This window comes from Tachyglossus aculeatus, chromosome 3 (assembly GCF_015852505.1).
Source record: "Tachyglossus aculeatus isolate mTacAcu1 chromosome 3, mTacAcu1.pri, whole genome shotgun sequence".
Taxonomy (NCBI): Eukaryota; Metazoa; Chordata; class Mammalia; order Monotremata; family Tachyglossidae; genus Tachyglossus; species Tachyglossus aculeatus.
Window position 1 is genome coordinate 82104034 of NC_052068.1, and position 121896 is coordinate 82225929.

The window sequence follows — 121896 nt, forward strand, 5'->3', positions numbered from 1 at the left end:
AGTCACACAGCTGACAGGTTGTGGAGCTGGGATTAGAACCCACGACCTCTGACTCCCAAGCCCGGGCTCTTGCCACTGAGCCACACTGCTTCTCGATAGTCTATAGTGGACTATAGACTATAGTCTATAGTGCTCCATCTGAGCCCACTGTTGGGTAGGGACTGTCTCTATATGTTGCCAACTTGTACTTCCCAAGGGCTTAGTACAGTGCTCTGCACACAGTAAGCACTCAATAAATACGATTGATGATGATGATGATCTATAGTGGATGGAGCAAAGGCCTGGGATTTAGAAGACTCTGGCTTCTAATCCCAGTTCTGCCACTTGTCTGCTGTGTGACCTTGGGCAAGTCTTAACTTCTTTGTGACTCACGTAACTCATCTGTAAAAATGGGGAATTAAGACTGTAAACCCCATGTGGTACATACACTGTGTCCAACCTGATCAGCTTGTATCTACCCCAGCACTTAATACAGTGCCTGGCACATAGTCAGTGCTTAACAAATATCATAAAAAAATAACCCTAGGATCAATCAATGTTTTTTGTTGAGTGCTTGCTGTATGCAGAGCACTGTACTAAGTGCTTGGGAAAGGACAATACGAGACAGTTGGTATATGTGATTTGCACCCACAAGGAGTTTACCGCTGACAGGGGAGACAGACTTTAAAATAAATTACAGATGTGGGAAAGCAGTAAAATATAAGACTCTTTGCATAGGTTTTGTGAATCTGGTGTGAGCATCAAACTGCTTTAGGTGTACTCAGCCATATTCATAGTCACTGGTGAAGGGATAGCAGATGGGGAAAGGAGGGTTTAGTCTGGGATGGGTTTTGAAGTTGGGAGTGGTAGACTGTTGAAAAGGGCCAGTAACGGAAACAGAGAAAGAAGAGAAGAAAGACAAAGAGGTAGGGGAAGAGCAGGAAAGACCAGTGGCTTTGAAATATTTTGAAGAGGAGAAGCCTACTGACCGTCAGTGCTGACAATTCCAGTAGAATTGGGATATCAATCAATCAAACAATCGTATTTATTGAGCACTTACTGTGTGCAGAGCACTGTACTAAGTGCTTTGGAAGTAATAGAGACAGTCCCTACCCAACAGTGGGCTCACAGTCTAGAAGGGGGAGACAGAGAACAAAACCAAACATACTAACAAAATAAAATAAATAGAATAGATATGTACAAGTAAAATAAATAAATAAATAGAGTAATAGGTCACTGGATTTGACCAGCCAGAAGGGCATCAGCAGGGTTGGCTCCAGTGTCCTTCCCCATTGGACTGCCAAATTCACCATAAATAATCTCAAGGATTACTCTCCCCATTCCATCCCAAGTGCCACTTTGGTGCTTTGCTCCTCCCCTGCTCTGCAGCAGTGGAGAGGACACCAGCATTGACAGTCTCCAGCCTCCACAAACTGGGAACATTGGGAAGGCTGTGATGACAACTGTGGCAACTACTGAAGCTGGGACTGCTGCGACTTTAAGCTATGATCAATTAATCAGTGGTATTTATTGAGCATTTACTTTATGCAGAGCACTGTACTAAGTGCTTGGGCAAGTACAGTGCAGTTGGTAGACATGATCCCTGTCCTCGAGGAACTTACAATCTAGCTGGGGAAAGAGATGATAAAATATATTACAGTTAAGGTTAAGTTAAGCTTAAGTTAAGTTACAGTTAAGCTAGCTCTCTTCCTCCCTTCAAGGCCCTACTGAGAGCTCACCTCCTCCAGGAGGCCTCCCAGACTGAGCCCCCTCCTTCCTCTCCCCCTCATCCCCCTCTCCATCCCCCGTCTTACCTTCTTCCCTTCCCCACAGCACCTGTATATATGTATATATGCTTGTACATATTTATTACTCTATTTATTTATTTTTCTTGTACATATCTATTCTATTTATTTTATTTTTTTTTAATATGTTCGGTTTTGTTCTCTGTCTCCCCCTTCTAGACTGTGAGCCCACTGTTGGGTAGGGACTGTCTCTATATGTTGCCAACTTGTACTTCCCAAGCGCTTAGTACAGTGCTCTGCACACAGTAAGCACTCAATAAATACGATTGATTGATTAAGGGAAGCAACCAAGTGTAAGGATATACACAAAATTCTATAGGGGTGGTAGCAGTACTTACAGTGTTTAGTGGGGAGTCAAACTCTGCTCCTCCATTCATTCAATCATATTTATTGAGCACTTACTGTGTGCAGAGCACTGTAGTAAGCACTTGGAAAGTACAATTCAGCAACAAACAGAGACAATCCCTACCCAACAATGGGCTTACAGTCTAGAAACAGGCTCATAGTTATTTTGGTTCTCTTTCTATTTTCACTTTTTGCATGTATCTTGATTCTTCGTGTTTTTTGTTTGCTTTTGTATCTTCCACCTTTCTGTCTCATCATCCCACTGTTGGGTAGGGACTGTCTCTATATGTTGCCAACTTGTACTTCCCAAGCGCTTAGTACAGTGCTCTGTACACAGTAAGTGCTCAATAAATACGATTGATTGATTGATTGATTGATCATCAAGAGTATTCACTGCCTGCTTACTATGTGCAGAGCACTGTACTGTGCTCTTAATACAACAGAGTTGGCAGACACATTCTCTGTGCATGAGCTTTCTCTATCTCCCACCCCACCTATTTTTAGACTGTGAGCTAGCTGGGATTCCACGACTGTGTCTAGTTGTCATCAGTATATTTTTTTCACCAAAATTTGTTAGGTACTTTTGCACATATTTAGTGCTAAATGAACACTGTCACTACTAGTAATACTTCAGTGTGGCTCAGTGGAAAGAGTACGGGCTTTGGAGTCAGAGGTCATGGGTTCAAATCCCATCTCTGTCAGCTGTGTGACTTTGGGCAAGTCACTTAACTTCTCTGGGCCTCAGTTACCTCATCTGTAAAATTGGGATGAAGACTATGAGCCCCCTGTGGGACAACCTGTTCACCTTGTAACCTCCCTAGAGCTTAGAACAGTATTTTCATGTAGTACGCACTTAATAAATGCCATCATTATTATTATTATTACTTCCTAGAGACCTTACTAGAGTTAATTGCATAAGACCTAGAGTTTTCAATAGATTAATTGTATTCATTGAGTAATTACTGTGTGCAGAGCACTGTACTAAGCACTTGGGAGAGTACAATATAACAGAGTTGGTAGACATGTTCCCTGCCCACAAAGAGCTTACAGTCTAGAGAGGGAGAAATTCAGTCTACAGGAAGCCAGTGGCAGAGTCAACAGAGGAGAAATGAAGACCAAGGATGCAAATTTGACATTTGCCAAGTTTGTGTAGTAGGGAAGTGGAGATGGGGTCTCCTCAAAGTTCACTGTGGGCAGAGGACGTATCTACCAACTGTGCTGTATTATACTCTCCCAAGCGCTTAGTACAGTGTTCTGCCTACAGAAACCACTCAAATGCACTAATAATGATTAGCAAAAGAGAAATAGAGTAGAAATACTTAAAAAAAACACCAAATATGGAAGGTTTTAAGACATCGGAAGACCAAAAATAAGGATGCAGAAGGGGAAAAAAAGAGATTGATAATCGATGGCATTAATTGGAAAGTGAAGAGAATGTTGGGAGCAGGGTTGGATAAGAGATGAGAAGGAGCTTTCTTGAGAGAAAGCTCTCGTGAAACTGTTTCTAATCAATTCCTCCATTTTTCCCCAAATCTCTTCTGCATCTTAGTTCAATTATTCTCTCCTCTGAAGTTTTTTCTTTACTTTGCTTAGGATAAGAGTGTGAGAAGCCTTCTCTAGTGACCTTTGCATGTTCTTTCTTGCTGAAGTCTCCATTTCCTTAGAGTCTAGTTGTCTCAGGGAAAGGGAGCATTGTCTAGTTGTGAGATCATAGAATGGAGAGTCAAAAGCCTGGATTTAATTTCCAACTTTACTGACTTCTGTAGGTAATGTAAATTCCATTGAATTTACTGTTGAAGGGTGTAACAGTGAGAAGTGTATAAACTTTTCTTGTTATGGCTTAGTCCAATTCAAAAATGAAGTGGTTTCCTTTTATGTCAAAAACAGTATTATAAAAGGACTATTTCCATAAGGAAACTCTGTTTTGGTCCTCACTGAGGCAGTCCTTTTTTGAAAAAAACTACTTTACACTCAATTCCTGAAAAATCTCCTCATTTCATAGTGCTATCCTTAAATTATGTATGGTGAAAAGCTAACTCCCTTTTTGAAAGTGTTATTGAATAGGGTAAAGCCCCAATTTTGAAACTCTTGAAGATGATGAACATCTTGGAATTTGATGTTTGTTTTTTGTAATTTTGTTATGGCTGTTTGTTACTTGCCATTTCATCACTGCTGACTACACTAACTCTTAGTGGTCTTAAAATTCCTGAACATTATTGTGCCTCTATAAATAATGTAGAATCAATGCTACTGTGAAAAACCTGAAAGGTGAGGCAAGGAAGTGAGCACATTTGATGGAGTACTGAGTTTTGAGGGATGTTTGCAGATATATCAGATTTAATGGTTGTTTTGTCTTTAAATCTTTTTGGTTTGAGAGTAAACTATTGATTAGGAACTAAATCCAAAATTAGGGTTTTGGAAGGTCAACATATATAGCTCACTGAAGTAGAATTCTCTCTTTCCATTCTTTAGTACCTTAACTAATAATACATTTTCATTAAAATGTCTTTATTACTGATGGGTTTGACCATAATTACAATTGATGCTCATGCTGATGGTGTTTGTAAAACTCAGTTGTGCAAAACCCAAGTTCTTATTCTAGATGGTGTTTGGGGAGAAAATCCTAAAGCTCTTTCTCAAACATTTTTCATCTGGAGATGAATCATAGGCAATTAACAGGAACAATTCTAATTAACTGACATAATTAAAAAACTAATAATGTTTAACATTATTGTTTTTTACAATGACATTAGCTTTAACAACCTAGCAACACATCAAGGCCTCATTTACATAGTCACAGAGTATATTATTTATCCTTGGTTTCTCTGGTAACCAAATTGACAATAGTAACAGCAATGTGAATTCCTAAATTGTTTTGCCATACAGCTTCATAATTTATGCCATTGGCAGTAATTGTAATGTCTGTATAATTTCCTTTTAATTATCAACTAATGAAATTTACATTCATTTGGGTAAAACAAATATTCACATTCAACTTCCAATCACCTGTCCAAGTTTCTATTTAATTTGCTTAAGTTTGTGCTTTTTTTATATCAAACTGAGATGAACGTTAAAATTTATTTTGTGATTAGTGTTTAGGGAAACATTGATTACCCAGTTCTTTCCCACTCTTTGCCTTTAAAATTTTGATATGTACATATATTTGTATATACATATTTTTAAGATATGAATAGACACACCAGCTCTTTTACATTAAACTCTAAGGCTTTTAAGTGGAATTAATTTAGTAAACTTTAATTGCAGAATAATCTCTGCCTGTTCCCTTATCTCTTGATTTATTACAGACATTTATTTCTAGTTTGAAAAATTCTCATCAGTTTCCCAGGGAATTAATTTAGATTTCTAAAAAGAAAAAAAGAAATTGCATCCAAATTCAAATTAAGATGCTAATTACAATAATTATTTCATCACATTATATAGAAACTTTGTACATATGAGTATAGTCATTTTGAGTAAAAAATGTTTTTGTTCATAATCCTAGCTCCACTCAACTTTAGAACAGAATAACTCTTCAGTCTAATGAGTTTTCTAAAGTGACCTTTGCCAAAAAAAGTTTAGTACCCCTCATTTAGAAATGGCACAAAATTAATAATTGCATCTGTTGTTCCAAACAGTATGCCATGATCAATCTATGAAAGCCAGAGTAATCATTAAGCTAGTGGGGTTGATTGTTAATATATGTGAATTATGTGCTTGGGGACAAGAGCGACTCATACTCATGTACTGTATGAGACAAAAGGGAAAAAGAATTGAAAAGAGATTATAACTTTTTGATTAAAAGGTAACACATTACAATAAGCCTTGTTTATTCCTGCACCTGGGCCCAGTTCTTCCAGTGGGCATCTTCTCTGTTTTCTGAGACATTAAATTTTGCAGCTTCTCTAAAGTGTTTTTGCTCCTAAAAGAAAAGCTGTCAGAATGGCAGTGAAGAGTGCCTTAAAGGGACAGAAGCTTTAAGATTTTGCATGGAGAAGAAGGATCAGGAGGCTGGACCTCAGAAGATTTTATTATAATTATTATTGTTGTTATTATTATATTTGTTTAGAATTATGTTTCAAGCATTGTTCTAACTTCTGGAGTGGATACAAGATAATCAGGTTTGACCCAACCCCTGCCCTACATGGGACTAACAGTCTAAATAGGAGGGAGAGCAGGCATTGAGTCCCCATTTTACAGTTGAAGAAATTGAGGCAAAGAGAAGTTAAATGACTTGTCCAAGGTCAGGCAGCAGGCAAGTTCATTCATTCGTTCAATTCAGTCATATTTATTAAGCTCTTACTGTGTGCAGAGCACTGTAATAAGCACTTGGAAAGTACAATACAGCAATAAAGAGAGACAATCCTGCCCACAATGGGCTCACAAGTGTTGGAGCTGGGATTAGAACCCAGGTCCTCTGACTCCTAGGCACATCTTCTTTCTACTAGGCCACTCTGTTTCCCTTTGGTTCCTCTGTGAACTGGGAAAGGTCTCTCTACGATTGTTGCTCTGGTGCATTTCAGAGGAATTTAAATATAGGAGCTGTGCAGTACGTTGCTGCCAAGCTATTAATTCAATAGGGAAGACTGAGAGAAGGCACTGAGGCCAAGGGACAAACTCAATGGACTCTCTGTATGTGTGGGACAACTCAGTGGAGTCCCACGTCTGAAATGACAAATGAGCCTCAGGCTTGAGACCCACAAGGAGGATTTGACCTTAGTGCAAGCGGCTTGCGCCGAGCTAATCTGAATCACTTCCTTCTTCTGGGTCATAGAAGATAGTGACCAAGGGGCAACTTGAATGGTAATAACAAAAAAAGTTTAGCAGAAAAATCAATATTTAGGATGCCTTGGCATGAAAATTCTATAAGCAAACAAGAATATCAGAGAAGGAAGTGCTATAGATCTCCTGGCCAAGATAAGGAAAGCGTTAGGTTCATTCATTCATTCATTCAATCATATTTATTGAGCACTTACTGTGTGCAGAGCACTGTACTAAGTGCTTGGGAAGTACAAGTTGGCAACATATAGAGACAGTCCCTACCCAACAACGGGCTCACAGTCTAGAAGGGGGAGACATACAACAAAACAAAACATGTAGACAGGTGTCAAGTCATCAGAATAGATAGAGATAAAGCTAGATGCACCTCATTAACAAAATAAATAGAATAGTAAATATGTACAAGTAAAATAGAGTAGTAAATCTGTACAAACATATATACAGGTGCTGTGGGGAGGGGAAGGAGGTAAGTAAGCGTTCAATAAATACGATTGAATGAATGAATGAATGAATGAATGAATGAATAAGAGATGAATTTGCTTTTTCCTTACGAACTTTTCATTCATTCATTCAATCATATTTGTTGAACACTTAATGTGCACACAGTACTGTACTAAGTGCTTGGGAAAGTACAATACAGCAATAAAGAGTGACAATCCCAGCCTATAAAGAGCTCACAGTCTAAACGGAGGAAACAAACATCAGTACAAATAAACAGACATCAATATAAGTAAACAAAATTACAGATATATACATAAGTGCTGTGGGATGGGGAGTGGGGGAAGAGCAAAGGGAGCAAGTCAGGGTGACGCAGAAGGAGTGGGAGATGAGGAAAAGTGGGGCTTACTCTGGGAAGGCATTTTAGAAGAGATGTGCCTTCAGTAAGACTTCGAATGGGGAAAGAGTAATTGTCTGGTGGATTTGAGGAGGGAGGGCATTCCAGGCCAGAGGTAAATGTGGCCAGAGGTATACAGAGAGATTGAGGCACAGTAAGAAGGTTAGCACCAGAGGAGCAAAGTGTGAGATCTTGGTTGTAGAAGGACAAAAGTGAGGTGAGGTAGGAGGGGGTGAGGTGATAGAGTGCTTTAAAGCCAATGGTGAAGAGTTTTTGTTTGACGTGGAGGTGGATTGGCAACCACCGGAGATTTTTGAGGATGGGGCTAACATGTCCTGAATGTTTCTGTAGAAAGATGATCTGGGCAGAGGAATGAAGTATGTACTGTAGTGGGGAGAGGCAGGAGGTTGGGAGGTCAAAAAGGAGGTTGATGCAGTAATCTGGGTGGGATAGGATGAGTGATTGTATTAACGTGGTAGCAGTTTAGATGGAGAGGAAAGGGCAGATTTTAGCAAAGTTGTGAAGGTGAGTCAAACAGGATTTGGTGACTTATTGAATACGTGGGTTGAATGAGAGAGAGGAGTCAAGGATAACACCTAGGTAATAGGCTTATGAGATGGGAAGGATGGTGGTGCCATCCACAGTGATGAGAAAGTCCGGGAGAGGACAGGGCTTGGGTGGGAAGATAAGGAACTCTATTTTGAACATGTTAAGTTTGCAAATGTCACCTACAGGAGGACATCCAAGTAGAGATGTCGAAGTCAGGAGGAGATGCAAGCCTGGAGAGAGAGTGATCAATCAGGGGAGATATAGATTTAGGTATCATCTGCATAGAGATGATAATTGAAGCCATGGGAGCGAATAAGTTCTCCAAGGGAATGAATGTAAATGGAGAATAGAAGGGGACCAAGAACTGAACCTTGAGGGATCTCCCTCAGTTAGGGGGTTGGAGGCAGAGGAAGATCCCACAAAGAAGACTGAGAATGAACAGCCAGAGAGATGAGGAGAACCAGGAGAAGACAGACTCAGTGAAGCCAAGGTTGGATAACTACCCAGGAAAAAGGGGTGGTCCAGTGTCAAAGGCAGCTGAGGGGTCAAGGAGGATTAGGATGGAGTTGGAACCATTGGATAAGGCAAGAAGGAGATCACTTATGACCTTTGAGAGGGCAGTTTCAGTTGAGTGAAGGAGATGGAAACCAGATTGGAGGGGGTCCAGGAGAGAATTGGAGGAGAGGAATTTGAGACAGCAGGAGTAGACTAGTCACTCAAGGCGTTTGGAGAGCAAAGGTAGGAGGGAGATGGTCAATAACTGGAGGGAGCTGTGGGGTCATTGGTGTGGAAGGTCATTTCTCCACATTTAATACTACATGAATTCAGCAGATGGAATTTGATTTCTTAACTGCCTTAAAATGGAAGTAAAGCTATGTCACCTTCCTATGTCCATTTGGCTGGAGGTAAATTTCATTACAGCTGGACCAGAATAAGCCAAGCCAATAACAATTTGACTGGCCTACTTTGGCTAGAAAACGTCTATTAGAACTCCATCTGTAATTGCAAGAGGGCATTTTTACTTCTAAGTATTGTCCAATTTGTGAAGGCCATTTATAGAACCAAACGTGATGATCATTTTGATATAATGATCAAAAGCATGCTATGATCTTGGCTTGCATAACCTTCTTCTTTATGAATCTTTTTCATCTGTTTCTGATAATATTGTTCATTTTGTACATCATCCATACATAATAATTCAGTATAAATTACTAACATGAGTTGGAAACAGTCTCTTTTTAGCTTAACTATTTCATATCCCTACATACTTAGATTAAAATTCTGATTTTTAGAAAATATACCTGATAAATTGGCTCACCTCCTGTTTGAGTTCCATGCATGATGTTTGTGTTTGTTCAACCGTTTTTCTCAATACCTATACAAGTTGTACTATTTTTGGTCACTGCTTTGGAAATAAAAACTGGTCCACACATCCAAGACCTAAAAGGAATTGAGCACAGCCTTAATGAGGCTCAGATATTGAACCTAGAAGTAATGTAATATATTCCACCTCTCCTTTCTATTCCACTTTCTTTTTGATGTTCCTGGCAATCTGTATTTGTGGGATAACTTGCAGAGTATGAGCTGTAGGCAGATGCTTCTGTTCTTCTGAATGCTGCCACCTGTTTGAGCTTGACCCCTGTAGCCCAGTAATTTCGATTTTCAGAGAGGCTTTGTCAAAGATCAGGGTAGAGACTGTTTCCAGACTGGCTGGATAAATGAGATGGTGGCTTTCCTTTACCTTTCCCAATGTCTGGGCAGGCACTGACATCATGTCAGAGCATAGAAAAGGGGCATTGGATCATTTTCATAAAAGGTCATAGATGAAAATCATTTTAAAAATTGGACTGTGAAGTAACTAGGACTAGGGCCACAATTGAGACCGAAACTTGAAAAAGCTCAGGAAGAGCACTCTCTGTGCATGAACCATTTTCTAAGTCAGGTTCTTTGTAGGTTCACTTAAGTTTTTTAGCACTATGGGCTTTTTTTTTTGTGAAGGTGTGTCTCATAGGGTTAGTGTAATTCCCCAAATATCTTCATTCAATCATATTTATCTAACTATCTAACTTCAAAGAATCATTTTAAGAACTGGTAGACTCTTACTGAATATTTGCAGGGTTCAGGAAGAAAACTTCCTCCTTGTGCAAAGCATTACATAGTTGGTTAAAGCTGTGTGCCATATTTTTTTTTTTGGCTGGTCATCTAAATTTTGTAAGTTACAATGGATAAATAATGAAATCAGCATTCCTTTCTACTTGTCTGGAATAAATTGTTCCTCCCTGGGGGGATTAAGTCTGTGGCTACTTTCAAGGCTAAGTGAATTTTATAGTTTCTTTTTTTCTTTTTTGCTTTCCTCTAGAACCTGGGATAGTGTTTACTGCTGGCTGCAGAGGGACAGGTCGGATCAAGGGATCGATCCACCAAGAAGTGTGCCCTGAAGAAAGGAGTAGTGGAACAAATGCCAGAAACTGTAGGGTTGTGTTTTTTTTGTGGGCTGTTAATGCCTCGTGGCGTGATCCTGAGAAGGCTACTCAACCTTTCTGTAGTCACTTTCAGCCTCTATAAATTGTTGGCAAAGCAATCGACCCCTTGGACCTCTGATGGAACTGTGAAGGAAGTGAGATAAAAATCTGCTAAACTCTGTAAGATCCCAGAAGAAAAGTGCTATTTTCAGTGGAAGTATGAATACCTACCAGAAGGATTATCATTAAGGTCATTGGGCAACTTCAACTCACTGTATTTTCATGATAACTATCAATTCATTCATTAATATGAATGATACCATTAATACCATTTCCAGGAACTGGTTCAATATTGTTTGGAAAATAAGGGCACTGAGTCACCGAGAGAGATTAATTAACTTGCCAATGTGGTATGATGACAGAATTGAAACTTCTCATCCCACCCTTCAGACAATGCTCAATTGAAGTGTCTTCAATAGAATGAAATAAGGAAATCCCTCATTTAATTGTTAACTAAGGCTTTAGCAGCAATGAGACATGCCATGACTCTTGGCCACAGAAAGCCAGATTTGAATAAAGAAGCTGTTCGTTACAGTTGATACAATGTGCTAGCCCATTTGAAAAAAAGCCTCAATTGGTAGCAGAAACAGAGGGTCTGCATTTTATATGTACTAATTCCCCAGAGTTCCCCCTTGCCCCTACTGTCAAAAGTCCCAGCTTCTAGATAAACAGCATGGCCTAATGGACAGAGCCCAGCCCTGGGAGTCAGAAGGACCTGGGTTCTAAACCCAGGTCTGCCACTCGTCTGCTGTGTAACCTTGGACAAGTCATTTAACTTCTCTGTGCCTCAGTTACTTCATTTGTAAAATGGGGATTAATAATAATGATGGCATTTGTTAAGCACTTACTATGTGCAAAGCACTGTTCTAAGCACTGGAAGGGATACAAGGTGATCACGTTGTCCCACGTGGGGCTGCGCTGGAGGGGATACAAGTTGATCACGTTGTCCCACGTGGGGCTCAATCCCCCTCGTCCCCCTCTCCATCTTCCCCATCTTACCTCCTTCCCTTCCCCACAGCACCTGTATATATGTATATATGTTTAAACATATTTATTACTCTATTTATTTATTTTACTTGTACATATCTATTTTATTTATTTTATTTTGTTAGTATGTTTGGTTTTGTTCTCTGTCTCCCCCTTTTAGACTGTGAGCCCACTGTTGGGTAGGGACTGTCTCTATATGTTGCCAACTTGTACTTCCCAAGCGCTTAGTACAGTGCTCTGCACACAGTAAGCGCTCAATAAATACGATTGATTGATTGATTGATTGATTTATCCCCATTTTACAGATGAGGTTACTGAGGCTCAGGGAAGTTAAGTGACTTGCCCAAGGTCACAGCAGACATGTGGGGGAGTCGGGATTAGAACCCATGACCTCTGACTCCCAAGCCCGTGCTCTTTCCACTAAGCCACACTGCTTCTCTAAGACTATGATTAAGATTAAGACTATGAGCCCCATGTGGGACAGGGACTGTGTCCAACTTGATTAGTTTGTATCAACCCCAGTGCTTAAAACAGCGCTTGACACATAGTAAGGTCTGAACAAATACTATCAATCATTTTTTCTTTCCCAACCAATTGTTGGCTTTCTCAGATGGGAAAAATAACTTATAGCTCCTCACACAGCTGTATCCAGCCTCATCCTGAGGACTGTGCTACAAAGGATGCAACTGTGCCCAATGGGTGTTCTCATCTTTGAGTTCTCCTAGTCCTAGCTATTGTGAGAGTATAACTGACAACTTAGTCTCTACCGTGCCCTGCTGTAGACTCCTGGAGATGTTCTGCCTTAAAGGATAATGTCCCAAATAAATCACAAATAAATCACAAACCCCCTTTAAAACATGTTCTGTAGTCTGTAGGGTATAGTTCTGCTAGTTATTAGGAAATTCTGAACGGCATTGTCTCCCATGCCACATGTGCTATCAATTAATGATGAATTGTAGCAGCTGTTTACTGATTGGTGAGTGTTCCATGGAATTAGGTTTGGTGTAAACGTTTCAAATTGTGGAACAGTGTACAAAGTCCTAAACCTAAGCAAAAGGCAGTGCAGTTTGGTGGTGAGAAAGCCAAGCTGGTAATATCCTTTTTATTTTTTTTTTTTGACAAAGCTGAGCTGGTAACATCCTTCTTGTAACGCTTTCCTTCAAAGACTAAAGAGACAACTAACTGTGCTAGAGAGGCAAACAACCCAAATTTTCCAGTTTTTTTGTTTTGTTTTGTTTTTTGTTTTTGGAGTTGAAAAGCCACATTTTCAGCAGAGAAAAAAATCATCTGTGACCCCACAAAGAGCAAGGGTGGGCCAACTAAAACCGAAATCTAGATAAGCTGCTTGAAAACCTGTTCTTTGAGAAGTAACAGATAAAAGCAGCATGTTGTCCTTTGAGGCTTTACTTGAATCCTCAGCTCCCTGTGTAGCCTAGCCCAGCCCAGCCAAGCTCAGCCCAAATCGTCTATGCTGGAAAGCATTATTTGGTATCCATATGTGGGGAATGAAGTTGGAAGAACAGGATCACTGTCATGAGATTGCCTAGATGTTCCTTGAAAATATCTTCCTTCTCCAGAAGCTTCATGTTGACATTTGTAGCAAACAGTCCTGCTTTATCAACCCCGTGCAGTTCTTTAGGAAATTGCTAAAGGACCCTCAAAGACATCTGCACCTGCAGCTAAGATCCTAGCAAAGCCCAGAGAAGTGATACCAAAACAAAAGGAATCAAAGGCTGTGCCCAACCCGCTGCAGGGAGTAGGTCTACCAACTTTGTTATATTGTACTCTCCCAATTCAATTCAATTCAATTCAGTGGTACTTATTGAGTCCTTACTGTGTACTAAGCGCTTGGGAAAGTTCAATATAACAATAACAGACACATTCCCTCCCAAGAGTTTGGCACAATGCCTGCAAATGGTAAGTACTCAATCAATACTTTAATTAAATTGCTCATTGCCTGGCTCAGACCAAGAAGTCACTTCTTCCTGGTTGGGTTTTTTTTTTTTTGTAGCAAAAAAAGCATGAAGACTTTCCTTAGCCATATAATTACCTATATCTTTCTAATTAACTTGAAGACGTGATTTTAATGGCTTAAGTTGAAAGGAATTCCATATGATTTCCCTAATGATTTGCTGTGTGGCCTTAGACATAACAACCTCTCTGGGCTTCAATTCTACACTGATGAAGTCTGTGTGATAAAGTTTATGCATTTATAACTGCTTTGGAGATCCCTAGCTGCTGTAAATTGTTATTAACAATAATTACCCACAGATTTTTGTAATTCATTTACATGAAGAATCCTTGCAATATGAGGTTATATTGTAAAATGCTAATAACCTGTTTAATGCAGGATTTTGCTTCTATACTAAACTGCCACACTTTGGCAGTCTAAAGTAAATGCACTCTGATATATGTTGTATTTCTAGAATTGGGTTTAGGCTGCCTCGGTGCTAGGGAAATAGTAATGTTTGTTCCACATGAACTATCAGCCTAGTTTGCTTGAGGTCACTCTAGATTTCCTCTAAAAATTAATCTCGCTTAATGCTCCAGCCATTTGGAATGGCAAACTATTTCCCCAAAACTGATGTCCTTTGTAGTGACCACAACAGAGATATTTTAACCGATATTTTTCTAGGCTTGTTAGTAACGTGCCATCAAGTGAAAAAGAGAAAATTCTTTACTTTTCCTATTATGATGCAAAAATTGACCCGTGTAAATATTTAGAAAGTGTTCGTGCTAGCCAGCAGATGACATGGGGAAGAAGGGTCTGCTCTGCTCCTGTGCAGAGGTTTTGTGGCTAAATTCAACAAGATGTGACGGCAGAATCACAGCTCCATGTGCGTGTGTCAGGTCCCGTCTTGACTCAAGCTGCATTTGCTTGCATTCCTAGGTTTGGTGGTTTAGTACTGCATTGATGATGACCAGAATGTGCTTTCAAAATTTAGAAACAAAGTGAGCTAGGCAAGGTTGACTGTGGGAAGATGCTACCAGGCCTCATCTCCCTTTCCTTGCTGCCATGGGTGGGGACTTGGAATCCAGAACAGAGTCCTTTCCCCCTAGAGCTAACCCTAGGATGGCAGCTGAAGGTTGAGGATGATTTATTTGCAGGAGAGTGTGGTGAAGTTAGGATGGGTTTGGCCCTCCCTCAGATTTTGGGACCAGGATTCACCATGGCTATTATTTTGCAGTTTGAAGAGCAGCAGAGAAACTGGTTGGCATCGGGGCTGTCTGCAGGCTGTCAGACTTGCTCATGACAACAACCCCAAATTGGGCCTCCAGGCAGGCTTTGTTTTTGAGGGCAGGAAATTGTTGGTGACAGACACAATGCAACTCTATTGCATTGTACTTTCCCAAGTGCTTATGGCATAGTGGATAGATCAGGGGCCTGAAAGTCAAAAGATCATTGCTTCTAACGCTGGATCCTCCACATGTCCATTTCACTTCTCTGTGCCTCAGATACATCATCTGTAAAATGGGGATTGAGACTGTGAGTCTCACGTGGGACAGCAACTGTGTCCAACCCGGTTTGCTTGTATCCACCCCAGTGCTTAGTATAGTGCCTGGGACATAGTCAGTGCTTAATAAATGCCACAATTATTTTTATTATTATTACTCTGTACATAGTAAACACTCAATAAATATGATTGATTGAGAGAGACATAGAAAGCGAGAGAGAGAGGGAGAGAGACAGAGGGAGAAAGAGAGATGGAGAGACCGACCCCACCCTTACCCAACCCCATTTCCCATCATCCCATTAGGTTAAGGAAAACAGGGCCTAATGTAGCTTCTCCAGTACCTTTCCATCAAAGTCATTTAGGAAAGACCGACTACTCAGATGCACTAACATAAAAATGCTCTTTTTTTGAATTACTACTTTTCTCTTCTAGCACATTTCAATGGCACCTGACATCAGTAGATCTCCATCTTACAGGGTCAGTTAATTCTTTTGCCAGAGACCAGCTAGCCTCAAAATGACTCACTGGATGGCTATAACCAATTTAAAGAAGACTTGAGAAATTATATAGTTGGGGTGTCTTCATGGAGCAAATCAACTGGATAATTCAGGTCCAGATGTAGAATTCTTTTATTCTAAATCCTCCAACTGTACGGCCCAACTGCCTAATCAGAGAAGGCACTGTCCCTGTTGTATATGGGCTCACAGTCAAAGAAGGGAGAACAAGTATTTTGTCTCCACTTTACAGATGAAAAACCTGAGGCACAAAGACTTAGGAACTTGCCCAAGATCACCCAGTAAAGCAGGTGACAGAGTTGGTGGAACTAGATTTCTCATCTTCTGACTTCCAAGCTTGTGCTATTTCCACTAGACTGTGTTGCAGTCCTCTAGATTCACTAAGGGTGGGTGGACAGCCCCCCAATAAAGGAAATTGTACATTCAGGCAGTGAGATCTCACTGGGAAACCAGGAGGGGAAGAATCTAATTCTGGCAACCTCTCTGGCCACAAAGTAATATGAAAGACTGGGAAGTGAAAGGTAAGCAAGATATGGAGGGAGAAGCAGCTCAGCCTAGTGGCTAGAGCACAGGCCTAGGAGTCAGAAGGATCTGGGTTCTAATCCCTGCTCTGCCACTTGTCTGCTGTGTGGCCTTCTCTGTGCCTCAGTTACCTCATCTGTAAAATGGGGGTTAATATTGTGAGCCTCATGTGGGACATGGACTGTGTCCAACCTGATTATCTTGTTTCTACCCCAGGGCTTAGTACAGTTCCTGGAACGTAGTAAACACTAAACAAATACCGTTAAAAAGAGAGAAAGAGAGAGAGAAAGAGGCCTAGGGGATGTCATTTAACAAAATGATTTTGATCCAGAATCCTTTCCAAGCAAAAGATGAATTTCTGGCAGCTAGTTACAAGGTAATCAGAGAAGGCACATTCCCTGTTTTATATGGTCTCAAAGTCAAAGAAGAAGGGAGAATAAGTATTTTGTCTCCACTTTACAGATGAAGAAACTGAAGCATAAAGACTATGGGACTTGACAAAGAACACACATTAAGCAGGTGGCAGAGTCAAGGGAACTAGATTCCTGTCTTATGACTTCCAAGCTTATGCTCTTTCCACTAGATTGTGTTGCAATCCTCTAGATTTAAGCTTCCCCTCTAGACTGTAAATTCTTAGTGGGTAGGGAAAGTGTCTGCCAACTCTGTTGTATTGTACTCTCCCAAGTACTTAGTACAGTGCTCTGCTTACAGTAAGCTCTCAATAAATACCACTGACTGATTGTTGCCTGTCAGATTTTTCAGTCAATGTGGTCTAATTCTAAGCAAATTTTCCTGAGGTAAAACTGACTCTCAGAGGACAGAGGTATAGAGAGATATTCTCACGGGCTCCCATTTGTCTGTCTGGCACCTAATAGAAGAAACTTTAAGCAGTTTTTCAAGATATTGACTACTAAAAGTTTCTTGGCACTGAAAGATTTTTAGGAGAGAAGCTAATAGGTATAGACATAAAGATGGAACTGAAAGGTTGAACTGTATAATAGAATAACAGGTGGAGGTGGAAACTAACTTCTGGGGAAACTTATAATTGTGTGTGAAATGTTAATGTTGTCCTTGTGTGCCCCACTGCCTCTCCCGTTAGTAGGCACTCTTTACGGTTAGCCTAGAGTGGCAAAGTTTCAGAACAAAAAACAAAAGCTAGACTCTTACACCAAGGATAAGAGATTCTTATACAAAGATTTTCCAGGTGCAGTTTGTGCCTTACAAACTACCTGAGGACACTTTAATTCAGAGAGTTGGTAGGGGCAAGGATTTCTTGTAAGACACTGGTGGCTCCGAAGTGAGCTCACTAAAGAAATGGAGCACCAAGTTCTCATTCTCAAGAGGCTTTTGTTTCTGTTTTTGTTTTTAAGTTTAGGACTGACGGACACTAAGCATAGAGTCTACGGGAGGAGCAATGACACAACTGCTTCTGCTTTTTGGCCAGGATTCGGCTGGCCGGATGCTAATACAGGGCCTGGATTCAAAACTTAATGCCCTGGTATCATCTCAAGCACAATTAGGAAGAGCTGTGCTGTTGTCTCTGCTCTACGCTCCCCTGCCTTGCGATATGGCTCCACCCTACATTCACATATATGATGTTGATGATGATAATAATTGTATTTAAGTGCTTACTATGTGCCAAGCACTGTTCTGAATTCTGATATAAACACAGTATAACCAGAGTGGACCGAGTCCCTTTCCCACATGGGGCTCACAGTCTAAGCATTTAGTACAGTGCTCTTCACACAGTAAGCATTCGATAAATATGATTGAATACATAGGAAACAGAATCAGCATTTTATCTCCATTTGACAGATGAGAAAACTGAGACTCAGAAAAGTTGTGATTTGCCCAAGGCCTCACAGCAGGCAAGTGGCCGAGTCATCGTCTCGGGCCTGTAGTGGCAGAGGAGGGTCAAGAGGCTTGAACAGCTCTGCTCGGAGTCTGAGAGAGGCTCCATTCCCCTGCCATTTCTGTGGGCTCTCAAGTCTAGCCACATTTCAGCCACTTCTGCCTGCCCTGGACAGCACTGTTCGACTGGGCTGGAGCTGCCTCCAGAGGCAAGAGTGGCACAGAGATGGCAATGGCTTGGCTCTGGAGTCCCGGAGTGGTCCTGTTGTCACTATCCCCTAATGTGGGAACTAATTATTCATTCACTACCGTGCCCCCTCCTACCTCACCTCACTTCTCTCCTACTACAACCCAGCCCACACACTTCATTCCTCTGTTTCTAACCTTCTCACCGTACCTCGATCTCGTCTATCTCGCCACTGACCTCTCGCCCACATCCTACCTCTGGCCTGGAACACCCTCCCTCCTCATATCAGACAGATAATTGTTCTCCCCAACTTCAGAGCCTTATTAAAGGCACATAATAATAATAATAATAATGATAATAATGATGATGGTATTTGTTAGGAACTTACTATGTACAAAGCACTATTCTAAGCACTGGGGAATACAAGGTGATGAGGTTGTCCCACATGGGGCTCACAGTCTTAATCTGCATTTTACAGATGAGGGAACTGAGGCACAGAGAAGTGACGTGGCTTGCCCAAGGTCACACGGCTGAGAAATGGTGGAGCTGGGATTCAAACCCATGACCTCTGACTCCCAAGCCAGGGCTCTTTTGCACACAGTAAGCACTCATAAATACGACTAATAACAAGTAATAATAATAATAATAATAATAATAATAATAATAATTCATTCAATCGTATTTCTTATATGCTTACTGTATGTAGAGCAATGTACTAAGTTCTTGGGAGGGAACAATATAACAATTAACAGACACATTTCCTGCTCACAACAAGCTTACAGCCTAGAGAGGAAGGTAGGCATTAATATAAATAAATGAATTACAGATTTTGGGGGTAAGCACTTAACACACACTACAATTATTATTGTTAAATAATATATGTTGTGTGTATATATTCTGGTATACACACACACATATGTGCTCAGTACACCTATGACATTAGGATAATGGAGAAATGGAATTAGTTGGTGAGCATCTCGAGGAGGTGGATTTTTCTGGAAGATTTTGACTAGCCCATTTGCCCAGTTGATTTGAAGTGGGAGGATGGATTAATAATTATTTTAGATGAATAATGAGTTCCTAAAAGGAGAACAGATTCATTTCAACATCTATTCTTCCTATTCTTCTGAACTGAAAAGGAAAATGAATTCATGCTTAAAGTGATTTCTCAAGATAGCAACACTAAAGGATAACTTTTAACATGGTTATAGGTAACAGTAAACTTTATAAGGACTTTTTCAGCTCTTCAGAACACATATAACCTTGTGAAAGACCCAGGCAGAGAGTGAACTGTTTCAAATCAAGAGGGAGGGTGACTGTTAAGAGATGAACATCTGTGATAAACTCATTTTACACCATGGGCACCAATGATGATCCACGTTTGGGTCTGCTGAGCAGCATTTCTAGAGCAGTTGAAAATTCATTTCATTTCATTATCTGAACTGTTCAAGCAACCCCGTTTGGATCTCGGAAAAGCTTCTTAAACCTGCAGGAAACCCATTTACCCCTGCTGAGACATGAGCTTCCTTTCTTCTATTAAGGTAGGGGCTCCTTGCTTACAAACTCTGGCAGATATATCTAAGATTTGTATGGAAAGGGAATGTGTGCTTCCTGAAATTTGCCATCTATAGCAGCCTTATTATTACCTTTTTCGGTTTTATTTAGACCTGTTTCAAGGCTACTTTACTCACCTCTCATCCGTTAAGATTCAGCTTGCAGTACATTAAAGGAGAAAGCTGCCTCAGAGGTGATGGAGGGAGAACAAAGGAAGCTCTGGGATGAGGAAAGTTGAAATGTTCTTCTTTTTGAAAGGGAAACAAAACTTTTGCAGTTTTCCAAATGTCATTTTAAAAATCATATCTAAATGAAGGATGGGCATCTTTTGGGCAGATCAGTCTTGGGAGGGGGAGAAAAATGGAACTGAACAGAGTACAAAATTACTTATCTCAGATCATCAGTATTGCAGTCAGTTTGTGTACATGCACGCAAATTAGATTGATCCAAAAGCAGCATTGCTCAGTGGAAAGAGCAAGGGCTTGGGAGTCAGAGGTCATGGGTTCAAATCCCAGCTCCGCCACATGTCTGCTGTGTGACCTGGGGAAAGTCACTTAATTTCTCTGACCCTCAGTTACCTCATCTATAAAATGGGGATTAAGACTGTGAGCCCTACGTGGGAAACCTGATCACCTTGTATCCCCCCAAAGCCTAGAACAGTGCTTTGCAAATAGTAAGCACTTAACAAATGCCATTATTATTATTATTATTATTATCCAAAAGACATAAGGCTAAAAAATTTAAAAAAACAAACAAAAAACCTTTCATTTGATGTGTTTGGGATAATTAAGGTCAAAGTATATTTTGGAGGCCAAAGTGTTCTAGATTATTTGTTAAGTGTAGATTCAGCCTAAGAGTGAAATGATCAAAGGAAGAATTCAGAAAACAGACCAGGTCAGCAAGGAGTAAAACAGGTGTGCAGTTGAAGAAAATATATATATTTGTATGGTATTTGTTAAGCACTTACTATGTGCCAAGCACTGTACTAAGCATTGGGGTACTAACAAGTTAATCAGGTTGGACACAAGTCCATGGCCTCTCATGGGCTCACATTCTTAATCTCCATCTTACAGATGAGGTAACTGAGGCAGAGAGAAGTGAAGTAACTTGCCCAAGGTCACACAGCAGACAAGTGGTGGAGCTGGGATTGGAACCCAAGTTATTCTTACTCCCAGCCCCATGCTCTAGCTACTTGGCCACGCTGCTTCTATCTGCTCCTGATGTGCAGCGGTAGCTCCCAACCCTAGCCAAAAAAGAAAAGAAAAGAAAAGAAAAAAGGCCAACCAAATGCAGAGCACTTTCAGGAAGGGAACTGAGAACAAAACAGCCAGCTTAGTACAAAAATACAGGACATTTAGCTCCCTGTGCTTTTCTGACCTCTGAATCAGAGGAAAAAGGTAGAAAAGGTGAATCAAGATAAGAAGGCTGGAGATACTTCTGAATGAAGATAGACTAAAAAGATAATACTCTGGTCTGAAGAGACAAAGGGTGGCAGGGGATGTCATTGAGGTCTTACCCGACTTGCTCCCCCCATCAAAAAAAAAGTGAAAAGTGTTAACAGTGCTTTCCAGTTCCCACTTTCCTTTATAGGGGAAAAAAAAAGTTGCAAAATTTGGAACACATTTGTTTTTCTTTATTCAAAATGTACTTATTTCTCCACTAGTAATGGACCAGGGACCAGTGTGACCTAGTGTACAGGACAGAGCACAGGATTAGGAGTCAAGATAATTGGGTTCTAATCCCGGCTCTGTCACCTGCTGCTGCATGACATTAAGCAAGTCATTTAACTTCACTGTGCCTCAGTGTCCCCATCTGTAGAATGAGGATTAAATACCTATTCTCTCTCCCATTAGACTTATGAGCCCCATGCAGGACAGGAACTCTGTCTGATCAGATTATGCTTTAACCTACCTCAGAAACAAATATCATAATCATTAGCAGTAATCAGGAGAGAGAAGACTTCCTTTGAGCAGAAGCTTTGGAAAAATCCTAATTCAATCATTCTGCTGCTGTGCATGCTTTCGTTAGGCATTTTGGCTATCACTCTGCTATGTAATTGGGGAATATTCATCCAACAACATTCACGGATCAAGATACAATAAGATGCATATTTGAAGACATGGTTTGAGCACATACATTTGGCATCAGATAAGGTGGATTCTACCACAAAACTCGGCAAGGATACAACCCCATGTTCTGGGAGAACAGGATGTGCAGATTCTAAATTCAGTGCCGGAGGGGCAAATAACGAATAAGACATTTCTCTTAAGATGATCTGGGAAACAGACATCGACCTATTATAGCAAGTCCTGAATGCAGCCCTGAGAAAATATTCCCATATAAGGAAACTTGAATTCTTCCTGGCACATGTTGTGGAAGGGGTTTTGTCATATGTGGTTTTCTCTGCCACATCCCTACACATGGGGGAGGCTCTTGTTGATAGTGGCTTCTCTGAAGGACCACAACTTACTGTGTTTCACTGATACACTTTATTTTCAAACACCAAGTAGGAATACCAAGTTTCGAATGAAGAACTGCTGACAGTATTGCATGCATTAGCTATTAGGATTACCTCATTTTTCTATCAGTCAAGAATTGGTGATGTAAATGCCTTCCCTGGTCTAGCTTTGCTTCCACCTAATTTAGATTCTCCATAATCTTGGAGGAATGCTAATGTCACAGATTTTAAGAAGCATCACTCAACCTCCGTAGTTTTTCAGAAATTCAAAAAAAGACAAAGTTAAATCTGTTGAAATGGGAATGGCACCCATTAGCCCATTGAATACGTTCAAAAAAGAGGAGATAAGAACTAGATAACAGTTCTTCCTATTCCAAAATGGCAAACCCAGTGGTGAGCTCCTAACTGTACATAGGATTGTGGCTGGAAAGCCCAATGCACAACTGGCGATCCATTCCTAAATAGCATATAAAGATAATCTTAGTGATAGTCCCCTGTTGCTCTGATTGCATCTGCCAGTTATGGAGAAAAGGAGGCAGTGTTGCCTAGAGGAAAGAACACGGGCCTAAGAGTCAGGGGTTCTGGGTTCTAATCCCAGCTCTGCCATTTGCCTGCTGTGTGACTTGGGCAAATCCTTTAACTTCTCTATGCTTCAGTTTCCTTATCTCTAAAATGTGGAGTCAATGTATTTTCTACATCTGTATCTACATCAATGTATATCTCTGTCACATGTGGGACAGGGACTGTCTGACCTGATTATCTTGTATCCCAAAGCTTACAGTGGTGTTCCAGCACTTAGTACAGTGCTTGGCATGTAGTAAGTGCTTAACAAAGATTATAATAATAATAATAATATTAAATTACTTACAAATACCACAATTATGATTATTAGAGGTTTTTTTCAAATGGGCTCTTTTGTATCTCAATCTCCCCCAAAACGTACTAAGTTCAAATCATACAGTACAGTGCACTGCCCAGAGTAAGCATGCAAAAAATACTATCGACCTTAATGATAATGTTTGATAGCTCTGAGAATCGGTTCATAATTACCTATTTGTCTCTCTGTACTGTACCTCCAGAGCTCAGTGAGTTCCAATGATGTTTGCAGCCTGTTCGGAGGGAAAAATTGTGCAGAATAGGACAATGGCGAAGGTGGGGCAGGAGAGTTTTCTTCCTCTGCTGGCCACGTCTGGGAGAAAACCTTTGCTTTTTGAGGAAAGGCTCCATCTTTTCTTTTGTTTCAAGAGAAAGGTCAACTGTGTACAGTCCAACTCTTAAAATGGTGTGAAAAAATTGTAAAGAAGCCCTTGAACATCTGAAATCAGACAGAATATACTCATAGTTATAAAAATCAAACTGACATTTTCAACTAAAAAATAAAAATAAATAAATTTTGGTATTTGTTTAATGCTTATTAAATGCCAGGCACTGTACTAAGCTGGGGTGAACACAATCCCTGTCCCACATAGAGCTCACAGTCTCAATCCCTATTTTACAGATGAGTTAACTAAGGCCCAGAAAACTGAAGTGACTTGCCCAAGGTCACACAGCAGACAAGTGGCAGAGCTGGGATTAGAACCCATAACCTTCTGATTTCTTGGCCCGTACTCTATCCACTCTATCCACTATCCATACCCCTTCTAAGTAGAAGACTGTGAGCCCACTGTTGGGTAGGGACTGTCTCTATGTGTTGCCAACTTGTACTTCCCAAGCACTTAGTACAGTGCTCTGCACACAGTAAGCACTCAATAAATACGATTGATTGATTAGAAGTAAGAAATCTGAAAACTACAGCTTCTCTCCTTTGACTTCCAACCTGATTATCTTGCATCTATCCTAGTGCTTAATAAAGTGCTCAGCACATAGTACACACCAACAAATACCATAGTAATAGTATTACTTATTGTCTGTCATATCTTCTAGGGAACACGTACTTCCCCAGTTCGAGGGGAAGATTTGTGAACTTCCTGGGACCCAGGCTCAGCTTCTGAAGTCACCAGCAAGTCTCCAAGGCCTCAAATGTAGTTTTCCAAGATGACATTTCAGGGTGTCATTCTCTAGAGGAAGCAGCGTGGCATAGTGGATATAGCACAGCCCTGTTACTCAGAAAGACCTTGGTTCTAATCCCGGCTCCACCACGGGTGTACTGTGTGACCTTGGATAAGTCGCTTTGCTTCGTGGCTCAGTGGAAAGAGCACAGGCTTAGGGGTCAGAGATCATGGGTTCAAATCCCGCCTCCACCACTTTTCAGCTGTGTGACTTTGGGCAAGTCACTTCACCTCTCTGGGCCTCAGTTACCTCATCTATAAAATGGGGATTAAGACCGTGAGCCACACGTGGGACAACCTGATCACCTTGTATCCTCCCCAGTGCTTAGAACAGGTGCTTTGCACATAGTAAGCACTTAACAAAGGCCATCATTATTATTATTCTCTGTGCCTGTTACCTCATCTGCAAAACGGGGACTGAGACTGTGAGCTGCTTGTGGGACAGAGACTGTGTCCATCCCGATTAACTTGTATCTACCCCAGTGCTTAGAACAGTGTTTTGCACAAAGTAAGGGCTTAACAAGTGCCATAATTGTTGGCCTGATTACTGCTGCTTTCCCCAAATTGGAGGATGGGAGCAGGGTTGCCCTGAGGCATTGTTGTCACCAGCAAGGGTATCATTTTGAAAACATGAAGGGCTGCTAGCTAGTTCTTATCAGGTAAGTTTCTTTCTGTCCAGCTTTTCCTGAAGAACTTCCCCCTCTCAGGGTTACGAAAGGCCACTCTACATAGTTTTAGGGTGGAGCAGGAAAGAGCAGGAGGGCTGTCTGGCTTAGAATGTCGGCCTTTTGAACTACTGTCCTGTCATTGTTTACTCTGTGGTCTTGGCAGACTTGGGAGGATGATGATTTTTCTAAATGTTGATTTAATAGAGCTTGTACCACAGGAAAAAATGCAAAAATAAACAAGAAAAAATTGTCTGGATGCAAGCACAATTAGCTCTTCCTAGATAGACACAGGACTTTCTTCCTCGTTTCATGCATTCAAATAATTGCTTAATTGCTCTTTGGATGATTGAAATGTTTGCAAAAAAAAAAGAGAAAATGGGATGAAGGATGGAAGGGGGGTAAGCATTTGCTCTTACTTGTAAGAAAAGAAAATTAGCCCAGTTATCCCCATCATTTTAATAAGCCAGTATGCCTTTCTTGTGCCAAGATATTCTTGTGGAGGAAGGACAGTCATCTCTTACTGCTGGCTGGAATTCAACTTGTATGCCAGTTGAATATTGTTATTTTGGCTGCTCTTATATTTATTCAGATCCTTGTGGTTCCTTTAGATGTCCTTCCCAGACATCCATCTGTCATGTGATGAAGCAAGCTAAACTTTTTGTAGACATGATGCTATAAAATTTGTATTTTAGAAAACCCTTCTAAAATGCTCATATTTTAAAGACACTCATAGAAGCACAGTTATCCTCCCTCCCTCTACAAAAAGTACCACTGGAATATTCGGGAAGCAGGAGATCACAACTGTACACTTTATTCGGATCCACTAGAAATGATGCAATAGTCAATCCGGAGTTAATTTCAACTTTGCATCCCTCACTGCTTTTGATGTATCCAACCATATGTGCGACAGAGCAGAGCTCAATATACTGTTCCCAAATCTCTCTCCCAAGTGAATTGTAATGATGATGGAACCACAGAAGCAACATCAATGAGGAAATTTTCCAATTTAGAGTGTTGGTGCTGAATAAATCTAATGTTTTTAAGCGTGCTGTCTCAGTATAAATCCAGGGCACCCTACAATGTGGAAGTAGATACTTTTTTGGGATTTGAATTGTCATCTCTGGTCAGATCTTTCTGGCATTAAAACCCTTCATGCTCACTGCATTACACAGTTTAATCATTAAAGGTGATTAAGGTGTTCGAGGGCAGATTTATGCAGGACCACACCAGGTGAAGAGTTGGCAGTGACAGGCAAGGAATGTGTATACCAACTCTGTTATATAGTACTCTCCGAGGAATTAGTACAATGCTCTGCTCTGGATGAGGTTTTGAAGAATCACAATTGCCCCATTCACTGTGACAGCAAGACACCAATATCACGGATTTCACTTAGATCAGCCAGACACTCAGTGGTTATAAAGAAATGACTAATATTTACTTTATTAAAAGTTTAAGTAAGAACCAAAATTGTCTACCTGTTTTGCTTTGTTGTCTGTCTCCTCCTTCTAGACTGTGAGTCTGTTGTTGGGTAGGGATTGTCCATATCTGTTACCGAACTGTACTTTCCAAGTGCTTAGTACAGTGCTCTGCACACAGTAAATACTTAATAAATACAATTGAATGGATGAGTGAACGAATGAATTGTATAACAGAACCTTACGCTAGATCGAGGGATAATAGCCTATAATAATAATAATAGTTATTATAATAATAATATAGTTATTATTATGGTATTTTTAAGTGCTTACTATGTGCCAAGCACTGTTCTGAGTGCTGGGGTTGATACAAGAGAAGCAGCATGGCTAGAGAAGCAGCATGGCTCAGTGGGAAAAGCCCGGGCTTGGGAGTCAGAGGTCATGGGTTCTAATCCCAGCTCTGCCACTTACCGACTGCGTGACTTGGGGCAAATCACTTAACTTCTCTGTGCCTCAGTTACCTCATCTGTAAAACGGGGATTAAGACTGTGAGCCCCACGTGGGACAATCTGATCACCTTGTATCTCCCCAGTGCTTAGAACAGTGCTCTGCACATAGTAAGCACTTAACAAATACCATCATCATTATTACAAGGTAATCAGGTTGCCACGGGGGGCTCACAGTCCTAATCCCCATTTTGCAGATGAGGCAACTGGGGCACAGAGAAGTTAAGTGACTTGCCCAAGGTCACACAGCAGAAAAGTGGCAGAGCCGGGATTAGAACCCACATCCTCTGACTCTTAAGCCCGTGCTCTTTCCGCTAAGCTATGCAGCTTACCTAACCTATCCTAACATCCTTTCAGGTGCTTGCCCCAACTAACCCGGGGGTTACTTTCCCCCTTTACTTCCCTCAGTAGCTCTTGTGAGGGCACAAATTCACTGATCTGGCCTGGAAGTTTACCCACATAACTTTCAGCCTTCCACGTGAACCCCAGCTTTCCACATCCATTCTCTACAGATCCATCACCCCAACTCCTTTCTTCATTGCTCAGGACTTTACTTCCACCCTCCTAGCTCCCTCTTTCTGTACCAAATTCTCATCAGTAAACGGCTGTCCTCCAACTGCTGAAATATTCTAGGCAAAAGAGCTTTCCTCTGAAAGGGATTCTGAAGAGTGGAGTTTCGCTGTTCCAGAAACTTCCGGTACTTTCTCTCTTATCTAAATGCAGGACTATCTTGCCAGGAAGACAAACCTCTCTGAACTGTTTTCTGAGTTAGCCTGTGGGGTTTTTTGAATTAATACCCAAGCCATTTAAAGTGGAAAAATCCTTTAAATCCTAAAAAATGAAGAAAAATTAAGTCATGTAGGTAGGAACAAAAACTGGCTCCCTCCTTTTTTTAAAAAAAAATAGTATTTAGGCCCCATACTATGTCCCAGGAACCATACTAGGAACTGGGGTAGATACAAGATAATCTGATCGGACACAATCTTAATCCCCATTTTACAGATGAGGTAATTGAGGCACAGAGGAGTTAAGTGACATATCCAAGGCAAGTGGGACAACCGGGATTAGAATCTAGATTTTCTTACTCTCAGGCCCTCCTTCTCCCTCTGTCTTGAGGGCAATGGGTTTCTCTGATTACTTGGGGGGAATCTCACCAAGAACGACAGGTTGAGGCAGCTGTATCTCCTTCCTAATGGATCAGACAGCCCTGCATCAAGCAACGTAACCTATTGGTAGCAGTGTGGCCTAGTAGAAAGAACATAAACCTGGGATTCTAATCTTGGCTCTGCCACTTCCTTGTTGTATGACCTTGGGCAAGTCACTTAACTTCTCTGTGCCTCAGTTTTCTCAACTGTAAAATGGGGATTCAATACCTGTTTTCCCTCCTACTTTGACTGTGAGTCCCTTGTGAGAGAGGGAATGTGTCTGTTTATTGTTATACTGTCCTCTCCCAAGCACTTAGTACTCTGTTCTGCACACAGTAAGTGCTCAGTAAATATGATTGACTGATTTACCAAATTCCATAATTAATAATAATAATAATAATAATAATAATAATAATAATAATAATAACAACAACATTCTGTCACTCTTCTTCTTCTCACATTGCCCTTGGTCCAGGGAGGGATCTCACAGTTCATAACCATGGCACCTCTGCATTGAGGGACCTGACAGGAAATAGCCCTGGCACCTCGGCACTGGCTAGTTCAGTTATAAAAGAGGGATTTTATTTTTAGATTTGTCAACATCTCACACATGTACAATGTTATACTAGGTTAATTATTCAAATACATTTAAAGCTGAATATGTAATAGCAGTATTTTTGTCACTGGTTGTAATGACATTTAAAGTAATTAAATTCCTTAAATGGAAAAGTCAGATAGTTACTTGAACTCTGGTATCTCTTAGGTTACAAATTCAGCACTGGTTTTTCTTACTTTCTCTTTTCCCTTCTCCGACTGTGCCTTTCTCTTTCCTTTCTGTTTCACATTTATACACACTCTCAGAGATGCATAGCATTGGCTAAACTAAGGTTCTGCTCTTGGAAGTTTCCTGGGCTGAATAGTTCTCAAACACCTCTTAAACCCCCTTCATTACATGGACTAATATGTGAATACCATTCCAGTTATTTTAAGGTATTATTTGACATTGCGTTTTGTGCACATTACTCTTTGCTGCCTCATTTCCTGTTTCTGTTGGTTAATTTAAAGTACAATATTCAACTGTGCTTTTATAAGGTAGTAGTATTGAATGCTCACCGGTTGCAATGTGATGAAATAAATGTGGAGAAAAAAACAAATTAACAAATAGAGTAATCAGAAAATGATCTCACAACTGAATAAACACATACACAAGTACTAAGTGCAAGTGCTAGAGATGGCTGTTGGGTTGAGATAACAGCGTGGCTTAGTGGAAGGAGCACAGGCTTGGGAGTCAAGGGTCATGTGTTCTAATTCTGGCTCCACCACTTATCATCTGTGTGACTTTGGGCAAGTTACTTAACTTCTCTGTGCCTCAGTTACCTCATCTGTAAAATGGGGATTGACTGTGAGCCTCACGTGGGACGACTTGATTACCCTGTATCTACTCCAGCATTTAGAACAGTGCTTGTCACATAATAAGCACAAAACAAATATCATTATTATCATTCTAATTTGTGGAATTGGGAATTAGAGAGGTAGCATGGCCTAGTGGATAGAGCACAGGACTGAAAGGCAGAAGGATCTAGAGTTTTATCCCAGGTCTGCCACTTGTCTGCTGTTTGACCTTGGGAAAGTCACTTGACTTCTCTGTGCCTCAGTTACCTCATCTTTAAAATACGGATTAAGACTGTGAGCCCCATGTGGGGTATGGACTAAGACCATCCTCAGTAACTTGCATCTACACCAGTGCTTAGTACAGTGCCTTCCACATAGTAAGAAATACCATTTAAAAAAAAAAGATGATTTGTGGAAAGTGGTGGGATTTTTAGGAGGGATTTGAGCACAGAGAAAGCTGTGAACTGTCGAGATTTGGGTCCAAGGAGAGTTCCAGGTTGGGGAAACAGCCTGAGTGAAGGGGCAGTAGTGGGAAAGATGACTGTGAAATAGAGTTGAAAAGGTAATTTGGGATGAAAGAAGATGGCGACCTGAGGAAGAGAGCTCATACATAAGATGGAGAGAATGGGTGAGAACCCGAGGGGCCAATTTGTAAGGAGTTTTTCTTTGATGTGGAGGGAACTGGGAGACCACTGAAAGTTTATGAGGAGAGATGTTTATCAAGCAATATTTTAAGATGATCTTTACACCAGTGTATAGTATGATTGGAGCAAGGAGAGGCTAGAAGGGAGGGAGGCAAATTAGGACCCTGATGCATGAGTCTAGCCATGAAGAGAGCAGGATGGTAACTATTTGGGTGGAGAGGAATGAGTAGATCTGGTTATTTTGTCAAGGAAGAGTGGAAAGGATCAATTATGTAAAACATTTTTAAGTGATATAAAAAGGCTTAATCAATTGCATTTATTGAGTACTTACTGTGTGCAGAGCATGGGACTAAGCACCTGGGAGGGTATAAAATAACATAGCTGGTAGTCACGTTCCCTGCCCACAATGAGCTTACAGTTTAATGTTTCAAAGAACAATAATAATAATGGTGGTATTTGTTAAGCACTTACTATGTGCCACGCACTGTTCTAAGTGCTGGGATAGATACAGGGTTATCAGGTTGTCCCACGTGGGGCTCACAGTCTTAATCTCCATTTTACAGATGAGGTAATTGAGGCAGAGAGAAGTTAAGTGGCTTGCCCAAAGTCACACAGCAGACAAATGGCGCAGCCAGGATTAGAACCCATGACCTCTGACTCCCAAGCCCATGCTATTCTTTATATAGGTTGAATGTTTGATATTTCTTCTATTTAACTTTCTTAAAAAAAATTGCTACTATGATTTCCCCTCTCAGGATTGCACCTGGAGAGTTCCCAGTATTCTACCAGGCTTGGCTATGGAATGGAGAGTCAAGCAGACGCCTACCCATTCCATTCCTAGCTTGAGCAGTGTTTAGCAAGTGGAAGGCAATCTGCTACAAGTCAAATGTTGGAAACTCACTTGTGCTGGACAGCAGTGGCATGGGAGAGAGTCGAGGGCAGATACTCAAGTTTACCGCACGAAAGAAGGCAATGATAAACCACTTCTATATTTTTTCCCAAGAAAACTCTATGGATACACTACCAGAACAATTGCAGATGGAGATGGGGCATTCTGGAAGAGATGTGTCCATGGAGTTACTATGGGTCAGAGACAACTCGACAGCATAAGGCAAGACGAAGATTCGAAGCTTAAACAAAAGGCAAATAAACCCTATTGCCATGGGACACACCTTGTTTTCACCTAAAAAAAAAAAATCAATTGATTTTTCAGTTCATCTTCCCCACTGTCATTTCATGTACTCTGAAGATCCCAGACAGAGACTGTCAGACCTATCCCTTCATCTGCTCCCAAACTGTCTCCTCCTTGGTCCATGAGGCTGTAAACTCCTTTTGGGCAAAAATCTTGTCTATCAACTTTATTGTAGTGTAGTCTCCTAAGAATTGTGTATGTGGTCTGTGAATACAAAGCTCTCAGTATTGAGGAAATATATGTGGTAGAAAAGAAGCAGTCGGTTCTAATGGAAGGAGTACAGGCTTGGGAGTCAGAAGGACTTTGGTTCTAATCCTGGCTCCGGCATTTGTCTGCTGTGTGATCTTGGACACTCAGTTACCTCATTTTGTAAAATGGGAATTAAAATGGTGAGCCCACTAAGGGACTGGGACTATGTCCAACCTGTTTAGTTTGTATCTACCCAGCACTTAGTTCAGTGCATGGGACATAGTAAGTGCTTAACAAATATCATAAAAACATTGTGCAGGTAGGGGAGGAAAAAAGAAAGTGAGGAGAAAAAGTCAGTAGAGCTAACATAAAAACTTCCATTGTTGTAGTTCTTTGAGGATTATCAGGACAATCAGCAACACTTTATCAGCTTATCCCAGCTAAACTACTGATTCTTCTCTGGTCTCCCTGCCTCCAATTTCTGCCCTTTGCACTGTATACTTCCTTCTGCCGTCTGGACCAATTTTTTAGAGCATCGTTCTTACACATTTCCCACTCCTTAAAGCCTTTGACTGATTAGCCATTCCTTTCCACATCAAGGAGAAATTTCTGATTGTTGATTATTATTATTACTGTTATTATTAACTCAGCCCTGACACTTTGCTCTTCTGATCTTGCCTTATTTATCCTCCCTCTTCTTCAACTACACTCTGGTTTGCCTTCTTCAATCCTCTCCTGCTTATCTTCTCCCTGTGCCTTATTTTCACCTTCTCCCACATCCGATCACCGGTTCCTGGCTTGAACTCCATCTCCCTTCAAATCTGCCACAGCATAACTTTTCCAGTCTTCAAAGTCCAGTCAAAGTCCTTCTGAAAATCCACCTCCTCCAAGAAGACTTCCCAATTAAATTTTATTCTCCCCTGGTCATATTTTTCATCTATAATTTCAGCACTTTTGTGCCACCTTGGCATTTATAAATTCAGTCACCCTAGCACTTCTGTATATGTCATTTACATGCTCTGTTATTTAAGTACTTACTCATCCATCATTCCACTGTTTTTTTCACATCCTTCCTTTATTAAAATGATATTATCTCTGTCCCACTCCAGTTTTTTGAGGGCAGGGATCATGTCTGCTACCCTTTTTGGGATCTACCACTACTACTAATAATAATAATTTTGGCATTTGTTAAGTGCTTATTATGTGCTCGGCACTGTACTAAATGCTTTGGTGGTTACAAGCAAATCAGATTGGATACAGTCCCTTGCCGATACAGAGCTCACAGTCTTAATCCCCATCTTACAGATGAGTAAACTGAGGCACAGAGAAGTTAAGATCACCCAGTGGACAAGTGGTGAACTCCTAGGACCATGCTCTATCCTCTAGATCATGCTGTTTCCCAAGCATTTAGTACAATTCTCTGTACCTGTTCTGCCCAAAGAACATTTACTGATTGACTAGAGGAAAGCATTACCAGGAATGCATTATATGGATGAAAACTCATCTATGCTTTTGATGAAGAAAAGATCAAAATGTTTAAAGGGATATTCATTTGCTTCAATACTTTCTCATGGATTCCTATACCTAATAGCTAATGCTTGCTCCTACATTGCTCTCCCACCTCATTTCTATTTTCAACTCCTCACGTTCTGGTGACTCCTTCCTCTGTGTCTTCAAAAATGCTAAAAATGCTGTCTTTCAATCTTCACAGCCCATGAAGCTATCACCCCATTTCCCTGCTCCCATTTCTCATGACGAAGTGGAGAGAGACTGGGCCTGGAGTCAGGTTATGGGTTCTAATTCAGGCTCCGCCACTTGTCTGCTGTGTGGCCTCAGGCAAGTCACTTCACTTCTTCGTACCTCAGTTACCTCATCTGTAAAATGGGAATTACGACTGTGAGGGTTATGTCCAACCCGATTTGCTTGTATCCAACCCAGTGCTTAGTACAGTGCCTGGCACATAGAAAGCACTTAACAAATACCATTATTATTATTCCTACCCAAACTCCTGGAACAGGCCATATATATCTGCTGCCCTTATTCTACCCCTCCATCCACTCAGTAGATATACAGTCGGCCACAAAATTCTGTCAGTTCTACTTTCACGACATCTCTAGAATCCACCCCTCCCTCTTCATCCAAATTGCTATCACACTGATCCAAGCACTTTGCATATCCTGTCTTGACTACTGCATCAACCTCCTCACAGACCTTCCTGTCTCTCCTGTCTTTTTCCTCTCCAGTCCATATTTTACTCTGCAACCCAGAACATTTTTCTAACAAAAAAGAAAGAAAATGTTCAGGCCATGTGCATCCTCTCAAAAATCTCCACTGGTTGCCCATCCATCTCTGCATCAAACAGAAACTCCTCACCATCAGCTTTAAGGCACTCAATCAGCTCTCCTCCTCCTATCTTACTTTGCTGATCTCCTACTACAATCAGTGTGGCCTAGTGGATAGACTCTAAGCCTGGAATTCAGATGACCTGAGTTCTAATCCTGACTCTGTCACTTGTCTGTTGTGTGACCTTGGGCAAGTTCATTCATTCAATCGTATTTATTAAGCGCTTACTGTGTGCAGAGCACTGTACTAAGCGCTTGGGAAGTACAAGTTGGCAACATATGGAGACGGTCCCTACCCAACAGCAGGTTCACAGTCTAGAAGGGGGAGACAGACAACAAAACAAAACATATTAACAAAATAAAGTAAATAGAATAAATATGTACAAGTAAAGAAATAGAGTAATAAATATGTACAAACATATATATACATATATACAGGTGCTGTGGGGAGGGGAAGGAGGTAAGGTGGGGGGATGGGGAGGGGGAGGAGGGGGAGAGGAAGGAGTGGGCTCAGTCTGGGAAGGCCTCCTGGAGGAGGTGAGCTCTCAGTAGGGCTTTGAAGGCAAGTCCCTTCACTTCTCTGTGCCTCAGTTCCCTCGTCTGTAAAATGGGAATTAAGACTATGAGCCCCATGTGGGACATGGACTGTATGCAATACAATTTGCTTATGTCCACTCCAGCGCTTAGTGCAGTACCTGGCACATAGTAAGTGCCGAACAAATACCACTACAATTATCATTAGCTTTGCTCTTCTAACATCCACCTACTCATTATACCTCTATCTTGTCTATCTCACTACTGATCCCTTGTTAATGTCCTCTCTCTGTCCCTGTACTCCCTTTCCATTCTTACCTGACAAACCACTACTCTCCCAGTCTTCAAAGGCCTACTAAAATCTTATCTATTCCAGAAGAAGGTCTTCTCAGACTGAAGCCTCACTTCTCCTATGCACTTGGGCATATACACTATAAGCACTTTTTCACACCACCCCCATAGTTCCTATGAACATATGCCTCTGTAATGTATTTTTAATGTCTATTTCCCTTTCTTGTTCATAAGCTCCTTGTGGGCAGGGATCATGCCTACCTAATCTATTGTATTGCACTCTCCCAACTTCTTAGTAAAGTACTCTGCACACAGTAAGTGCTCAATAAATACAGCTGATTAATTAATTGATTGATCTCTTCTCAGCCCTCTGTAATCAGACTTTCAACTCCTCCAACTCCAGTGAGGCAGTACTCTGGAAAGTCACCTGGTACTTTGAAATCCAAGGGGCTAAACCCTAATTTTCCTTGATTCCTCTCTGTCTATCAGTTCTCATATTCAATTTGCTACCACACTTTGTTGGTAATGATTCCAGTATCCACCTATTTGTATTCATTCATTCAATCATATTTCTTGAGCACTTAATGTCAGCAAAAAAACTGTACTAAGTGCTTGGGAGAGTACAATATAACAATCAACAGGCACATTCCCTGCCTACAATGAGCTGACAGTCTAGAGATGAGCTTACAATCTTTCTACCCAAACAGCTCATACAAATTCATTCATTCAATCACATTTATTGAGCACTTACTTTGCGCAGAGCACTATACAAAGCGCTTGGAAAGCACAATTCAGCAATAAAGAGACACAATCCCTTCCCACAACAGGCTTGCAGTCCAGAAGACAGGCTTACAGATCTAAACACGAGACTATTTTTTAGTCATCTTCCTTGCCCATCTCCCTGTTTCCAGCTTCTCTCACCTCCAATTTGTACTGCACCATTTGTACGGTTCATCTTCTTGAAGAGTCACTCAGGACACATCTCTACAGTCCTCAGAACTGTCCACTGGTTTTCTTTGTCCTTCTGCATCACACCAAAACCCCTCACATGGTTTCAGGGCTCCAATTAACTCTTCCTATTTTACATATATGCTCTTTTTACCAGACACTCCAAGCTCCCTCTCTTCATTCCTCTCAAGCTAACCTACCTGTACTCCCCCATTTTTTTAAATGATGCTTGTTAAGCACTTACTACGTGCCAGGTACTGTACTAAGTCCTGAGGCAGATACAAGACAACTGGGTTAGACACAGTCAATATCCCATGTAGGGCTCATAGTCTGAATCCTACTTTTACAGAAGAGGTAACTGAGGCACAGAGAAGTTAAGTGATTTTCCAAGATCCTTCAGCAGACAAAACACAGAGCCAGAATTAGAATCCAGGTCCTCTGTCTTCCAGGCCAGTACTCTTTCCACTAGACCACACTGCTTCCCTCCACTCTTGCCTCTACTGGTGTCATTCCCTTCATCTATGCTATTTCCCAGTCTGCAGTTCCTGTCTTTACAAAATCCTGAAAACCATAGCACTCCCCACATTCCAGATGACCTGCTCCAAGTCATATGAACTCACCAGCAATCACCAGCATTATTTACACGTTTATACTTTTGTATATATTCATTTATATTCATTTGTATATATGTTATTCAATTAGTTCCTTTGATTGCTCTAGTTGTAAATCTTTTTATGTCTGCCCATATTATAATAGTGTAAGCTCCTTGTGTGAGGGAATATATTACTTCTATGTGAGCCTGTTGTTGGGTAGGGACCGTCTCTATATGTTGCCAACCTGTACTTCCATGCTTACTTTAGTGTTCTGCACACAGTAAGCACTCAATAAATACAATTGAACGAATGGTATTCATTGAGCACTTACTGTGTGCAGAGCACTGTAAAGAGCACTTGGGAGAATACAACTGGGCAAGTCACTTAAATTCTCTGGCCCTCAGTTCCCTCATCTGTAAAATGGGGATTAAGACTGTGAGTCCTGTGTGGGACAGGGACTGTGTCTAATTAATTTGTTTCTATCCCAGCAGTGCCTGGAACATAGTAAGTGCTTAACAAATACCACAATCATCATCATCATCATCATCATTACAATATAACTGAGTTGATAGACATGATCCCTGCCCATAATGAGCTTACAGTTTAGAGGTAGAAACGGGCATGAATATAAATAAATGAATTATGAATACATAAGTACTGTGGGCTGAGGGAGGGGTGAATAAAGGGTGCAAATCCAAGTGCAAGGGTGACACAGAAGGGAGTGGGAGAAGGCTGAATGAAAGAAGAAGTGAGGGCTTAGTTGGGGAAAGCTTCCTGGAGATGATGTGCCTTCAGTAAGACTTTGAAGGTAGGAAGAGTGATCCTCTGTCACTCCCCCGATCGGTAAGTTCCTTGTGGATAGGGTAGGGATCAGGTCTTCCAACTCTGTTGCATTGCACTCTCCCAAGTACCTAATACAGTGTCCTGCACACGGTAAGCACCCAAAATATACCAGTGATTGATTTGGGATCCTGACACTTATGGTTGTGGGAATGTTATTGTCCTACTTACACCAATTCTTCCTTCACCAATCTTCCATCCAATCACAAATCTTTATAGGAATTCCGAGCTGAACAATAACCCCAAATGATGCCCTCCAAGAAAAGAAGACAGTGCATCTTTTGGGAATGCTAGCTATCAACGAGACCTCAGATATCTGAATCTGCTACCTTCCTCAAGATTCTTTGGGGCATCAAGGGCTAGGAATATTTGCTGTTGAATGGACTCCAGCTTGATGCAAATGTGGATGGTGGCAAGATCAGGTACATCTAATTCCCTTTTTATTCAATAGTGCATGAATTACCTGGATCATTGGTTCAAAATTGCCACTTAAGCACATGTTTATGCAAGATTTCATGCCAGATATGTATTTCTCATATCCTGTTATAGCTAACTGGCAGAATCAAACAAACACTTTTCTTTCCTAATACTAAGTAGAATAAAGTATCCAAAACCCATCAGTCAAGAATATTCTGATCTTTCTGTTAGGACAACGGATGTCTGGGTAAATGTTATCATTTTGCCTATTTTTGTAACTTTGAGAAATGGGCGACTTTGCCTCACTTTACAACAAAAAGGGAAAGTGTTCGGTTTTTTTCTTTTTCCCAACTCAATTTTTTTTCATCTTGGAACTCTGATCAAATTTCATATTAAGACAAACTCAATTTAGTCCGTAATCCCATAAAGGGGACACAATAGCTGTTTCACATTCCAGCAGCCCAAAAATCTGCAATTTTTTTCCTTTAAATAATGTTTTCCTTTGTCTCTAATTTCCTTCATAAGAAAACATTCTCTTGGACAATTACCCCTCTAATGGGCTTGCCAAAATCAATTTCAACTTTAGCTATCTCAGAGAGTTCAGTTATGGAGTGAGGTTTTCCTGTTGTTTTCATGTTGCCTGTACTTTTGAAGCGTATTTAACTAAAGAAGTTTTCTCTTTTCCTTACTCAATTTGAAATTATTGAGCTTCCAGAAAATGCATGGGGCTGCCTAGCCACTAAGGGGTGAGATGTCTTCAATGAAACCAGGAATACTGTTCAAGTGTGCCTTGGGTGGACTAGTGTTCCCTTTAAAGAACAGAAAAAGGAAAATCAAACCCAAATGCTAATAATGGAGCAAACAGAAGCTGCTTCCTTTTCAATTAGTAAAATCTGCTGCTGTTTTTTTCCTTTGCTATGATTTTGGGGAATAGACTAAATTCTGTTTGTTTCGTCAGGCTAAGAGAAAGTTTATTTATATTTTTAAATTCTCTTGTCAACTTTTCCAATTTGACTTGTAAATCATCTGATTGGCAGCTGCTGCTCAGAAGGGCTGGTGAAACACCACTCAGCATGAGACTGGGCAGCCTCCCAATACTGGAGGGGAACCTTCCAGCCACCTGGCTCCATTTTCAACTGTGAGAGAGGGTCTCTGTTCAGAAGTCTTTTATCCAGTTGGGTTCAGGGCCGGGAAAAGCTAAAATGTTGTCAGCCAGTCAGGTGTGCATGTTGATATCAGACTTCCCAGGATGGGCACTGTAGCAAGATCAGTAATACTTGGCTTCACACATCTGTCCTGTGCATTCTTGCTGCTCATTATCACTGATGGTATTTACTGAGCACTTACTGTGAGAGGAGCTCTGTACTAAGCAGTTGGGAGAGGTCAATACAATAGAGTTGGTAGATGTTTTCATAGAGTTTTCAGCCTAGAGGGGAAATCGAGGCAAAAGGAGGTTAAGTGACTTGCCAGCACTTTGATCCTGAAGTCACCCTCCTGACAGCATTTAGAGCATAAAGCCTTCACTTAGCTTGAACACTTACTTCATCAATGTTCATTATTAATGGTGTTTACTGTGTGCTTACCTAGTGCCTGAAAGAGTACATTACAGCAAAGTTGTTAGACACATTCCCTGCCCACAGTGAGGTCACAAGAATTTGCCTGGAGCTAAGGATCGGGTTTTTTCCATGCAAACTTGGTTCATAAAAGGTTATTCTCAATGACAAAATCCTCTCAAAGTCCCCACTTATCTCACTCTTCCTTATTTGAAGAACTCAGTAATGGTAAACCCAACTCCTTTACAGAAACCTACAAGAAAAAATCCAGTGAATCCAAAATGCTTAGGCTTTCATTATTAGGGCTTACTCCTGGTCTTGTAGGAATTATGACAATTTATGGCTAGAGAAGCAGCGTGGCTCAGTGAAAAGAGCACGGGCTTCGGAGTCAGAGGTCATGGGTTCAAATCCCGGCTCCACCAATTGTTAGCTGTGTGACTTCGGACAAGTCACTTAACTTCTCTGGGCCTCAGTTACCTCATCTGTAAAATGGGGATTAAGACTGTGAGCCCCCTGTGGGACAAACTGATCACCTTGTAACCTCCCCAGTGCTTAGAACAGTGCTTTGCACATAGTAAGCCCCAATAAATGCTATTAGTATTATTATTATTGAGAAGCAGCGTGGCTTAGTGGAAAGAGCACAGCCTTGGGAGTCAGAGGTCATGGGTTCTAATTCCAGCTCTGCCACTTGGCAGCTGTGTGCCCTCGGGCAAGCCACTTAACTTCTCTGTGCCTGTTACCTCATCTGTAAAATGGGGATAAATACTGTGAGCCCCACATGCGACAACCTGATTACCTTGTATCTACCCCAGTGCTTAGAACAGTGCTTGGCACGTAGTAGCACTTAACAAATACCAACATTATTATTATTACTTGGATTACCATCTTTAGGAATTTTTTTGGAGCCTAATGATCATGGCTAGTTGATAGAGCATGGACCTGGGAATCAGAAGGACCTTGGTTCCCAACCTGGCTTCACCATTTGTCTGTGTGACCTCGGGCAAGTCACTTAACTTCTCAGGAACTGTTATATCATCTGCAAAAAGGGGATTAAGACTGTAAGACCCATGTGAAACTTTGATGGAGTCCAACCTGATTAGCTTGCACCTACTTAGAACAGTGCACTTAACACTGTGCACAGTGCCTAGTGAGCACTTAACAAATACCACATAAAAAAAAATAGAAAAGTCAGCCCTGGAGTCAAAATTATGAAAAATACATGAGGAGACGGACTCTCTGGTCTAAATTTCCCAGTTATACATCAATTCTCCCCTGCACCGGGGACAATATTTTTCTCTGTTCTCTGCCTGATCCTCCACTAAAAGCAGGCTTATATCCTGGCTGATGACTGGGGATTTTCCCAGACAGAACAAGATGTTTTATTTTCTTTTTATTTTTTGTAGTTTGTAGTTTAAGCTCTGAGGCTATATCACCACCTATCGCTAGCCTGTAGTCTTCCCTTCTATCTGTGTTTCACTACTTCAGGAAACCTTTCAAGACCACGCCACCTGTCTCCAGTTACTGCAGTCATTCATTCATTCATTCATTCAATCGCATTTATTGAGTGCTTACTGTGTGCAGAGCACTGTACTAAGCGCTTGGGAAGTACAAGTTGGCAACATATAGAGACGGTCCCTACCCAATAATGGGCTCACAGTCCCCACCCTTTGCCCTTCTCACCAAGGTTCCTTAGCTCCAGTGCTTTTTATTTTCTTCTAGGAGATCAGGAACTGGAACTATCAACATCAAATCCAAGCCTGGTTGAAAGACTAGAAGCGGGAAAAGGAAGATTCCTCAATAATATCCATCCCTGAAACCCTATGTGGGGGCCATTGCACAGGTATTTAGTAAGGTAGAGGACAAGTTACATTTTTGAAAAACTTCCTCTCCATTTCTCTCTTCTCAGTCTAGGTCTAATATTAATACATGTTTAAAGGGAATGCTGTTTATAATGTATATTTTTAATTCCCTTAAATTTTTCCGTACGACCCAAACCATCCATTTTGTCCCGTACTATACCCAAAAAGCTAAGCCTTTCAGGCTCGCCGGTTATATAGGATGGAAAAGTGTAGAATGAACTATTAAACTGTTCCTTATAAACAGCTGTGAGTGTCTATATTTCTGATGTAACAGGAGCCACAAAATAACTAGAATAAATGTTTCCATGGCCTCAACACTCACTGTTTTCCAATGCAGCTGCAGCTCGACAGACATGAAGTAGAACTCTTACTTTCATTTTTTGGCACAGTTGAAACCTTGGGGATGTGAGTAAACTGGGATTCAATTTATTCTCCGACTTGGTCGTAGAGTGGGACCCATCTCTGATCAGTCAAGACCGTGCATTTCTGAATTTGTAAATGTCAGGATCGTCCTCCCAGACACTTTGAGAGAGGTCCACTAGGTGGCAATATTTTGTTGTATTTTTTGTATTTTTTTGTATTTTTTTGTATTTTTGTATTTTGTTGTATTTTTCGTTGTATTTTGTTGTATTGTGTTGAGGACTTTGGAGCCAACAACATCCTAACTTTAGGAATCATCCCTCCCTGCTACCGTTCAGACAATCTGACCGTTGAGAAGGTGGAGAAGCTGCATTAATATTTCCTTTAGAAAACATTCAAACCGAATGAGGCTAAATCCTACTTTTTACATCTGGAAACAAAAATCCCAGCAGTTCTTTGCTAATGCTCTGTTCACCATTTGATTTTACATTTGTGGAGCTTGGCATTAGTGTCCTAATAATCAGGATACTATATCAAGAGAGCTCTTTCCCATTCCAATGTAGGTAGTTTTGGTTTCCTTGTCACTAAAACTCTTTCTATGGGAAATGATGATTGAGGTTGATTTTCAATTGTTCAGCAATTAATTAAGGTGTGCGGTGTAGTAATATTTTGTTAGTATGTTTGGTTTTGTTCTCTGTCTTCCCCTTCTAGACTGTGAACCCGCTGTTGGGTAGGGACTGTATATGTTGCCGACTTGTACTTCCCAAGCACTTAGTACAGTGCTCTGCACACAGTAAGTGCTTAATAAATGTGATTGATTGATTGATTGATAGTAATAATAATAATAATAATAATAATAATAATAATGTTGGCATTTGTTAAGCCAACAGGTCTTCTAGACTGTGAGCCCACTGTTGGGTAGGGACTGTCTCTATATGTTGCCAACTTGTACTTCCCAAATGCTTAGTACAGTGCTCTGCACACAGTAAGCGCTCAATAAATACAATTGATTGATTGATTGATTGATTAAGCACTTACTATATGCAAAGCACTGTTCTAAGCGCTGGGGGGGAGATACAAAGTGATCAGGTTGTCCCATGTGGGCTCACAGTCTTAATCCCCATTTTACAGATGAGGTAACTGAGGCTCAGACAAGTTAAGTGACTTGTCCAAGGTCACACAGCAGACATGTGGCGAAGCCGGGATAGTAGTGATGGTATTTAATAAGAATCTCCTCAATAAATATATTATGTGTGTGGGTATGTACAGCAAAAATACAGGAGTTGCCACTTGTCTGCTGTGTGACCTCGGGAGAAACAGCATGGCTCAGTGGAAAGAGCACAGGCTTGGGAGTCAGAGGTCATGGGTTCTAATCCCGGCTCTGCCACATGTCTGCTGTGTGACCTTGGGCAAGTCACTTAACTTCTCTGAGCCTCAGTTACCTCATCTGTAAAATGGGGATTGAGACTGTGAGCCCCAAATGGGACAATCTGATCACCTTGTATCCCCTTCAGCGCTTAGAACAGTGCTTTGCACATAGTAAGCGCTTAACAAATGTTATTATTATTATTATTATTAAAGACTGTGAGTCCCACGTGGGACAACCTGATGACCTTGTATCTACCCCAGCACTTAGAACAGTGCTTTGCACATAGTAAGCGCTTAACAAATAGTATAATTATTTATTATTATTATTCCTTGCCCATGAGGAACTTACAATTTAAAAGGAGAGAGAGGTTTAAAAACTTGCAAATCATGGAATCAGAATAAATACTTGAATGTATAATCAAATATACAAGTGTGAATAAGTGTTGGAGACTGGGTATAAATAAATATATGTGTTAGAGATGGCTCTCAGGATTGGCCCTGGAGAGTTTCCCATACTCTACCAGTTTTGACTACAGGAAGGAGAGTCAAGCAGAGGCATATCCACTTTATTCCTAGCTTGGGTAGTGGCTAGTGAGTGGAAGAGAATCTACTATGAGTCAAAACTCACCTATGCTAGGCAGCAGTGGAATGGGAGAGAGTTGAGGTCAGAGACTCAAACTGACTATATGGAAGAAGACAATGGTAAACCACTTCCGTATTTTTCTCAAACTCTTTGGATCCACTACCAGAACGATTGCAGAGGGAGGTGGGGCGTTCCGGGAGAGATGTGTCCATGGACTCGCTATGGGTTGGAGATGTCTTGACAGCATAAAATAAGACAAGAGATGGCAATTGGGTGGAGAGAATTTGATTCGGGGAATTCATGGGAAAGACATGCTGGAGGAAGTGGACTTTCAGGAGGGCTCAGAAAGGCAATAAGGTTTGCGGCCTGGTGGATTTTTTATTTTATTTTTATTTGTATTTCCTTGGGGGGAGAGAACAGTGTGAGGTTGGAAGTGGGAAGAATGAGTGCAGGGAGGAGCAAAGAAGAGAGATGTACTAGACTGTAAGCTCCTTGAGGGTTGGGCTCTTTAAAAAAAATGATGGCATTTATTAAGCGCTTACTATGTGCATAGCACTGTTCTAAGCACTGGGGTAGATACAAGGTAATCAAGTTGTCCCACGTGGGGCTCACAGACTTAATCCCCATTTTCCAGATGAGGGAACTGAGGCCCAGAGAAGTGAAGTGACTTGCCCAAAGTCACACAGCTGACAAGTGGCGGAGCTGGGATTTGAACCTCTGACTCCAAAGCCCTAGCTCTTTCCACTGAGCCACGCTGCTTCTCTACCAACTTTATTGTATTGTACTCAATAATACAGTACAATACTTGTACTCCCAAGTGCTAGGTACAGTGCTCCGCACACACTAAGTGCTCAAAGCAGCGTGGCTCAGTGGAAAGAGCATGGGCTTTGGAGTCAGAGGTCATGCATTCAAATCTGGACTCTGCCAATTGTCAGCTGTGTGACTATGGACCAGTCACTTAACTTCTCTGTGCCTCAGTTACCTCATCTGTAAAATGGGGATTAAGACTGTGAGCCTCCTGTGGGACAACCTGATCACCTTGTAAGCTCCCCAGCTCTTAGAACAGTGCTTTGCACATAGTAAGTGCTTAATAAATGCCATTAAAAAAATGAATACCATTGATTGATTAAGAGTGGTGAGTAAAGAGCTGATGTACAAGATAGACTGTGAGCCCATTGCTGGGTAGCGACTGTCTCTATATGTTGCTGATTTTTACTTCCCAAGTGCTTAGTACAGTGCTCTGCACACAGTAAGCACTCAATAAATACTATTGAATGAATGAATAGAAAGAGTTAGCGGGGATCCTTGAGACCAGTAATGTGGCATTTGATTTTATGGGGAAGGTGGGGGGAAAGTTTGGGCTGTACCCAGAAACTTCATTAGCCAAAACTCTTTTTGCGGGGGCGGGGGGGGGCGGGTATGTGTAAAGAACTTATCACGTACCAGGTACAAGACAATCAGGTTGGACACATTACCTGTCCCACGTGGGACTCACAGTCTAAGTAGGAGGTAGGAGGATTGACTCCTCATTTTACAGGCACAGGGAAGTTCAGTGACTTGCCTAAGATCACATAGCAGGCAAGTGGAAGAACTGGAACCCAGGTCCATGCTTTTTCCACTAGACCACGCTGATTCTCCACTTTTCCATTCATTTATTCATTCATCCAATCGTATTTATTGAGCGCTTACTGTGTGCAGGGCACCGTACTAAGCCCTTGGGAAGAACAAGTTGACAACATATAGAGACGGGCCCTACCCAGTAACAGGCTCACATTCTAGAAGGGGGAGACAGACAACAAAACAAAACATGCAGACAGGTGTCAAAATCATCAGAACAAATAGAATTATAGCTATATGTACATCATTAACAAAATAAATAGAATAGTAAATATGTACAGGTAAAACAAATAGAGTAATGAATCTGTACAAATATATACAAGTGCTGTTGGGAGGGGAAAGAGATAGGGCAGAAGCGGGGATGGGGAGGAGGAGAGGAAAACGGGGGCTCAGTCTGGGAAGGCCTCCTGGAGGAAGTGAGCTATCAGTAGGGCTTCAAAGAGAGGAAGAGGGCGAGCTTGGTGGATGTGTGGAGGGAAGGCATTCCAGGCCAGGGGGAGGACGTGGGCCGGGGGTCGATGGTGGGACAGGCAAGAACGAGGCACAATGAGGAGGTTATCGGAAGGGGAGCAGAGAGTGCGGGCTGGGCTGTAGAAGGAGAGGAGGGAGGTGAGTTAGGAGGGGGCGAGGTGATGTATTAGTAATAATTATGGTATTTGTTAAGGTGTCAAGCACTATTCCAAGTGCTGGGGTAGAAACAAGTTAATTAGGATGGATATGTTGCCGATTTGTACTTCCCAAGCTCTTAGTACAGTGCTCTGCACACAGTAAGTGCTCAATAAACACAATTGAATGAATACAGTCCCTGTCCCACATGGAGGTTCATAGTCTAAGTACACCTATCAGCTTGTCTACATCAATCAGAGCTTTGTCCACCTCCAGTCTGTTTAGGTTCCTTGCAATCTGAGGGTTCTCAGCCTTCCCCTTCCACCCTCCTTCAGGAACTGTTTCTCACCTCTGTGAGATTGCCTATAAACCTCTGCCTTCATCTCATGATATAAAATGTTACCCCCCAAGCCAGCTCAAGAATCAACTGGGGTTCCCTTTACTGACCTTCTCTGTGATGGATAATAGTTGCCTCCCTCCTCAGTTGTGTTATATCCCATCTTGACTACTGGCTGCATCAGCCTCCTCTCTCACCTCCCTTGCCTCCTGCCTCTCCCCTCTCCAGTCGGTACTTTGTTTTGCCGGCCAGATCACTTTTTTAAAAAAGACATTCATATCTTCACATTCCTCAAGAACCTCCAGTTGCCCATCTACTTCTGCATCAAACAGAAACTCTCCACTCAGTCCTCACTTTACTCTGCTGCCCAGATAGCCTTTCTAAAATCACATTTAGTCCTCATCACCGTTCACCTTCAGAACCTCCAATAGTTGCCCATCCGCCACTACATCAAACAGAAACTCCTTACCATAGGCTTTACAGCCCTCAGTCAGCTTGCTCCCTCCTACCTTACCTCACTGAACTCCTACTACAACCCAGCCCATATACTATGATCTTCTATCACCAGCTTCTCCAGCTTGCTACTGTGAATCAATCTCACCACTGACCCCTTTCCCACTTCCTCCCTCTAGCCTGGAACTCCCTCCTCCACATGTACCAGGCTACCACTTTCCCCACCTTCGAAACCTTATTAAAATCACATCTCCCCCAAGAGTCCTCCCTTAATTAAGCCCTCTTTTCCCCAACTTCTTCTCCTTTCTGTGTCACCTATGCCCTTGAATCTGTAGCCTTTACACACTTGAGATTCACCTCACCCTCAGGCCCACGGCGCTTATGTATATATCTGTAATTTATTTATATTAATGTCTGTATCTCCCTCTAGACTGTAAGCTCCTTGTGGGAAGGCAAATTAACTAGCAACTAGGTTGGGTTTAATTCTCCCAGCACTTAGTCTGAGTGCACATTAAATGCTCCAATAAAACCAATGACTGATTGATTCTGTGTTCTAATAGGGACATGAGTAACCGCAGCACAAACTGCACTGGTTTTCAATTTTAAATAAAAAAAAGAGATCACAGACCTCTTACTAAAGCTAAGGTGAGGTTCAAGTACAGTCTGCATAGATTGTGCTCAAGAAGAACCTTGGGTTCACAAAAGACTTGGACACTGCAAACTTGTCCAAAACCATTCTTTCAATATTGCACCGTGGTTCATTCTGAAAGATATGAATTGTGAGAAGAACTCCAGTCCATACTTCACTCTGCTGCTCATTTTTCTACAAAATCATTCAGTCAATGTTTCCTCACACCTCGAGAATCTCCAGTGGTTGCCCAACCACCACCGCATCAGATAGAAACTCCTTACCATTGGCTTTAAAACACTCAGTTACCTTCCCCTAACCTCGCTACTTTCCTACTGCAACCCAGCTCCCACACTTTGATCCTCTAATGACAACTTATTCACTGTACCATGATCTCACCTATCTCACCACTGATCTCTTGCAAGTCCTGCCTGGAATACCCTTCTCTTCACAGCCGACAGATGCTCACTCTCTCCATCTGCAAAACCTTATTAAATGCACATCGCCTCCAAGAGGGTTTCTCTAAGTCCTAATTTCCTCTTCTCCCACTCCCTTCTGCATCGCCTTTGCAGTTGGATTTACACCTTTAGTTCACCCCTTCTTCAGCCCCACAGCACATGGGTACACATCCTTAATTAATTTATTTATTTTAATGTCTGTCTCCCCCTCTAGACTCTAGTCAGGGAATGTGTCTACCAACTCCGTTGAACTGTACTCATCTGTAAAATGGGGATTAAGACTGTAAACCCCACGTGGGATGACCCAGTAATCTTGTATCTACCCTAGAGTTTAGAACAGTGGTTGGCACATAGTGAGTGCTTAACAAATACCATCATTATTATTATTATTATTACTCTTCCAATAGCTTAGTACAGTGCTCTTCACAGAGCAAGCACTCAGTAAATACAATTCCAGATCATTGTTCTAGTGAAACATGTAGTGAAACAGTACAGTGCTCTGCACATAGTAAGCACTCAATAAATACGATTGATTGATTGATTGAAACATGGTATAAGAGAACTGACTGTACTAATTGAAACTGCAAACTGCAATCAGTACTGTGCAAACTTAACTGAACAGCAAGGTTGAAGCAATACAAGGCCACAAGGAGAGAAAATAAAATCCAGTCACAACCATCATTATTATTATTATATGCAAATCTTTCCCTTCTTTTGGACAAGTCTGAGATTCTTACGGGTTTAAAAAAACTATCAGTTCATACATACCTTGGTCTCTCTCCATTTGGCCACAAGTCTCTGTGGTGATTGTCTACTCCTCTAACATGATCATTTCATAATCAGAAAAAGTCCTGACTTCCCGTCTGGTCTTTTAAATCCTATCCTACCTTGGCCCCAGGCTGACTCAAACCAGAACTGGCATTGGCCAGATTCCCAGTGAAGTTACCGCATTCAAAGACTTGATTTTATTTCCAGTGTCTTCCTGTTTGCCAAGAACCTCTTTGAACTTGATCTCAACCTACAGCCACTACCTATCCAAGTGATTCTGAGAAACCACCTTGGAATTCACCATGTTATTCCTGCTACAGTTTAGCTCTTTAACACATTAACACTATTGCTATAAAGGAAAAATTGAAACTAATCTTAAAGGTTTTGGCCTATCAGCTACCTGGGACCCCATTAATCTATCAAATATTAGTGCCAACTGTGCACAAGAGAGTGGAGTAGCTGTTTGGATACAAGATGAATCAGAGAAAGGACTGTTCTCCGTTCTCATGTAGCTTACATTCTAAGAGGAACAGATTGCCGTGAAAACATAGAACAGCCAAGAGGGGTTGAGCAGTAAACAGGCACATATGCAATCTGGCTTTTTCGACAGTCACGGAAGACAGACAGCACCTTACATTTTATGTAAATAAAGTTTTGCATGTTTTACTATTGAGGGTTTGCAAAATATTATCTGCTCTTCAAGTAGGAATTGCAACTGGGAACCAAGGGCAGTTTATACATGTGTGCATTGTAATTGAAGTTGCTAACCATTTAGTCTTTCAGTTTTAACACACACACACACACACACACACACACACACGGAATGTAATTTTCAAACCCAAAGAATATGTGAATATGCATTTCTATACAGAAGCAGTGTTGCCTTCCTAATGGATAGAGCACAGACCGGGGAATCAGAAGGAACTTGGTGCTATATCTGGCTCCTCCATTTGTCTGCTGTATGACCTTGGGCAAATCACTTCACTTCTCTCTGCCTTGGTTACCTCATCTGTAAAAGGGGGATCAAGAGTGTGACTCCCATGTGGGACAGGGACTGTGTCCAACTTCATTAGCTTGTATCTACCCCAACGTTTAGAACAATGCTTGACATAGTATGTGTTTAACAAAGACCAGAATTATTATTGTTGATAAAAATGTTTCTGTTGTACTCTCTCAAGTTCTTAGTACAGTATTCTGCACATGTAATCACTCAATAAATACCATTGATTGATTCCATTAGATGATTTGGATAGAATGTGATGGATGAATAAGGGAGCCAAATTACCATCACACATCTAACTATGTGAGTCACCATGTGGGGTTTTGCCAGGATTGTTATTTCAGGCAGGTGATAGGATCCTCCGGAACCCCTGCTATCGGTCCTCATTAGCGCTGCAAATGAGGTATTTATGGCAAATTGCAAAATGAATTTATTAAATGCTTACTATGAAATCAGCACCAGGCAAAGCACTGGGATAAATGCAAATAAGCAGCTCAGTTGCAGTTGGAAATAATTTTGATATTTTTACAATTCATTATGTACTAGAATTGATTCTTGATTTTAAGTAGTTAAATTGGTTCCTCATGAGGTGTTAATGACCATTCATAAATGTCAGGTAAATGACTGAGAAATGTCTTAGAAATAAGTATAATAGTTTGAACTTTTATAAGGTTTTTTCTACCACCACATCTTGTATTTCCTCTGTGGTAGAAAGCATGTGCTATTTAAACTGATTTTGAACCATCTTTCCCTAACCCTTTATTTCTTATTGAAACAATTGTTGACACAACACAGTTTTTTTTAGGATAACACAGATTGCCAGAATGCTTGTCTATATTCTTATTGCACTTTCTCCACCCTCTGCAACAACCATCTGTAAAGGAAGAAACACCCTTCCCCCACTGTGTATATGTATGCTTTTTTGGTATATAGGAGCTTCATGATTTCATGACATGATGCATGTGGGCTGCTCATTTTGAAATGCTTTGCTCAAAGCTTCATCTCAAGTTTCCCTGGGGTATCTTCAGGATGTTCACTGCTCTCATTGAAAATATGAACCCTCTTCAACAATTGCGAGCTCTGAAAATTTATGCAACTGGAGAGATGTGTACAGAAACACACAGACAAAACCATAAACAATAGCTCTCCCCTTTCTACCTGATCTCACTCATCTCCCACTATTACTGAGCCCACACACTTTGCTCCTCTAACTCCAACATACTCACTGTACTTTGATCTCACCTTTCACCATCCACCCTTTACTCACATCTTTCCTCCTGCTTTGAATTCTCTCCCCCTTCCTATCGAACAGATCACCACTCTCCTCATCTTCAATTCTTCAAAGCCCTACTAAAATCACATCTCCTCTAAGAAGCCTTCTTTGACTAACTTCTAATCTTCTCACCATCCTAACCCTCCCTTCTGCATTGTCCAAACCCATTGATCTGTGCCCCTTGGACACTTTTACACTCAACACCAGCCCCTCAGCACTTCTATACATAGCCTCATACTCTGTTATTCTCCCTATTTGTAATTTATTTTAATGTCTGTCTCACTTCAAGATTTTAAGCTACTTGAGGGTATGGATCATGTCTACCAACTCTATTGTAATGTACTCTCCCAAGCATTTAATACAGTGCTCTGCACACAGTGAGCATTCAATAAATACCAATGATTGATTGAATGAGGAAAGTTATGAGGTAGAAACAGGAAATCATGCTGTTAGGGGAGGGAAGAAGGGAGGTGAGGAGGAAAGGTCAGAATTGTTGTGTGATAGAAAAATTTCCATCAAGTTTTAGTACTTAAAGGATGATCAAGACCTGATGGAGTAGCAGAGTGACACAGAATAGGAAAAAGCCAGCAACACCTGTGCCTTAAGAGGTAAGTTGTAGTACTCCTTGGTTTATGACTAGTAAATTAGATAATAAATCAGTTTCACATACATTCTTCATCACCACCAAGAATTACAAATTAATTTTCATTATTTGGAAAACTCTTACTGACTCACCTGTCATAAATTCACACCAGCTACAACATATTCCTATCACATTTTCTACTTATGTGTCAAGCTTCTATATCAGATTTTTTCCTAGACACTAAATTCTCCAGGGAAAAGTGTTTTACACTATTTCCATTCACACAGGGAAATGAAATTGCTATATATGTGAAGCTGGAGGTGTTAGCACTCTGGAAAAGCGAAATGTATTATTCAGAAAAGTCACTGGCTAAAGCTACCATTTTACCACTCTATTTCAAGAAGCAAATGAATAACTTTTCCCTCATTTCTCTAAGAAAACCAACGTCAGAATGAGCAGAAAGGCATGCAAGTCATCAGTCAATCAATCATCAGCGGTAAGTTTGAAAATATAAAGCACTTACTGTGTGCAGAGCAGAGTTGGTAGACACAGTCCCTGCCCACAAGGAGCTTATAGTCTAGAGGGGGAGACAGACATTAAAATAAATTATGGATATGTACGTCATTGCTATGGGACTGAGGATGGAGTGACTAAAAAGTGCTCAAAGGGGACAGATCCAAGGGCATAGGTTATACAGAAGGGAGAGGTAATAGGAGAATAGAGGGCTTAATCCGAGAAGGGCTCTTGGAGGAGATGTGATTTTAGGAAGAGTTTGAAGTTGGGGAGCATGGTTGTTTGTCATATAAGAAGAGGGAGGGAATTTCAAGCAACTGGGAGGATATGGACAACGACACAGTGGGCAACAGATTAGCTGTGAGATAGATGAGACTGAGGTACTGTGAATGTGTTGGCACTGGAGGAGAGGTGAATGTGCTGGCTTGTAGTAGGAAATCAGCAAGGTAAGATAGCAGGGTGAGAGCTGATTGAGTGGCTTAAAACTGGTACTAAGGACTTTCTGTTTGATGTGGAGGTGGATGGGCAACCACTGGAGGTTCTGAAGGAGTTCATTGCTGTTAAAAAAGTGATCTGGGCAGCAGAGTTAAATGAGGACTGGAGTGGGGAGAGACAGGAATCAGAGCAGCTTCAGATAAATCCTGATCAATCAATAGCATTTTTTGAGCAGCTTCTTTGTGCAGAGCACTGTACTGAGCACTTGGGAGAATGCACAAAAGTTAGTAAACATGATTAAAAACAGGAAAGGCAGACACAAAATTTACAGATAGGAAGAAGAGAGTGGATTTGTAGAGGAGGCAGTGCTCAAGTAAAAGAGTATGTACAAAAGGGCTACAGGTGGGATGGGATTAGTAGTTGCAGAATAAAACTTGGGGAGAAAAGAAATGAAATGGAGAAGGACTTCCGGAAGGGACTTTGAAGATAGGGAAAGCTTCAGTCTGACAGATATAAAGGGAGAGAGGAGTCCAGAGGGAAGGAAGGGAATGAGCTGAGAGGTGGGAAAGAACAAGGAGGAACCCTGAGAAGACCAACTTGAGAGAAACAAAGAGTATGAAGAGATAGGATAATAAGGGTGAGGCTTTAAAGCCAGGGATCAGGAGCTTTTTCTTCATGGAAACAGCTTGTCCTAATGGATAGAGCATGTGCCTCGGAGTCAGAAGCACCAGGGTTTTAATCCCAGATACTCCACTTATTTGTTATATGACCTTGGACAAGTCACTTCACTTCTCTGTGCCTCAGTTCCCTCATCTGTACAAAAGGGGATTAAGACGAGGACTCTGTCCAACCCAATTATCTTGTATCTACCCCAGCACTTAGAACAGTGTCTAGCATATAGTAAGTGCTTAATAAATACCACAATTATTAGTATTGCTATGTGGAAAGGAAAGAGGCATCATTGAATGATGGATGCATTTAAAAAAGATGCATTTTTTGAGAAAAAAGATTGGGGTAGCAGAGTGCAGAATGAACTGGAGGCAGGGAGACTTATGAGGAAGCCACTTAAATTGTAAGCTCCTCTCTAGACTGCAAGCTTATCTCTAGACTGTAAGCTCATTGTGAGAATGTTTCTATTGTTATATTGTACTCTCCCAAGAGCTTAGTACAGTGCTCTGCACACAGGAAGCACTCAGTAAATATGACTGAGTGAATGAATGAATGAATTCAGCTGTCAAGCTTGGTTATGACAAGGTCTGGACCAGTATGGTGATTGTTTAATATGAGAGAAAGAAAGGGGCTAAACAAGCAGGCCCTATAAATACCTATGGCAAAAAGATAACTCCTCCCAATGCCAGTGTTACACGACTGAATTTTGAACTTTTCATCCACACCTGCAAACATGGAGAAAAAAAATTATCACATTCAGTAAGGGTCGTCTTTGAAGGTGCAACAGCTTCATATTGATAGAACAGAAGAGGGTGCTCTTAATCACACTAATCTCATGGTGAAATAATTCACACCTTCCATATTGCTGCCTTTCCCATGTCTAAATTAAGCAGAGGCTTCAACAGAACCAATAATAATCACATCTTAGTGTTCAGAGGACCGTCGATGTCATAACACCTTCATGAGATGGAGAGTTTGCTCAGAGGTGCTTAGGAAAATGCAATACAACCTCGTTTATCTTGATCCTTTCAAATCCAGGCACTGTCCTGAGTAATGAAAATTCAGAGAGCTTCGAGAAATAGGTTTAAACGTGGAAAAACCCCCAAAAATCTTCACTGCCGGAGGCTACCCAAAGAGTGACAGTGAGGAATGGATGCTTGCAAAAATTGGCACCAATTTCCTTTGAAGCTGAACTGATACCAAATTTCTGAGAGCTATTAGCCTCCCAGAAGAAGACTGAATTAAGGTGATGCTGAACAGAAACCAGTCCAGAACTCTGGAAGGTCTAGATTTTGTGAGTGGACAGATAGTATGCTTTACTTTGTCAAGGAAAGAAAAAACAGAAAAACCTTAGTTCTTTAAAAGTATTTCCAAATCCTTTTTTTTGCCTACAGTTTTTTAAGAAATTAAAACTTTGGAAAAATCATGCAGCAGGCAAGTGGCTGATCTAGGACCAGAACCCAGGTCTCCTTCATTCATTCATTAATTCATTCATTCAATCATATTTATTGAATGCTCACTGTATGCACAGCGCTGTACTAAGTGCTTGAAAAGTACAATTCAGTAACATATAGACAGTCCCTACCCAACAATGGGCTCACAGTCTAGAAGGGGGAGACAGACAGCAAAACAGAACAAGTAGACAGGCCAGTACCATCAAAATAAATAGAATTATAGATATATACACATCATTAATAAAATAAATAGAATAATAAATATGTACAAATATACACAAGTGCTGTGGGTAGGGGAAGGAGGTGGGGCAGAGGAAGGGAGAAGGGGTGCTGGAGAGGGGACAAGGAGCAGAGGATAAAGGGGGCTCAGTCTGGGGAGGACTCCTGGAGGAGGTGAACTCTCAGTAGGGCTTTGAAGGGAGGAAGAGAGTTAGTTAGGCAGATGTGTGGAGGGAAAGTATTCCAGGCCAGAGGTAGGACGTGGGCCAGGGGTCGACGGCGGGACAGGCGAGAACAAGGCACAGTGAGGAGGTTAGTGGCAGAGGAGTGGAGTGTGCAGGCTGGGCTGTAGGAGGAGAGAAGGGAGGGGAGGTAGGAGGGGGTGAGGTGATGGAGAGCTTGGAAGCCAATAGTGAGGAGTTTTTGCTTGTTTAGAAGGTTGAAAGGCAACCACTGGAGATTTTTGAGGAGGGGATTGACATGCACAGAACGTTTTTGTACAAAGATAATCCGGGCAGCAGAGTGAAGTACAGACTGAAGCGGGGAGAGATAGGACAATGGGAGATCAGAAAGGAGGCTGATGCAGTAATCCAGTCGGGATAGGATGAGAGATTGAACCAACAAGGTAGCAGTTTGGATGGAGAGGAAAAGGCAGATATTGGCGATGTTGTGTAGGTGAGACTGGCAGGTTTTTGTGATGGATTGGATGTGTGGGGTGATTCAATGGTCAATTCCAAACAGTATAATGATTACCAACACAACAGAAGAACATGAATGCCTATTAGCCTCCATATTTTTATCCTGAGGATACAATGATCAGAAAGTCAGAGTAGGTGGTATGGATGAGGATTAAAAGGATTTTGTGGGTTTTAAATTATTTTTCATATTAATTTTTCCTTCCTCAAATAAGTCTGGAGATTAAGAAAAGCAGAAGCCCGCGAGCTGGCAACTTGGTAATGAGTTGCCGTCATAATCTATAATCTCCACTATAATAATAATGATAATTATGGTATTTGTTAAGAGCTTAATATGTGCCAGGCACTATACTAAGTGGTGGGGTGGATACAAGCAAATTAGGTTGGACACAGCCCCACATGGGTCTCACAGTCTCAATCCCCATTTTACAGATGAGGCAACTGCGGTTCAGAGAAGTGAATTGACTTGCCCAAGATCACGCGGCAGACGTGGCAAAAGTTGGGATTAGAACCCTTAAACTTATGACCCCCCAGGCCAATGCTCTATCCACAGGATGATCTTTAAGACTGTATTACAGGCCTGTGACAGTATTATCTACATCATATATGATTTTTTAAAAGTCCTAAAATCATAAAACCAATGAATGTTGTAGTTCTGTGACCTTATTGCATTTTATTTAACTTGTCACTTGGTGCAGAGTAAGTACTTGATAAATACCATAATCAGTAATTATAATTATTACACTAGTATTTTTGAAAAAACGGGACATTTCATTTGCTCAGTTAAGGCTCTTAGAAGCAAGAAAAACAGGAAAGGTCAGTAGACACGGTAAACAAAAATCTAACCTTGCTTGTATTTAATTTTATTTAAATAGTCAAGGAAGTTCATTTGAGGGGGGGGGTGTTTGTGTGTGTGTGTGTGTGTGTGTGTGTTTGCGTGTGTGCGCGCGCACACACATGTCCATGTAGGGGATTGGTTGGGAGGTAGGTGACAAAAGAAATGAATGATAGCTACTCATAAAAAGGAATTCTAGGAGGAAGGTAGCTAGCTCTTCTCTTCTCCGAATTAGGTTTGAGCTCCTGAGACAGGTTAAATTTAACTTAGATCATTAGCTAAATGAATAGACCTTTTAAGATAGCATTTCAGCCGTAAACAATCTGACAGAATGATTGGCAGCCTCTCATTATGGAAGCATAGTGATTAATTAGCACAGTGGCTTAATTAATTTTCCAGGCCTGGAATTTTATTTCTTTGCAGTGAAGATCAATATTTAAATGTTACGGAACCACTTCCTCACAGCTTTCCCCAAATTAGTTTTACTTGGTTCTTTAGCTCATTTTTGTACCAGTTTTTAGTCAATTCAATCTTTGCGATCAATTATCATACTAATGAGAGCTACCTAGGGTCTCTCTTATCCTGCTGCAGTAAGGTTTGTGCCATTGGAGTTAGATGACTGATGCAATACAAACAATGGAAGATGGGACCATCTCCTATTCTTCTCCTGTGAAGCAGCATGGCTCACTGGAAAGAGTATGGGCTTGGGAGTCAGAGGTCATGGGTTCTAATCCCAGCTCTGCCACATGTCTGCTGTGTGACCTTGGGGAAGTCGCTCAACTTCTCTGTGCCTTAGTTATCTCATCTGTAAAATGGGAATTAAGACTGAGCCCCACATGGGACAACCTGATTACCTTGTATCTCCCCAGTGCTTAGAATAGTGCTTGGCACATAGTAAGCGCTTAACAAATACTATTATTATTATTTTAATAAAACAAAAGCTCAACATAATTGAGTAGAAACCAACTCATTGATGAACTGAAATGTTTTTAGAAATAAGTCATGGCTAAGAACTAGGTTCCCTATCTCAAGGTGCTCAAATATGTAAGTCCATTAGATAGAGGGCCACATGTAGATCCAGAAATCAACCAAAGTCTTTTTTGGGTGACTCAGGATTATTAAATGTTAAGCACCACAGTGACAATCAAAGGCAGTGTGCTTTCAAACCCTCCAACACGGCTTGATTTAAATCTGGCAAGGGAATTGAACAGAAGGAAAGGAAACAGAAGGAAAGGAAAGGAAACCTGCCATCGCCCAAACAGCAAAAGGGCTAGCTTGCCTATATTTCCCAGAGGTTACTGGGGCATTTGGGTGGAATTCAACATCTTTGCCCTTAGGGTGGGCTTTTCTTAAAAGATTTCTCCAAGGGAAGCTCATTCTCTCTATCTCTATTTACTAGTTTTTCCTCTGTCAGCTGACAGCCTGACTACTCCCTGATGTGTATTCTCTTCCAGACCCTGACAGAATATCTCCATGTAGTGAGTGTTTCTCTCTGTTTATTCAATAAGTGTCATCTTTCAAGACTGAAATGTTGCAATATCCTTGAACCCTCCTTCTCTTTCTCCAGAGCAATTACGTACATTTCCATAATTTGTTTATTTATATTAATGTCTGTCTCACCCCCTAGATTGTAAGCACTCGACAAATACCATTGATGATGATTGAACTCTCCCAATCACTTAGTACAGTGCTCTGCACACACAGTGAGTGTTCAATGAATACCACTGATTGATCGATTCGATCCTGCTGCTGCTCCAGCAATTTTCCTTCTACTGCTGCTGTTGATTCAATTTAATGCCCAACGTGTCTAGTGATTATCTGTCTGTATAGGTTTCAATTTGTGCACCAGCCTTCTTTCTTTCATTCAATCATTCAATCATATTTATTGAGCTCTTACTGTGTGCAAAGCACTCTACTAAGCAATTGGGATAGTACAATAAAACAACAAACAGATGCATTTCTTTCCACAATGAGGTCACAGTCCATAGGGGGAGACAGGCATTAATATAAATAAATACATATATAAATAAATAAATGAATTATAGATATATATTTTGTATATATATGTGCTGTGGGGATGGGAGGGAGGATGAATGAAGGAGCAAGTAAGAGCTCACAGAAGGGAGTGGGAGAAGAGGAGAGGAGGGCTTAGTTAGGGAAGACTTCTTGGAAGAGATGTGCCTATGTGAGAATGTGTATCCATCCCCACCTACCTGTACATGTTATGGTAGGGAACAGCATGGCTCAGTGGAAAGAGCCTGGGCTTGGGAGTCAGAGGTTGCGAGTTCTAATCCTGGCTCTGCCCCTTGTCAGCTGTATGAGTTTGGGCAAGTCACTTAACTTCTCTGTGCTTCAGTTACCTCATCTGTAAAATGGGGATTAAGACTGTGAGCCCCACATGGAACAACCTGACAACCTTGTATCTACCCCAGTGCTTAGAAAATTGTTCGGCACATAGTAAGCGCTTAACAAATACCATTATTATTTTTGTTGTTATTATGCCTACCAACTGTGATATATTGTATTTAGTACAGTGATCTGCACATAGTAAGCACTCAATAAATATGATTGATTGATCGACTGATTGATGTGTGTCTATCACTACTGTCTGTTTGCCTATGCACCTGAGCCAGTCTTACTCCTTCCCACTCTTTTCATCCTTATTCCTATTTGTCTTCACTGCACCACAACTCTCCACTTCTCTACCCCAGGCACACATCCCTGTACCTCCCTGTTCCATTGTAAGATCCCTTAACTTGGTTCCTGGAATGATAATAGTAATAATATTAACGGTATGTATTCAGCACTTTATGCCAAGTAGATAACTTTATGCTGGAGTAGATACAATATCAGATCAGACAGTCCCTGCACCAAATGCGGTGCACAATGTAAGTAGGAGGGAGAAGAAGTATTGAATCCCCATTTTAAAGATGAGGTGATTGAGGCACAGAGAAAGTGACTTCCCCAGAGTCACACAGCAACAAGTGGTGGAGTTGGGATTAAAACCCAGGGCCTCTGACCCCCAAGTCTGTGCTCCGTCTACTAGGCAACACTACTTCTCTAAATTAATCTCTGTCTATATCTTCATCATCAGCTGATCTGCTGATGGAGGTCTGGAGTCTTCACAGATGAGGACTGACTTTTCCCACACTCTCCCACTTGCACATTTTATCCATTGTAACTGCTGCCTGCTAATCCCAATTCAGGTGAAGGGAGAGTTCTGCAAAATCACTCTTTTAAAATTTTCACTAGCATTGTTTCCCTAGGTGCAATGCAAAACACAAACTTTTGGAATGATTTCAGTCCACCTTCAAAGCGTTATTAAGAGCATCTCTCCTCCTAGAGGCCTTCCTCTATTCAGTCTTCTTTCCCCTTACTCACTCTCCCTTTTGGATCACCTATGAACTTGAATCTGTACCACTGAAACACTTGATCCACACCCCACCCTCAGCTCCACTGCACTATGTACATATCCACAGCTTATTTTAATGTCTGTCTCCTCCTCTAAACTGTAAACTCCTTGTGGACAGGGAACATGTCTAGCAATTCTTGTATTGTCCTCTTCCAAGTGTTCTGCCCACAATAAACACTCAGTAAATACCACTGATTGATGAAAAACCATTGACTGGCCAATGACTGATTGATTTTCCCATTTAATTTCCACGATGAATTAGGTATATTGATTATCACTGAAAATGTAAACATACTTCAATCTCTTACAGGATGATATGGCATATAAATCTGATTTTAGAGAAATAGACTTTTGTTTGGGCCTAGAAAATCTTCCCTTAGGGAAATGCCACTTGGTTTTCATTACCAGACGAATATACATTGCTTCCTCAATTTGTAAACCAAGATAGCCGATTCTAGTCTTTAGAAATATTTTTAGAATGTTAATTTTATCATGAATTATAATTATTATTATGGCACATGTTAAGTGCTTATTATGTGCCAAGCACTGTTCTAAGTGCTGGGGTAGATACCGGTTAATTAGGTTGGACACAGTCCCTGTCCTACATGGGAATCACAGTGTTAATCTCCATTTTACAGAGAGGCAACTGAGGCACAGAGAAGTTAGGTGGCTTGTCAAAGGTCACACAGCAGACATGTTGTTGAATCAGGATTAGAACCCAGGTCCTTCTTACTCCCAGGCCCATGTGCTATCCACTATGCCACAGTGCTGCTGATGACAGTTAGACAGTATGGTAACAATGACTGCATTACTGTCAATAATCTGTAATGTGCAAAGGTATAAATTTTTAAACAGTTTAAAAATTGTGATAAAAAATAAGCCCTATTATTTTGATGCCTCGTTACTTTGAATCCCAGTAATCTTAAAAATTCAACTTGCAGATGCTCTCACTGCTCTCCATCTGTGTTTCTTTTACACCTTTCCTTCTTACCGGTGATGATTTCAATCAAAAAGGTGAAAGTTAAATTAAAACAGAAACAGAAGGCAAATTTTCTGAGGTAAAAGAATTTAAAAAATAAGAGCTGTTAGATGCATTCATTTTTCTTTACATTTCCATGAGAATGCCCTATACCCTTCCCTTGAATTTTAACTAGATCACTTCAGTTCCCTTAATTAAAAAAATATAAAACTTGTTCTTCGTGTGGGTGTTTACAGAAACAATGAAAGAGACAAAATCTTACATGCCAGGTTCTTCCCTGATGCACGCAGTCGGTGGAGAGTGGGACGTGTGAGGACAATGGCCTGCACAAGAGACCCAAGCAGTTGCTCTTGTGTGGAGCTGGAACCTGGGGAAATGCAAGCCTGTAGGGGAGAATAAAGAAGGTAGGGTAAAAAACAGTTTCAGATAGTGTAGTATTATTGTAGACTGCTGGGAAACCCTTACTGTATGTAGACAGACTAGTTTGGCAAAGGACAGGTGGGACAGGGGTTGCACTCTTGTAATCAATAAATCACCGATGTGTATTAATCGTCTCGTCCCTCTGAGCGAAACCTTACTGAAGGCACAGCTCCTCCGATAGGCCTTCCCTGACTAAGCCTTTGCCTTTTTTTCCTTTTCTTCAACTCCCTTCTCTGTTGCCCTGACTTACTTTTTTTATTCATCCCCCAACCCAGCCTCACAGCATTTATGTACTTATCTGTAATTCATTTATTTCTATTAATGTCTGTTCACCCTCTAGATGGCAAACTCATTGTGGGCAGGCAATGAGTCTGTTTGTTGTTATATTGTACTCTCCCAAGTGCTTAGTATAGTGCTCTGCACACACTAAGTGCTCAGGAAATATGATTGACTGACTGCCAAGTACTTCTGTTCTTGATTTGTTAAATTTGAGGTTTCAGTGGGGCGTCCAAATAGGCAGTAGGAAATGCAAGACTTCAAGGAGAGAGAGATCTGGGGTGGAGATGTGGATTTGGAAACATCCTCACAGAGATGATAGTTGAAGCCTTCAGAGCAAATGAGTTCTCCAAGGGAGTGGGTGTAGATGAAAAATAGAAGGGGACCCAGAACTGAACTTTGAGAGACGCCCCACAGTTTGAGGGTGGAAATCAGAGGAGGAGCCCAGGAAAGAGACTGAGAATTAGTGGTCAGGGAGATAGGAGGATAATAAGGAGAGAACAATGTCAGCGAAGCCAAGGTTGGGTAATGTTTCCGAAGAAGCAGGTGGTCACAGTGTGAAGGCAGCTGAGAGGTGGAGGAGGATTAGGATGGAGAATAGGTCCCTGGAGGCAAGCTCAATAATGGACCTCAGAGTAAATAAATAAGCACAGCAGGGAGGGCCCCAGGAGAAAGTAGGGAGTGTTTGTTTTTGGAGGTCGTTGTTTACTCTCAAGACTTATCAGCCACACTCACAGCATGCAAAGGATTTTATCATCAGTAAAGTCCTCTTTGAAAACCCAAGACAGCAATACGTGGACTGTCGGGTTTTTTTTCCATGACTCCATTCATTTATACTTAAAAATAGGAAGTATTCATTATATTTATTTACCTCTTTTAGCATCTTCTACATAGAAAAAGTTAGAACAGAAAATGCAGTTGACAATTTATTTTGAGAAACTTTATCATTTTCTGCATGGGTTTAAATTACCTCACATAAAGGAGTGTTTACTTTCCATATGTTAACCAAACACATAAGATTCAGTGTCAAATTTTAACTCAATTGCATTTTTTTTAAGTTTTGAAGGAACTGGCACAAATTCTGCATTCCTTATGAAGTTTCTAGACTTTTTGAAGAATTGCCCTTTCAAAACTTGGAATAAGTGAAAACAAACTAAATAAATAAGAAATCCTGGCTATTTCTCAGGGAGATGACAAGGGGAAAAGGCAAGGGACTAAGAGCCAGGATAGCTGTTTTCTAATCTCTGTTTTAGCACTTGCCTGCTAAGTGGCCATGGGGATGCTGCTTAACCTCTCTGTACCTCAGTTTCCTCATCTGTAAAATGGGTAAAAAATACCTTCTAGACTCCTAAATTAAGCCTCCTTAAAGAAAACAAGTGATTATAATACCCATCATCATCTGTTCATTCTTCTATGTTCTGAAAGGCCTCAAGTTTGCTAAAATAGCAGTGACTTTTAAATAGCTGTGCTAGTCATGGTTTCTATCCATTATATCTTGAAAGGAATTGTAGGATATGATTCAGACAGGCTTATGAATGTGAACTTGTCTTCCTATGCTTTGGAAATACTTTGGAAAGGCCCAGAGTGAAGCCTATGACACCCATTGTTAGAATCACAATAATAGATTTCTTTTTTTTCCTCTCTAGGGCTAAAGGATGAGATGGGATGATTTCTTGGACTACAATACGGTGAAAAGCAACAGAAGGTAAACATTTTGTGCAACTATTTGATGTGCTAACTGCCCAGTTAAGTTGAAAAAAAATCCATGTTAATTGTCAGTCTGGCCAAGAACTCCCTATGCCTTCATGTCTGACAGACCAGCACTCTCCCCATCTTCAAAGCTCTACTAAAATCATATTTTCTCCAGAAAGCCTTCCCTGACTAATCTCACTTTCCCACCCTATTTACCCTCCCTTCTGTGTCATTAGGCACTTGAGTCTACACCCCTTAAGTACTTTGATACCCCACACCCAGCACCGCAGCACTTACATAGAGAAGCAGCATGGCATAATGGATGGAGCATGGATAGACCTGGGAGTTCGAAGGTCTTGAGTTCTAATTCCGGCTCCACAACTTGTCTGCTGTGTGACCTTGGGCAAGTCACTTCACTTCTCTGTACCATAATTACCTCATCTGTAAAATGAGACTGTGAGCCCCACATGGGACAGGGATTTTGTCCAACTCGATTTCCCTGTATCTACCCCAGCACTTAGTCCAGTCCCTGGCAAAATATAAAGTACTTAACAAATACCATCATTATTATATACATATCCATACTCTCTCTTGCTTCCCCATCTGTGCTTTTTTTAATGTTTTACTAAACTGTAAGCTCCTTGAGGGCAAAGATCATGTCTGCCAACTCTTCTATTGTACTATCCCAAGTGCTCAATACAGTGCTCTGCACACAGTAAGCTCTCAATAAATGCCACTGATTGTTTTAATTACAAATTAATTGACTCATGGCCTAGTAAATGGAGCATGGGCCTGGGAGACAGAAGGACCTGGGTTCCAATCCCAGCTATGCTAGTTGTCTTCTGTTGGACAGTGAGCAAGTCACTTCTCTTCTTTGTGACTCAGTTCCCTCATATATAAACTGGGAGTTAAGACTGGGAGTTCTATGTGGCACAGGAACTTTGACCAACCTGATTAGCTGCAAGAAGCTGAAGTTGAGAACCTGAGAAGCAGTGTTGCTCAGTGGAAAGAGCACGGGCTTTGGAGTCAGAGATCATGGGTTCAAACCCCGGCTCTGCCAATTGTCAGCTGTGTGACTTTGGGCAAGTCACTTAACTTCTCTGTGCCTCAGTTACCTCATCTGTAAAATGGGGATTAAGACTGTGAGTCCCCTGTGGGACAACATGATCACCTTGTAACCTCCCCAGCACTTATAACAGTGTTTTGCACATAGTAAGTGCTTAATAAATGCCATTATTATTATTATTAGCTTGTATCTACCCCAGCACATAGTACAATGCCTGGCTCATAGTAAACACTTAAGAAACACCATTTTTTTTTTTAAAAAAGCACCTTGCTAAACATTGGGGTAATCAAATCAGGCACAATTCTGCTCCTGCATGAGGCTCGCAATCTAAGAGGCAGGGAGAATAAATATCTGGTCCCCCATTTTACAAATGGGGAAACTGGGGCACATAGTAATGGTGGTGTGGTAGTAATAATAGTTACAGTAGTGTTTATTGAACATCCACTTGAGTACTGTGCTGTTCTAGGTGCTTGGGACATATAGAAAAACAAGGTGATGCATTTCTTGTACAGGTGGACTTTACACCCTAAGGAAGCAGACATACATAAAAATATTCATAAGTAGTCCACACTCCTGCCAAGATCATTTTTCTGCAAAACTATTTAGTTCATGTTTCCCCACTCTTCAAGAACCTCCAGTGGTTGTCCATCCACCTCCACATCAAACAGAAACTCCTCACCATTGGCTTTAATGCACTCAATCACCTTTCCCCCTTCTACCTAACCTCCCAGATTTCCTACTACAATCCAGCCCACACACTTAGCTCTTCTGTAACCTACTCACTGTACCTCAATCTCATCTATCTTGCCACTGACTCCTCGCCCACAGCCTGCCTCTGGCCTGGAACTCCCTCCCTCTACATGTCCATCACTCTTCCTACCTGCAAAGCCTTATGAAAAGCACATCTCCTCCAAGAGGATTTCTCCAAATAAGCCCTCATTTCCTCTTCTCCCACTCCCTTCTGCAATGCCCTTTCCTTGAATTTGCACCCTTTATTCACCCCACCCTCAGTCCCCACAGCACTGAAGTACATACCCATAATTTATTTATATTAATATCTGCCCCCCACCCCGAGATTGTAAGCTCCTTCTCGGCAGGGAACATATCTACCAACTTTGTTATACTGTACTCTCTCAAGTACTTAGTACAGTGCTCTGCACACAGTAAGTGCTTAATAAATGTGATTGATTGATTGAGTGGTCAAAATAGAGTACACATATATACATAAGATCTAAGAAGTGCCAGACTTGGCTGAAGGGATGACATGGGGCTCAGCATGCTAGACAATTCATTGGGGAAATCTTGTTGGAGAAGGTGGGCAACATGGCTCAGTGGAAAGAGCATGGGCTTGGGAGTCAGAGGTCATGGGTTCAAATCCCAGCTCCGCCACAAGTCTGCTATGTGACCTTGGGCAAGTCTCTTAATTTCTATGACCTTATTACCTCATCTGTAAAATGGGGATTAAGACTGTGAGCCCCATGTGGGACAACCTGATCACCTTGTATCGCCCCAGCGCTTAGAATAGTACTTAGCAAATCGTAAGTGCTTAACAAATGCCATTATTAATTAATTAACTAGCAGGGGTTTGAATGTGGAAAAAACTGTGATCCGCCGGATGTGCGACGGGAGGGAGTTTCAAACCAAGAGAATAGCATGAGCAAGGGGCTGGGATAGGAAAACAGAGAGGCAGGATGCACCCAGAAGACTGGCATGGGAGGAAGAAAGACAGCAAATTTGGAAATAGGTGAAGAGAGCAAATACATAAGGATAGCCTTGAAGCCAATTGTGAGAAGTTTTTGTTTGATGTGAAGAGATAGAGGAAGACAGAGGAGGGTTTTAAGGAGAGAAGACATTTGGGTCAAAAAAAGCTTCAGGGAGATAATTCATGGAATAGCATGTACTATAGATCGGAAGGGAGAGAAGCAGGTGGCCGGGAGGCCACTGAAGAGGCTTAGTACAATTGTCTATCAGTGGCAAGACCAGAATTTGTCCCATGGTTGTAGAATTTGGTTGGAGAGGAAGGGACAGAGCTGGGAGATGTTGTGGAAGGAAATACAGCAGGATTTGGTTGTAAACTTAATGCGAGAGTTGAACCATATCAAGGAGTTAAGAAGGACACCAAGGTTCCAGGGCCCTGGGATGGAAAGGATGCTAGTATTGTAGACTGAGATGGGAAAGTTAGGGCAAGAAGTCAGTTTAGGGGCAAAGATGAGATGGCAAACTTGTCCTCTAAACCATAGGCTTGTTGTAGGCAGAAAATGTGTCTGTTATATTGTTGTATTGTACTCTCCCAAGTGCTTAGTACAGTGCTCTGTACACAGTAAGTGCTCCATAAATATCATTGATTGAATTCTGCTTTAGAGTCACCAAAGGTCATACGCCCAACAGGCCAGTGGTAGCAGTGTCCCTAGAGCCTGGGTCTCCTGATTCTCAATCCTGTTCTCTCAGAGCTGCTAGCTTCAGACATTTAGAAACAGTAATAGTACTACACATTTATTGAACTTCCACTAGGTGCATTTTATTTTACTAGAGACTTGGGAACTAAATATCAAGCAAATGACACATTCCCAGCCCACGGTGACCTCACACTCTAATGGTGGAGACAGACACAAATGTATTTAGAAAAGGCAATCAAAATAAATTATTTCACATAAAATTGAATCAATGTATATATGTGAGTTCTGAGGAGCCCTTATGAAAGGTAGTCAGTAACTCACTCATGGCTACAGTGCCGATCAGGGATCTATCAATCAATCATAGCTATTGAGCATTTACTTTGTGCAGAACACTTTACTAAGAGCTTGGGAGAATACAATATAACAGATTTGGTAGATATATTCCCTGCCTATGAGGAATTTGCAATCTAGAGGTGGATGCCAACTGAGCCAGATCTGATTTGTGGGGGTCCTGATAAGACTGGTTAGGTTAGGACCCACCTCAGGGGCTTGGAGTTGGCTCTGTTCTGGAATGAAGCCCCTCCCTCTCTTTTTCCAGGCAGAAGGTTCCAGATCAAGGCTAACCTGAGGTCATATTGAATTCCGCTCAAACTTCTCCAAACCCTTGAAGATGAAAAAGCCCTGGTGTGAGAAGAGAAGGCAGTTTTTGATCTAGTCTTGTCTTATCTTATGCTGTCTAGTTGTCTTCAACCCATAACGACTCCATGGATACATCTCTTCCGGATGTGTGTCTGCAATTGCTCTGGTAGTGTATCCATAGAGTTTTCTTGCTAAAAATATGGAAGTGTTTTACCATTGTCTTTTTCTGATATGTAAACTTGACTCTCTGCCCATGACTCTCTCTCCTGCTGCTGCTGCTGCCCAGCACAGGTGATTTTTGACTTGTAGCAGATTGCCTTTCACTCGCTAGCCGCTACTCAAGCTAGAAACGGAATACGTATGCCTCTGCTTGACTTCCCCTCCCATAGCCAAGACTGGTAGAGTCCTGGAAACTCTCCAGGTGCAATCCTGAGAGGGGTTGGGTCTAGTAGTTGTAAAAGTTAAAAACATTACACTTCCCAGTTATCAGTTCTCTTTAGCTGATAGGGGCTTTTCGTGTATAATTGAGCAATAATACTTCTTGAGCACCTGTTATATGCAGAGCACTGTCCTAAGAGTTTGGGAGAGAGTTCATAGGTATGATTCCTGCAGAAGAAATGGTTTGCATGTGGATTAATGCTTAAATAGTGGAGTATGTAAATTGATCTGTATAGAAATACTAAAGATGGTTTGTGAGTGCACAAGTGTACAGATGGTGCGGACATGCTGAAGTGGTAGTTGGTGGGATATAATCTGGAGGGAAGAGAAATTAATATGGGAATGAAATGTTTGAATTCTGAAATAAAAATTATTTTGAATGTTATTACTATTTCCTTTCAGATTGAGAATTAGTAATACTAAAAGAAAGACACTCCTAGAAAGAATGATTTTGAATAAGTGCATTACTCTTGAAGTCTCCCATATCTTGGATGGGTTGTAAATCCAAAAATATGAAGCTGCGCAGGGCAAAGGCACCATGGAACTGTGGGGATTTTTAGATGTTCACATCAACTTTGGACCCTACAATCCCTCTAGACTGTAAGGTCTTTGTGGGAAGAGAATGTCAACCAACTCTGTTATACTTTACTGTCCCAAGAACTTAGTATAGTGTTCTATACGCATCAATTGCACAATCAGTATTATTGACGGATTCATTATAGCCCTGGAGAGCTGAACTTTATGTGCCCTTCAAATATATAAAAGAAATGAGTGCTTAGTACAGTGCTCTGCACACAGTAAGTGCTCAATAAATACAATTGAATGAATTAATTGAGTTCACCATTACATTAAGTGACAGCCAGGCAAGAGAGACTGGGAATGTTATTTCCATAACTAGTAGCTCTAGGGTGAAACACTTGGGGACTGTTTCCTGAGTTCTGAATCCCACTGTATTGTTCTCTCCCAGAGGTTTAGTACAGTACTCTGAATGCTGTAAGTGCTTCATATATACAATTGATTGAATGATAGATTCCTCTGTTTCTCTGTCAAACCAAGAGGAAATGGATACATTTCCAGGTCCAGAAAGGAGGGTAGAAATGGATCGAATGGCAGGATCTCATCAGAACATGATGAAAGCTCAGAAAGAGCGCTTAGTACAGTGCCTAGCACATAGTAAGCGCTTAACAAGTACAACTATTATTATTAAAGAGGAGCGCCGAGGTGACCAGCATAAATAGAAATATATAAATTTTTAAAATGGGGAAAAAGCATCTGTGGTTTCTGGACAGTTGAACAGAAGTCATCAAGCTGCAATTCTTCAAAGCAGTATAACCAGAAATACTGTACTGTTTCTTAGGAACAGTATTAATCCTTTCACTCTACCCAGATGTGTTAAATATTAACCTGTTATAAGTGGAATGCAAGTCAGAGGAACTTTTTATTTATCTAGTTGGTGACCATTCCAAATTTCAACAAGATATCATGAAATCATGATATCATGATATCACGGCACCACCATCTTTCCTGTCTCACAAGCCCATAACCTTGGCATTATCCTTGACTCCTCTCTCTCGTTCCACCCATATATTCAAGCCGTCACTAAATACTGTCAGTACATCCTTCACAACACTGCCAAAATCCACCCCTTCCTCTCTGTCCAAACTGCTATGGCTCAGTGGAAAGAGCACTAGCTTTGGAGTCAGAGGTCATGAGTTCAAATCCAGTTTCTGCCATTTGTTCGCTGTGTGACTTTGGGCAAGTCACTTAACTTCTCTGTGCTTCAGTTCCCTCACCTGTAAAATGGGGATTAAGACTGTGAGCCCCCCATGGGACAACCTGATCACCTTGTAACCTCCCCAGCACTTAGAACAGTGCTTCGCAAATAGTGTTTAATAACTGCCATTATTAACACAAGCAGTTATCCTATCCCACTTTGATTATTGTATCAGCCACCTCACTGACCTCCCTGCCTCCTGTCTCTCCCTCCTCAAGTTCATGCTCCATTCTGCTGCCTGAATCATTTTCCTTCAAAAATGTTCAAACTACATTTCCCCACTCTTCAAGAAACTCCAGTGGTTGCTCATCCACCTCTGCACCAAATAAAAACTCCTCACCATTAGCTTTAAAAAACTCAATCACCTTGCCTCCTCCTACCTCACCTCCTTATTTTCCTACTACAAGCCAGGACATACACTTTGTTCCTCTAACCTTCTCACTGCACCTCACTCTTGTCAGTCTCGACTCTGACCTCTCATCCACATCCTTCCTCTTGCCTGGAATGCCCTCCCTGCTCATATCAGACAGATGATTGTTCTCCCCACTTCAAAACCTTATTGAAGGCACATCTCCTCCAAGAAGCCTTCCCTAATTCCTCCCCTCTTGTTCTGCCACTCCCTTCTGCACCACTCTTACTTGCTCCTTCATTCATCCTCCCTCCCATCCCTACAGGGCAAATGCTTATATAATAATAATAATAATAATAATAATAATGGCATTTGTTAAGCACTTACTATGTGCAGAGCACTGTTCTAAGCACTGGGGAGGAATACAAGGTGATCAAGTTGTCCCACGTGGGGCTCACAGTCTTAATCCCCACTTTACAGATGAGGTAACTGAATGTCTGTGCCCCCCACCCCCCCAGACTGTGAGCTCCTTGTAGGCAGGAATGTGTCTATTTGTTGTTATGTTTTACTCTCCCAAGTGTTCAGAGCATTGATTTGCACACAGTAAGTGAGCAATAAATGCAATTGAATGAATGAAAATTACTTTGATTAATTGAAATAACTACATTGGAAGAACTAACCTTCTTAAGTTTGTGGGAGCTTTGACTTTTACAATTTGCTTTTTAAATGAAATCTTTGCAAAGTATTACTTCAAGAAACAGGCTGCACTAGTAAATCAACAAATATTTGTTAATGAGGTGGAAGTGTGGAAAGAGTGAGTAAATCAAGAGTATTTTCTGGACAGGGTGCATATCCACCAATTCAGTTGTACTCTCCCAAGTGCTTAGTACAGGGCTCTGCACATAGTAAATGCTCAGTAAATACCATGGATTATTGATCGTTTAAACAGGGTTGGGTGGGGAGGGGATGTGTTTGTGGATCAGCTCAGGTGAATTTGGCAGGAATGCAGGAGAAGAATGTATGTGTGGGTCACATATAAGTCGAAGAGAGAGAGAGAAAGAAAGAGAGAAGATCAGAGGTGAGTTTAGCAGGAATGCAGGGGTATGGGGGTGGGAGGGACAGAAGAAAAGGGATAAAAATAGCCAGAATGTACACAGGTGAGCTTGACATGAATGCATGGATGTGTGTGCGTGTCCATACATTCATTCAGTCGTATTTCTTGAGTGCTTACTGTGTGCAGAGCACTGTTGTAAGCGCTTGGTAATAATGGCATTTGTTAAGTGCTTACTATATGCATATAGCTTTAATTCTATTTGTTTTGACGATTTTGACACCTGTCTACATGTTTTGTTTTATTGTCTGTCTCCCCCTTCTAGACTGTGAGCCCGTTGTTGGGGAGGGACCGTCTCTATATGTTGTCGACTTTTACTTCCCAAGCGCTTAGTACAGTGCTCTGCACACGGTAAGCGCTCAATAAATAGGATTGAATGAATGTACCAAGCACTATTCTAAGCACTGGGGTAGATACAAGGTAATCAGGTTGTCCCACCCGGGGCTCCCAGTCTTCATCCCCATTTTACAGACGGGGTAACTGAGGCCCAGAGAAGTGGAGTGACTTACCCAAAGTCACCCAGTTGATAAGTTTCGGGGCGGGGATTAGAACCCAGGACCTGTGATTCCCAAGCCCCCGGGCTGTTGCCACTGAGCCACGACGACATGGAAGCCAAAGTCCGGGCTCAAGGGGGGAAAACGGAGTCGGGGGCGTGTGTGTGTGTGTGTGTGTGTGTGTGTGTGTGTGTTTGTGACACAGAGGTCAAAGTCCCGGGGTGGAGCGGACGAGGCGGGGCCGAGGATCCCAGGATCCCGCCCGCTCAGCGGGAGCAGGGAGCCGGGAGCCGGGAGGTCGGGCCACCTCCGGGCCTGGGGACAGGGGCCCTCACGGACGGCCGGACGGCCGGACGGACCCTCCTCCGGGGTAAGGGGCAGGGAGGGACAGGGAGGGACAGCGCGGGCCGGGCCGGGCCGGGCCGGGCCGGGCCGGGCGGGGGGAGGCGGGCGGCCGAGCAGGGGAACTCTCCGCTCTGCGGTCCGGCCCCACACCCCGATCCCCAACAACGGAGCCCCTTGGGATGAAGGGAACAGAGCAGAAAACAAAGGCCAACCCCCCCCTCCCCCCTTTCCTTTTCCCCTTTCCCTTTCGTTCCCCTCTCCCTTTCCTTTCCCTCCTCCTCCTTGTCCTTCTCCCCTCCCTTTGCTTTCCTTCCCCCTCCCTTTGCTTTCCTTCCCCCCTTTCCTTCCCCCCCTCTTCCCTTTCACTCCTTCCCCTCCCTCCTTTCCCTCCCTTTCCTTTCCCTCCCTTTCCTTCCCCTCCCTTTCCTTTCCCTCCTTCCCCCTTTCCCTCCCCTCCCTTTCCCTCCTTCCCCCTTTCCCTCCTATTCCCCTTTTCTTTCCCTCCTTCCTACCTTTCCTTTCCCTCCCCCTCTTCCCTTTTCTTTCCCTCCTTCCCCTCCCCTTTCCTTTCCCTCCTTCCCCTCCCCTTTCCTTTCCCTCCTTCCCCTTCCCTTTCCTTTCCCTCCTTCCCCTCCCCTTTTCCTTCCCTCCTTCCCCCCTTTCCTTTCCCTCCTTCCTGCCTTTCCTTTCCCTCCCCCTTCCCTTTTCTTTCCCTCCTCCTCTTCCCTCTCCTTTCCCTCCTTCCCCTCCCCTCTCCTTTCCCTCCTTCCCCTCCCCTTTCCTTTCCCTCCTTCCCCTCCCCTCCCCTTTCCTTTCCCTTCTTCCCCTCCCTTTTCTTCCCCTCCCTCTCCCTTTCATTCATTCAATCGTATTTATTGAACGCTTACTTTCCTTTCCCTCTTCCCCTTCCCTTCTCCGCCTCCTTTCCCTCCCTCCCCCCCCCTTATCTCCCCGTCTCTATATGTTGCCGACTTGTACTTCCCAAGCGCTTAGTACAGTGCTCTGCACGCAGTAAGCACTCAATAAATACGATTGAATGAACGAATCTCTCCCTTTCCCTTCCCTCTCTCCTCGTCCCCCCTTTCCCCCCACCTTTTCCTCTCCCTCCCACCCTCTTCTCTCCCTCTCTTACCAGCCCCCTTCCCTTCCTTCTTTCCCTCCCCCCTCCTGCTGCTGGGTAATAATAATTATTATTATCATGGTATTTGTTAAGCTCTTTCCACTAATAATAATAATAATAATAATAATGATAAGGGCATTTGTTAAGGGCTTACTATGTGCCAAGCACTGGGGGGATACATGGAAATCAGGTTGTCCCAGAAACAGCGTGGCTCAGTGGAAAGAGCCTGGGCTTTGGAGTCAGAGGTCATGGGTTCAAATCCCAGCTCCGCCAATTGTCAGCTGTGTGACTTTGGGCAAGTCGCTTAACTTCTCTGCACCTCAGTTACCTCATCTGTAAAATGGGGATTAAGACTGTGAGCCCCTGTGGGACAACCTGATCACCTCGTAACCTCCCCAGTTCTTAGAACAGTGCTTTGCACATACTAAATACTTAATAAATGTCATCATTATAAGCGCTTAGTACAGTGCTCTGCACACAGTAAGCACTCAATAAATACGATTGAATGAATGAGTCAGGTCATGGGTTCAAATCCCCACTCTGCCAATTGTCATCTGTGTGACTTTGGGCAAGTCACAACTTCTCTGGGCCTCAGTTCCTTCATCTGTAAAATGGGGATGAAGACTGTGAGCCCCTCATGGGACAACCTGATCACCTTGTAACCTCCCCAGCGCTTAGAACAGTGCTTTGCATGTAGTAAGCACTTAATAAATGCCATCATTATTATTATTATTAAGTGATGGAGGAGGGATTAGAACATATGACCTCTTTTCTATGAGCCAAGCTGCTTCTCAACCACGGGGCCGCTGCCTAGAAGCTGCGTGGCTCAATCAATCAATCATATTTATTAATCATATTTATTCCCAAGCGCTTAGTACAGTGCTCTGCACACAGTAAGTGCTCAATAAATATGATTGATTGATTGATTGAGCACTTACTGTGTGCAGAGCACTGTACTAAGCATTTGGGAAGTACAAATTGGCAACATATAGAGCCAGTCCCTACCCAACAGTGGGCTCACAGTGGAAAGAGCACGGGCTCGGGAGTCAGAGGTCGTGGGTTCAAATCCACTTGTCAGCTGTGTGACTCCGGGCAAGACACTTAACTTCTCTGTGCCTCAGTTACCTCATCTGTAAAATGGGGTTTAAGGTTGTGAGGCCCACATGGGACAACCTGATCACCTTGTATCCTCCCCAGCGTTTAGAGCAGTGCTTTGCACATAGTAAGCGCTTAATACCAAAATAATGATAACTATTATTATTAATTATCACAATAATTATATTAACATATTTAATATAATATAATCATATTAATTATAATATTAATAAATATCAATAATAATCAATAATTATTATAGTTATATTATTATTGTTATTATTATTATTATTATTATTATTAGCCTTTCCAAGTACCCGGTTAGGGTCAGGGGCGAGCGTATCCCGCAGCCGGCTTTTATGAGGGCCTGCGACAGTGGCGACAGAGCGGATTGGCTGTGGCGGCACCCCAGGCCCGCAGCGGCGGGAGCGGATTGGCTGCGGCGGCTCCCCAGGCTCGCAGCGGCGGGAGCGGATTGGCTGTGGCGGCAGGCTCACAGCGGCGGGATCGGATTGGCCGCGGCCGCCCCGGAGGTGGAAGCGGATTGGCTGCTCCTCTTAGGCGCGGAGAACCGCTCCGGAGTCGCATTTCGGGTCGGGTTACAAAGGGAGGATCGTTTTTCCAGGGACTGAAAGAACAGGGGACAAAAGCGAGGACAACAGTGGGAATTCGAAATGGCAGTGAATTATTAAGGAACAAAGCGCTTCCTGGGGTTTGGTATCTGCTTGGATAGTCATTTCCCCAGAGAGGTTGGGAAACCTTATTCTATTGGGTCGGAAGTTCATTCGTTCAATAGTATTTATTGAGCGCTTACAGAATGCAGAGCACTGTACTAAGCGCTTGGGAAGTACAAGTCGGCAACATATAGAGACGGCCCCTACCCAACAGCGGGCTCACAGTCTAGAAGGGGAAGGCAGACAACAAAACAAACAAACAAACAAAACAAAACAAAACATATTAACAAAATAAAATAAATAGAATAAATATGTACAAGTAAAATAGAGTAATAAATATGCACAAACATGTATATGTTTGTATATATACATATGTAACAATATATACAAACAATGTATGCAATATATATAATATATAATAATATAATATAATAATATATATAATATATATTGAATATATATAATATATTGTACATATACAAACAATATATACAATATATACAAACATATATATATATATATATATATATATATACAGGTTCTATTTTTCCAGTTTCTAGTGAAGTTTTTATTCCCCCATATCAAAATACTAACAGACGCTGTCAAAGAGTTGGGCCCAAAGAGCACATTTCTATAAACTTCTCCCCATAGGCTGGGATTGTCTACCAATTCTATTGTATTGTGCTTGGTTCAGTGTTGGGCACAGTAAGCACTCAAAGAATTCCATTCGTTGACAATTATCAGATGCCCATGGTGTGGTTTTTCTGGGACGGCTAGGAAAGACCTCACTGATCTTCCTGTCCACACTCTTTCATCTCTCTAGTCTGTTCACTCTGCTGCCAGGGTCATTTTTCTAAATTGTAGTTTGGCAGACTATCTCCAATCGTTGCCTATTATTCTCTGCATCAGAAACTCTTGACCATGAGCTTTATCATCTTTCTTCCCTGTATCTATCCTCCCTCCTCTCCTACTCCACTGCAGCCTACAGACTCCATTTTCGAAAAAATAATATTTGTTAACGCTTACGACGTTTCAGGCACTGAACATAGAACTGGGTACATACCAGTTAATCAGGTTGGACACAGTCCATGTCCCACTTTGGGCTCACAGTCTTAATCCCCATTTTACAAATGAGATAACTGAAATAGAGAAGTTAAGTGATTTGCCCAAGGCCACACAGCAGCCAAATGGCAGAATCAGGACTAGAACCCAGGTCCTGACATCCAGGCCCATAGTCTTTTCACTAGTTCGCACAGCTTCCAATCTACTCTCTGTGCTTTTCTCGGCTCTTAGCTGCCAGCCTGTTGCCCACACCCTTCTTTCTGCCAAGAACTCCCTCCTTTTTTTACATCTGACGGGTCATTGTTGTCCCCAACTTCAAAGGCCCTTTGAAATCAAATCTTCTCTAGGTGGCCTCCCTGACTAATCTCCCATATTCCCGCCCTCTAGCCAACACAATTGCCGACTGGAAACGCACACCCATGTAGCTCTTAGGTCCATATCTTTATACTTTATTACTTCCTTCTACCTGTCCCTCCCTTCTCTAGATTGTAAATTCCTTGATCTGAGGATCATGTGTAGCAATTATATATTATGCTCTCCCAAGAGTTTAGGGCAGTGCACACAGACAATAAATTCTAGTGATTTCATTGAAGATGATGGTATTTCTTTTTACATTCTATGCACTTTGCTAAGCACTGGGGCAGTTAATCATATTGGACACAGTGCTGGTCCCATGTGGAGTTGACAGTACGAGAAAGGGGAGACAGTAGGTAATTATTCTCCCCTCCTTCACAGCCTTATTGAAGGCACGTCTCCAAGAGGTCTTTCTTGTCTAAGCCCTCCTTTCTGCTTCTCCCACTCCCTTCTGTGTTGCCCTGTCTTGTATCTACCCCAGGATTTCATTTATTGAAACTCCCTTTATTCATCTCCGCCCCACCCAGCCCCACAGCAGTTATGTATGCCTCTGTAATTTATTTATTTATATTAATGTCTCTCTCCACCTCTAAACTGTAAGCTCGTTGTGGTAGGGAATCTATCAGTTTATTGCATCGTACTCTCCAAAGCGCTTAGTACAGTGTTCTGCACACAGTAAGCCCCCAATAAATACGATCGACCGAATGACTTGACTATTTCAACCCCATTTTACAAATGAGGAACCTGAAGCCCAGAGAGGTTCATTCATTCATTCATTCATTCAATCGTATTTATTGAGCACTTACTGTGTGCAGAGCACTGTACTAAGCACTTGGGAAGTACAAGTTGGCAACATATAGAGACAGTCCCTATCCAACAGCGGGCTCAGTCTAGAAGGGGGAGACAGACAACAAAACAAAACATGTGGACAGGTGTCAAGTCATCAGAATAAGTAGAAGTAAAGCTAGATGCACATCATTAACAAAATAAATAGAATAGTAAATATGTACAGGTAAAATAAATAGAGTAATAAATCTGTATAAACATATATACAGGTGCTGTGGGGAGGGGAAGGAGGTAGGGTGGGGGGAATGGGGAGAAGCAGAGGAAAAAGGGAGCTCAGTCTGGGAAGGTCTCCTGGAGGATTTGAGCTCTCAGTAGGGCTTTGAAGAGAGGAAGAGGGCTAGCTTGGTGGATGTGCGGAGAGAGGGCATTCCAGGCCAGGGGGAGGACGTGGGCCGGGGGTCGATGGCGGGACAGGTGAGAATGAGGTACAGTGAAGAGTTTAGCGGCAGAGGAGCGGAGGGTGCGGGCTGGGCTGTAGAAGGAGAGAAGGGAGGTGAGGTAGGAGGGGGCAAGGTGATGGAGAGCCTTGAAGCCGAGAGTGAGGAGTTTTTGCTTGATGCATAGGTTGACTGGCAGCCACTGGAGATTTTTGAGGAGGGGAGTAACATACCCATAGCGTTTCTGCACAAAGATGATCCGGGCAGCAGCGTGAAGTATAGACCAAAGTGGGGAGAGACAGGAGGATGGGAGATCAGAGAGGAGGCTGATGCAGTAATCCAGTCAGGATAGGATGAGAGATTGAACCAGCAAGGTAGAGGTTTGGTTGGAGAGGAAAGGGCGGATCTTGGTGATGTTGTGGAGGTGAGACTGGCAGGTTTTGGTGACGGATTGGATGTGAGGGATGAACGAGAGAGTGGAGTTGAGGATGACACCAAGGTCGCGGGCTTGTGAGACGGGAAGGATGGTAGTGCCATCTACAGTGACGGGAAAGTCAGGGAGAGGGCAAGTGATACCTGTCACACAGCAGGTAAGTGTTGGAGCGGTGGATAGAGTCTGAGTCTCCCTGACTCTTAATCCTGTGCTCTTTCCATTAGGCTCTGCTGCTTCCTAAAGAACAAAGACCAATCCTGCCTAACTCAGCCCAGAGAGAGGTTGGATAATGACTTGGGTCTGTAGTTAATATTGACTGGCTTTCCTCCAATGAAACTGCCATGTGACGGCAGAATACTGTAATGTTAGCAGATCTGGGCTCACGCTGTGACCTGGAAACCTCCCTTCGGCCATCCTAGGGATCCTGATCTCATTGAAGGCTGTTCAGTATGTAGCGCAGGGTCTATGTCTGGCTCAGAGATGTTCAGGTTGCCAGCCTGATACTTTCTCCCTCATCCTGTCCTACCTGCTGCTGTGGCAACCATTCTGCTGCCACTGCTCGGTTCTTTCCGGGCCGTGGGATGGCACTGGTGGGGTCACTGCAGTTCCTCACTGGCACTTGTATTGTAGATCATGATGATGATGGTATTTGTTAAGCTCTTATATGCGCCAAGCACTGCCGACCATCTATTTCCAGCTTCGTCACAGAAATATTCGTAAATTTGTAAAGAGACACGGAGAAACATCATTCAGAGTTTGCAATAGGCCCATTCGGTGTCATGTCAAATTAGGAAGGGGAAAAAAAAATGGGTGGACATAGCATTCTGCATTACTAATGGGTAAAAATGATCAGATGTTCTTTGGTCTGTCTCTGTCAGTAATTCTATTAAAAACATGTAAATCATGTTTTCCAGATATATGAGCCGATGCTTATTAAGGGCTTTCAGTGTAAGAGATATTGAATTAAGCCCTGGAAGAATATATAAGGACATAATGGGGTTTATTTGGGTGTTGGGAGAGTGAAAGAAGGATAGAGAGAGAAAAAAATAATGATAATTATATTTGTAAAGCATTTACACTGTACTGTGCACTCTACTGAGTCCTGGGGTAGACACAAGATTAATCCCTGCTTCACCACTTGCTCACTATGTGACCTTGGGCAAGTCACTTCACTTCTCTGTGCCTCAGTTTCCTCATCTGTCAAATGGGGATTGAGACTGTGAGTCCCATGTGGGATGGGGGCTGTGTCCAACCCAGTTTTTCTTGTATCCTCCCCAGTGCTTAGTACAGTGCTTGGCACATAGTAAGTGCTTAACAAATACCATAATTATTAAGATAATCAAGTCGGACATAGTCCTTGTCCCACATGGGGCTTCCAGTGCAAGTAGGAGGAAGAACAGCTACCAAATCTCCAGATGAAAAACTAAGACAATGACAAGTTACTTAAGACATGAGAAACAATAAAAACAATTAAAAAAAGGATAGTTTGGCACACACCACTGGTGCTGTTGTCACCCCAGCAGTATATATATATATATACTTATATATATATTCCTCTCAATCAAGTTTGAAAGCAAATATAGCTCTCATATTAATCAATGGCATTTATTGAGCACTTGTGTGCAGAATACTGCACTAAACACGTGGAAGAGTACAGTACAACAGAGTGTGTTGACACTTTCCCTGCCCAAAGGAGTTTACAGTCTAGAGGGGGGAGACAAATATTAAAATAAATTATGGATAAGTACATAAGTGCTGTGGGACTGAGAGTGGGGTGAATATCAAGTGCTTAAAGGGTACAGATCCAAGGGCATAGTTGACACAGAAGGGAGAGGGGATCGGAGAATAGAGGGCTTAGTTGGGGAAGGCCTTTTGGAGGAGATGTAATTTCAATAAGGTTTTGAAGGTGCGGGGGAGTGGTGCCGCATTGAACTTTTCAAGCGCTTAGGACAGTGCTCTACACACAGTAAGCGCTCAATAAATATTATTGAATGAATGAATGGTCTGTCTGTCATATATGAAGTAGAAGGGAGTTTCAAGCCAGAGGAAGGGAGTGGAAAAGGATTCAGCAGAGAGATCGACAAGATTGGGGTACAAACGCTTAGTAGAGTGCCTGGCACATAATAAGCACCTAACAAATGCCATTATTATTAATCATCCATTGTGTTTACTGAGTGCTTGCTGTGTGGGGAGTACTGTACTAAGCACTTGGTAGAGTACAATATAGCAGAGTTGGTAGAATCGTTCCTTGCTTAATAAGCTTATAGCGATTAGACAGTAGAGAACCAAAGAGAGTGGGCTAGATTGAAGTAAGAAAACAGAGAGGCAAGAAGGATGGTGCCAGCTGACTGCTTTTAAAGCTGATGATTAGGATCTGTTTGATTTGGAGGTGAATAGACAACCATTGGAGGATTTTGAGGAGTAGGGAAACATGGATTGAAGGTTTTATTTTGGGGTTTGTTTTTTTTAAGGAAAAATAATCCAGGCAGCAGAGCGAAGTAAGGCGTGGAATGGGGAGCCAGGGAGGTCAATGAAGAGGCTAATGCAGCAATCAAGGTGAGATGTGATAAGTGCTTGGAGCACCAAAGTAATAGTTTGGATGGAGAGGAAAGGGCAAATTTTAGCAATGTTATGAGTGTAGAACAGGAAAGATTTGGTGACAAATCGAATAAGTGGGTTGAATGAGAGATGATTTGGGAATAATGCCAAGGTTATGGGTTTGTAAGATAGGGTGGATGTAGTGTGGTCTACAGTGATGGGAAAGTCAGGGGGAGAACAGGGTTTGGGTGAGAAAATGAGGGGTTCTGTTTGGAATATGTTAATTTGAGGTGTTGGTGTGATAACCAATTAGAGATGTCCTTGAAGGCATGAGGAAATATAAGATGGCAGAGAAGGAGAGAATACGAGCCAATAAAATGGAGAAATAACATTGTCAGCAGAGGAAAGGGCAGAGTTAATGCAGGTGAGATTGAAGTTGTGATTGAGGTTGGCCCAGTACCTGGATTTCTGCCAGAAGTGCTCTGCAGCTTGTGCAAAGGACCAGAGAAGGAATGCAATGGAGGTGATCCAAGGTTGCAGGTTAGTGGTATGAGGCCAGTGGAGGGATACAGGAGTGAGTTGAGAGAGAGAGAGAGTGATGTTGAAGTTGCTAGTTTGTCTGTTGAGAAGGTAGTTTTGCGTGTATGGAGACCAAATGGGGCATAATGACTTCAGAAAATGCAGTGTATTTAAAGATTGCAGGTCTCTTTTGAGGAACAGGACTGATTTGCCGGGAGTGGGTAATTGGGAGAGAAGTCAGGTGAAGAGATTGTGGACAGAAAGAGGAATTTCAACGTTGGTGAGGGTAGAGATTGTACAGTGACTAGAGATGATGAGATTGAGTGTGTGTCTGTGTATAAACTGTGACCCCAAAAAAGTGATATGAATTGCTATTTTAAAAAGGATGCCTACTCCCATAGCATAACTCTGGCAGTCAAGATTTATCATATAATAATCAGGATGCCCTCGAGAGCAGCCCTAATCAATCCATCAGTGGTACTGAGCACTTACTATATGCAGAGCATTGTACTAAGCACTTGAGAGAATACAATACTACCGAATTGATGGACATATTCTCTGCCCATAATGAGCTCAAAACCATCAGTACACAAAATCAATTAATAAAGTTCCCCACCCCATAAACGTTTAGTGACTACCACATAATACTCATTTAAGGTATGAGGTTACTTAATTGGCTAGTAAATATGGAATTTAATTTTCTCATATTTACAAAGCATGTACGTTTCAACACTGAGTCGTCTGTGCCCTATACTGCCACAGAGCTTGTATTCAAACAGCCTTATAAAGGAAAATCATCTTTTAATATGTGTATTTATGCAATGCTTACATCATTAATTATGTTTTGTTAGAGATGGAACATTTCATCTTCATCATTGCACATTAAACATGGTGAGGTGTGTGCTGAATTTTAAACTGTACTTAATACAAAATAGTTGTAAGCAAAGTAATTACCATAGTTGTCCACATTTTAATTTAAATGTTTTAGGCATCCTAATAATTTTAGTGAACTTACGAACGTACTATGAAATGATATCATATGCATTTCCAAAGAACAATAGGCTAGAAAAATTAGGCTATGTAACATGAGTAGGACAGCAATCAACCTAGGCAGCTTAAATACTTAGAAAGTATTCACTGTTGCCACCCAGCACTAAAAATTAATTTTCTAGCTTAAAATTTTTTTAAAAAATTTTCAGTTTAACCCAATCAAGGCTCAATTACAGTTAATTTAAAACATGGATTTTCTCTCTTTTTGAAGAAACTAGCACTGACATTTATGAAGCATAACTCATTGTGCAAAATTCAATCTCAGTGGCTTCTGAACACTTTTAATTGGCTCTTTAAATCCACTTTTCCTTTGCAGCCCTTCTCCCATAATCCCAGTTGCCAAAATCAATGAATCAGTGGTATTTACTGAATTCTTACTGTGTGCAGAGCGCTGCAATAAACACTTGGGGTAAGTAGACTCAATCCCTGCCATTGAGGTGTTTACAATGTAACTGGGAAAACTGACATTAAAATAAATTACAGGTAGGGGAAAAATTGAACTATTAAGGAGATGTACATAAGTGGTGTGGGACGTGCTAAGAACCTAAGTGCTTATCCTCTACTCATGTCTTTCATTCAACCCACATGTTCAATATGTCACCAAATTCGCTTGGTTTTGCCTTCACAACATTGCTAAAATCCATGCTTTTCCTCTCCATCCAAACCGCTACTACCTTGATCCAAGCAGTTATCAGATCCCACCTTAACTACTGCATCAGCTTTTTTGCTTACCTACCTGCCTCCTGTCTCTCCCCACTCCAGTTCTTACCTCACTATGCTGCCTGGTTCATTATTTTCTAAAAGAGTGTTCAGTCCAGGCCTTCCCACCAGTCCTCCTCAAGAACCTCCAGTCGTTGCCCATCCACCTCCAGATCAAGCAGAAGCTTCTCACCATTGATTTTAAAGCACACTATTGCCATGCCCCCTCCTACCTACCTCCCAGATTTCCTACTACAACCCAGTCCGCAAACTTTACTCCTCTAATGCCAACCCACTTACCGTACCTTGATCTCATCTGTCTCACCGCTGATCGCTCGCTCAAGTCCTTTCCCCTTCCTGGAACTCCCCCCTACTTCATATCTGACAGACAATCACTCTTCCCACTTCAAAACCTTATCAAAGGCACTGCTCCAAGAGGACTTCCCTGACTAAGCCTTCATTTCCTCTTCTCCCATTCCTTTCTGCCTCACCCTTGTACTTGGATTTGTACCTTTTATTTACCTCATCCACAGCACTTATGTTTACACATGTATAGTTTAATTTATATGTTATAAAAGTTTTATATTATTATCTGTCTCCCTAGATTGTAAACTCCCTTTAGGCAGGAAATGTCTCTACCAACTCTTACATTGTACTCTCCCAAGCTAAGCACTCAGTAAATACCGCTGATGGATTGGTTTATGGACTGAAAAGCACAGATGATTCATGAGGGATGGAAAATAGGGTGGGGAGATGAGATTAATCAGGGAAGACTTCCTGGGGGAGGTATGATTTTAGTAGGGCTTTGAAGATGGGGAGAGAGCTGGGAGAAGGGAAATGAAAAGAGGGAGAAGGGCCAAGATGCATTAAGCAGCCCTGATGGTCAAATTGCTATGGATTCTTTTTAGACTGTGAGCCCACTGCTGGGTAGGGACTGTCTCTGTATGTTGCCAACTTGTACTTCCCAAGCGCTTAGTACAGTGCTCTGCACACAGTAAGCGCTCAATAAATATGATTGATTGATTGATTGATTGATTCTGTTCTTAGTGTGACTGCCATTGTGATCCTAGGCAAGGGAAGCATAAGACCAGCTGGGCCCAATAATATGGGCCCAAGGTAGAGAGAGGGAAGCTCTGCTTTCTGGGCTTGGAGATCCCATCTGGGAACTGTAGTTTTATTACATTTATCACACTGAATCCAATCAGAGTGTATTTATGAGTGAGCGTAATATTAACGGAAATAATAATTGTTTTATTTGTTAAGTGCTTACTGTGTGCCAGGTACCAAATTAAGCACTGGGGTAGAGGCAAGCAAATCAGGTTGGGCACAGTCCCTGTCCCACATGGGGCTCAGAGTCCTAATCCCCATTTTACAGATGAGGTAGCTGAGATACAGAGAAGAGAAGCAACTTGTCCAAGGTCACACAGCAGACAAGTGGTGGAGCTGGGATTAGAACTCAGGTCCTTCTGACTCCCAGGCTTTTGCTCTATCCTCTAGGTCAAGCTGCTTCTCTAAAAATGGATGTGCTTCTAATCGAAAACTGACAATGCATAAAATGATTTAAAATAGCAATTGTGGTATTTGTTAAGGGCTTCCTATATGTCAAGCCCAGTAGTAGGTGCTGGGGCAGATTTAAGATGAACAGATTGGACCCAGGGGTTCACAGTGTAAGGGAAAGTGAATGCAGATATTAAATCCTCATTTTACAGGTGAGGAAAATGAGGCAGAAGAAAATAAAGTGACTTGCCCGAGGTCACACAGAAGACAAGTGGCAGAACTGGATTAGAACCCGTGTCTTCTAATTCCCAGGCCTGTGCTCATTCCATCAGGCTACACTGCTTATGAATGGAATATCTACTGTAAATAACAGCTTACACCCATCCTGTTGTAGAAACTTTCAAAGGAAATGGGGAGCATGCTCCCTGCCCTGGGGATCTTTCTAACTGGAATCTCTATCAGTTGTTTCTTCCTGAGACAAAGCCAATTCATATGTGACCCCTAAATCCACATTTTCTTCATGTTCTAAAAGTGCACCGCTCCATATTCAATCATATGAAAGGAGGATTTGCAAGTAACTGCTTTTATAATACTTTATAGATGTGGAATCAGAAGCCATCTAATTTGAGGCCATCTAGGCAGGGTTTTTGTGACTGTGGTATCAATAAATTAACAATATTTATTGAGTGCTCACTATGTGCAAAGCACTGTACTAGATGCTTGAGAATGTACAATACAACAGAATTAGTAGACACATTCCCTACCTATAACAAGCTTCTTCCTACATGTCTTCTGATGGTCCACAAAGTCTGTCTAACATTGTCTTCGTGGGGAGACAGCTTTACAACTTTCCTGGACTCAGTCTGGAGGATGAGAAGGCCATGATGAAGACCCCTTATGGAGGCAACAGAGTTGTAAATGGAGCTAGGAGCTGGAAAATCCAGAGTTCACTACATAGATTATAATGGATCCTGTCTTTTGTTTTTGTTTTTTGTGATATTTGTCAAGTGCTTACTATGTGTCAGGCATTGTACTAAGCGCTGGGCTATACAAGCTAATCAGGTTGGAGACAGTGCATGGTGCACATGGAGCTCACAGTATTAATCCCCATTTTACAGATGAGGTAACTGAGGCACAGAGAAGTTAGTTGACTTACCTAATGTCACACAGCCAAGAAGTCTTTGGTGTCTCTGATGCTACAACCTTTGTTCCCACCATGTTCATTCCTTATACCTTTTTTCCCCTAACACCTATGCACATGTTTTGTTTTGTTGTCTGTCTCCCTGTTCTAGACTGTGAGCCCCTTGTTGGGTAGGGACCATCTTTATATGTTGCCAACTTGTACTTCCCAAGCACTTAGTACAGTGCTCTGCACACAGTAAGCGCTCAATAAATACGATTGAATGAATGAATGAATGAACCAGATCATTCCAATGAAGGAAAAATGTTCCTCTCTTGTGCAGACTTGGACATAGAATCATTGGAAGCAAAGGAATGCTAATTTGAAACGATTATCATCAAGATTATTTTGAAACGTTGTATGTTTCTAAAGTATTCCAGAGAAGTTCTGGAACTCCTGTAGGTTCTGGAACTTGAAATAAATGGCAAACTCAGTGGGAAAGTGGGGAAATCTTGTTGCCCAATCAACGCATCAGTGGTATTTATTGAGCTCTTACTGTGTGCAGAGCACTGTACTAAACTCTCAAGCAAGTTTGATACAGCCGATTTGGTAGACACGATTCATTGCCCAGAAGGAGCTCACAGTCTGCAGGAGAAGAAAGACATGAAAATAGATTAGGGCTAGGGGAAACCTCTCTCAGCAGACCATATGAAGGCATCTGAGAAGTACAAGCAATTCCTGGAGCTGGTGGACAGATTCATTCAGTGGTATTTATTGAACATTTACTGTGTGCCGAGCTTACAGCCCTTAGCCTTGACAATGACTCTCTAAAATAATTTTTATATGAGTGGTCATCATTGTTCAACAGGCTAAGAAGCATGTGATCCTGAGCAATTGAAGCCTAGCAGACTTGAACAGTTGAACAAATAAAGTGAGCCCACTGTTCAGTAGGGAACGTCTCTATATGTTGCCAACTTGTACTTCCCAAGCACTTAGTACAGTGCTCTGCACACAGTAAGCGCTCAATAAATACGATTGAATGAATGAATGAAATGAAGAATTTATATATTATAAATGATGTATTTAATGTCTGACCTCCCCCTCTAGCCTGTAAGCTCATTGTGGGCAGAGAACGTGTCTGCCAACTCTGTTGTATTGTACTCTCACAAGTGCTTAATACAGTGCTCTGCACACAGTAAGCCCTCAATAAATACTGTTGATAATAATAATTATGGTATTTGTTAAGCACTTACTATGTGCCAAGCACTGTTCTATGTGCTGGGGTAGATACAAGGTCAGCAAGTTGTCCCACATGGGGCTCACAGTCTTAATCCCCATTTTACAGATGAGGTAACTGAGGCACAGAGAAGCTAAGTTTGACTTGCCCAAAGTCACACAGCTGACAAGTGGAGAAGCTGGGATTAGAACCCGCGGTCTCTGGCTCCCAAGCCCGGGCTCTTTCCACTAAGCCACGTTGCTTCTCAAGGTTCAAAATGATGACAAAATGAATTTCTATTAAGGCAGTTACTAGAGAAAAATCTTAACTTACACTTGTTCAAGTTTCTTAACAAAGCTTCTTAAAGTTAATTGCCCAGCCTTTCAGATAGCTAGCCCATTTTTAGGAGAAAAATCTAACCAATAGAAGATTCAGGGCCTTCTCTGTTAATATGTGTCACCCGGATGCTATATGGTTTTGGAGAAAAAAACAACAAACTAATTGTTTCACAATAATTGTAGTAAAAGGAGATCTGACTTCCAAAAAATAGAAATGATTTGTTTGACATTAAAGAGAAACTAAAATCATTTATTGGGCCTTGACAAACAGTCCCTTTTCTGGAAGAGTTCAAAACAAGTTGCAGTTGTTTAATCTGCTGCTAGTGTCCTATCATGGTACAAATCTGGCCAGTAGAACAATAAAAAAAAATTTGTGTGACCTGGTCAATTTCTGCTTAACAAAGCTGATACTCTAAATTTCAGCTCTAAGGACTCTTTGAGGATTAGTTCTACAATTAAACCTTTTAAAATGATCTCCTTAGGCGAAGATGCCCTCCATGACTCTCAAAAATATCAGATATGGAGATACCTGTGATATTGCATATAGCATAATATAAAGACTTCACAAGATGCCACTTTGTGGAATTACGTCAAGTTCATTTGAATGTAGAACAACTCTGGGGGATCCCTAAGAGTTGTCCTTGCCCCTTCCACCTGTTCTAGAATCTTTACCTTCCCTCCGCAGGTCTTCCAGATCCTGGATGCTGCTTCCAAATCAGGAGACTTGGCGGCAAGTGTCACCATGGAGGGAGGGAGATGCCTAAAATCGAAATAAGAAGCATAAAGGCAAATGTGGCAGACAAGGGGCAGACCAGTTGAAAACCAGATTACCCTGCCATGTGCTAGTTGAGGAAGACACAGCAGTACACCTAACTACAGAATGGGACTCAAAAGGGAAGTGTGCTATGCATCTGTCATCATAAACATGGAAGGTGTGGCATAGTAGAAAAAAACATGGGCTCGGGAGTCAGGAGACCTAGATACTAATCCCAGTTTTGCCACTTGCTTCTGTGTGATCTAGGGCAAGTCACTTGACTTCCCTTAGAGAAACAGCGTGGCTCAGTGGAAAGAGCACCAGCTTGGGAGTCAGAGGTCATGGGTTCAAATCCCATCTCTGCCACTTGTCAGCTGTTTGACTTTGAACAAGTCACTTAACTTCCCTGAACCTCAGTTCCCTCATTTGTAAAATGGGGATTGAGACTGTGAGCCCCACGTGGGACAACCTGATCACCTTGTATCCTCCCCAGTGCTTAGAACAGTGCTTTGCACATAGTAAGCGCTTAAAAAATGCCATCATTATTATTTTTATTATTCCCTGGGCCTCAGTTTCCTCATCTGTAAAATGGGGTAGCCCCTCTCAGAATTGCACCTGGAGAGTTTCCAGTACTCTACCAGTCTTGACTACGGGAGGGAGAGTCAAACAGAGGCCTACCCATTCTATTCCTAGCTTGGGCAGTTGCTAGCGGGTGGAAGGCAATCTGCTACAAGTCAAAACTCACCTGTGTTGGGCAGCACCATCATGAGAGAGAGTCAAGAGTGGAGACTCAGGTTTACTGCGTGACAGGAGGCAATGCTAAACCACTTCCATATTTTTGCCAAGAAAACTCTATGGATACACTACTAGAATGATTGCAGATGGAGATGGGGCGTTCTGGGAGAGATGTGTCCATGGAGTTGCTATGCATCAAAGATGACTCGAAAGCATTAGACATGATAAAATGGGGTAGAAATTATTGTTCTCTTTCCCTCTTAGATGTTGAGCCCCATACGGGTCAAAGGAACTTGCTCCGTTCCCCGACCCCCCCAGTTATCATCTGTCTACCCCATTGCTTATTGCATTGCTTGGCACATAGCACTTATCAAGTACTACAATTGTTACTATAATTATTATTATAAAAAGAGGTCTGCATATGTTTTTGTTGGCAATTTAATGACAAACTTGATTTTTCACAAATGGTTTTTACCCCTTTAAATATGTTCCTTGGAGAATTATTTTTTATTTCCACTTATTTTTTCAAACATTTTTGAATACTTGTCTTTCATATTGGATGTGTATTTTTCTACAAATTGAATCATCCCAACAACCCACATCTGTGCCACCTGACGTGTGTTGCTTTCTGTAAATGCTACGGATCGTGTATGTTTCCAGCTCAAGTAGGTCAGTGACTCTCACAACTCCTTGCCGAATGTTCAAAAGGATATTGTCATGCCTTCAGAACTATGTAATCTTTCTATCCAAAGTCAGTGATCTATTTCTGAATGTTGTTCGTGAAATTTAGTACACAATTCAAATGTATACTCAATTCTACCAGAATGTGTGCTTTCAAGTCCTCTCAAAATTAACAAAATGGCAAATAAAAAGAAAGTATGCTTTGCTTCCGTGCAAAATGAGGATTTGACCAGCCAGGATGTGCAGGGGATTCTAAAATGAGAGGTCCGCAGGCTTATGGTGAATGCGAGATTTCACATCAGTAATGTGGAACTGTGCCTCGTGACATTCTGTAGGAGCTCTGCATAGGCTTATCTCAAACTCCGCTGTGTCACCTGAGATTTATTTAACTGACACTGGATGTCACCATTGTGCTGTACAAATACAGCTGACAGAACAGGTGGAACTGAAGAAACTTTATCTTGCCCATTTGCTTTGAATTACATGATCAAAGTCTTCCTGCTTTTATTTCATACTAGATTTCTAACAATTTCAACTCCTTGCCCATGGACCACAAGACGTGTACAAACACAGGCTTAAAAATCATTATAATGGACTAAAACCGGAAAAGAAGAATTGTACTTAGCTTTGGCAGTGATCTTTGGACCTCCTATAAGCTTTCTTTTATGTGAGAGGTCATTGTTATTCAGTGGACTGTGCACAAAGTGGATTGGGCCATCCTAAAAATAATGGAGTTTATATTGCATTCTAAAAGTCAATAAATATATTTCCTTTCAGTCCTTCATTTTATCATCACCTATCTGGAATAACTCAAGAAGTAGCTGAGTTATGGTGCTTTTCTAACAAGCAGTAGGATAATATCTATATGTATATAGATACTGATGTTTAATTCCTTGACTTAGTCCTTCCTTGCCCTACCTCCAACTTGGATGATCAAAACAGGGCCTTGTTTTGTGCACAGGTAAAATATTTCTAACTCTGTTATATTGAACTGTGGCAAGCACTTAGTACAGTGCTCTGCACACAATAAATGCTCAATAAATATGATCCATTACTTGCTTTCCCTCAGGGCCTATATTTAGATGCCTTAGCAGCAAAATCTCCTCATATTTCACCTTTCCTATTGTGTTTATTGCTGACCCTTCCACACCTTATTTTTAGATTGAGTGGCCTTGAGAGACAGGTATCTGTCTAACCCTTATCTGTGTATTTTTCCAGTGCTTAGTAGAATGCTCTGCACATAGTAAGTCACTGATAAATGCTATCATTGCTACTATTACTAGATATATGTGCAAATACCCTAGGGGTGGTTGTAGCAGACAGTCTGGTTTTCAACTGGTGCGTTCCCTCTGCAGTACAGCTCGCATCAGTCACTTTATGGTCAATATTTTAATTTTAAGCTCCAAACTTCTCCCAGCTCAGTGCCTCCCTGCTTCTTGTATTCACAAGTGTACCCTTCCCACTGCCCCAACAACAACAAAAAACCAACAGCGACATAGTTCAGAGGGATCTGAGAAGCAGCATGGCCTAGTGGAAAGAGCACAGGTCTAGAAGTCAGAGGACCTGCTTTCTAATCCCATCCCAGCTATGCCAGTTGTTTGCTGTATTACCTTGGGCAAGTCACTTAACTTTTCTGTGCCTCAGTTTCCATATGGAGATCAAATCTTATTCCCTCCTATTTAGACTGTGAGTCCCAAGAGGGTTGCGCGTTGTGTCCAACCTGATTAAGTGGTATCCACCCCAGTGCTTAGAACAGTGCTTGACACATAGTAAGTGCTTAACAAGTACAGTAATAATAACCTGGGAAGGAAATATAAAGCCTTTTTTTTTTGAATGGTAGGTAAGTCTTACCATGTGCCAGGCACTGTACTAAGTGCTGCGGTAGATATAAGCTAATCAGATTGGACCGAGTCCCTGTCCCACAAAGAGCTCAGCATCTTAATTCCCATTTCGCAGATGAGGGAACTGAATCCAGAGAAATGAAGTGACTTTCCCAAGGCCATACAGCAGACAGGTGGCAAAGCTGGGATTAGAACCCAGGTTCTCTGACTCTCACGCCCATGCTCTTTCCATTTCCAGCACTGCTTCCAAGTAGAGAAATGCTCTAGATTTGGTCTATAAGACTCGGATGAACTGCTATCGAACGGTGCGTGGGAGGTGTCATTGCATATGGCTGTGTGCTTGGAGTAATGCGTGGAGCATCACAAGCTCCTCAGTGTCCGATGTCTGCAGCATATGCCCCCAAACAACCCCTGCCCACCATATTCTTCATCTTCCCAGTTGTGGTTGCCACCTAGTTTCACCTCCCTTTCTACTATCTTGGAAGGAAATGAGGAGCTTGTGCGGCAGCTGTGGGAGTGGGAGGAGGATATGGATGGATGGAATGCTGAGCAGCTGAAAAACTGAGTTGGACTGTGCCCCTCCCCTTCAGTTGAATTGTCTTCATTCCCCTTTGTGCATTAGTAAAATCACCGTAAGCAGAGAGGACATGTTTATGCATATTCATTTCTAATATTCTGCTAACCTGCTGTGTTTTTAATCAGTGATTGTTTTGGAATGTGTTGATGCATACACTAAATTAATTTTGGTATTTATAGCCACATATGAGCATAAAGAAGTGCTTTCAGCATATTTACCTGTCAATGTAAGCCGATTCATTTGTATAACTGAAAGGAAGAATTCACTTCTATTAATTTGTTGATTTTCATTCATCCTTCCAAAAAATTTAAACTCTTACAGGAGAACAATGACAGCTTTGTCAGTGACTGGGGAAGTTTTAAAAGATGAGCAGGGGTTTGAAGAAGAAGACTATGTAGTCTATGGATCCTCCCCAGCCCAAGTTATGGAAGAGACTGAATATATAAAAACGGTAAGAGAGACCCATTAATCATTTACTAATGTCTTCTGTTTCTGGTTCATTCTGGTGCAGTCATTTTGTGCTATAAAGCAGGACAGTGTGAGTTTCTGCCTAAATTTAGGTAGATAATAATAATTATTATTATGGCACTCGTTAAGTGCTTACTGTTCAGAGCGCTGGGGTAGATTCAGGTTAATCAGGACAGACACAGTCCCTGTCATTCATTCATTCATTCATTCAATCGTATTTATTGAGCGCTTACTGTGTGCAGAGCACTGTACTAAGCGCTTGGGAAGTACAAGTTGGCAACATATAGAGATGGTCCCTACCCAACAGCGGGCTCACAGTCTAGAAGGGGGAGACAGACAACAAAACAAAACATATTAACAAAATAAAATAAATAGAATAAATATGTACAAATAAAATAAATAAATAAATAGAGTAACAAATACGTACAAACATATATACATATATACAGGTGGTGTGGGGAGGGGAAGGAGGTAGGGCGGGGGGGAGGGGGAGGAGGGGGAGAGGAAGGAGGGGGCTCAGTCTGGGAAGGCCTCCTGGAGGAGGTGAGCTCTCAGTAGGGCTTTGAAGGGAGGACATGGGGCTCACACTCTTATCCCCATTTTACAGATGAGGATCTTATTGTGACAATTATTAGTTCATTTATTGTAATATCCTAGCTTATACCTGTTCTCAGTTTCTCGCCTTTCAAACCAACCTGCTCACTGTGTTTTCATTCTTTTCTGTCTAACTGTTAAACTCTTGATTACACTCTGTTCTGCCTGATACTTCCTCCTCTTCACATCCAATAGATCACTGTTTCCACAGAGCATGGCCTAGTGGAAAGAATACAGGCTTGGGGGTTAGTCTGTAGACTAGCCCTCTAGACTGTAAACTCATCCTCTAAGCTATAAGCTTTTTGGGCAGGGAATTTGTCTGCTAGTTCTGCTGTATTATACTCTCCCAAGTGCTTAGTACAATGCTCTGCACATAGTAAATAAATGCCATGGATTGATTGTCCTGGGTTCTAACACCAGGCGGGTCTGCCAGATACCTGCCGTATGACCTCGGGCAAGTCACTTAATTTTTCTGTGCCTTAGTTCAGCCTTGTCCTCTGTAAAATGGGAATTCAATAGCTGTTCTTTCTACTTAGGCTTTGAGCCCCAGGTGGGACCTGATTAATTTATACCTACCTCAGCGCTTAGTACAGTGCTTGGCACATAATAAGTACTTAACAAATACCACAATCAGCATTATTATCCTCAAGTCCCTACTAAAAGCCCATCTTCTCCAGGAGCTCTCCCTGATTGATTTCTCATCTTCCCCACAGTATTTTATGCCTATTGCCATAAAATATTAGGAAAATTGGAGAGCTCATTGTTCTGAATTGTGATCCAAATCCTTAGGGGGGGGAGAAATTGCATCATTGTGCTTTTAGATAATCAGAAGACTGCCAGCATGTATTTTGATTATGCCAATAGCCGTTTTCTATCGAATGCAGACTAAACCTTAGAAACAACTTCTGAAGAAGGAACTACATGCCATTTTGATCATGAGACTTTATAAGTATAGACTCTCTTGGGTCAGTATATTTGAACATGGAACCTCAATGAATGAGTCAATATCATCATGGATTTTTTTTCTTCTCCTTTTCACTTTTCTATGAACTTTTGTTTCTCATAGTAATCCTATGAGATTGTGTCCTCCCTTCTGGTCTGTTACTAGATAAACAGATGTCCTTGGGAGTATGGAGTGGAGAGGAAGAGATCAAAATTGTGTTATTGTTCTTATAAGTTTTTACTACTTCCATCTGCATACTAGTTTTTAGTGATTCTTTCAAGAAAGGAGGTGCTGAGAGTCAGCTCTGCCTCAAAGTGGCCCACATGGATGCAAGTTCTGAGGATTAGAATGTAAACTCTAGGTTATAGAATTTAGGCTCTGGACTGTAAACACCTTGTGGGCAGGGATCCTGTCTACCAACTCTGTTATATTTTACTCTCCCAAGCACTTAGTACAGTGCTCCGCACAAAGTAAGTGCTCAAATACCATTGATTGATTGTGGCGCCCATAATAATAATTGTGGGGCTAAGCACTTACTATGTGTCAGGCACTGCAGTACACTGAGCTCTGGGGTAGATACGAAATAATCAAATCTCGCGGGGCTCACAGCCTGAGTAAAAGGGAGAACAGGTACTGATGAGAGAACTGAGGCATAGAGAAGCTTAGTGACTTGCCTAAGGTCCTACAGCAGGTAATAATAATAATAATGATGGCATTTATATAGCGCTTACTATGTGCAAGTGGAGCCAGGATTAGAACCCAGTCCTCAGACTCCCAGATCTGTGTTCTTTCCACTAGGCCACTTTTCACTGCCCTTCTAATTTTGTGTAACTCAAGGTGTGTGTCCTCTGTCCTTTGTGATGGCTGTTATTAACCACATTTATTTGGTTGTGAAAACTTAATCACAGGCTGCTAACCTGACTTGCCTGTGACCAGACAGGAAATTGGGATCAGACTGGTAAGAGGACTCGTATCCCTAGTATCTGTCCATTTTTTGAAAAAAAATACAAAAACCAAAAACCAACCAAACATCTGAAATGCTCATGTGGTGTCAGATTCTTGTTTCTGATCAGAGGATGCTGAGATCAGATACTTAAGGTTCTATGATAGTCCTAATAGAGCATCATTCATCAAAAATAGGTGACAATACACAAGCAATTAATGTTTTGAAGCCCCCTTGAGTTCATACCATACAAATAAGATGTAGACCATTTGAAAAAATATTTAGAAAAATAACACTTTTCTTTTTATAGATTCGAAGTACGCTGGAGAAAATCCGAAGTCAAATGTTTAAAAACGACAACCATAAAATTATAGTTCCCAAATTTGGTTCCAAGGTAACTGTTTAATTTGAGTTTTATCCTCTTCATTAATTTTTCTCTTGAAAGGAAGAAACCGTTAAAATTACATGTAATTCTGTTAGGATTTGAAGGGCTTTATGGCATTCTATTGTTGGTATTGTGACTTGGCCATAATTATATAATTATGTGTCTCAAGAAAAAAGATGGAAAGGTTATAGAGTAGTAGTGTGCTTGGAAAAACAGAACTAGAACAAATAATCTAATTATTAAAAGCTTTAGAGTTACTTTGCTTTAGTTTCTGAAAATATCTCTGGTATCTTCTATAAAAACAATATCATCCATTCTAGTTTAGTTCTCTTTGCCTTAGCGAAACTACTCTGAAGTGTATAGAGGTGCAAAACTTCTTTAGCAAGAATAAAATGCCTTTAGAAATAGAAATTTTAAAGTATGCAAAATGCCATGAAACTGTTGATTTGAGAATATTCATTAAGATTCATTATAGAATACTCAATAAATTAGGGAAGCAGCATGGCCTAGTAGATAGACCATAGGCCTGGAAGTCAGGGGGACCTGGGTTCTAATCTCGGGTCTGCCACTTCTCTGCTGTGTGACCTTGGGCAAGCTACTTAACTTCTCAGTTTCCTCAGTTACCTCATCTATAAAATGGGGATTAAGACTGTGGGCCCCATGAGGGACAGGGACTGTTTCCAAGCTGATTAGCTTCTCCAGAGCTTAGTACGGTGCCTAAACAAATGTCAAAAAATTAAAATTAAAATTTAAAAAATTCCGCAGATACCAGCAGATACTGAGTTTGACTGCTCTTTCATTTAGCAAGGGTTAAAGGGAAATGCAAATGGATCAGAAGCAGATAAGATCTCTTTGAGAACTTGTGTTTTGTTGTTGTTGTTTGTTTTTCTTACCCTCAATGCTGAAGCTCAGGAAATGTGAATCAGAATCATTTATTTCTCTTGAGTTGTGTGGAGATAATCATTGGTGCTTGGGTCAACAAACATAATTTACTCCAATTTATTTTTCTTGGGCCTGATTATGGATTTTCTTCCTATCCTGCAAACCTCCTCAGTAATTGAAACTGCTGTTGACTTCAAAGGGTATGGGATTCAAACAAAAGTCAGATCTGTCTTTTTCTTGTTTATTCATTTCAGCAGCGTTTTCAAAATGTTCAAGATGTGTCCGAGTTTGAACCGGATGCCTCTCAGTCCAATTTTAATCAAATTATGGAGAAGATGAGAAAGAAAGACTTGCAGCTTTTGGAGATTAACAAAGAGAATGAAGTTCTAAAAATTAAGGTACAGTCCAGTCCACTATACCGCTAGGGCAAACATCTTTGGTGAATCAAATTGTTCAGGGGGCAAGACTAATCAATACGACAGTATCTCAGAGTGTTCCCCTGAAGGTTGTGGTGTGGCCCACCTGCTGAGATTAGGGTCTTGTTTGTGGCTACAGCCGCTTAGGCATTCAATATCTCAGCCTCCTTTCTACCCCTTCCTCCCTCTCCTTAATTCGGCTATGAACTAACCATCCGTTTCTCTCAAGTTTCCTGTCCCTTGCTTACTCTCCCAAGCGCTTAATAGAGTGCTCTGAACATATTAAGCCCTCAAAAAATATCATTGATTTGATTATCACTTCTCCTGCATCATGCCCCCCAACCTCCTCCCCTTCAGCCTCACTGAACCCATTCCTCCCCTCCTTCAAAATTCATTCATTCATTCAATTGGATTTATTGAGCACTTAGTGTATGCAAAACACTTTATTAAGTGAATGGGAGAGTACAGTATAACAATAGACACATTCCATGCCCATAACAAGCTTACAGTCTAGAGGGGGAGACAGACATTAATATAAATGAATAAATAAATTACAGCCTACTAAAAAGGCATCTTTTGCAGGAGACATTCCCTGACTAAATGTCCAACTACCCAGCCGTGCCATTTCTTAAGCATTTTGTGCAATTAGCTACTAATACACCCTCCTGTGCTTGTTTATTTCCCTGGCCCTGCTCTTTTAACTGATATGCATTTATCAGTTAATGTTTGTTTGACTCCCAGCATTAGACTGCAAACCTCTGGAGAACAGGGATTACTTTGTCATCAGTGGTACTTATTACCTCAAAATTCTTTTCTATATGTCTCCTAAGTGCTTATTATAGGATGAAATTCTTGTTCTTGCCTTCTACACAGAATTTCTGGGGGCTGGAAGCATGTTTATTCATTCATTCATTCATTCATATTTATTTAGTGCTTACTGTGTGCAGAGCACTGTATTAAGCGCTTACCAACTCTATTGTAGTGCACTCTCCCAAATACTTGATGCAGTGCTCTGAACAGAGTATGTGATCAATAAATACGATTGATTGGTATATACTGTGGTGGTGTTGTTACAGGGCTGGACTTAGTGTAGGCTCCCCTGGAGTACTTACTGTACCTCGAGCTCATCTTCAGTGTTGACTCCTTGCTCAACTACCCCCTTTCCCTTCATATCCAACAGACCACTGTTCTCCCCATTTTCAAAGCCCTACTAAAACCATTTCTCTTCCAAACAACTTTCTCTGACATCTCATTCTCCACCCTATTTGTTCTTCCCTTCTGTGTCACCTATGAACTTGCATTTGTACCCTTTAACCACTTTGATATCTACCACCACCTCCATCAATTATTAATCAATCGATTATATTGAATGCTTACTGTGTGCAGAATACTGTACTAAGTGCTTGGAAGAGTACAATATAACAAACTTCTACAGCACTTATGTATGTATTTGTATACCCTGCTACATCCCCTATCTGCAATGTATTCTAATGTCAGACCCCTTAACTAGGTCATAACTTCCTTGAGGGCAGGGATCATGTCTATCTACTATATTATATTGTACTCTAAACACTTAGTATAGTTCTCTGCAACCTGTAAGTGCTCAGTAAATATCATGGATTGTTGATGATTAATTTTGCAATGTGCTTTGAGATTCTTCTAAGGGAAGACCATGGTAGATTAAAAAGTATGGAAAGTTATACATGCACTACCACAGCAAGTAAATGTCTGGCTGTAGTCTGAAGATATTGTGTGTGTGTGTGTGTGTGTGTGTATGAAAAATATATAGTATTTATTTTTCAGGTTAGAGCATCATCTGTCTTCCTGTGTCTGTCAGTTTTGGAGGTGGAAATAACGCAGCTCCAAATCTGCCATTTTTGACAGCCAATTATGTTCTATATATTGCAACTTCTTTTTCATGTAAATATTAAATCAATTTACAATGACTTTTTCCTAGTTGGAAGCCTCAAGGGAAGCAGGTGCATCAGCTCTGAGAAATGTGGCCCAGAGATTGGATGAGACTTACCAGAGACAATCTGAAGAATTCAGGAAAAAACACGAGGATGATAAACACTTAATTCAGGTACAGAACACTTTGTAAATTCAAAAAACTAAATCAACTTTTCTCTCCAAGGGACTAAGTATTAGGGCAACGAATGGCCTCTGATATAACATTCTTATTCTTGCTCAAATAAGGAGAATATATTTATTTGCATTTGGCTTCATTTAATTTGGGATGTAAGCAAAGATGATCCTTTGCTTAAATGAAAAGGAAGAAGTAGATGGATGGCTAAATTCTGGTTTTTTGACTTCTGGGTTAGATTCTGATTTTCCTTATATACACTGTCTCAGTGTAAGCTAAAATGATTCTAAAACCTTTAAAAATCACAATCCTATGAACATTTTATATGGGGTTTAGCATTTCTTTTCTCATCAATCAATCAATCAATCATATTTATTGAGCGCTTACTATGTGTAGAGCACTGTACTAAGCGCTTGGGAAGTACAAATTGGCAACATATAGAGACAGTCCCTACCCAACATTGGGCTCACAGTCTAAAAGGGGGAGACAGAGAAAAAAAAAAAAACCAAACATACTAACAAAATAAAATAAATAGAATAGATATGTACAAGTAAAATAAATAAATAAATAAATAGAGTAATAAATATGTACAAACATATATACATATATACAGGTGCTGTGGGGAAGGGAAGGAGGTAAGATGGGGGGACGGAGAGGGGGACGAGGGGGAGAGGAAGGAAGGGGCTCAGTCTTTGCTCATGTTGGAGCAAAGGCAGGCCCAAGGAAATGCTACCACTGAATTCACTTAAATGGTGGTACAGGTTCGGATTAATTACTCAGGAGCTAAATTCAGTAATTTCTTTTTTTTTCTTTTTTTCTTATAATTTTATTTTAAGATCAGTTCCATTCTGCCACATTTTAAAACTTGAGTACGTTCATTTCTGTAGAATTTCGTCACTGCTGAAATCCAATTGGAAACTTTTGGTTCACAAAACCCATATTACTGAATTTTTCCTGCCTTGCAACTTGGTTTAGGTGTGACCTTGGACAAAACAGTTAACTTCTCTATGCCCCAGTTTCCTCATCTGTAAACCAGGGATAAGATAGTTATTCTTCTTCCACCTAAGACTGTGAACCCCATATGGGGCCTGGACTGTGTCCAATCTGCTGGTCATACAGTGAGTACTTAATAATACCACTATTATTTAAAGTATGCGAGAATCATTGGGCATAATGTGTTCTGGGGTCTTCCACATTTTTAAATGCATGAAGAAAAATCGGAAATGATACTTGTATCTCTACGAACGAAGTTTTAAATTTCAGCTTGTTTTTGTTTTTTCTGAACTATCTCTTTCAGAGGTCCTGTATATAGTGGAATTTGTGCACCTAGCTTTCCTATAATGCAAGGATTGTGTTCATGTAAAATCCCATGAAAAAGAGCACTTGTGTATTCTTGCATTCTCACTCCGAGTGCACGTACACAAACCGTTCCTTCTGACACTGTGTCATGCCATATCCAGACTTGTGTTGTCTGAACTTCCCAGCGATGCTTCAGCCAAATTATGTGGTGAATATACATAACTGTAGAACTAGTATATTTTTCTAATTACATTTTTATCTAATGTACCTGGGGTGGCCATTTAAAAAGTAATGTTTAATGCATTAAAGCAAGCTGGTTTCATTGCACAGTTATGAGGCTTTATTTTCTTGCCTACTTGGAAAACTATGCCAGGAGCTCTGGATGCATTTTTTTAGAAACACTGCCAGATTAATCATGAAGAGATTCGGTTTTTACAGCTTAAAATAGGTGATGTTTTTGCTTTTCTTAACTACATATATATTTTAACCAAAGGTTGGCAACCTTGAAAAAGAACAGAACTTCAAACAACATTTGGAAAGGTTGCGTCGAGTAGCTGAAAGACTTGAAGAAAAAAGCAGTCAGATCACAGAATTGGAGAAACTAGTGCAGAGAATGGAGGAGGTAAGCTAATTACCATTTGAAGTTGCCAAATGTAAGCTTGCCTGTTTCCCAGACAAATGAATTAGCAAATGAATTAGAGTATTGCTGATAAAGTGCATCCCATTCTATTCACCATTAAAAATGTATTATCAGTCAACAAAAATATTCTAAATCAAAGTGAATTACCTAAATTTTGGCAGCTAGAGTCATTACGTTTTTTCTCTGGTGAAATAATACTAACAGGAATAAAAGTATGAATAAATTTTAAAGCTCATGTCAGATTTCAACAATTTATCTAACCCTTCCCTACCAGTAAATGGGACATATATTATTATTATTATTTTACCTCATTATATGTGTTAAGTTCTCATTTGTCTGCCTTTCTCCTGTATTACAAAATTACTGAGATATGAAGGCACAGCATTAAAGTACTTTGTCTAAGTTTATGTATTTTTTTTAAATGGTGAATCAGCTGAAGATGCAGAGTGTTTACATTTGGTAAAAAGTATTTTTTAATGGAAACCAAATTCATGTTTGGATTTAAAATTTTCAGTAGTAACTAAAATGGATGTCATTCAGTAGAGGTATATGAGCATATTGTGGGCAGGGAATGTGTCTGTTATACTGTACTTTCCCAAGTGCTTAGTACAGTGCTCTGCACACAGTAAGCACTCAATAAATATGATTGAATGAATATGAGCACACTACACCCAATTGTTAATATAAAGGAGCTATGTGTTATCTGTATTAGGTATCTGCATTAGCCTTAAAAACCAAATCTGAAAACTGTGCATGCAGTAAGCATTCAAATACCATCCACTGATGTAGTTTTCTTTTTAAATGGTATGTGGTAAGCACTAACCATCTGCTAGGCACTTTACTAAGCCCTGAGGTAGATAGAAGGCAATCAGGTTGGACACAGTGATGTCCCAGAGGGGGCTCACAGTCTTCATCCCCATTTTTCAGATGAGGTAACTGAGGCACAGAGCAGTGAAGTGACTTGCCCAACGTTACTTAGTAGACAAGTGGCAGAGCCAGGACCAGAATGCAGGTACTCTGACGTCCAAGCCCATGCTCTTCCCACTAGGCTATACTTCTTCTTGATTGATTGTACAACTTTTCTGTAACTCTTATCCCTATGAGCATGACTCCTCTGGGAACTTTCCTCAGCCCTAAATGGTGCGTAATGTTTCTTTTTGCTGCAAAAGCAAAAGTTGCTTAGAATAATAAATATCTGCCAAATAAATTTTGGCAATGAACTTATTACTTTCTCCATCTGTTAACTTTAATCAAGAATACAATTCAAACAAAGTCCCCTCAGTGTGGCTCAGTCGAAAGAACCCAGGCTTTGGAGTCAGAGGTCACGGGTTCAAATCCTGATGCCGCCACTTGTCAGCTGTGAGATTTTGGGCAAGTCACTTAACTTCTCTGTGCCTCAGTTCCCTCATCTGGAAAATGGAGATTATGACTGTGAGCCCCCCGTGGGACAACCTGATCACCTTGTAACCTCCCCAGCACTTAGAACAGTGCTTTGTACATAGTAAGTGCTTAATAAATGCCATCATTATTATTATTATTAATATGTGCCAAGCACTGTACTAAACACTGGGGTAGATACTAGATAATCTGGTTCCTCCTAGGGCTCACATTCTAAGTAGGAGGAGGAACAGGTTTTGAATCCCATTTTTGCAGACAAGGGAACTGAGAGGCACAGAGAAGTTCAGTGATTTGCCCAAGGACACAGAAGAGGTGTGTGTCAGAGCCGGCAGGATTAGAACCCAAGGTCTCTGACTCCTAGGCCCAAGCTCTTTCCAGTAAGCCACACTGATTCAACAGTAGACTAAGAAAGCAAAAAGTCAAATAGAGATTTTTAGTATGTTCCTTTTTCAAGTATGTTTCCATAGGGTTTTTTAAAAAATAATTTATTTTCTGGTGTTGTCATCCAAATTAAAATCCTTTTAAGTTCTTTTGACCCAATGTAAAATTATTTTCTGAACCTAAAAATGATTCCACAACAGCTGAGTGACTACCTATCATTTTAATGCTCTATAAGGATATTTAGACTATTAGCCCCATCCGGGATAAGGACTGTGTCCAAACTGATAAACTTGTATCTACTCCAGTGCTTAGAACAGTACTTTACACATAGTAAGCACTTAACAAATACCATAAAACAAACAAACAAGGCTTCAAGTGCCAGTCTGCCAATAATGCTAATCAACTGAGCTAAAAGTCAAGGGACGAGGCACCCAGACTGCTTGGTTGGGTAAGAGAAGGGGAGAGAAGGGATAGGGAAATTTCAGAGTCGGGCAAGAAACAAAGAAGTTGGGTGCCTGTATGTGAAGTGAGGATAATAATAATAATCATGTTGGTATTTGTTAAGCGCCTACTATGTGCAAAGCACTGTTCTAAGCACTGGGGAGAATACAAGGTGATCAGGTTGTCCTACGTGGGGCTCACAGTCTTAATCCCCATTTTACAGATGAAGTAACTGAGGCACAGAGAAGTTAAGTGGCTTGCCCAAGGTCACACAGCTGACAGGTGGCTGAGCAGGGATTCGAACCCATGACCTCTGACTCCCAAGCCCGCACTCTTTACACTGAGCCACGATTGGATGTTTTATTATTATTACTATTATTATTATTATTGTTGTTATTATTATATAGGGAACTTGGGCAGAGCACTGCACTAAGCACTTAGGAGAGTACAATAAAGTAGACCCAATCCATGCCCTCAGTTCTAGCAGGGGAGAAAGACATTTAAAGTAAATTACACGAAGTGGAGGAAGGATAAAGAAATGCTCTAGGGGTGAGGTGAGGTCTAAGGGTTTTAGCAGTTAGGGTCTCAAGTGCATTGATGACTCAGAAGGAAGGAAAAATTGGAGAGATGAGGGATTATTCAGGGAGAGCTTCCTGGAGGAGCTATGATTTTAGTCATTTTCTGGTGTTTTGTTTAGTGCTATGTGCCTGCCTGCACTGCACTGCCTGCACTGTACTAGAAGCTTGGGTAGAAACAAGATAATCAGGTTGGGCAAGTCCCAAGTGGGGCTTATAGTCTCAATCCCTGTTTTACATATAAGGTTACTGAGAAACAGAGAAGGTCAGTGACTTACCTAAGGTCACACAGTGCTCTGCTTCCTTTCCCAATCCCCTGAAATTGTTATTTTGAGGGGAAAACAAACAGCTTCTTGACAGGAATGACACCTGGAGGTTGAGCAGAGGCTTCAACCTCCCCTTCTCAGAAACAGCCCCAGAACTGAGAAGCAGCCTCTACCACCTCCAGGGGAACAGAGCAGAGAAGTCCATGGCATTAACCTTCTCCGAGGCAGATAATCGATGCAGTGCGTGAAAACCCTGGGCTTTTATCCAGACTGACATTTATAAGGGCCCCGCAAAACATCCACAGAAAAAAAATCAATGGCTGTAAAGTGAGGGGAATGATTACAAAATAAAATGAGAGAAAATAAAATATATCCAATAGTCCAGTTCACTTTACACTTGAGCCATCCACATCTTAAAATTGGAAAGTTTTTAGGCCTAACAAAGGGCCATAAGGAACTCTGAAACTGGTTGACTCCCAAGTGCTTATCCCGTCATTCATTCAGTCGTATTTATTGAGTATTTACTGTGCACAGAGCACTGAACTAATCACTTGGGAGAGTGCAATACAACAATAAACAGACACATTCCCTGCCCACAAGGAGCTTACATTCTAGTGGGGAAGAGACAGACATTAATATAAATAGTGCTGTGATCTGCACTCAGTAAGCCCTCAATAAACTGATGGATTGGCAAGTGCCTTTTAATAGCTCATTCAAATCCTATTTGCTCTCTAGCTATGCTAATCTTGTTTAGGATGTTGACAACCCACCTTTCCTGTGGTTGGCAGACATTTCATTTGAGATGCACCTAGCCCTCAAGGATCTTTAAAAGTTTCTGAAAGTCTTAATTTTTACTGCCTCATCTGCCTTTTATAATGTACCCTCTAGTGCCTTCGGGTGTTCCCTTCTAAATACTACTTGGGGTCAATTATGATAGATGTGAAAGGATTAAAAGAGGGTGGGGACAGGAGACCAGAGAGAAACTTTATTTATCCAGCTGTTTCAACTGAAAGAAAAAAAAAATCCACTAAGGTATGTTATAGGAGGAGTTGTGTTCCCAAAGAAGCCTAAATTCCAGAAAACCTATACCACGTCTGGCCACCATTTATGTTGTTCTATCCAAAACATACGTGCCGGCAGAGCTCACAGTTGATACCAATGAAAAACAGCTTGGCTTAGTGGAAAAAGCATGACCTGAGAGTCAGAAGACCTGAGTTCTAATCCTGGCTCTGACAATTGCCTGCTGTATGACCTTGGACAAGTCATTTAACTTCTCTGTGCTTCAGTTTCCTCAAAAATGGGGATTCAATACCTGTTCTCCCTCCTACTTGACTGAGCCCTATGTGGAACGGGAACTGTATCCAACCTGATCCCCATTTTACAAATGAGGTAACTGAGGTCCAGAGGAGTTACATGACTTGCCCAAAGTCACACAGAAGACAAGTGGCAGAGCTGGAATTAGAACTCAGGTCCTCCTGACTTCCAGGCCTGTTCAGTATCTATTAGGCCACGCTACTTCCTAAAGCACTTAACAAATATCATTATGTGTGTGTGTGTGTGTGTGTGTGTGTGTGTATATATATATATACACACACACACACACACATATGCATGCATATAGACTATATGTATATAGTCTGCATTTCTATAGTCTATATATCTGTACATATATAGCGTATGTACATATATAGTCTCTCTATATAGTGTAAGTATATATCAATTGATTTCCTCTTTTGAGGCAATACATGGAAAGAAACAATCCCCCCAACACACATACACACCACTAAACACACACACACACACACACATACATCTCAAGAGACTGTGAGCCCATTGTCGGGTAGGGATCGTCTCTATATATTGCCGATTTGTACTTCCCAAGTGCTTAGTACAGTGCTTTGCACACAGTAAGCACTCAATAAATATGATTGAAGGAAGAGAAGATAAGCAACAAGTTAGAATATGTTCTCAAAACAGAGGGAAAGCTGTCTAGAGTTGAGATGGTTCTAGTTTGAACCAGCCTTTCAATTCATCATCATCATCACCACCACCAATGGTATTTATTGCTTACTATGTGCAGAGCTTATGTATATGTTCCCTGCCCACAATGGCTTAAAGTCTAGAGGTTAACACAGGCAATTAGTATAATTTCATGCCATATTTTGTTCTTGTTCTTTATAGGCATCATTATTCAGTATCCCTGGTGAATAATGTGGAACATGCTTGAATGAATGTATCTTATTTTTTTTCCCTTAGGAAAAGAAATTACTGATAGAAAGAAAAGAGTCTTTTGAAGCAAAGCTACCCCACCTCACAGTGAACTCTAAAAATCCCCAAAGGTCGGGAAATGTATTCTCTGCATGAATTACTGACTGTGTCTGTGCTCACTCTGACAGACATCATTGGTAGAAATCAATTGGTTTCATATCCACAGAGTTCCTCTGGGCACTGGGAGTAATGAGTTAGGGAACGTGTACCTGGGAACAGAGAAAGAGGGGAAGAACTTTATCCTGTGTTTTCAGATGACTTCCTACTCTCATTCTGCCCTGACAACCTAAAGAATAGAGCCTCTTGGGGACAGTTGCCAGGGATTCTGTTCAAAAAAGCCATACCTGCAAATAGCAGTGAGCTGTTGCTATCTCTTTCAGGAATGTCTTCTTACATGTGTCAGTGGCCACAAAGCTGATGCTAGCTTAAAGCAGTAGGACATTGGACAGTAAAAAAAAAAAAAATTCCAAGTTTGAATTTTAGAATTTTTAGACTGTGAGCCCACTGTTGGGTAGGGACTGTCTCTATATGTTGCCAACTTGTACTTCCCAAGCACTTAGTACAGTGCTCTGCACACAGTAAGCGCTCAATAAATGCGATTGATGATGATGATGATGATGAATTTTTCTTCCAAATAAAAAATTTTGGTATTACCAGTGATTGTGTTTTGACAATCTTTGTAGGAAGTCTATATTTGAACATTTTTAAATCAACTGACCTGTTCTTTTAATTCTGTAGTATGCTAGTGTCTCTTTTCAACTAATTCACAAAAACCTTTTAGAAAAACCTTGTGGTAAGTGGCTGTTTTGTGTTTCCAGAAAGATGTTTATACAGCTTGGCTCAGTCTGTTTCCACAGAGTGTGGGTGTCAGGGACATTTTTAAGTAGTTTTTTTAGAAATGTGTTTGTGGCTCGAGTGGGTGGAGTGGAAACATCCACATTCCAATGTGCTAAGATCTCCTACTCCACCAGTCTTCATTTTGCCAACTCTGTCCGTACTTTGGCCATTGCTATTTCCATTAATTTTGGTGACCAAGTGCAGACTCAATAAATCCCACTCTTCCTCCTCCCCCTCCACCACCTCCTCCTCTTCCTACTACTGATACTATAATGCAAGGTTTTTTTTTTCTGGAGTGTAGAGGACAATTCTGACTAGGACATGTTTGTTATAGAAGACTAATTTTATGTGCTTCGGTCTGAAAAACAGTCCTTCATCCATGCCAAGTTGTTTCTCATGTTTATGGCATGGAGGTAGGGGATTCTTCTGGTCTGGTCAGAGTCAGCTCCAGAAATCCAAAGAAGGAGTGTTTAGAGGGGCCAGACATGGCAGCCAGTTTCCCTGCTCAGAGGTTGTCTGATGTAGGGAGGCAATCTGGCCTTTGGGTTTTTTGGGTTCTTCTCTCACCCTTTTCCTCAACCTCTACTTCTTGTTTCTATGGGGGAAGCAGCGTGGCTTAGTGGAAAGACCATGGGCCTGGGAATTAAAGGACCTGGGTTCTATTACCAACTGTGCTACTTGCCTACTGTGCTACCTTGGGCAAGTCACTAACTTCTTTGTGCCTCAGTTTCTTTAATTGTATGATGGGGATCAATGCCTTTTCTCCTTCTACTTAGATTGTGAGCCCCGGGAGAAACAGGGCCTGTGTCTGACCTAATTATTTTGGCTCTACTCCCAGCATTTCCACAGTGCTTTGCACATAGTAAGCTCTTAACTACTGTTTATTATTATTATCATACTAAGCCCTAGGGTAGATACAAGCTAATCAGGTTAGAAAAAGCCCATGTCCTATGTAGGGGTTCATGGTCTAAATCCCCATTATGCAGACGTGGTAACTGTCACAGAGTTGAAGTGACTTTTCCAAGTGGACAAGTGGAGGAGCCAGAATTAGAAGCCAAGTCCTTCTGACTCCAAGGCCTGCGTTCCATCCACTAGGCCATGCTACTTGTTATTATTATTATTATCTAGGTTCAGCATTTCCCTTTTTCTGACCTTTCTGACATTCTAACAAAATCATACAAAATATTTGTTAAACACCTACTTTGAGTGAAGCACTGGATTAAGTGCTCTCATTTTTGTCTTCATGCAACATGTACAAGAGGTTTTAAATAACAGTACAGAAAGTGATTTCTGTACTTTTCACTCCTGGACTTTTTTGTGCTAAGGCCTATTTAGGAAATAATATAGTAAGGGAAAAGACTTAGAGGCAATCCAATAGCCAGAAATTTCATGTTTTTCATTGCATTCTTTGGGGGTGGGTGGGTAATAATGCTTTCTCAGAACAAAGAAAGCACCTTTACCCGCTCCTGTTAAATGACTTATTTGTAGAAAGATTGTAGCAGCATAATAAATCACTAATTATTTTGCCCAATCCAGAAACTGAAGGGACATTTTCTTCATTCCTGAGAAGCTTAGGTGTGTTACGTTTTAAATAAAATGGGAAGAGTATTTCCAACTTTATTTTCTTTTAATCTAACCATAAAATATGCAATAACAAAAGGAAACTTTAGTCTATTTGATGTCCTGGTCCAGTTCACAGTTTGAAAGTGTTAGTGTTGCTCTTTGAAATCCCTGTAGTTGTTGCTCACCAAAGATCCTATCTGTTCTGCTACACTTTGGTGGGAGGCTGGTTTGTGATTCCAGTCATGCACAGTTCTTTGTTAGTATGTTCAGAAGGATTTTGTCTAGAATCTTGCCTTGGACTAGAAAATAGTGGAATTCTTCGGTAGTTTCCACAATTGGTTTTCTCCCCTTTTTTCTAGAAGATGGCAATCATTGAGACATCTATGAAATCTTGGGACATTCCTTCCAAATTTCATGTGTTTAGACATAAATCATGCAAAATATATGCAAATGTTCCTTTTTTAACATTCAGAAGTACAAGAGTTAGCAGAAAATATGGGACAAGCATCATGGCCTGGTGGATAGAGCTTGGGCCCGAAGTCACTTAACTTCTCTGTGCCCCTGTTTTCTCATCTGCAAAATGGGGATTAAGACTGTGAGCCCCATGTGGCACATGGCCAGTGTCCAACCTGATTATCCTGTATCTACCCGATACATAGTACAGTACCTGGTGCATAGGAAGTATTTAGCAAATACCATAAAATATTAATTTTGTGCATTTTCATTACTCTTGGCTGGTAGGCTGATTTTCAGCTTTTTTTTTGTCTTAGATCTGATATCTGCTTTCATCTGAATCACTTTTCTATTTCCCTCTTCTCCTTCCAACCATTTTCCCTTCCATTGGGCTTATTCCATGCCTAGTCATTTCATTCCTCCTTTCTTCAATTTCCCCCCTTTCATTACCACAACTTCCAACAAAGTACAAAATTGGCTACCAATGCTTTGGTATAAGGGTTAAGGAGGAGTGAAATAAAAAGCAAGAAGATGGAAAGCGAGGAGGATAAATAAATAAAGGGCACAGATTATTCACAAACTGGAAAATACCTTCTGAATATTTGCATGTAAAATTGGTAGAAATATGAAAGATACAATTTTTGAATCCCCTTTTTGGAAAAGAGCTTTCACTTCCATATCTATGTGTGTCCACATTAATTCATCCATTTTTCAATGATGTTAATAGGTGGCAGAGAGACTGTCTATATCTGAATTCATTCATTCATTCAATCATATTTATTAAATGCTTACTATGTGCAGAGCACTTTACTGTATTGGGGAAGTACAATACAACAATTAACAGTGACATTCCCTGCCCACAGTGAGCTCATCATCTCTGTATATAAGTCTTTACTCAGCCCCATATTCAGGCTCTCCAGGGGTGTGGATTAATTGGTGATTGGTGATTTGAAAATATTTTTTAAATACAATTGACTGATGAAGGGTGCACTTAAAATTTCAAGGACCCAACCTGGAAATTTTATGTTTTTGTGTTGCAGGGCAGTGTAGTACTGATGTTTACACATTATGCTATGCATAATGCCTTCGGTGCACTCGTGCTAAAAAAGCTTTTTGGCAAATCATTTTCTTTTTCCTCTGCCGCCAGCTACCAGGACCTTAAAATGGAAATTTCCACTCTCCAGGAGCAGATTTCCCATTTGGACAATGTGATTCACTCCCAACATCGGAACCTACGCAATGTCATACAGGAGGTCAGATTAATCAAGTGTGTTTCAGTTGATGGTATGTTTGCAGTGTGAAGAACAAATGCGAGTGGCATGTCTGCTTCAAAAGTAATGAAAAATTTTCCCCTGTTGACACCTCCCCTGGATTTCAAATGCAATATGTCTCTGTTTCGATTATATTTTTGCCTGCATCTGACATCATTAATGGTGTCTCAGTGAAAGCTTTGGGAAACCTATTTAACTCTTCTTTTAAAGCATTTGTTTGAGCTTTCTTTTTCCCTTTTGGGTTTATAATCCCCAATAATGTAGACTGTGACTCATTTTAGTGTTCTCATTTTTTATTATTTAAGCATTTTTTCAAAAAAGCCTGGGGGAAGGGGAAGATTTCTCAAATGTTTGCTCAGCTGCTTCCCCTGAGACAGATCATTTTTCACAGTGTGGGCATATTAAGCCTACTGCATCCTAGCCAAATGCTCACAGTGCAAATAATTTTCTTTGCTATCAAAGCATGCTCTTGTCATAGTGTTTCAGTGGTGGAGTAGAAAGCTACCACGGCCTAGTGGATAGACTATGAGCCTGGGAGTCAGAAGGTCATGGGTTCTAATCCTGGCCCTGCCACTTGTCTGCAGTGTGATTTTAGGCAAGTCACTTCATTTCTCTGTGCCTCAGTTTCCTCATCTGTAAAATGAGGATTGAGAATATGAGCCTTACATGGGACAGAGACTGTGTCCAACCCATTTTGCTTGTATCTACCCCAGTGCTTAGTACAGTGCCTGGCACATTGTAAGTACTTAAAAATACCATTATTTTATTATTATTATTATTATTATTATTATTATTATTATTATTATTATTATTATTATTACCACTAGTAAGCATAGTGTCCAGGCCTTTAACCTTGCATGGCTTATGCTAAACAATCTAATCTGTGGGAAGAAATGCATTACTAACAGAGATCCTAGGATATCAGATATGAGGTCCCAAAGGACATACATATTACTGCTGTATATAACAACATAACATTTTTTCTCTAAGAAAAATCTTTGTACAAGTGAGAAAGCCACCAGTTGCTACTTATTTTTCTTTTTTTCTCCTCTATCCTGCTGAGCTTTGTGTCCAGTTTTGTTTGTGTTATAAACACAAGTTTATAACAAGTTTCAACAAGGCCATAGTCAAAATCTTTAATCTGTGTAGTCCCAGTGTTTGAGAAGATATTTAAAGCATTTCTAATTGGTTTCCTAATTCTTAGATTGAAACCCTAAAAAATGATGTAAAAGAACAGGATGAGAGAATAGAGAATCTGAAGGAAAAGATCAATGTCTTGGAAACCCAGGTGAGTAAATAATATATAGTAAATCTGGTAGGTCTCGATGGTCTTGATATATTTTCCAATATTTTCTCTTTTTTAAAAAAAGGCAGTCCCATTTATTGCATCAAGATTTTCAGGTAGTGGTAATTTTGCTCTATTCTTGTCAGAATTGCTTTCATCCAAATCTTTCCAAGTACTTTACTAAAACACAGGTATAAAGACAATTCTTTCATTATGAAATTGAAAGTACTGATCTTTATTCTTTCTATTTTGAATTGTATTTGGAATTATTTAGGACTAAGTGCCATGGACTAATATTGGGTGGCCATTTGTGTTTTAGCATGTCATCATGCCTCAGCTAAATTTTCATTCACTTTAAAACAGATGTATAAAGCTCAATAATATTTACCTACACAGAGAGGGATAAGTGATTTTACCTGAGGCTGCGTACTGCACCAAGATCTGAAATTAAAAATAATAATAATTATTATGGTATTTAACTACTTTCTATATGTCAAGTACTAGCCTAAGCTCTGGGGTGCATATAAGTTAATTACATTAGACACAGTCCATGTCCCACCTAGTCTAAGAGGAAGAGCTTAAGGTACCAGATTCCATCTTCCTTATTCCAACCCTTAGGCAGAAGTATCCACTAAGGAATAACATGTCATCTGAGGAATGGGAAAGGTATAGATCTACTATTCTACTTTGCTCATGAAAGGATTTTTTTTTCTTGCTTTGCTTTATCTTAGGGTTTTATTAATGCAACTGATAGTGGGGATGTCTGAGTAGGGGTAAAAGCAGAGTACTGATAGCCACCTCCACCCTGAATCTCTAGATTCTCCAGACAAATTTTCATGCTGCAAACAATTCTTCCCGATAGGGAACTCTTGTCAGGAAAATGCCCCCGGTCCTCACAGACCATACCAACTTCGATAACTACGATTGATGATGATGATATATGGTATTCATTCATTGTCATATTTATTGAGTGCTTACTGTGTGCAGAGCACTGTACTAAGCACTTGGGAAGTACAAGTTTGCAACATATAGAGATGGTCCCTACCCAACAGCAGGCTCACAGTCTAGAAGGGGGAGACAGACAACAAAACAAAACATATAAACCCAATAAAATAAATAGAATAAATATGTACAAGTAAAATAAATAGAGTAATAAATATGTACAAACATATATACATATATACAGGTGCTGTGGGGAGGGGAAGGAGGTAAGGCGGGGGGGATGCAGAGGGGGAGTAGGGGGAGAGGAAGCAGGGGGCTCAGTCTGGGAAGGCCTCCTGGAGGAGGTGAGCTCTCAGTAGGGCTTTGAAGGGAGGAAGAGAGCTAGCTTGGTGGATGTGCAGAGCGAGGGCATTCCAGGCCAGGGGGATGACATGGGCCGGGGGTTGATGGCTGGACAGGTGAGAACGAGGCACAGTGAGGAGATTAGTGGCAGAGGAGCAGAGGGTGCAGGCTGGGCTGTAGAAGGAGAGAAGGGAGGTGAGGTAGGAGGGGGTGAGGTGATGGACAGCCTTGAAGCTGAGGGTGAGGAGTTTTTGTCTGATGCGTAGGTTGTTTGGTAACCACTGGAGATTTTTGAGGAGGGGAGTAACATGCCCAGAGCATTTCTGCACAAAGATAATCCGGACAGCGGCATGAAGTATGGATTGAACTGGGGAGAGACAGGAGGATGGGAGATCGGAGAGGAGGCTGACGCAGTAATACAGTCGGGATAGGATGAGAGATTGAACAAGTAGGGTAGCAGTTTGGATGGAGAGGAAAGGGCGGATCTTGGTGATGTTGCGGAGGTGAGACTGGCAGGATTTGGTGACAGATCGGATGTGACGGATGAACGAGACAGTGGAGTCGAGGATGACACCAAGGTTGCGGGCTTGTGAGATGGGAAGGATGTTAGTGCCAACCACAGTGATGGGAAAGTCAGGGAGAGGGCAGGATTTGGGAGGGAAGATACGGAATTCAGTCTTGGACATGTTGAGCTTTAGGTGTTTAAAAAGTTACTGTATGTGCTTATTATATTATGCTTACAAAGTGTTACGCCAGGTAGTAATATCTTATTTCTGGGAATTTGAGTCTTTGGGGACAGTCTCATTTAATTTTGGTATACTTTCCCATATTCATAACTGACTATCATATTTCCTTCATTAAGAGTAAAATTATCTAAATGCTATGCTCTTCTCCTCTCTATACTTTGTTTCTCTGCTTATTTTTAAGTCTCTCAAATGTCACCAGAACACGATTCAGTTTAACTCTGCTGAAAGCTTAATTTCAGCTTTCACTCTCTTTTCCTCTGTGTCTGGACTTTTATTTGGAGACTGAACAATCCGCTCAATGGGAATCTCACTGCAGGGTCATTGATTTTAACTTTCCCTTTGTTGTTCTCCTCTAAGCTTTCAGCATTGCAACACCAGTGCTCCTTAACTATATTGTGAGTTATGCAAATAATAAGAAGCATTACATGTAGATAGTAACTTTTGCCAGTACTCTTTCCATATACAGTGAGAAAGGGACTGAAAATTGCTCATCAGGAAAGACTTCACTGCCAGTAGTGTTACTTCAAACACGAGGACAATTATGCATAGTGATATAGGTAGGAAATAGAAAACATTAACTTCACTTTAAAGGAAAGGGAGTACAAGGTGATAATATTATGCTCAGGGATGGTGACCAGAATGTATCGAATCCTGGTCCAGATCTCTTTATCTCTGCTCTGTTTGCTGTCCCTTAAGCCATGCTTGGAAATTGAAATTTGAAGGTGTTAAGTTTGAAACAAATCTAGAGGTACTTTACCTAACCATGAGACAGCCTATAGAATTAATTAGCAGTAGCTGTATATATTGGGCACCTGCTAGGCACAGGTGCACTGTACTAAGTGTTTTAGGAAGTACAGAATAACAAAGAGATATGTTCCTTGCCCACAACTAGCTTATACCATAACAAGAAACATAAAAATATTTACAATGAAAGTGGTCAGAGTAAACACACTGAGCAGACATATGAACAAGCACTAAGGAGGGTGTAAAATTAATGAATGCTATAATTGGCTGAAGGGATGGTAAGGTTTAGCATTTTGAGAAATCTTGTTGAAGATGGTGGGATTTTTAGGAAGGGTTTGAATGTGGGGAGAGCTGTGGTCTGATCACTTGTAGTTATTGAGTGCTTACTATATGCAGAGCACCAAACTAAGCACTTGGGAGAGTACAATACAACAGAAATAGTGAGAACATCTGATGTGAGGAGGGAGTTCCAAGCTGGGAGCAGCATAAGTGAGGGGATTGAGATGGGAAAATGGAGTGAATGAGGTGCAGCTAGGATGTGGTGCAGGAGGAAAATATAGTTTTAAGAGGGGGCTAGACAAATTAAAGGATTAAAAGTCTGCCATAGGTTAATGGAGGAATAATTAAGGATATAGAGGGGAAAGGTTGGAGATCCTGGAGCTTTCGAGAAGGATTAACTAGAATATGGGTGATAGACCATTTAAGAGGTAGGTCTGAGAGAAAGGTCACATGTTAGTATATACATAACCATGAGGCTTGATGGCTACAGGACAGTTGACCCAGGAGTTCTCAAAGCATGCTGTTGCCATAATTAGAGACTAAATACCAACTAGTTGGATGATGATTATTGGTGTGGACCAATGTGGCATTTAATTTGTTCTTATGGATATGGGTGATGCTGTTGTAGACACTGAATAAGAAAAATCATGTCACTTTCATTTGCAGAATAAAGAACTAAAGAAGAACATGGATCTTTGGTCTCAGTGCACTAAGGTGAAGGTATCCAAGGCAGTTTCCACAGGGTAAGTGAGGTTTTTTTCCTCCTGAAATAGCACTCATGTATATGAAATTCATCTTTAATTTCTTTTCATTATAGAACATCTATAATGATTAATTATAGTTTGAAGAGACTATTTTCTCAGCATAAACTAAACAGAAACTTACATTTATTTCAAACATCCTGCTTTTCTATTTTTTTGTACCTTTAAAGGATCAAACTTTTATTTGGGGCTGGGAGGTGTCAGTTTGTGAGTAGAGAAGCATAAGCACAAGAAAATTAATTTGCCCCCTAACTGGTATTGTTACAAACTCCTATTGAAATTTGACATTAATAATGGGGTTTGGTAAATCAATCAATGGTATTTATTAAGCACTTACTGTGTGCAGAACACTATACTAAGCACTTGGGAGTATACAATATAATAATAATTGTGGTATTTGTTAAGTGCTTACTATGTGCCAAGCACTCTTCTAAGCGCTGAGGTAAATACAAGATAATAAGGTTGGACACAGTCCCTGATCCACATGGGGCTCACAGTCCTAACCCCCATTTTACAAATGAGGAAACTGAGACACAGAAAGGTTAAGTGACTTGCCCAAGGTCACATAGCAGATAAATGGCAGAGCTGGGATTGGAACCCATGTTCCCTCCATTAGCAGACTTGTTCCTTGTCCATAATGAGCTTACAGTCTAGCGGGGAAGACAGGCATGAATATGAATAATTGTGATTGATAATATATAATTTAAAGAAATAATAATTATTATTATTATGGTATTTGTCAATTTCTTACTATGTGCCAGGCACTGTACTAAGCACTGAGGTGGATAAAAGCAAATTGAATTGATCATAATCCCTGTTGGTTCAGTTTCAATCCCCATTCTACAGATGAGGTAACTGAGGCACAGAGAAGTGAAGTGACTTGCCCAAGGTCACTGTGGGGTTGGGGGTGGAGTGAGCATTTCCAGGGCTAGGCTGCCCCACAGAGCATTGGTCTGTTGAGCTGAACTCTTTTCCAGCAATTTTTCCCAAACCTATCCTCAAAGAGTGTCACAGAGATGGTTCTAAATACCCTGAAAGCCCTGTGTATTCCCCTTGTCTGTCTCCCTTTCAAACGGGAGATGATGTGATAAGACTTTATTGTCTAATTCACACCAGACATGTAAGATTGTTTTCTGATTCATTCATTCATTCATTCAATCATATTTATTGAGTGCTTACTGTGTGCAGAGCACTGTACTAAGCACGTGGGAAGTACAAGTCGGCAACATATAGAGACAGTCCCCACCGACAACTGGCTCACAGTCTAGAATGGGGAGACAGACAACAAAACAAAACATGCGGACAGGTGTCAAGTCATCAGAATAAATAGAAATAAAGCTAGATGCACATCATTAACAAAATAAATAGAATAGTACACATGTACAAGTACAGTAATGACCCCATGAACTCTGTGACCCCACTCATGTCCTCATATGACCCCCATGAACTCTCCATGACCTCATTTGTGTCCTCGGATGACCTCATTTTTTACTTTTGGAATGGAGAAAAATTTCAGAAACCCTTTTAATGTCCCATTTGACCTCAAGTGACCCGATGAACTCTGTGACCCCACTTGTGTCCTCAGATGACCCCCATGAACTCTCTGTGACCTCATTTGTGTCCTCAGATGACCCCATTTTTACTTTTGAAATGGAGAAAAATTTCAGAAACCCATTTCATGTCCCATTTGACTTGAATGACCCGATGAACTCTCTGTGACCCCACTCGTGTCCTCATATGACCCATGAACTCTCCATGACCTCATTTATGTCCTCAGATGACCCCACTTTCACTTATGAATTTGGGAAAATTTTCAGAGCCTGATTGCCTGTACACTGATAGGAAGCTGGCAGGTGTGTGTCAGGGGTGGCAGGGGGTAAGGGATTAAGAGGAAGTACATTTTGTGTAGGATTTGTTCATTCAATCATATTCACTGAGCACTTACTGTGTGCAGAGCACTGTACTAAGCGCTTGGAAAGTATGAGAAGGAAAGTTCACTTTCCCTTCAACTCTTCTCCTCAACCAGTAGCTTTCCCTCTCTTTCTCCCTCCTACCTGGTTAACTCCTGCTTTAGCCTAATCGTATTTTTTGGAGTAGAAGTGTCATCAATCAGTAGTATTTATCAAGCACTTGCTGTTACTTAGGAGAGTACATTAGAGTTGATAGACATGACCCCTTAATAATAATAATAATAATAATAATGGCATTTATTAAGCGCTTACTATGTGCAGAGCACTGTTCTAAGCACTGGGGAATTTACAAGGTGATCAGGTTGTCCCATGTTGGGCTCACAGTCTTCATCCCCATTTTACAGATGAGGGAACCGAGGCCCAGAGAAGTTAAGTGACTTGCCCAAAGTCACACAGCTGACAAGTGGTGGAGCTGGGATTTGAACCCATGACCTCTGACTCCAAAGCCCGTGCTTTTTCCACTGAGCCACGCTGGGTTACAATCTAGTTTCGGGAATAGGATAGTCTCCTGTTGGCCATTAATCCAAGATTCCTGCCACAGGTGGTGTGGCCAAAATCAATAGTGAATGGTTAAAATGGGATTTTTTCTGAACTAGACCAGAACCTAAGGGGCCTTACCTTTGCACTGTTAATATGCCACCTAGAAGTGAGCCTGAAAATAAGCTTAGAGCTGAATTGAACAGTTTGCCCAAGCCAAGTATTTATAAGTCTTATATTTGGAGATGACAGCTTCTAAAATGGTAAAGCGCTAATCCTAGGTCCAGATTTCATTTCACACTCCTCTTTTAGGCATTATTCCCATAAAAGAAAAATGATAGTCTGCAATTACATGGATCGTTAAAATTAGATTAAAAACTTCGTAGGATAGAAGCTCTCTGGTTTCTCAAGCACATGTTAATCACTGTAGGGCAGATTCTCATGTCCTGAAACTTGATGGGAACAGCCCCCAAAGATAAGAATCTGGTCTATGGTGATTAGCATCAGCCTGGAAATTCAGGCAGATTTGGTTTATTTTCTGCATGCTCCAGATTGGAAGATTATTCTGTTCATCAGTTTTCTAATGCATGTAGTATAGAGATCTGAGGAATAAATGGCCAGGTTCACCACATCAGGGACCTCGGAAGATAAAGAATGATCTCTTGACCACTTGCTGTCCACCTCAATACACACAAACTCCCTTAGGTCAGGGACACCCTGTTACTTCCATTGTGGTCTCCTAAGTGCCCAATATGGTGCTTCCCCATATTTTTATGTCTGTCTTCCCCATAAGACTAGTAGCTTCTGGTGGACAGACACCTTGCCTTATTCTTCTCTTGCTTAGTACAGTGTATTGCCTCGAGGCACTTAATGCCACTACTACTAGGTTCTCAATAAATTACTATTCAGTCAATCAATGGAATTTATTGAATGCTTGGCGTGGGCACTCGAGCCCTTGAGCACTGTGTGCAGAGCACTTGGGCAAGTACAATTACAATAGGGTTGTGTTTAGGGATAATTAAATAAGCACTAAAATAGGTGGATTGAATCAATATGGAGGGAGGTGGATAACAATACTTCCCAACTCCTCAAATAACTGTGTCATTCCCACTCCCACTGTGTTCTTCTTTCATCTTTAAAAACACTTTCTCTGTAAAGCCTTCTCAGATTAGCTCCAGCACCCCTCCTTGTGAATCTTACTGTTCAACTCTAAATAATTTAGACTTGATTTGCACAGTTTGCACTTTCCACTCATTTTTATGACATTTATTCTGTATCCCCCATAAACCTAAAGTGTTTCTAGGCTAGGCTCCAGGTTCCATCATAACTCCCTCAAAGCACAGGGTTCTCTGTCCATGATAGGTTGCTCGTGCCATAAATATGCTTAGGTGAAAACCCAGAATCCACCCAAAACTCTGTCCTCTTGTCTGTTCAGCAGCACTCCTTCTCCTCCTCTATTGCCTAAACCAAGACTTTCTGCCTTTTAGCTCCCTCCTTGACACTTCTTTGCCCCATGTTGTGATAATCTTGCCATCTATTTCATCAACAAAATTGAAGTATTCAGGGATGGACTCTCAAAAATCACTCCCTCAGCTCCCCAGTCCTTGCCCCTCCCTTCTCCCTCTCTCACTTTTCCCTTATCTAAAGGAGATCCCTTGCCTTCTTTCAAAATCTGCTCCCTCCACCTTTGCCTCTAAACACCATCCCTTCGCACCTTATTAAAACATTGGCACCACCCCTTATTCTCTCTCTGAGCTCCATATTTAACCACTCTGTGTACGTGGCTTCTTCTTCTCTACTTTCAAACAGCCACAGGTATCTCCTTTCCTAAAAACAAATAAAAATAAAAATACCAAAACCCTCCTTTGACCCACTGTATCCTCATCTGTTGACTTCCTACCATTCCTGTACAAACTGTCAAAGAAATTGCTTCTCTTTGCTGACTCCACTTGTCCTTCCCCACCTCCCTCCTTGACTCCATACAGTTTGGCTACTGTCACTTCACTCTCCTCATACCGTTCACTTCAAAGTCACCAATGAACTTCTCCTTGACTGTTCTGCTGCCTTCAACACTGTCAACCACATCCTCCTCCTGGAAATGCTATTTAACTTTGGTTTCACTGACACTGTCCTCTCCTGGCTCTCCTCCTATCTCATTGTGATATTAGTTGAGGAGTTCTGTTTTGAACATCTTGAGTCTGGGGTAGCAGTGGGACATCCAAGTAGAGATTGCCTAGAGTTAGGAGAAAATGTGAGATTGTAGAGAAGAAAGGTACGAAGGATGCTAGGAGAGGACAATGTCAGTGAAACCACAGTTTGATAGTGTTTTCAGGAGAATAGGGTGGCCCACAGTAACAGAGGCTAAGTGGTCAAGGAGAATTGGGAAGGAGTAGAAATGCATTAGATTAGTAAGGAGCATGTCATTGGTTTCTTCTCAGTTATTGCATTAGCCTCTTCACTGATCTCCCAACTTCCCTGCCTCCAGCCTCACCCTTCTCCAGTCCATACGTACTCTTCTGTCTGGTTCATTTTTCTTAAACATTGTTCTGGACATCTCTTCACACCTCAGAAACCTCCAATGTTTGCCTGTCTATTTTTGTATAAAGCAGAGATTATAGGCTTTAACATGCTCAGTCAGCTTTCTCCCCACTAGTTAGCTTTGTTCCTCTCCCACTACAACCTAGCCAAACACTTTACCCCTCTAATTTCATTCTACTAGATGTGTTTCCCCATAATCTAATTTCACCATCAATCCCTTGCTCCTTTCTTCCTACCTGGATGGGAAGCAGCTTGGTCTAGTAATAATAATTAATTGTGATATTTAAGCATTTACTACATGCCAGGAACTGTACATAGAGTTGGGAATCTGAAGGACCTGGGTTCTAATCCCAGTCCACCACTTGGCTGCTCTGTGGCAAGTCATAGAACTTATCTGTGCCTGAGTTACCTACCTGTAAAATGAGGATTAAGTCTGTGAGCCCCATGTGTAACAGGAACTGTGTCCAACATGATATGTTTGTATCTACCCCAGCACTTAAAACAGTGTCTGCTACATAGTAAATGCTTAACAAATACAATTTTTAAAAAGCCCGGAAAACTCCCTTCCCCTTTACATCTGACAGAGACCCTATTCTCCCCAACTTCAAAGCCCTACTAAAATAACACTTCTTGCAGGAAGCCTTCCCTAACTAATATCTCAGTTCCTGATCAGATTTTCCCTCCCTACTGTGTGCAACACCCAGGCACTTAAGTTTGTAGCACTTAGATCCCTTGCCCATGGCATACATGTACATACCTTTATATTTGGTTGCTTCCCCTTCCTATAATTTATTTTAGTGTCTGTTTCCCCCATAAACTTTAAGCTCCTAGAGGGCAGGTATCATCGCTTACGAACTCTATTGTACTCTCCCAAGCTCTTAGTACAGCATGCTTTGCACATAGTAAGCACTCAGTAAATACCATTGATTATCAGAATACTTGCCCTTTGTTTAAGTGGAGTGGAGAAGGCAGTCAAAAAAATGGGAGCAGAGGGATTATCAGAGAAAGGCCTTCCAGTTCATGGATAGTAGTCTTAATTTGACTCCAAAGGCAGTTGTTGCCTAATCATTTAAAAGGGGTAGTGCCATCATTTAACACAATTCTGGAGGTAGAAGGTTGTTGCTGACGTACTCAGGGTAGACTATTTTTGGTCATGTGTGGGGAAGGGATGAGAATGGCAAAAAGTTAGAGGAGATTAATCGAGGCTTGGCTTAGGCCTGGGATAGGACTGTGAAAATGGAGAGTAAAGGACAAATCCAAGAAATATTGTGGAGGAAAAATTGGTAAGGCTTAGAGTTGGACTGAATGTGCAGTAAGGAGGAGAGAAGGAAAAGGTAACTCCAGCGAGATACACCTGTAAAAATTGATGCTTGAACACTAGATTTTCAGTCCCTCTAGACTATAAATTTGTTGTGGGCAGGGAATGTGTCTGTTTATTGTTCCATTATACTCTCCTAAGTGCTCAGTACAATGGTCAGCACACAGTAAGTGCTCAATAATTATGATTGAATAAATGATGAAACTTTTTTTAAAAAAAAATGTTACCTGAGTATGATCTGAATGTGATTTTTTTTCCTTTTGACAGTGACTCCCTGACTGAAAGAACCTCCCCGTACCTGATGCTTATTAGATTGCGGAAATGAAACATCTCAATTTGGTTCCAGATCATCACAGATTTCCATTATGACGATTGCTTTGATAAACCAATTCTTTCTTTCAGGCGCTTTGAAATATAGTTTAACTTCTAGGTTTAAATTCTGATAATCAAAAGCACATCTAGCAGTGGTAATTAAAACAAAACTGTAGAGCGAGTGTCCTGTAGGAAGAAGAGATCTGGCAGGAAAACAAGCAACAGAGGAAGGCAAATACTTCCTCATTCCTGTGGTCTGGCTTTTCTTGGCCTAATGGGAAAATCCTCCCCCTACCCATAATAGGTATTTACTGTTATTTTAGATCTTGTTTTTTTATATTAAATGAGACATAGAGTCTTTTCTGTTTTTCTACAGATTCCCCTAGAATCATTAGAGAAACAGTGTGGTTCAGTGGAAAGAACACAGGCTTGGGAGTCAGAGATCATGGTTTCTAAACCTGGCTCTGCCACTTGTCAGCTGCATGACTATGGGCAAGTCACTTAACTTCTCTGTGCCTCAGTTACCTCATCTGTAAAATGGGGATTAAGAATGTGAGCCCCACATGGGGCAACCTGATTACCTTGTATCTCCCCCAGTATTTAGAACAGTGCTTGGCACTTAGTAAGCGCTTAACAAATGCCATTATTATTATTAATTATCTTTTCAGATAGGAAATGCTAGTTAACCAAATTCATTCATTCAGTTCTATTTATTGAGCAGTTACTGTGTACAGAGCATTGTACTGGGCACTTTGAAAGTACAATACAGCTATTAACAGACACACTATTCACTGCCCACAGTGATCTTACAGTCTAGACCAAATCTTTCTCAGCCACCTTTTCTTCCCTTGGATTGGGTTGGGTATTGTGTGATGTTGATTTACAATTATATTACCTGTTCAAGGAAGGACTTCCATGAGGAGGCTCAGAGGGAAAGCACGGCCTAAACTATCCTGAGATCAACTGGCAGGGTTCTTGTCTCCTCCTTAGTCCATAATAATAATAATTATGTTTTTTAAGCGCATACAGTGTACCAGACACTGTTCTAAGTGCTGGGATAGATATAAGGTAGTCAGGTTGGACACAGTCCCTGGCCCACATGGGGCTCACAGTATCAATCCTCATTTTACAGATGAGGAAACCTGAGGCACAGAGAAGTGAAGTGTCTTGCTCAAGGTCACACAGCAGACAAGTGGCGGAGTGGGATTTGAACACAGGTGACTGCCTTCATTACATTATCAATATGTTTCTCAGAGTTGGTTTGCTCGGGGAGAATGGGACCGGAGTTCCTGAGCCCTGTGGTTCATGGAACACCCAGGGCTAGCTAAGATTTGAGTATCCTAGAGGTTCTGGGGATCACCTACCTTCTCCATCCCGAATTATCTCTGC

General features: G+C 41.2%; 1 protein-coding gene and 3 non-coding genes across 7 annotated transcripts; 3 read left to right on the plus strand and 1 right to left on the minus strand.

The window, feature by feature from the left end:
* Positions 1 to 30903: 30903 nt before the first annotated feature.
* Positions 30904 to 31041, plus strand: LOC119926377. Its single transcript, XR_005450258.1, has one exon. It is a non-coding gene; the product is annotated as a small nucleolar RNA SNORA7 (small nucleolar RNA).
* A 35910-nt stretch (positions 31042 to 66951) lies between these two features.
* Positions 66952 to 67089, minus strand: LOC119926281. The gene has a single exon (XR_005450169.1). It is a non-coding gene; the product is annotated as a small nucleolar RNA SNORA7 (small nucleolar RNA).
* A 4030-nt stretch (positions 67090 to 71119) lies between these two features.
* CCDC68 (coiled-coil domain containing 68) lies at positions 71120 to 120935 on the plus strand. Of its 4 annotated transcripts, none has more exons than XM_038744094.1 (11): positions 71120 to 71186; positions 91009 to 91138; positions 93946 to 94029; positions 95157 to 95300; positions 97276 to 97401; positions 99194 to 99322; positions 104658 to 104740; positions 108670 to 108775; positions 109998 to 110081; positions 113798 to 113874; positions 120463 to 120935. In XM_038744094.1, exons 2-11 carry the CDS (start codon positions 91016 to 91018, stop codon positions 120518 to 120520), a joined length of 1014 nt encoding a protein of 337 aa, XP_038600022.1. In that variant the 5' UTR covers positions 71120 to 71186; positions 91009 to 91015; the 3' UTR covers positions 120521 to 120935. The 4 variants fall into 4 exon arrangements, with proteins under 4 accessions (XP_038600022.1, XP_038600021.1, XP_038600020.1 ...); XM_038744093.1 differs by lacking the exon at positions 71120 to 71186 and adding an exon at positions 79621 to 79678; XM_038744092.1 differs by lacking the exon at positions 71120 to 71186 and adding an exon at positions 88240 to 88257.
* LOC119926198 lies at positions 87451 to 87588 on the plus strand. The gene has a single exon (XR_005450094.1). It is a non-coding gene; the product is annotated as a small nucleolar RNA SNORA7 (small nucleolar RNA).
* Positions 120936 to 121896: the final 961 nt, after the last annotated feature.

What these genes read in the sequence shown, in the direction of transcription:
- CCDC68 (XM_038744093.1), top strand. Translation starts at nt 79,653, where the DNA reads ATGAAGAGGCTAATGCAGCAATCAAG. An exon ending in ATGAAGTTCTAAAAATTAAG is followed by an intron (nt 95,301 to 97,275) that starts GTACAGTCCAGT and finishes ACTTTTTCCTAG; the next exon opens with TTGGAAGCCTCAAGGGAAGC. An exon ending in ATGATAAACACTTAATTCAG is followed by an intron (nt 97,402 to 99,193) that starts GTACAGAACACT and finishes TTTTAACCAAAG; the next exon opens with GTTGGCAACCTTGAAAAAGA.